We start from the raw sequence: 132077 nt of genomic DNA, 5'->3' as shown, positions 1-132077 counted from the left end.
GATTGGTTCCCCATAGCGTATAGCTACGCAATATGACTGACCGTTCGAAAGGGAACGACTCGGTTACTAACGTAACCTTGGTTCCCTGAGATAAGAGAATGAGTATTGCGACGACGGCCGTGCTATGACGCACACGACTCGGCGTTCGTCGCTTCAGTCGATAAACCTGAATCTATGGCGAAATCGAGCATCTTTTACAGGCAGGCTCAGCTCGGCGTGATTTGCACCGATTGATTTGTGCAGTTACGCCGCTCTGCCATAGGTTCGTGCAGTTACCACTGATCAGCCAATAGGGTCCGAGTAGTCTCTGCACTGTTATGGCTGTGCAGTAGCACTGCATTATTATACAAAAGGCTTCAGTATTCAGAGAAAAAGGAGTTTTCCCCATAGCGTATCTACGCAATACTCCTTCCCTTATCTCAGGGAACCGAGGTTACGTTACTAACCGAGTCGTTTTTTCTTGTTAATAATGCGCACCGAACTGCTTAATGAACCGAGCCGCTCAGGGACGCTGAAAATTGTTATAACAACAAGTCGCACGCGTGCGCTTCATGAAACACAATGCTGATATATTTATATTTAAAATCACACTTAGCAATAAAGCAATTTCTATTTAATGTTGGTACATTGTGTATGTGTGTATCATTCATGAAACGTAAATTTAGCTGCAGCCAATATAGTGACTGCGTGACCCACCTCTTCCCAATCTGCGACCCACAGTTTGAAAACGTTACTCGAGTCACCCCCTATTGTTTCAAAGAATAGTACAATTATAATATAGCGTCAATTATAAACGCCTCGTCCATTTGGGGAGGTGCGCGCATAGTCAGCGGAGGCTCGCGCTGCGGAGCCAGGCGAAAGTATAAATGACTTAAGGGAGACCGTCAATCAATTTACCACGTCCCATTATGTTGGTAAAACGTGATGGCCCTCGAGGCCCTGTCCCAAATGGCACACTTCATATGCACTTTCGGTCTTGTGAACTAATGGCTGTCGCGTGCGTGTGTCCGTTAAGTTTTTTGTTGTTTTTTACAATAGTAATAGATCCCACTATAGGGAAGCATTCCTAAAGATTTGTTGTTGTTGTTGTTTTTTATAAACCACCAACTTACTGTAAATTAAACAGATGTGGTGTGATGGGAAATTTGAAAGTTGGCGAGATATCAGTATTTGCTCTTTCCATCAGAGAGCATTTGACATTTAATCACCATTATTACATCCATTTTTTCTTGTGTTTATACAAATCTTATTGAGACGGCTGTCCTCTTGATAGGTTGGTTTGCCATTTTCCTATAGAAATCCTCTTAATCAATAGAAAACCAATACACTGTTCTCAGATTCAAAATAATGAGTGATCTTGTCACTACTTATATTTAAAAAATTATTCTTGCACAAAAGTGGAGAAAACTACACTTAAATCCACTGTAGTATTTTGACACGTTTCATTAGAATTCACACACCATCTGACATGGGGTGTTTAGGTTGTGTGTTTAGATGATGTTTCATCAGAAGAGCACACAACAGAGTATGAGGCAAGTGTTTTGCACTGTGTGAAAAACATAATTCTGAAGAAATTTCAGAAAATGAAATTTTTTAATTACGTTGAGGTTACTTAAGGGTCACCATGTCCTACTGAATTAGGTGCCTACATCATAGCGTCTTCAGCAGAAACACTTTATGAATAGATTACATAAATTATGTCTTTCGAAAGGATAATTTTAAATTTTGCTGTGAAAATATTTTTTTTTTTCATTGTTTGAGCATAGTGATTTATTTTTTTTATTTTTTTTTAAATTTCAGAAACAGTTTTAGAATGCATGTAAGTCAGAGAATGTTTCTTTGTGAGAATTGAACGGTATGATTAGTCTATAAAATGAGATTCCGTGTGTTGTGCGAAAGAAAGGTACAGTTCCCTCTCCTGGCAGAGGGTGTGAAACAAATGCACGCGGGGGATGTATGAGGTGGTATGTGGCAGACTGCTGGTCTCTTAGCAACAGCACACATACAGGAGCGATGAGAGATGAATTCTCTCTTCAAAGTGATATATCTTACATTTACAGATGGGATGATATCATCTTAGATAGCGATATAATGTTGGTAGTAAAAGAGGGATTTCCTTGTCTAAACTCACATCACTCACAATGCTGAACAGCTGAACTAACCTAAGCCCAATATTATGAACAGCATCGGGAAATTTTTATCAAAAACAAAATATCCTCCACGTTTGAGTGATCCCTGTGTAATGATGTTGTGAAAGGGGGGGTACACACAAAAAATGTAATTTACTCACCTTTATGTCATTGCAAACCTGTATGACTTTCTTTCATCTGCGGAACATAAAAGAAGATATTTTGAAGAAAACCATGTCGTTTTGGGTACCATTGACTTCCACTGTATGGACATAAAAACAATTTTGAGACATTTCTCAAAATATTGTCTTTTATGTTCCACAAAAGAAAGAAATGAATACAGGTTTGGAATGACAGTAAATTATGTCAGGATTTTCATTTTTGGATGAACTATTCCTTTAAGTTTTTAATGAGTGTGCTGGTGAAAGGGACTCATTGTTATAGCATTATCCACTAGGCTGAATAATTGTACAAATTTCACATAATGATGGAATAATTATTCTTCCTATTAATAAGTGTGGAAAGAAACTGAGAAGCAGGATACTGTAGTTTTGATTTAATGCTTTGATTTGCAAATGTTTTAGAGTAATGAACAAATTACTGACAAAAATAGGTCAGACAATGAAAATGTGCACACAAAATTTCATGACCTATTTACTCTCATCTCACACCACAGATTTTATATACAAAGATCACATTCTCTTTTTCATTTGCTTCTCCTTAAATAGAGCAAATATCACAGAATATCATCCATGGTTCTCAATTATCCTCTGCCGTGTCTTTAGAAGCTCCTCCTAGACAACAGTGTGTTCCAGTTCATCCAATACTGTCCCTCTTCCTCCCCCATCTGCTCCTCAGGAGGTGAGAATGGGTTTGAGAAGTCCCCCTGGGGACTGGATAAGCTACCTCCCTCTCTCTCTGATCTTTTGCGCTCTCTTGCTCGCTCTCCCTCGGTCTCTCACTTTGTGGCAGATGGCGGTTTATCAGTGAGAACACCAGATCAAGACTCAAACAAATGCTCATAACAATCGTGAGTCCCCTAAGTCTCCTTCTCTATTAATTTCTCTTTGGCTAGGAAGCCATTGATTTGATTTTTTTGGAGGGCATTTTTTTTTAGTACTCCCCATGAACACATCAATAAGATTTCCTGGCCTAGTGGGAGGTGTGTCTTTGCTCTGATCTATAGCATCAGTTGTTCTGATTGTGAGATGTGAAGATACACATTTCTGTGAACAATCCAAATCATATTAAACACAATGAAAATAATCTATGTGAGTGTTTAATTCTCCATTATTGATTGCACTTTTATTTGTATTACTTTCCTTGTTATGCAACAATCACTACCACACAGAGACACATACAGCATTAATTCCAGACCTACATACATATTCCACAAAATGTAAACATAATTATACTAGCCGATGAAAACAAAACAAAAAAGGATTAAAAAGGGTTGCCAGACCCCATAAAACTTTCCAGAGGAGCCTTGGATATTATATTTAAGGTACTCAAGTTTGACATTACCTCTGTCATCCAGTGTTTGTGAGATGGTGGCATTGAATTTTTCCAACTGAGAAGAATCGGGCGTCTAGCCAATAATGTGGAGAAGGCTATGAGCTCTATCTGATTGGTTGTTAGCTGCATTTCTTCTTGCACTACACCTAAGATTGAGGTCAGAGGATTGGGATCAAGATCTTTGTTGCATATAAATCATAACGTTCTGAAAATGTCTGTCCAGAATTTTGTTAATCTAGGGCATCCCCAGAACATGTGACTCAGGTCTGCTAGTTCCAGACTACATCTGAGGCACGTTGCTGAGTCTGACCCTGGATACATTTTAGACAATTTGTTTCTAGACAGATGGAGCCTGTGAACCATCTCAAATTGCAAAAGCTTGTGTCTAATACATACACATTGATCCATATTTACTGGACCTTAGAAATATAAACAGTACCAGACTACACTGAAATAATGATCTTTTCATGAATTTTCATGTAAATAAGTGTGGCTGGATTTAGAGATTGTGCCTTCACAAAATGAATTCATATTCAGGTGCTCTATATAACCGGGGTTTTCAAACTAGGTTCTAGGGACACCCAAGGGGCCTTGCTTTATTAAATGGTGTATTGTTAAAAAGTATTCTAAAAGAGTTTTTTCTATTCTGCAACCTTCAACGTTTGTTCACAATTCCTTTAGTTAAAGATGTATAAATAGCCAAATAAAATAAATCAGTCAGAAAAATAACATTCCCCCTGACAGACACAGACAATTCCACACAGCTTAACAGAAACCATCCGACGAGGCACAAAACACTCAATAAGACACACAGTCACCCTGCTTGAAGTGATAAACTGATGGGGTGAGAAAGAAAGGGGGAGAGATAGAGATTGGGTGAGGTGAGAGTTTTGGTGGACTGTAGATTAAGTTTGAGGACATCTATTTATTCTATTTCTTTCTAGCTCGCTATCTCTGTCATTCCCTCTCTCTTTGAAGGTGTTATTTTAAGGAGATCGAGAAAAATGAGCATTGTCAGAGAGAGGATGGTGGGAAACTGGAGCTCAGGAAATTTGTTCCATCTAATCCCCGTAACTGGAGAGATCTGTCAAGGAAAATTCCCTCTCTGTCACTCACTCCCTACATGATACACAAACACAAATGCACAGACACATTTTTTGTCACGGATTGCTGCCTTGAGGTATGAGGTTTGGCACCTCTCCTTCCAGAGCAGCTTGTCATGGTCTGAGCGTGAAATTGAAGGGATGTATTACTGATTTCATGTTGCTCAGTTAACTTCCCCTGGCTGCCATGCTCATGTAGCACTGCTAGCTATGCTAATAAGCAAAACAACAGTTTGTGTTTTCCTCTTGATTAAACCGATTACAACTTGCTCTAGGAGTCACCTTGTGAACCAAAAGGTGGTGGGCCTACATAGCTCCTCATGACATTTTGTTTTGTGTAAGGTATTTTGTCCAGTGAGAAGCAGGAAGTCAAGTTATTTATTTTTGTACTTTATCAGCTTTAGAATTGTTATATGAATATCAAACTTTAACTTACAATGTAATAAAAAAAGAAATAATGTACAATAATAATAATATTATTTTTTATTTGACAATTTTAAGTAATAATACATTTAGTATTTTATTTTATTCAGTTTATGTATTATTCTTGTAAGCCCTGTGATAAAGAGCAATTATTAAGATCCTCAAGAATTATGAATGCCCCCCCCCCCCCCCCCAGTTTGTGTGTACTGGCACCGGCGCTATGGAAGTGCTTTGTGTTGTTTGCCTCAAATCTTCTGCACTCTTCCAAATCCACCTTCATATTTAACTTTAAGTAGTCCAGGGGGGAACTTAGAGCTCAACTTGAGTCAGCCGAATATCTTTCAAGGCCTGTATTCCAAAATGTGAGTTTGTCTTTGAGGGAGTGTCTGATCTAAAAAAAAACGCCATTCCTCAAAGCAGGGCATCAAAGACATCAGGCACTTAAGAAGTCTTGTTGAGTATTAAAGAGCTTTGCTTGGATTTGACCAAGAGATATTTACTGATTTAATTAAAACAAATCATTATGACAGTTTTGCATTATTGTCAGTGTAGCTCACAGATAAAACTGGATCAGAACTCTGCATTTGACAGCTAGAATGATATCGCTGTATAAACACCTGTTGCAGTGAAATAGTTCAATTAAGAGCTCAGACCAGGCAGCCATGATGTCCAAGGAGCTTTAAAGTGCCTGCGACTGAAGTTTAGAAAGGAGTCTTTCATCATAATAGCATTTCAGTTTAGTCTTCACGGATGGGTCCGCTTGTGGAGGGGTTTGAGCAACCTGTTTTCTTCAGATGCTCATTTCAAGCAGCACTGAGTCACAGGAGGAGAGAGAGAGAGAGAGAGAGAGAGAGAGAGAGAGAGAGAGAGAGAGAGAGAGAGAGAGAGAGAGAGAGAGAGAGAGAGAGAGAGAGAGAGAGAGAGAGAGAGAGAGAGAGAGAGAGAGAGAGAGAGAGAGAGAGAGAGAGAGAGAGAGAGAGAGAGAGAGAGAGAGAGAGAGAGAGAGAGAGAGAGAGAGAGAGAGAGAGAGAGAGAGAGAGAGAGAGAGAGCTCATCTCTCCACATGACCCATGCGAAAGTCATAGAAATCCTGCAAACTTGAGCGGCTTTTGCACTTTACAAGGGGACGATTCAATTTCACATCTGAATGAACAACTTCAAATCAATTACGCGAGAAGACCTTACTGTATAATAACTAAATATAGCTATTATTGTCCCAAATGCTCATCTTCCAGAAACTTGATACAAGCATTCATCATGGCAAACAATGAGAGAAGGCCAGAATGAATGTTATGGAAACAGATTAATCCGCTCAGTGCCAGAATGATCAGGATGGGGGGGGGAACTGGGAACAGGAACATAGACCCAGTCCATATGGTGCCTGCAGAGAGAGAGAAAGGAAGCAAGATAGATAGAGAGAGATATACAAACACAGAGACCAAAACAGATTGGTCATTTGTGTTTAAAGTAAAAAACAAAAAACAAATATATGATTGCAAACAATAAAAGTGGAATAGCTAACAAAATCAGTCTCTCATTCAGTGCAAAATGTCTCTCCTCAGGGACTCTGTGTGCTGTCTATGATTGTGTGCAGAGGTGTGAAATTACCACAATTGTTGTGTCAAAACTAAAGCCTGTGTGTATTGCAGTCTGCCATTGAACTTGGGTCTTGTGAGAAAATGCACATATGTAGGATTATTGAATCCATTCATTTTCATATTGAGTGAGTGCATGTAAATGCATGCATATTCACAAAATTAGATCCTAAGGGATCATTGTGTCCAGTTTGGCTTGCTCTTAGATGTTTGCTCATGCACACAGAGACAACACCCCCTGGAGTCTCCCTATTGATAGTCCTTCCAGAATGGCCGTTCATTTGTCTGCTCCAGAGCCCCCCAATCAGCTTGCAGCACCCCGATTGCTCTTAAATCCTCCAATGACTGTATTGGAGAGTGTGTGTGAGTGTGAGTGTGCGTGCATGAATGTGTGGGTGTGTGCTGCACCAGACATCAGCAGCAGGTTGAGAGCCGACACACAGAGGTAGCAAGAGAGAGAAGAAAAGAATAAAGGGAGAGAAAGAAAAAGAGAAAGAGACACTCTTTCATTCATTCCTCCGAGAGAACTTCAAGACCGCTTCCTGCAGATCCAAACGCACAGGTAAGGACAACAGCATGAGGATGTGGTCTCTCTTTATCTCTCTCTATCTTGTGATGCAGTGGCAATCGCACCCCACCGTTTTGTATTCGTCTTTTATCTGATCGGCGTAAACCCTCAATCAGAGGTGCGAACTTATACGATCGGTCTTGGACCTCTCTGTGCTGCAGTTGTCCTGGTTTGTCCCTGTCATTTTAGACCTATATGAGAGAAGGGGAACTGATTTACTGTGATGATGCTCTCTGATTCTATCGGATGCTGACGTTGCTATTGTTGAACACAGCAGAGAGCAGAGCCGCAACAGAGGTAAACCTTTGGCTGAACGCTTTGAAAACAGCACACGTGGGGTTGGTACTAACAAAGCCAGGTCATACGCTCTCTACGCTCATATCCACATCACCTCGGGACAGCGTGAGCGAGGGAGAGACAGAGAGAGGCTCTTTGTTGCTCATAGTGATCTGATACGGATCTGCACTGCCAGGGAGATATCCCCGAAGACACTAAAAACCCATTCAGCTTGCGCATATGTGTGTGTGCTGAATCAGAAACTGCCTGCTGTCCGGTCAAAGTGAATATTTACAGACAAACTCATTAAAATTGTATGAAATGACTTCTCAATAAATGTCGGTTTACCTATTTATAGATCTTAGCATGTAGGTTATGACAGAGGAAGGGAATTGCACGTTTCCATGGCAGAATTCAAACTGGAGCACATGCGCTTGTATTCACACCTTCAGTCAATACTGTTTTATTGTGCAAGAATCACTGTAAATGAAAACACTAATCAGCTTTAAATAATATCCACAGCATGTTTAATTGTATGTGTGGAGATTCAAAGCACACAGTCTGTAAGCATTATTGTGCTTACAACGATACATAATGTATACAGCATATGTATTTATTGACTAATTTCTTAGCTCTATAAAATTACTGTAAATATTTTCAACCTTCTCAAGTCTTCAAGTGTGCTGTATTTGTTTTAGGTGGTGTTAAGGAGAGTGAGTGAATTATTATTATTTTTTGCTTGTGGCATTGAGATGAATTACAGGATCATAGTCTTAGTGAGAGGCATTATTATTTATATGTTTTTTAACGATATGCTGTGCATGATGTATTTCATCCTAGTCTAACAGAAGAGGTGTTGTGTTTGGCAGCAGGTTGTTTGTATGCTGGGCCATTACCCATGTCACAGATAACAGATTACATACACACAAATAGAGCAGCAGGGGAGCCGCGCCATTACCCAACTTTATTCATCTTGACTGCTGCAGATCACACCGTGAAATATTGAAGCATGAAAAATATTCACATTGATAGTAGTTTAATTTACAACCACTTATTAGTCTAATGGAATGCTACAAATGTGGAGAATGACTGATACTGTCTATCGCTGGGAGTTTCGTGAGACGCCAGCTGTCGGGTTGAGCCCCTCATTACGTTGTGACTGTCATCGTCCCAATATTTAAATGGTTCCTCGCTTGTCTTTATCTCTCTCCTGTTCTATTTTTGTTGTTGACTCATAAAACCGTATATCCTTTTCTTTTTCCCTGTCATCTCCTGCACCTATATCCAACACGCCTGTAGACTGCTGTATTTTGTCTGCTTGTGTTTGAGATTTAGAGTGTGCTGTCAGAATAGAGGGTGTGTGTGTGTGTGTGTGTGTGTGCGGTTTTGGCTGAATGGTTCAGTGGAAGTGGCATTATCAGAGTGTGGTACCAAAGGCTGTTAGGGAAAGGGAGAGAGAAAGAGAGAGGAGATAACTGGGCCCTGGAGCACACGCTCACAGGCGCTGTGCTCTTCAGTGTATGCCGATACTCCACAGACCTTCATTAAACACCACAGTCGTGTCACACACACTGCCCTTCACTTGCTGAGTGGAGTTTCGCAAGCAAACTGAGGCCAAGTGTGTCCACTCCTCTTTACCTGCGATCACATTTTGCTTTGAATCACTTTAGTGCTCCTGTTTATGGATGTTAGTGTTCCCTGTGAAAAGAGCAACTGTATCCACTGGCTGGATTATCAATAATGTATTGCCTCTCTCAGCAATAGCTTTGTGAATACTACAGGCCAGTATCAGTCCATAGAGAACATCCATTGATGTCTGTGTGTATATTTACAAATTAGTGCTGTAGTGCAATCTCTGTGACGTAAGGTGGGTATTTACACTTGGTCACTGCATGTGTTTTAAGCCGCAGAATTTGCTAGTTTTTCTTCTCTATTGTGGCATATATCTGTAAAAATGGATTCTTGAATGAGAATTGAGGAATTGATTTTGTCCATCAGTAATTGATTGGATCATTGTCATTTGCTAATAGCTGCGATCTCATGTGAGTAATGGGTTGCTGGAGGGGAAGGATTTTTACATAAGTGCTCACGTCATCAGGGAAAAGAGATGTCTTTGTGAGGGAGAAGTTCATGTTTTTGATTAAAGATAGTCACATTCATTTTAAAAAAATGATGTGCATGTATAAATCGTTTAGTAAAAACAGTCAGTTTCAATTTCATGGTGACTTCAAAATAGCTAAAGAAAGATGTCTGGGGCCGTATTCACAAAGCATTTTATCTTACCACTAGGAGTACTCCTAAATCGCACTAAAATATTTTAGCTAGGAGTTTTCTCTTAAAAGTTATTCACAACGCCTTTCAGACCTACTCTTAGTAAAGAAAAATGACAACTCCTAAACTAAGAGTTTGTCTTCGTTGCTATGGATGACGTCATTACTCATGCACAAGCTTGACTGAAGTGACCACCTTGATTGGCTGATGATTGTAACGCGGGAATGATTCCAAACACCGCCCCTACGATGATGAGTGACAGGTGACAGGTCTGAGAATGCGTGCGCTACACAAGTAGTGCGAAGGACGGAAGATGATGAATAACTGAATAAATAGCCTAAATGAATAAAGAGTAAGGCAAAACAAATAGCCTAGTAGCCTAATGAAACATATGGATGTATGCAATATCTTTGCAACATTATTGAATTAATCTGTCACTAAATGCCTCTGCCTACGTTTGCAAAGAGAAGAACATTTTAATTTGATTCACAATGAAACGTTACAAATAGTTTACATGCAATGAGTAGCCTAGTTTTGGTTGTTGTTGGTGGCGTTATTGCATCCCTAGTTATGCCTACAATGCAAAATTGTTCCCTCGCGATTGGAAGCTCCTGTAGCCGCCGCATACACATTTCAAAACATCGCAACATGAAATGCCACAAAAAGCGGTTTGCGAATAGGTCTTAGTGAGTTAGGAGTCCTCTCGACTTCTTTTAAGCTGTCCCAGGCTTAGGTGCTACTTTTAGGGCTAAAATGCTTCGTGAATTACTCTTAGTCAAAAAAATTAGGAGTCCTAAAGTTACGAGTGACACGCCCATTATTTTTAGGAGTTGCTCCTAAATTCGCCAGTTAGGAGCTACTTTTAGCCTTAAAATTCTTTGTGAATACGGCCCCAGATCATTAAAATACCAAGCATAGAAAGAAAGCATTTGGATATATACAAAATGCAATTCAGCTAACTGTAAATGCTTCTTGTTTTTCAGGCCACGTATGTACACACTCCTCGTGTACAATTGACGTCAGCATTGACCAGGCCTGTTCACACCAACACATAAATTCTGTTCGATTTTTCCATGCGATATGTCTGTTCAGACAAATGCATTAAAAAACTGCAGACGGTCTGAATGAAAATGCAAAATTACTTTCACGAGTTCACTCTTACAAATAATTAGATAGAGTAAAGCTTTATGCGTATTTGGCGTGCTGTCCGGGGGGATTTGGAATTTAGCCCGAACCCAGAGTACAATACAATTATACATTATACAATTTCATTATACAATTTTATATGATTTATTTGAAAGATTTACAAGAGCAGTTTCATGTCTATTCTTGTATTGTTTAACTGGTTGGGGGTTGATATGGGATTTAGAAAGTAATTAGTAATAAGTAATGCAATACTTTTTTAGAGAGAGTAATTAGTACAGTAATCTAATTACACTGTTAAAGATGTAATTATTTGCTAATCAAGACCCAAGTGTTAATTAATAAACCTGCAAGTAGTTGACCTGCATAGGTTGTTTTACATTATTATTGTTATTTTACAATTACATTTTAAACTCAAGTTAACAAAGCATAACCAGCTGAAAACGGGGTTGGACCTGGAAGTGGTCATGTTTCACATAAGCCAAACAAAATCATACAAATAGTATTTGTACACAAGCAAAAATAGGGGGGAATCTTGACATGCAATAAAATTTTGTTCTCAGCTGTTGCATACAGACATTTTTTTTTTTTTTTTGCTTCACTGAGCTGAAGGGTTTACTCCTTGTGTTCTCAAAGGACATTGCAGTTCAGCATTCGGTGAGAAAAAAGGTGTAGCTGAAAACATAAGAAAGGCATTGACAAATATTGATGTCTCCCTCCCCTGTGTTCAGATTGTTAGGGCATGAAAGCATCACTCAGCCAAAAATAGAGATCAAACAAGAGGAGGAAATTTTTTTTGTTGTTGTTAATTTTATTTAGTTGTTGTTACTTAACCCGCCAGCAAATTTAATATCCTGTAACTAATTGTTTTTAGGGCTGCTTAGACAATATTTTTGGAAAATCTTAACATAACCACATACACATGCTGATTTACTCATGCGTTTCATTTGAATATTCTTAAACTGTTCAAATACCAAACAGAAAGCGGGCACTCTATTTTTATCATGGCTTAGCTCAGTGTTCCATCCGTGAAACAGAAGTCCAACTTCTCTGGCATCTCAGGAGATCTCATTAAGAGCAAAAACCTCTTTGCATTTTTATTCATATTTCGATGTGGCAGAGGTATGATGAGCTCCATCCATCATCAAATCAAACAGAAACGGCTGCTTTAAGGTTTCATGTCCTAATTCATGCAGGAGGCACCGCCAACAGTATAATCTGTGTCTTGTTAAAGTCTGTTAAAAAGAATGAAATATGGAGATATAGCATTGGAGATTGTGGGGGATGGTTGTTCCAGTAAAACAGGGAAAGAGGCAGTCTGGCTGTATTGCTAATGGATCTCTGGGACACTGTTGGACTTGTTTCACAGAGGGAGAAACGTTATGAAGGCTATTTAACTGCAGTGTTTAGACCCAATAGTCACAAGGTGTCCTGCAATGTCCCATATACAGACACCCCTCTCTCTCCCCTCAGGCACACGCTCTTATGGGCTCTTATGGAATGGTGGGCTGGCGGTATCTGCGTCACAATATGAGGTGCTTAATGCAGCCTAAACTCCTTTTTTTTTTTTGCTTTGCAGTTTATGTGCATATCTATAACAACCACTATCCCCCCCCCCCCCCCCCTCTTAGCATTTAATATGAATCATTTGATGAATCACAACAAATGGGGTTTAAATAAAATTTAAATAAAAATGCTTCAGAAATCCAATTTAATACCCACATGTGTTTGTAGTCTTCTTGTAACGTTCGCCATGATATGAGACGCACTATTAGATGGGGTGAAAATTTGCAATGGGATTTGGGGTTGGGACCCCTGAAAGCTGTGCAGAAATGATCTGAAATTTCAGTCACAATGTTCTGTCACCTCCAGTGTTCTGCTGATCCAGAGTGTGTCTTATTACTGCTTATCTCAGGGGAAAATAAATGGAGAGGGTCTGATAATACAGCTCTCATCCTGCTGTATCTACTGAAGGCACTGATCTCTTCTGTTTTGATCCCACCTCCCGCTGGCACTTGTATGCATAATGATTGCTCTTTTTTTGAGCTGGTGTGTTGGTAACGAGCAGCAGCTATCATTTACAAGCTTAACTGAATGTGATCATTTAAATAAGAGTGTTCAGCCTTTTTTGTTTATGTTAACGGCTTCAGTTAATGATAATTAACAGAGCTTTTTTTATTATTCTTTGCTCCCTCTGCAGTTACAATGCTGCCTGGTACCAGGCCCCTGCTGCTGTGTGTGCTGTGTCATGTGACCACCACATGGGCATTTGCCCGCATGTCTGACGCCGTGGAGCTGCGGTCTGCGTTCTCTGTGGCACGTACCAGCAGTATGGAGGGAGGGCCGAAGATGGTCATCACCTTTGACAAGGTGTACGTCAACATCGGTGGCGATTTCGATCCAAAGGCCGGCTTGTTCCGCTGCAGGATTCCGGGTGCATACTATTTTTCTTTCACAGTGGGGAAGTTCCCACGGCGAGACCTGTCGGTCATGCTGATGAAGAACCGCAATGAGGTTCAGGCGATCGTGTACGACGAGAACGCCGGAGAAGAGCGGAAAGTGCAGAGCCAGAGCGCCATGCTGCAGCTTGATTTCGGAGACACTGTCTGGCTTCGTCTTCATGGAGACCCTCGCTACGCTATCTACAGCAACACTGGTCATTACACCACCTTCAACGGTTACCTGATCTACCCTGATGTGTATGGCTACCAAGAGCCCACTCACAAAGTCCATGACAGTGAACGTCAACCACCGAAAATCAGTGATCACTTACTGTCTGAGCACGAAAATACAATTACCAAAGACACTGGTGTGAGTATGAAAGAAGAGAGAAGGGATGAAGAGATAAAAGAGGAGGACGTGAGAAATGGAGAGGAGGAAGACGACGACCAGAGGTCTGCATTCTCAGTCGGCCGCACTCAGAGTATTGTGGGAGTGGATCAAGGATACCCTGAGCACCATCCCATCATCTTTGACACTGAGTTTGTCAACATCGGCAACGACTTCAACTTAAGCTCTGGTATATTCAAATGCAGTGTACCAGGAGCCTATTACTTCTCCTTCAATGCTGGCAAGCTGCCCCATAAGACCCTGTCAGTGAAGCTGATGAAGAACCATTTGGAGGTACAGACCATGATCTACGATGACAGCGACACTGAGAAGGCCCTGCAGAGCCAGAGTCTGATGTTGTCACTGCAGGATGGAGACACTGTCTGGCTCTACAGCCACCAGAGGGATGGGTTTGGTGCTTACAGTAATCACGCCAAGTATATCACTTTCACTGGCTTCCTAGTGTATCCTGAGCTCCACCAAAGCTCTCCTCCTCCGCAGAAACAGGAGAAGGCATTGTAGGCCAGTCAAGTAGCCAGTCTGTCTGTGGGTCTTTAGGATGGGTACGATTTTGGAGGAGCGCTTGTGTGGAAAAAGTGTGAGTTCCCCACACACAAACTTCTACACTCTAGAGACTGTCTGTCATCACTCCTGTGGTTTGCTTCTTCAGTTTCCTTATTACTAAATCTCTCAAGCTCTTGTTTTTATTCTGTTTATCTACTTTATGAAAAAATTACTAAGTCAAGCAAGCAGCACCTTTAACACATTGGTTAAACAAGGCCTCTACTCAGCATCCCTAAAGTCGGCATGAAACGGAAATTGTGATCTTCTATTCTTCTCTATTGTCCATTGGGAATTTATTGGAACGTTGGATTGTTATTGTTTGCAAATTGAGCAACCTCATGTGAGTGACAGGTTGCTGGATTATTTCCCAGCCGGAGCGCTGGAGCGTACATTATCAGAGATGTCGTTGGGAGGGGGGCGTTAATGTTCTTGGTGAAATATTACGAGGACACAAACATTTAAAAAAATTATTTGCACAGATAAATCACATAATAAAGACTGCAACATTCCATGGAAAAATAAGAATTGTCAATTTTGAAAAAATCGAACATGTCACTTTTAAATTAATATCAATCATTTGTAAAATGAAAAAATATATATTAAAAATTAAAACAAAAATAATAATAATAAAAGATATGAATGAATATAAAAAAATCTGAGATTCTTAGAACTAAAGCACTTATCTCTGCAGAGGCAATTCATTATATAGCTCCAACTCAAAACTGTGTTTCATACTCTCTCAAATTGAACAATTATTAAATGCATGTATTTTTCAAATAAGAAACAGTGTTGTCTTTGAAGCTTTTGCACGAAAGATTTGCACGAGAGCTCTATCTTCTGCGTATTCATGAATTATTTCCAGTGTAAAATCAGTGTTCATGACACACACACACACACACACACACACACACACAAACAGTGATGACGACATTTGTAAATCATAAATAAATCATAATTCATATATTCAGTCAATAATCAGTCTGGTTTTGGAACAGCACTTCGCTACACATTTAAACTGAGTATCGCGTCTGTAACTGCTGAATGCAAGCTCACAGCTTCTAAAGGAACAAAGAATTGTATTCACTGCCAAAAACATTTACTGTACACCAACTGATACTAATGATTTTGGAAAATTATTCAACAAATATTGATGTTTATACTTTGGGGGAAATTTTTTATCAAAGATATTGATCCGTTTATATAATTCTTCTGGTTTATTCTGTTGTGTGTATACGGCCATAAAGATTTATTTAGGTGACAAAGTATATGTATGAAGTGCACAATTCCAAAATGTAAATACTTTTGTGTTTTTTTTATCCATTTCTATATTAAGTGAATGTTTGCATTTCTAATTCTGTGCCTGGTCTTATGTACTTTTCTGTATGGGTTTAATCCAGCAAATAAACTCTGTGAATGAATGCTGGATAAGCTTTTCAGTGTTTGTGCAGTATGAGCTACTTTGTTAAGTACCGTAACGGTGGTTTCAGTGTACACTGGATTCTTATTGTGGAAGAAGCCAGTCCTCAGAAGCAAGCCAAATAAAAACTCTGAATGTAAACTCTTTTGTCTTGCATTTTTTAGTAGTGTCAAGATTTAACATCTACAGTGTTGTCACTCCTACCAATTCTATGATGATGTGTCACCTCCATGTGATGTGTCAATATCAAGTGTTTGATATTCAAATATCCTTAAAATTAGTCAAATCTGAATCAAGTAGATATAAATGACATAAAATCCCAGCTGAAACACATTTTATTTCAACAATTTATACCAGTTGAGATACTTAATTATCTTAAGCAATAACAAAGCACACATTTGTGTTCTTTTTGAATCCACATGAGCTTGATTTCACCATGAATGTCACAGCCTTTGTGAGGTCTCAGAACTAAAATAGCAGATCCAGATTAGTTTTCTGTCATGAGGATCAAGGAGATGCCTGGGGAAGTTTAAGATGAATTTGTCTGATTAAAGAGAAAAAGTCTGAAAGTGAAGCTCTGTGTTTGGTGCATGCCATATACAGCGACACCCAGATAATAACTTTTGTATCATTATGGTGGTGGAATAACATACATCAAAAACAATGAAGGAATGGCTTGGGAGAAAAGAGGGTTTGTATTATAGAATGACCCTGTCAGTGACCAGACTTAAAATGATAAAAATCAAAAACCTGAGTGCACTATAATTATGAAGACGTTTAAAAAAAAACTACATGTGTGGAGTAAAAACTTCCCCCTGGAACTCACTGTTTGCAAGGTTGCTGCCTTATGTTACACTACTTTAAAAGACATTTTTCCACATTAATCTACAATCCATACACCATAATGACAAGCAAAAAACAGATTTATGACAACTTTAAAAAACTGAAACAAGTACATTGCACAAGTATTCAAACCCTTTACTCAGTAGTTAAAGCACCTTTACAGCCCTTAAAGTATTTTGGGGTATAATGTGACAAGCTTGGCTCATCTGCATTTGGCAATGTTCTGCTATTCTTCTCCTTAGATCTGTCAGGTTGGATGGCGACCATCGGTGGACAGACATTGACAGGTTTCTCCAGAGATGTTCGATTGGGTTCAAGCCCAGGCTCTGGCAGGGCCACTCAAGGACATTCACAGAGTTGTCCATAAACCACTCTTGCATTGTCTTAGCTGTGTGCTTATGGGGGTCATTGTCCTGTTGGAAGGTGAACTTTCTGCCCAGTCTGAGGTTCTGAACGCTCTGGACTAGGATTTTATTAAGGCTAAGACTGTATTTTGCTGCAAAGTGGGGAGAGGCTTGAGTCTGGACACTCTTCCATAAAGCCCGGATTGGTGGTGTTGCCGTGATGTTTGTCCTTCTGTAAATTTCTCTCTCATTTCCATCATGGAGCTCAACCAGAGTGACCATCATCAGCTTCCCGGTGACCACTCTAACCAAGCCCCTTCTCCATCGATTGCTCAGTTTAGCCAGGAGGCCAGCTCTAGGAAGAGTCCTGGTTGTTCTAGACTTCTTCCATTAAAGATTATGGAGGCTACATGCTTCTGTGAACATTAAAAAATGTCTATACTATCCTGTCTCTAAGCTCTACAGACAGTTCCTTTGACCTTTTTCTTTGATATGCATTTTCAGCTGTTAGACCTTGTACCGTTCCATTGAATTTGCCACAGGTTAACTCCACTCGAAGTGTATTAACCTCTACAAGCGAAATTGGAATGTGCCTGAGGTTAAATTTCAAGTGTCCCAGAAAAGAGTATACTACAATTATGTAATTATTTACGTTCTTCCTTTTTTAATAAATGTGCAGTTATCAAAAATATGTTGTTTTTTTTGCTTTGTCATTATGGTGTATGTATGGAGTGTAGATTAATGTGGGGGAAAAAAGTATTTTAAAGTAGTTTAACTTAAGGCAACAACATAACAAAATGTAAAAAAAAATGAAGGGGTTTGAATACTTTCGCAAGCCACTGAATATGCATAACAGTAATCAGTATTACAAAGTAAATTATATGAAAGAAATGACACAATAAAGCAGACATGCCAGAACTGACGACTGCAGCAGAACCCCACTCATGAGGGAATGAGAGAACACACTAGCAGCAGACAGCAGAGTAGCTGACGTGCCACAAATTGTAATGAGATTGGTAAATAAAAGCCACAGTTAATTATGGAGGAGAGATTTTTATACCTATAATTTTGCACTGTTTTATGACATTCCTGAATGGCAATTAAACAATTTTGTGGCTAAAACTCTGATATGATTTTGCAGATAAAAATCTTTTTGGAAATAACCTGTCAGTATGACTTATTGTTATCTTTTGTAGAGGTAACTGGGGTATATAAAACCTTAAAGGCATTTGGCTATACGCACATTTAACTGCTGAATTATAAAGATAAGAGAACGGTTATCAGACATCAGTGAAATTAAGAATTTGCATTTAAGCATTATTCATATACACACTAAATTCAGTTTGATTAGAATACCTGAGAGAAATGTCTAGCAAAACATACAAGTGGTATATTTTCCTGCATTATCTTTGTCATTTTTTTTTTTTTTTTCAATTTAAAAACCAAGGAATGTTATCACATAACATGACTTTTAACAAAATTCTTAAAATTGTAGGATATAAACACATAATCCTGATAATTCAGAGATCTGAAAAGAGCTTATTTTCATTTGTGTAAGTATGTTGTGTACACACTATCAAAATGTTAAAAGTGTAACCAGTATTATTACAAAAAAAGTAATTTATAAATATTAAATGACATGCAGAAACAGGAGTTGTTTCATTGTTTTATTTAGATGTAGCACAGGGTCTTATTTACATAAATATGTTCTGATCATTACAGCTCTCCAGGGTTACTTTGCTGGTTTGTCCCCAGACTCCAGCTTGGGTGCATCTTTGGGCTCCCTGTATGCGGGGAACGCTTCCCATGGACTGTTCAAGTCAAACTTACGGAACTCCTGAGCGAGCTCCACAGGTTCAGCCACAACCCGCTTCACCTCGTCATCATAACGCACCTGAGAAAATAGAAGAAAACAACTCAACATAAATGAAGCCACACCCCTTTTACAGGAATGTTTAAAATAAATTTAAATTACATAATTGCCCTACATACACTCTTTAAAATGTTGAGGTTACTCTTTTTTTGTGTGTCTCTTATGCTCACCAAGGCTGCATTAATTTGATCAGAAATACATTAAAAACTGTAATATTGTGAAATATATATATTATGTACATGTTTTCTATTTTAATGTACTTTAAAATGTAATTTACTCCTGCGATGCAAAGCTGAATTTTCATCATCATTACTCCAGTCTTCAGCGTCACATGATCCTTCAGAAATCATTCTAATATGTGGATTTGCTACTCAAGAAACATTTCTTATTATTATCAATGTTAAAAATCAATGTTTTGCTGCTTAATATTTTTGTGGAAATCGTGATAAATGATTCTTTGGTGAATAGAAAGTTCAAAAGAACAGCATTTATTTGAAATATAAATATTTTGTACCATTATAAATGTTCTAACTGTCACTTTTGATCAATTTAATGCATCCTTGCTGAATAAAAGTATGATTTTCTTTGAAAAAAGAAAAAAAAACTCTGTCTGACACCAAACTATTAAAAGGTTGTATAACAATGAATTGTGCATTTACCTCCACATATCCAGACAAAGGAAAGTCTTTCCTGAATGGATGACCTTCAAATCCATAATCTGTCAAGATACGTCTCAGATCTGGATGGTTTGCGAAGAAAACTCCATACATGTCCCAAATCTGTAATGAAACATTCATTTCAGAGTGAAGCCAAACGGTCTCTAAAATTTGAAAAAACAGACTTAACATCTGCATGCAACTACAGCTATGATACGTGATCTAATGGACCATTAGACAATGGACAACCCTCAGCCCTCCCTCAGTCAGAGTCTGCAGTGTCATAGCATGTGGGAAGCAGCTCAGGGGCTCCACTGCATGAGCACTGCAGATTGTTGTGTCTGAGCATATGCTACACAAAACAGACATCTATCAAGTGTGAAATATACAAATGTCAAAACCTGTTCATGAAACCTCAGCTGATTACAGTGAGACACACATACCTCTCTCTCATACCAGTTAGCTGCCTGGTGCACAGACACTGAGGAGTCAAGAGGACTCAGCTCGTCGGTGTAGGTCTTCACTCGGATTCGAGAGTTATAGCGCAGGGACAGCAGATTATACACAATCTGAAAAGGAAAAAATTGGATCATCAATTCTGATGGATTTGTATTTCAAATGCCAATAACTTTCGCCATCCAGGCTACCAAACTATGCATATTATGTGCAGTACTTATGTATTTTAACAATTACAAGTCTATTAAAATAATCTAACTTGCTAAAAACACAAAATCAAGATAATATTTTATGGACATTTCATAGTTGAGACTGAGCATGCTCACCTCAAAGCGAAAGTGCCTTGTAGGGACATCCACAGCTGTCAGGTCAGTCATGTTGTTGAACTGAGCGTTTGTGTGATCTTTCAAGAAGGTGAGAACAGGTATAATCCCTTCTGGATGGATCATTACCTCCAGCTCATTAAAGCAGGTCACCTAGGATTCAAACAAAAGGCTGTAAAAATAGAGCCATTCTTGAGGAATTGCAGAGTGCAACTAATCACTAATCTGTCATCTGACAAAGACATAAATGAGAATAAATTACCTGAACTTGTTGCACATATTTGGGGAGAATCTCTGCAATGTATTCACCAAACTCTGAAAGCTGAGTGTGGGTGACTGGATCCTTGGGCCTTACAGTAGCTAATGCAAAACAAAACAAAAAGACATTTGGTCTTACTTTATACACGTCTTTAACTACTATGTAAGATTTAAATAATTCATTTGATACAATGTACTTATTGTGTACATACTTTATTTTCCACACTTTACTTATATTTAAAAAATTACCAGCTTAAAATAATTGCTGTATAATTACACTGTTGACCCTTCTTTTACACCTGTCCCTGACCTTAACCGTATCTCACCTCAAGTGTTTTGCAAAATAAAATGAACACCATAGCATGTACCCAACACTTTTTTAAACGTAAGTAACGTAAGTAGTTAAAGACACCTAATATACAGCAAGACGCAACGTTAACAACAGACTTCCAAAAATCTACTCACGTCTGGTTTCAGTTGTCGTTGTTCTTGTCTGGACAATCGCAGCGCTCTGTCTAGCAACTGTGAGAGAAATTGAGAGAAATCAATGCAGTACAATATAGTGTCATTGCGGCAAGTTCAGGTCAAGACATCAAAATAAACCAAATTGGTAGTTTGTGTCTGATGAAATTCAAAACATAGATTAAAGACAGCCCTTATATTTCCAAATAACTCAAAAAATCGTCTCACTGGAAGCGTGATGCCTAAATATCAAGAATAAAAGAAGCTGTATTGGCATAATTCAGATTATAACTAAATCAGTCGACACTGTCATTGGCGTTCTCTGTGTGTTTGTAAAGGTCAATAGCGAAGAAAAGCCTAAAACACAGGAGAGCTTGTTTGGATCCTGCACAGTGACCAATCATGGTTAAATGAGTAAATAATTCATCTTAAACACGTCTGTGCTATTCTTGTTTATTTCTTACCGTTCAGACTTTTTCCAAAACCGCTGCGGACAAATCTAACCAAGGAGGCCGCCATCTTTACTCCCTCACCGTCCTTCCTCGCGGGATTTACTGATGCTGGAGTTACGGGTGCGTTCCGCAGTGCGCTGCTGCCACCTTCAGGCGCTACAATCGAGGCATTATAAAGCGATAGTTCAACCAAAAATGAACATTTTGTCATTACTTAAAGGGTACATAACATGCACAGTTTCACCTAATCTCATGTTAATCTTGAGTACCTATAGAGTAGTAGTGCATCCTTAATATCTCAAAAAAGTGTTTAGTTTTATTATATTTAGAAAAGAAAAATACAGCTTTCCGATTCTCTCCGGAAAAAGCCGAGGTCCTGGAGACCGCGGTCAAGTGAGCCGTCATCTGAAAACGCTCGGTCAAGCCAGCCGCCGCCTAGATGTTGATGTTCGTCTATTTGTGGAATTACGGTACGGAAACATGGAGGTGCCAAAAAGCTGAGAAAGATCTGTATTTCAGCGGTTATTCTCCGAATTGACCGAACATCAAGTGCAACCTATTGAACTATTTTCAGTTTAACTATTTTCGCAGATATTTTACTGTGGAGTTTTAAAGAAAATAAAGGCAACGTCTGTCAAAATACATTATTACATTTGCTCATGTCTTGCATTTTGTACTGCTGTTATTAAAATTCCTATATTGACATGCCATTTTCAATAGTTTCTTTTTCTGGATGACCATCACTCTGTCCACATCAATTTTCAAAGGGTTTTACTTTGGCGTTTTAGAGAAAAATAAAGGCAAAGTCTGTCAAAATGCATTATTACATTGCTCATTTTTTGTATTTTGTACTGCAATTCCTAAAATTTCTACAGATTTGACATGCCATTTTCAATAGTTTCTTTTTCTGGATGACCATCACTCTGTCCACATCAATTTTCAAAGGGTTTTACTGTGGACTTTTAAAGAAAATAAAGGCAAAGTCTGTCAAAATACATTATTACATTTGCTCATGTCTTGCATTTTGTACTGCTGTTAATAAAATTCCCATATTGACATGCCATTTTCAATAGTTTCTTTTTCTGGATGACCATCACTCTGTCCACATTAATTTTCAAAGGGTTTTACTTTGGAGGTTTAGAGAAAAATAAAGGCAAAGTCCGTCAAAATGCATTATTACATTGCTCATTTTTTGTATTTTGTACTGCAATTATTAAAATTCCTACAGAGTTGACATATGCCATTTTCAATAGTTTCTTTTTCTGGATGACCATCACTCTGTCCACATCAATTTTCAAAGGGTTTTACTGTGGACTTTTAGAGAAAAATAAAGGCAAAGAGTCAAAAATAATTTATTATATTTCTCTTTTCTTGCATTTTGTATTGCAATTATTAAAATTCCTACAGAGTTGACATGCCATTTTCAATAGTTTCTTTTTCTGGATGACCATCACTCTGTCCACATCAATTTTCAAAGGGTTTTACTGTGGACTTTTAGAGAAAAATAAAGGCAAAATCTGTCAAAATACATTATTACATTGCTCATTTTTTGTATTTTGTATTGCAATTATTAAAATTCCTACAGAGTTGACATGCCATTTTCAATAGTTTCTTTTTCTGGATGACCATCACTCTGTCCACATCAATTTTCAAAGGGTTTTACTGTGGACTTTTAGAGAAAAATAAAGGCAAAGAGTCAAAATAATTTATTATATTTCTCGTTTCTTGCATTTTGTATTGCAATTATTAAAATTCCTACAGAGTTGACATGCCATTTTCAATAGTTTCTTTCTCTGGATGACCATCACTCTGTCCACATCAAATTTAAAAGGGTTTTACTGTGGAGTTTTAGAGAAAAATAAAGGCAAAGTCTGTCAAAATACATTATTACATTGCTCATTTTTTGTATTTTGTACTGCAATTATTAAAATTCCTACAGAGTTGACATGCCATTTTCAATATTTTCTTTTTCTGGATGACCATCACTCTGTCCACATCAATTTTCAAAGGGTTTTACTGTGGACTTTTAGAGAAAAATAAAGGCAAAGTCTGTCAAAATACATTATTACATTGCTCATTTTTTGTATTTTGTACTGCAATTATTAAAATTCCTACAGAGTTGACATGCCATTTTCAATATTTTCTTTTTCTGGATGACCATCACTCTGTCCACATCAATTTTCAAAGGGTTTTACTGTGGACTTTTAGAGAAAAATAAAGGCAAAGTCTGTCAAAATACATTATTACATTGCTCATTTTTTGTATTTTGTATTGCAATTATTAAAATTCCTACAGATTTGACATGCCATTTTCAATAGTTTCTTTTTCTGGATGACCATCACTCTGTCCACATCAATTTTCAAAGGGTTTTACTGTGGACTTTTAGAGAAAAATAAAGGCAAAGAGTCAAAATAATTTATTATGTTTATCTTTTCTTGCATTTTGTATTGCAATTATTAAAATTCCTACAGAGTTGACATGCCATTTTCAATAGTTTCTTTTTCTGGATGACCATCACTCTGTCCACATCAATTTTCAAAGGGTTTTACTGTGGAGTTTTGGAGAAAAATAAAGGCAAAATCTGTCAAAATGCATTATTACATTGCTCATTTTTTGTATTTTGTACTGCAATTATTAAAATTCCTACAGAGTTGACATGCCATTTTCAATATTTTCTTTTTCTGGATGACCATCACTCTGTCCACATCAATTTTCAAAGGGTTTTACTGTGGAGTTTTGGAGAAAAATAAAGGCAAAGTCTGTCAAAATACATTATTACATTGCTCATTTTTTGTATTTTGTACTGCAATTATTAAAATTCCTACAGAGTTGACATGCCATTTTCAATAGTTTCTTTTTCTGGATGACCATCACTCTGTCCACATCAATTTTCAAAGGGTTTTACTGTGGACTTTTAGAGAAAAATAAAGGCAAAGAGTCAAAATAATTTATTATGTTTATCTTTTCTTGCATTTTGTATTGCAATTATTAAAATTCCTACAGAGTTGACATGCCATTTTCAATATTTTCTTTTTCTGGATGACCATCACTCTGTCCACATCAATTTTCAAAGGGTTTTACTGTGGAGTTTTAGAGAAAAATAAAGGCAAAGTCTGTCAAAATGCATTATTACATTGCTCATTTTTTGTATTTTGTACTGCAATTATTAAAATTCCTACAGAGTTGACATGCCATTTTCAATAGTTTCTTTTTCTGGATGACCATCACTCTGTCCACATCAATTTTCAAAGGGTTTTACTGTGGACTTTTAGAGAAAAATAAAGGCAAAGAGTCAAAAATAATTTATTATATTTCTCTTTTCTTGCATTTTGTATTGCAATTATTAAAATTCCTACAGAGTTGACATGCCATTTTCAATAGTTTCTTTTTCTGGATGACCATCACTCTGTCCACATCAATTTTCAAAGGGTTTTACTGTGGACTTTTAGAGAAAAATAAAGGCAAAATCTGTCAAAATACATTATTACATTGCTCATTTTTTGTATTTTGTATTGCAATTATTAAAATTCCTACAGAGTTGACATGCCATTTTCAATAGTTTCTTTTTCTGGATGACCATCACTCTGTCCACATCAATTTTCAAAGGGTTTTACTGTGGACTTTTAGAGAAAAATAAAGGCAAAGAGTCAAAATAATTTATTATATTTCTCGTTTCTTGCATTTTGTATTGCAATTATTAAAATTCCTACAGAGTTGACATGCCATTTTCAATAGTTTCTTTCTCTGGATGACCATCACTCTGTCCACATCAAATTTAAAAGGGTTTTACTGTGGAGTTTTAGAGAAAAATAAAGGCAAAGTCTGTCAAAATACATTATTACATTGCTCATTTTTTGTATTTTGTACTGCAATTATTAAAATTCCTACAGAGTTGACATGCCATTTTCAATATTTTCTTTTTCTGGATGACCATCACTCTGTCCACATCAATTTTCAAAGGGTTTTACTGTGGACTTTTAGAGAAAAATAAAGGCAAAGTCTGTCAAAATACATTATTACATTGCTCATTTTTTGTATTTTGTATTGCAATTATTAAAATTCCTACAGATTTGACATGCCATTTTCAATAGTTTCTTTTTCTGGATGACCATCACTCTGTCCACATCAATTTTCAAAGGGTTTTACTGTGGACTTTTAGAGAAAAATAAAGGCAAAGAGTCAAAATAATTTATTATGTTTATCTTTTCTTGCATTTTGTATTGCAATTATTAAAATTCCTACAGAGTTGACATGCCATTTTCAATAGTTTCTTTTTCTGGATGACCATCACTCTGTCCACATCAATTTTCAAAGGGTTTTACTGTGGAGTTTTGGAGAAAAATAAAGGCAAAATCTGTCAAAATGCATTATTACATTGCTCATTTTTTGTATTTTGTACTGCAATTATTAAAATTCCTACAGAGTTGACATGCCATTTTCAATATTTTCTTTTTCTGGATGACCATCACTCTGTCCACATCAATTTTCAAAGGGTTTTACTGTGGACTTTTAGAGAAAAATAAAGGCAAAATCTGTCAAAATGCATTATTACATTGCTCATTTTTTGTATTTTGTACTGCAATTATTAAAATTCCTACAGAGTTGACATGCCATTTTCAATAGTTTCTTTTTCTGGATGACCATCACTCTGTCCACATCAATTTTCAAAGGGTTTTACTGTGGACTTTTAGAGAAAAATAAAGGCAAAGAGTCAAAATAATTTATTATGTTTATCTTTTCTTGCATTTTGTATTGCAATTATTAAAATTCCTACAGAGTTGACATGCCATTTTCAATATTTTCTTTTTCTGGATGACCATCACTCTGTCCACATCAATTTTCAAAGGGTTTTACTGTGGAGTTTTAGAGAAAAATAAAGGCAAAGTCTGTCAAAATGCATTATTACATTGCTCATTTTTTGTATTTTGTACTGCAATTATTAAAATTCCTACAGAGTTGACATGCCATTTTCAATAGTTTCTTTTTCTGGATGACCATCACTCTGTCCACATCAATTTTCAAAGGGTTTTACTGTGGAGTTTTGGAGAAAAATAAAGGCAAAATCTGTCAAAATACATTATTACATTGCTCATTTTTTGTATTTTGTATTGCAATTATTAAAATTCCTACAGATTTGACATGCCATTTTCAATAGTTTCTTTTTCTGGATGACCATCACTCTGTCCACATCAATTTTCAAAGGGTTTTACTGTGGACTTTTAGAGAAAAATAAAGGCAAAGAGTCAAAATAATTTATTATATTTATCTTTTCTTGCATTTTGTATTGCAATTATTAAAATTCCTACAGAGTTGACATGCCATTTTCAATATTTTCTTTTTCTGGATGACCATCACTCTGACAACATCAATTTTCAAAGGGTTTTACTGTGGAGTTTTGGAGAAAAATAAAGGCAAAGTCTGTCAAAATACATAATTACATTGCTCATTTTTTTGTATTTTGTACTGCAATTATTAAAATTCTTTCAGAGTTGAAATGCCATTTTCAATAGTTTCTTTTTCTAGATGACCATCACTCTGTCCACATCAATTTTCAAAGGGTTTTACTTTGGCGTTTTAGAGAAAAATAAAGGCAAAGTCTGTTAACAAATTATAATTTTTATAAATAAAAACTAGGATATAGCCACATTCACAACATTTCTCTTCAATGTGTTAATCAAATTTAAATTAAGGAGGTCAGTCAATGTTAAAGATGTTTAATTGTAAATGTTAATTAATTAGATTTGTATGGAGAAGATGGGTAAACTTAATAGAAACTACTATTTCTATTTTTATAAGGCAAAAAAAAAAGGCAAAAACTTTGTATTAATGTTTAAGAGCTCTAAAACTAAAACGTCTATAATAACGCTTGAAATAACAATATATTTCACAACAAAACATGTAATAAAAACTCGGTGAGTGTTTTAGCGCAATTTTCTCACCTCATGGGATCACAACACTAAGAGATAGTAAATCTTTTCCTGGATTTTTTTGTGCGTTCCCGAGATTAGACCTTCCTTAACATAGGTGCCGAAAACCCGAAGTCTCTAAGTGGTCTGGTTGAGGAGAAGATAGAAGTGTAAGATTGGTGCGCACAGACGCACAGAACAGAAATCATGAGTTAACATTCGCAATTTGTCCGGTGAAAAATTGCGCTAAAAATTTGAAAAATATACACAAATAAACAGCTTAAGTAAATATGTGAATACTTATCCTTACCTTAATACAATGACTATGTGTAAATACATTTTAATAAAGTATTAGGCCTATATCACATAAAATGAATGATTGTGGAAAATGCAAATAAAGCAATAACTTAAAGTTGGGGAACATGCAAATAAGGAGGGGCTGACAATCAATCATCATTAGCTGAGGCAAAACTTTTGTCATTGGCTACTGATGATTGCTGTAATCATTGCTGTTGTCAATTACATGCTCTATTACAGTGTAATTAGTTCATTCTGAACAGACTTTATAAATAGCACACAATGTAGGCTATTTTTTTAAGCAGTGTTTGCTTGTGTTCAGGATCTCTGGTAGGCCTAATTGCAAGTTTAACTCCTTTACCTACTTTCATAATTTTATGATTATGTGCAATTGCAGTGCTTGCACAATGATCAGACAATGTTTTAAATCCAGATTAAGCTAAGGATTAGAGAAAAAAAAAAAAGAAAAAAAAGAATGTTCTTATGATAGAAAAAAAATAAGAAAAAAAAATGAGAAAAAAAGTAATTATTTATGCAGCAGTGTGTGGAGTTGTGTAGGTTATTTATACACAAGTCCACACAGTTAATGTTTTTTTAGTGTCTTGATGTATTCATTCATTGTTTTGCAGGATTTGTTTTCGATAGGCCCATTCCAGTTTTCACTTGATTTTCAAGGATGAGTGCACACAGGTCAGCATTCAATCAATCAACCAAACAATCTAAAATGCTGTGTACAATGTACAAGTCGGACAATGATAGGCTGATGTGTGGTATAAAAGACACTTTTTGAACCGTTTTATCAATTTATATCTATAAGAATTTTAATTATCGGAATGATTGTATTTATAATAGCCTATATATTTTAGCATACTAAAACAATAACTGTATAATAATTGTAAATAAAACATTTTTATAATTATATATTTTATATACACATTTTTTATGGGTGTGTGTTAAATCATTTAAATATAATTATTTATAGATATTCATTATTATGAATTAATTGTCATTTTACAGATGGTAGTCAAGCAAACCGCCGTGTTACGGCTTTTTTAAGTTGATAGAATTACTTTTTTTTAAAGTGGGGATTATTAGAACGACATTAAACTCAGATTTTATCAAGCAACAAAATATTATGGACACATTATGTAAATAAGACTTTCATTGTGTAGCCATCCTCAGTGGTTGTATTTAAATGATTGACAACTTCAGTGATTTAAAAAGAAACGTTTTTCTCTGTAGCCTGCAATCCATTTATGATTTTCATAAATATATATTTTTTTATTTGTTCCTTGATTCTGCTAAATTATCACTCACGAAATTTAAGACTGACAGTGATAACCAACGGATGAAAAATGCATTCGCGTTTAAATTTGATTTATCTAAATATGTTTGTCCCTTTATTAAATGCATTGATGTGAGCATGTTGTATTTAATATGTAAATAATAAACATATAATTTAAATCTGTATAACCTTTCATATGTATTACATTACCTCAGTTAATAAGTAGGTGAAATAAGCTGTTAATTAAGACTAAAACTAAAATAAGCGACACAAAACTGCCTTATTTCCTTAAATGTAATGGCTTTTTGGAGTTCACTTGACTTCACTTCACAAAAAAAATAGGCTACAACATTTTCGTTGTAAATTTCCCTGTAATTTTCGTTTAGAAAAGAATGATACAATTCCAAAAAATTATATAATTATGAACCTAATCGTGATACATTATTATTTAGCCTACATCTTTAACGTATTCTGCTGTTTACTGTGAATTTAAAATATTAGTTTTGGACAGCACAAAGGTAAAACTGCACTTTATCTCATGGAGGCAAACTTTCTAACTGAAAGTATATTTATAATTTATTTAAATGTGCATATATTTTGATTCCAGATTCTGCACTTTCACCACATTTGGAAAGGCAAGTGTTACAGTAAACTCACACAAAATGTGCATTTTCCCTTAAATATTGTATCAACTGTTTGTCACACATACATTTGTTGCTTAAAGGCATAGTCATATAATAATTATTTTGTTTGATTTCAAAGGCAAGGAGAACTTCTAAAAATCTACAGGAAATTGCAACAAGTGTAGATAAATTTGCAGTACCTGGGACTACTATTAAGAACTACAGTGTTCATAAAGCTGCTGGCTTTTGGGACAATGTATGCAAAGATTTGCAAGTGCCAAATACACTTGCAAATCGCAAAAAAATTCAGGCATCCCTGCTTCTTCTAAAGGTAATTTGTCATTAGGTTGACTAGAATCAACCTGCAGAGCATTTCAGCATTATTATTGGTTCTTGTGAAGCATCACTATTGTCACATATTGGCGAGAGAACACTTTTCCATGTCCATTTTCTTTTCTTTCTTTTCTTTTTTTTATATTATACATTTAGGCCTACATATATGCCACGTTGAAATATGAGTCTTTAGTTGTGCAGTTTACAATTGCACTGTTATTAAAACAGAAGTAATAGAATGCCATCAGATCACAACTCCACAAATCCATATTTAGCCATTCGTTTAAAAGTCATTTGACTTTTTTTACATTTATGAAAAGTGATTACTTTGGAAATGTCAGATTAAATATAAAAAGTAATTTTCGTTCTAAAAATAATGGTTAATATTAAAAATGTTTGATGGGAGAGTGCAAGTTTACATGCTAACACCGATTGTAACTTTTGACAATTATTTGCTGACACTCTGGTGTTGATTCTTTTTAATTTATCCTCTCTTGAGTTTTGGTTTTAATAGCATTGTTTAACATTGCAGTTGTTAATGGTATTGCCTGTGCATTTTTCAGTTTTTGGAAATGATAGATGTATTGATACATACAGTATCCTTTTCCCCCAAATATGTAGGGTGCCCAGGATGTTGGAGACAAAGGCAAAACAAATTTGTCTCAAAGGCAAAACAAAGAGACGGAATGTTCATCTCTTGAATTGGTGACTTTTTATCTTTAGTTTGCTTTTCTTTTGTCTGATCTCGTATTATAATTGTAGGAGTCTATTTTGTAGTCAAAAAAAAATGTTCACACTATTTTTTTTTCTTAAACAGAAAAGAGAGAGCTCGGTCCACCCTGAGGTCCACCCTGCGGTTCACCCTGAGGTCCACCCTGAGGTCCACCCTGCGGTCCACCCTGAGGTCCACCCTGCGGTTCACCCTGAGGTCCACCCTGAGGTCCACCCTGCGGTCCACCCTGCGGTCCACCCTGCGGTTCACCCTGCGGTCCACCCTGCGGTTCACCCTGAGGTCCACCCTGAGGTCCACCCTGAGGTTCACCCTGCGGTCCACCCTGAGGTCCACCCTGAGGTCCACCCTGCGGTCCACCCTGCGGTCCACCCTGCGGTCCACCCTGAGGTCCACCCTGAGGTCCACCCTGCGGTCCACCCTGAGGTCCACCCTGCGGTCCACCCTGCGGTCCACTCTGCGGTCCACCCTGCGGTCCACCCTGAGGTCCACCCTGCGGTCCACCCTGCGGTCCACCCTGCGGTCCACCCTGCGGTCCACCCTGAGGTCCACCCTGAGGTCCACCCTGCGGTCCACCCTGAGGTCCACCCTGCGGTCCACCCTGCGGTCCACTCTGCGGTCCACCCTGCGGTTCACCCTGAGGTCCACCCTGCGGTCCACCCTGCAGTCCACCCTGAGGTCCACCCTGAGGTCCACCCTGCGGTCCACCCTGCGGTCCACCCTGCGGTCCACCCTGCGGTCCACCCTGCGGTCCACCCTGAGGTCCACCCTGCGGTCCACCCTGCGGTCCACCCTACACAGGTTGTTTTAGTTATATTAATATTCTTTTTGAGTATTTGGTTTGTATTTGTATTTTTTTAATTTTTGGGGGGGAAAATGTGTAGGGTGCCCAGGATGTTGGGAATCCTCATTTGCCTCCATACCATATTGAAGAGGCTGAATGTGCATCTCTTGAACTGGTGACTTTTTATTTTGTCTAACAGAGATTTTAGAAATAAATCCCTATCACTCTTTTCAGGACCTGTGGGAGACTAAGGCTGATAGTTCTTCAGACAGTGACTTGGCATCAAATTGTGCTACCACAAGTGAAAAGGTTAATGGTACTTTTTCTATTAAATGTAACTAATATTCAAATCATTATACAATGACAAATGTAATTAAATAAATACTTTGACATGCCAGATCGAAGTTATTTATCCATTGCAGATTAATTGTAATGTGAGAAATATAAAACTATTCACTTTCATGTTCCTGTCCCTTTAAAAGTAATTTGCTAAATGAAAAATATCTAAAGAACAGTAATAATCATAAAGCTAAATGGTATTTTAGAAAAATAATTATTTAATAATAATTATTCCCAGGGGAATGTTTTTGCGTTTTTAACATGGTGAAATGTTTATTCATTTTCTAAATTGATTATAAATTTCAAAACATGAACTTAAGTTGTTTGTCATGTGAACATATTTGTAAGCTAGTGAAGAAGTAAGCTTAATATATTAAAAGTATATCTACCATTTTGTAACCTAATGAATTTTCCTATTCTTTTCCTATATTACAGATTTGTGAGGGATCAGAGAAATCACTTCGTAGCTCTACTAACAGCAGTGAAGAAGATGCATACTTCACATGTTCTTTGCCATGTCAGCCTTGTTTCTTTTTCATTGAACAAAAAGAGTGGCAACAATTAAGAAAAGACCAGAAAGGCAGACGTTTTCAAGGTCTTCAGTGGACTAATGTCATTGCCAAGGGCATCAAGTCTGTTCATCCCTACTGCAGCTTTGGTTTTAAGAGACACAGTGTGAAAACCCTGCGGTCACAGACACTGGCACCAGTTTTTACGTGTATGGCCTACTGTCGATTCAAAGATTGCCCAGTCACTGTACATGTAGAAGTTGCAGATGAACACACACTAAAAGCAGTAGTGGTTTTCTCTGGAGGTGATGTGTACCACAACACCAAAGAACTGCGCAGAAGACCAGTGCGTGCAGGTGCTCGACAATCAGCAGCAGAAGTCCTTGCAACTAAGTTACCTCGGAGTTTGTATTTGGAGTCAATACAAAAAATTCCTCCAATGGTCATTGATTCAGGCTGCAGGGATGATGCTCCATCAAAAGAAGTCCTGAAGAACATTGCGTGGAGTGAAAGGAAAAAAACCCGACGTCATTCTGATGAGCTTACAAGCTTAAAAACTATTATTGACGAACAACATGGCACAGACAATGATGTGTTGCAGAGGGTAATGATGCACCCAAAAGGAATAATGCTCTGGTCAAAGAAGACCCTCTCTGTCTTTTACAAAAGATGCAAGGAGGACATAGTGTACCTGGACGCCACAGGGAGTATCATTCCAAAAGAAAGAGCACAAAGTCCCCCCCACTATGTTTATGAACTGGTGGTAAGAAATCCCTCCAAGGGTGCATCACCTTTACCTGTGGCCACCTATGTGACATGTGACCACACAACATCATCTGTGACCTACTTCCTCCAGGCTTTTCAGACAGATCTGGTCAGAATGTATGGTAATGGGGCAAACAAAAGGCCGGCTATGATCACTTGTGATGGCTCCCTTGTGCTCATGCAGTCCATTTCCATTGCATTCTGCAGAACAGGTCTGGAGGATCTGTTGCAAAAGTACTTTCTGCTCATCAGTGGGCAATATCCTGCAGACACATTTGACCTCCCCATTCTTCATAGATGTTTAAGTCACATAATGAAGAATGCCAAGGATCTTTGCAAGAAACAGTACATATATATTTTTTTTAGTATGATTACTTTATATTCAGTTTGAATTTAAATGTATGATTATAGTAATCTTTGTTTTTGATTGCTTTCTTTGTAGAAGTCCCCAACACTACAAGCTGGCAATGCATATATTTGGCCTTCTTGCCTGTTGTACAACGCTGAGAGAGATGGATGAGGTGCTTCATAGTTCAGCAGTCCTCTTTTGCAGTCCCTGCAATGGACCAAATGTTGCAAAGCATTACAAACATCTGCAGTTGCTTTTGCAGCAAAGGCAGACATTTGATCTGGATGAGGAAAACATCATTGCTGAAGACTACAAGGTATTAAATGTTAATAATAGAAATAAATCAGCACATGGCCTCACATTTGTAAATAATTTAGTATACTGTATAATAAAAACCAACCAGACCTGCTTGGTATTATTGGTTAGTGCAGTGAAGTCTCTGGCTGAAAAATCTTATGGCTGCAGCAGAGTGGACAAAAGGGTTAAAGTTTGATTTCTGTATATGAACTATCGATAAACTAAACTCAACACCTCTCCAGGACATATCATGCATCTCAATTCAGGTCAGACAGGCAGAGCTGAGTGAGATTGGTGTTAAACAGAATAAATTATTAATAATGCATTCTGATATAAACATTTGAAATTTTTCTGACATATGAATATTGCTTTTCAGCATGATGTCGGTACCACACCCCTCATGACTCATTTCCGGGGAACAATAAATGGTGCATTGCTAGACCTTAATGGTAAATGCAACATTTATTATGCACCAACTTTCATGTCCAGTTTGGCCAAATATTTTCTGCCACATGCCACCCTTTGGTCTGGAATGATGCTAGGTAGGTTTGGTTTAAGTCTTTGAGTTAAGAACTAATTATTCAAAATAGCATTTTTGTCAAGTTCTTTACAAGGTTTAAATGGTTTTAGGGGATCTAGGACGTCACGGGACAGGCCCTGTGTACCAGCAACTCAGTAAAGTCTACAACAAAGTTAGCCAGTCAAAAAAACAGGTAAATTGCTGAAAGAAACATCCGAAATGTGTAGCCATAGCTTTATTTTTGGACTTAAATTGTGAACAGATAAGGTGTACCTTAAATTTTCAGAACTTCACTCAAGACAACCGCACCCAAGGCATTATGGAGAAGAGTCAATGGGACCTGAAGAAAATCCGTTTCCAGAGGAGGAGGTTAAAAAGACTGGATGACTTTGTGACCATCTACAAAAAGATGCATGATGCACTGCTCCTCGAGTATGCAGATGTGGAAAGATGCAGAAAGAAAGTATGCTACTTAACATTAGTTCAGTGAAAGCACTTAACTTTGCAGTTTACCCTGATCACCGATATGCTTGCAATACAGCATATTACATTTGCATATTACAGATATATTGAAAATGTCCAAATATGTGGGTTTGTGTTTGACAAAATATATATTTTCCCAGTCACATAAAGTGGAATTGGAGGTGTGGAAAAAAAGCCGGAAGCGTAAAGGGGTGTACGTTTCACCATTAGTGATGGACCTCTCATTTAAGGTAATTATTAAAAGCTGTAATGATGCTGACATACATAAACACATTATGATTTTAGGCACATTCTAATTTTGTCTTTTATTCTTTTTAGAATATAAAATTACTGAAGTAACGGTCAGACAACAATAGCCTCAACAGATGTTGTTTGTTATACAGTATTTTGTTTGCAGTCATGCTTAGTTAATTTCACCTCAAATCTTTTTTTTAACAGAAAAGAAGAGAGAACTCACCACTCTCCACTCCATTACTTCATGGACAACCTGAAGTAATCCAAACACAGGTTATTTTATTTAAACTCTTTAATAAAATATAATATTAATATAAGTATTATATGCATGCTTTATTATGGTAAAATTAGATATAGTCATCATTATATTGTTATATACACTCTTAAATGGTTTCATTCTTCCGTATTTTACATTCAAGTTTTGCATTCAAGATCTATAGTACATTATTTTATTTTTTATTATTTATTTTTCTGTGTTGTGAAAATATGCAATAGAAAGGGCACATTAATCTTTCCATTTTTATTAATAGAATTCACAAGACATAGTGGATGTGGATGGATCATCACATGTGACCATGACGGAACATCAGGAGGACACAAAGGGTACCAAAAATGATCCTCCATCACAGGTGATATTAATAAAATAAATGTATTGTCAGGTCAGTGAGTAATTGTTCAGATGTGTGATGTAGAATACTCTCAAAGTTTATCCCTTAAAAAAATTGATTTACCATTATAAATAGAATTCACAAGACATAGTCACATGTGATGCTCCATCCACATCCACATCCACTATGACGGAACATCAGGAGGACACAAAGGGTACCATCAATGATGCTCCATCACAGGTGATCTTAATAAAATAAATGTATTGTCAGCTTCTAAAAGTTTGTAAACTTTTAAATAAGTTTATTTAAACTGTAAACTTTTAGAAGAGACTTATTAAATACAGTATTGCAGGTTTGTGTGACAGTAAATCCAACATTACATCACAGCACATTAGCTGTTTATGTAACCGTAATTGTCAGATACATGCACACATCTTGAGTAAATAAATGTATTGTCTTCTTGACCTTCAGATAAAAGCCTTGTGGAGAAAAAAAGACACGGAAGTGGTCATTTCTGTGATTCCCTCTCAAATAAGAGGGAACAGTTATATAGTCCACCACAGTGAGTTCCGGTCACTTAAACCTCACAGATGGCTCACAGGCGAGGTATGTAGGCCAAACAATACAGCAGCATTATCATTAAAATACACTTAAAATGGACAAATGTAGTTCCATTGAACACAGTTGCAGTTATTTCTAATTAACTTAACACACTGATGTAATAGAAGTGTTATGCGTGTGATATTTGGGGATATTTAATTTAATTAATCAATCAACAATACTATTGATCAGCATTACCGAACGTGGACGTTTTCCACTAGAAACAAACATTGATGTATAATTTTAATTTAATACTGTGAAGCTGCTTTGATACAATCTGAATTGTGAAAAGCGCTATATAAATAAACTTGACTTGACTTGACTTATGTTGCCCTAAGATAAATAATTTAAATCATTAAATATTTGTCAACTGGGAAAGTTTTAATGCAAATGCCAACAATTATAAAATTGGTCTAAGCCAGAATGAGCCATTACAAAATAATGTCACTTCAGCATGAAAGGGTTGTCCTTGCAGCCCGACTCAAGCTCTCAGTCCAAGCTAAAACAAATGTTTTATTTAAAATAGGCTTATGTAATGAATTCTGATGTTTCTCTCTGATTGAATTTTAAACATATTAGATCATCGAATGTCTCATGCATCACACTATTAATGAACTTGGTTTGGATAAAACCATATACATGATGAACCACTACACAGCCAGTGTGATCCTCACTGGGGATAGAACAGAAGTAAGACGACAAAGTTTGTCAAAGGTACAGCTTGTTTCTATTTGGGAGAGGTTCAAATGGGGACGTGTTTCATAATAATTTAAATGTGAATAAATATTTAAGTCATTTCTGTGATATATTATTGAAGTAATTTTTATGTGCAACAGGTTAACTTTGATGATTACAAGGCTGTTGTATCGTTTGTTAATGTTGGAGAATTGCACTGGAAGTTTCTGGTTTGTTTATTTAACAATTTATATTTATGTACATTCACATTGTTTCTGTTGTTGTGTATGTGTTAAATAATGTAATTTACTTGTGGTTACAGTACATCAATGCAGCAGAAAGCTGTGTCTATTTTATTGATCCAATGCCAAACTCTGCAGAGCAGTCGGATTCAGAACTTGCTGCCCATAAGTTCTGGTACTTATGCAATTTCAGCTATTATCCATAAACCGAGATGGGATGCACTATATGATTGTCTAAATGCAGGCATTAAAGGACTGTAGAGAGATGGGCAGAGTGTACAGTAAAAGTTTAACTATAGAGACAATGGTCAAAACAGAGTTACAATTATTGAAAACCAGCCCTAAACACTGGATAGATACTCGTAGCAGTGGTAGCGACTGCAGATAAAGTTCAGGAGGAGTCATTTAATCCAACTTATCACATTCCAACAGCATATAAACTCTTTCAGCATCCCTCCTCTTCTCCTCCTTGTGTAATATTTAGGACCAGTTAAAAAAAATCTTCTTAAATCTTTATTCTATTCAAGAAAATTTGTAATCCACATTTTAGGTTGATATCTAAAAAATAAGCTTTCAGTAAGCTTTTGTTTGGGCACAGTACCAAACTTACCACTAAATAACATATCCAGGCTCCATTGGTGACCATACAGACTCTTCCATTTCAAAATGCTGTGTGATCATCTGAACCATATAATTTTCATACAATTTATGAAATGGACATCCTGTTCAGAAATGGTATGGGTAGTTGGCAGTATTTAAAAAAACTATACAATGTAGATTTATGAATAATTGTATATTAACATTTATAATGTTACATCTTATTGTCACACAGTGAATACTTTCAAACCAGGACGATCCACCACCGAACAAGAGACTGGGTGAATATTCATTTCAAAGGAGCTGTTATGAAACACCCATTTCAACAGGATGGTTTTAGCTGTGGTGTGATCGTCTTAATGGTACAATAATTATTTTAGTGAAATACTTGTATTCTGACAATGATATGAATCAATTAGCATTTATATTTTGAGTCAGTTTGTGCATAGCCTATCCCCATATTTGGTTAAGAGCTATTTACAGTATTTAAATGATTAGCCAACATATTTATCCAGTCTTTATTTTCTTTTTCCCTTTTTTTTAGATGGCAAAGGCAGTCATGGAAGCATTTCCTCAATTGCCAAACATGGATTTTGGGACCTCTAAAAAAGACATGGTCCTTGAACGCAAGGCTTTGGCACTGCAAATACTTCAAGCATCAGGTAGCAGGTTTTTTCATATGTGTTCCGATTGCCATATTTAAATACTTAGTCTAAAATTTGCATTTCCATTTCCATTAGTGTTCAATGCACAGAGAAACTGCTCCATGTGTTCGGCGTCTAAAGCACCAAGTCCGGGGCCTTCCATGACTGACTGGGTAAGGTGTTTATAATTGGTTGTTTTGTATTTGCATATTGTGGCTTGAACAGAAAGTGGACATTAGTTAGGAAACAAGGGTATAGAGAGATTCAATGATGTGCATATACAAACATAATTGCACAGTTCAGAGATTTCAGGGATTATGTTGATTTGCTAGAGTTGTCAATGGAGTTAGTGTTTATACATGTTATTGATTTTTATCAGTGCTTCACAGTACATTGCAGTCTTTGAAATCATCTACAAAAGCCAAAATGATGCATCTCTACACCTTGCTCTTTTCCTTGCACTTGCCCTCTGGCAGCTGTCATGCTCATTTTAAGAACTATTATATTGCAGATTGCCAAGTAATCTAAATAATAAATGGAAAACTGTGTGACAGTAGTGTAACAGTTGGTGAACTATTCGTAAACTTGGGAGAGTTGAAAAAAGCTTTTATGCAGAAAATCTGTTTGAATGAAAGTCTTTATTTTGCAAGTTAAGTGTTCTATTTGTCCCTCTCCAGATACAGTGTGACAGCTGTACAAGGTGGTACCATGCACAGTGTGTGCAGATGAACACAGTACAGCTAGAAGAAGCAAAAAACACATCCTGGGACTGCTGTTTGTGTAGCAATTAGTTTTTTTTTTTTGATTCCTTTTTTTTCTAATAAACTTTCATAAGCACTTCTCATTTTTGTCTTTTTTGACTATTACAAATTGCACTTTTTCCAACTTGTCCAACTATATTAAACAATGAAATTCGTTGAACATCATTGACCATAATAACCTTAAACATTTAAACTTTTCTTGTAACAACTTGTAGATATCAATATTGTAGACTGTTTTTGTATTTAATTTTATGGTCTTTCTGTAATTTCCTCAAACTCTACAGTAAATTATTGATAAAGTATTGATATGGACCGAAAATACGTTTTTATTTTTTATTTTTCTCTAAAAGTCCACAGTAAAACCCTTTAAAATTTGATGTGGACAGAGTGATGGTCATCCAGAAAAAGAAAATATTGAAAATGGCATGTCAACTCTGTAGGAATTTTAATAATTGCAATACAAAATACAAAAAATGAGCAATGTAATGTATTTTGACTCTTTGTCTTTATTTTTCTCTAAAAGTCCACAGTAAAACCCTTTGAAAATTGATGTGGACAGAGTGATGGTCATCCAGAAAAAGAAAATATTGAAAATGGCATGTCAACTCTGTAGGAATTTTAATAATTGCAATACAAAATACAAAAAATGAGCAATGTAATGTATTTTGACTCTTTGTCTTTATTTTTCTCTAAAAGTCCACAGTAAAACCCTTTGAAAATTGATGTGGACAGAGTGATGGTCATCCAGAAAAAGAAAATATTGAAAATGGCATGTCAACTCTGTAGGAATTTTAATAATTGCAATACAAAATACAAAAAATGAGCAATGTAATAATGTATTTTGACAGACTTTGCCTTTATTTTTCTCCAAAACTCCACAGTAAAACCCTTTGAAAATTGATGTGGACAGAGTGATGGTCATCCAGAAAAAGAAAATATTGAAAATGGCATGTCAAATCTGTAGGAATTTTAATAATTGCAATACAAAATGCAAGAAAAGAGAAATATAATAAATTATTTTGACTCTTTGCCTTTATTTTTCTCTAAAACTCCAAAGTAAAACCCTTTGAAAATTGATGTGGACAGAGTGATGGTCATCCAGAAAAAGAAACTATTGAAAATGGCATGTCAATATAGGAATTTTAATAACAGCAGTAGCCTACAAAATGCAAGACATGAGCAAATGTAATAATGTATTTTGACAGACTTTGCCTTTATTTTCTTTAAAACTCCACAGTAAAATATCTGCGAAAATAGTTAAACTGAAAATAGTTCAATAGGTTGCACTTGATGTTCGGTCAATTCGGAGAATAACCGCTGAAATACAGATCTTTCTCAGCTTTTTGGCACCTCCATGTTTCCGTACCGTAATTCCACAAATAGACGAACATCAACATCTAGGCGGCGGCTGGCTTGACCGAGCGTTTTCAGATGACGGCTCACTTGACCGCGGTGTCCTGGAGGCGGAGCTATAGAGTCAAGCGGTAGTTCTTGATTTCCAGCAAAAGACAGAAATCTGATCCAGTTGTACTTACATGAATGGGGTCTTTTATCACTGGGACCGCTCCACGTTTTAATAGCAAACGATTTGCAAATCCAGCGTCGACCTGAGCCTTGTTAATAAAACATTCGTCACTGAAATGACCAGAACACACAACCGCACTTCCTACACTCCGTTGCTGCCCCGGAAAAACAAACTGCATCCACTGTTCCTGTAACACTGGGTTCTTTGGAAAACTGAACACGGTAAGCTTTCCCTCACATCCAAATACACACTTTTTTGGAAACATTCTTGAACAAATCCTATGCAGCGCTGCCGATGATTTCCTGTTAATGTGCGCGGTCTCGCTCTCCTCTAGTCGACGTGCGCGCGGGCGAGCTTTTCCGAGAGAAATGCTCATACCAGACAGTTGACGGCACCCTCTGACGATAGTATTTTTGAAGTCAATGGGTGCAGTCAACTCTCTGGCTATCTTCTTTAAATATCTTGTTTTGTGTTCAACAATTTTATTGAACCTTTAGACAACATATAAATATGTGTATATGTGTGTTTTATGTTTTGTATCATATTTAATACATCAGGTTTTTATGGCCCATATAGTAGCCTATGATATAGTGAGAATATGGAGCTCACACTCAAGGAGGAGAGAAACATTTTCTTTTCAGAGGCCAAAACTTAAGTAGTGGACATGTGGACAGAGGTGGACAGTAACAAAGTACATTTACTTGAGTACTGTACTTAAGTACACTTTTTGAGTATCTGTACTTTACTTGAGTATTATTTTTTTCTGGAAACTTTGTACTTTAACCTCACTACATTTGAAAGACAAATATCGTACTTTTTACTCCACTACAACTCTGTCACGGTCCTTGAGTAGAAAGTAGTAACGTCAGTCAGGGGATGATTTTGGTTGCAGGGGTTGCACTTTGGTTGGAAATAAAAGTCGGGTTGGCATCAGAACCCGATGTGACGTCAGAACCCGACGTCGGATAGACGTTGGATTTTGGTTGGAAATGAAAGTCGGTTGATGTCAGAACCCGACTGATGTTGGTTTCTGACGTCAACCCGATTTTCATTTTCAACCACAATACAATGTCTGTCCAACGTTGGAGATTAATGTCAATCTGGCGTTGGATTCTGACATCAAACTGATTTTCATTTTCAACGTTGGGTTTGGTCTTCTAAATGCGAATTTTGTCATTGTTTTGGAGCACATTAGCTTATAGATAACAGTAAGGCTAACACATTCATACTAAAAGCCAAAAAACTTTAAATAGGGCACTATTTGAGGGAACAGCCATTTGGGTGTCCGAAACCATTGTGGACATTATTGAGTGCCCTCTTTCAATCTCACATTCAACCCCACTACTGGAACTGTGTTCTAGAAATAAATTTGATATTAATATGAGGGTAGGTAGGCAGGCATAGATTCAGAAGCATAAGGTACTGTAAGTATTACATACAACAATGCAACAATAATAAAACAATGCATTGACTTTTTACTTTTGATACTTAAGTACTTTTAAAAACAAGTACTTCTGTACTTTTACTTAAGTAAAAAAAAGGTTTATATTGGCCTTACTCGATTCACTTGAGGTCGCTGTTGAAAAGAGAACAAGGTCAAAATTAAAAATGTTTTGATTCTGTTGCGAAGAATCCACAATATAGTATATAGTATATAGCATTTTTTAGTAAAAGTTAATTTAGTGAGAGATCAGCGATGCCTCAGTGTTCCACTGTGCGATTTAAAAGGTCTTTTATCACGGCTGCAATTCGTTTTTTAAATGAAGATGTGTAATTACTGTATTGATTGATTGTGTTGTATTTTGTATAGCATTTTTAATTATGTCTTAGGTTTTTTTTTAATGTAATGTTTAATTTGATGTAATTGTTATACTGTTCGAGATGTGTATGTATGCAATGATGGCAAGAGTTTCCCCTCACAGGGATTAATAAAGCTTTCTAACCTAACCAAGACTGTGTGCAACAAGTTTTTGAGCAATGTTTTGATCACGTGAATAGATTAGAAGCATTAGAAACTTATGTATCAACTATGATACAGTAGACCTTCTAGGGTTACAAACGCTGTTCACATATTTCACTAAATAGACCACAGCATACCATTATTTTATCATATTAATTAAAATGTATTTGAAATGCTTTTAAATAAGTCAGTACAGAACCAGTTGTACACCTCTCTCTATTTGATTATAGTGTATAACAATAAACAATTAAATAAATAATTAAATACATAGATTAAAGTTAAGATTCAAGATTATGTTTACTGTAGACAATTAAAAAATATCATGATCTTATACATAATCACAAGGAAACAGGTTTTTGAACAGCTTCCAACACAAGGAGGCTAGGTGGGATAAAAAAAGAAAAATAAATCTGTTCTAATATTATTAACAAAAATTAAATCACTAACTCAAACAATAATTTGGAAATTTACTGTCTAAACATCTGAGGTGATAGAAAAAAAAAAAAAAAAGTATTCACAATATAACCGATGATCCAGATAGACATTATCGCTTAAAGTCCGTTTATGTATAGTACACACATTCTTATACAAATATATAAAAAATATGCACTCCCGAAAGGAAAAAACAACTTATTAACAATGTACAGCATATGAGATTCAGCTTGAATGTTGGCATTTGTACACTGTGTATCTTCTAGCTGAACTCTGAAGCGCAGACTTGCTTATAGTACTCCTGCAGCACCTCCAGCTGGGCTGAGCGGATCAGCACATGAGGCCGGACTGAGGCCAGCATCTTACAGGCCTCCTCTGGACTCCAACAGTGTAGCTGTGAAAGGAGAAAAAAGGTTAAACACAGGGCCATAACTACCATAGACATTGAGGGAGACAATATCCATTAATGCAAACAACTCAACTGTGATTAATGAAGGCTAATTCATAACTGTGATGAGACAAAGAACATTAATGGAGCTGTTTTTGACATATTAGACAGACGTTTAAGAGTGAATGTTGGCATATTTTAAAATAAAAAATCTAATATATTCCTATATTACTCACAAGTATAAATTCTAATTATTTTACATGGTTATAACCTTGGTTTAACATCAAATGCAGATTCCAAAGACTGTCACACTCTTGAGTTTTCTAACATTCTTATTTAACGGATCTTCTATCGCCCTATAATCCATCGCGCTCTTTAAGATCACTAAATTCGAGGCTTTTGGTCATACCTAGGATATCCAGATCATCCAAAGGAGGGAGATCATTTTCACATTAAGCTCCAAAACTCTGGAATAGCCTTCCTGATACTGTTCGTTGCTCAGACTCGCTCTCCCAGTTTAAAACTAGATTAAAGACGCATCTCTTCAGCCAGGCATTCATATAATACTTTTAATCTTACAGTTAAATCCGACCTCTAGTTCATAGACGCCAGAGGAGAACTGGCCCCCGACTGAGCCTGGGTTCTCCCAAGGTTTTTTTTTTTCTCCATTAGGTCACCTGATGGAGTTTTTCGGTTCCTTGCCACTGTTGCCTTTGGCTTGCTCAGTTGGGGATACTTAATTTAATCAATCAATCAACAATACTATTGATCAGCATTAGTAAACGTGGACGTTTTACACTAGAAACAAACACTGATGTACTATTTTATTTAATACTGTGAAGCTGCTTTGATACAATCTGCATTGTGAAAAGCGCTATATAAATAAAGTTGACTTGACTTGACTTGACTTTTGACAGAACTGTTTTTGTTTCCCTTTATATAACTGCATGATACAATGCATATAATTATATATAAGCATCTTCAGAAATAACTGGCTGATACTGGTTCAAGAAGGAACAAATTCATATAAATAATATACTGCGTGTGTATAATCAGTGAAATTACGTATAACTGAGTAGTGTATCACTGAGAAACGTCCTGCTCGAGTTGTCCTTGTGATGGAGGTTCGAGTTGAATAACTAGTTCTTCCAGTGTTTCATGCTCGCATTGATATGGTCCAATTGACGTCATCGTTCATTACTGTGTTTAGTTTACGGTGTAGGAAGCCTCAGGACAAGCAGAGCTGACGTTGTTATGGCAATGGGCGTTTTTGTTTTCGACACGCGCAGAGATTGATTAATCTGACGAGTCGTTTGAGAATCATTGAAAATGTGGTGATGTGCAAATGTATATTATGAGAAAATTAAACAGTTATTTTTTTTTACCTTTGATGCATGTAAGCCTGTTGTACGAGACTCCAAAACAACATTAGGAAACTTTAAAATAGCATAATAGTGGCACTTTAAGTAAAAGTCCCTTTGTATTCTGCATGCATGTGTGGGTTTCATGTAGAGAAGTGAACAGCATCACTTGAATTAACCTATATATTAATGTTCCCTCTCCAAAATTCTCCACCAATAATATTAGGGCGAAACAATTTCAGGTGTGTCTTGTACAATGCTCAAAGAATGTGCTAAAGAAATGTACAACCACACAATGACAAATATTTTTTACAGTGCTGACCTATGTCACAGAGCTTTTTGTATTGATGCTCCTGGTTTTACTATTGTACATAGTTTAGGGCAGGCAGACAGACTGATACCCACCCTGATGAGGTATGCAGCTACAATAGTTGCACTGCGTGAACGGCCGGCCTTGCAGTGAATATAGACACTACTGCCTTGCTGTCGATGTCTCAGGGTGAAGTCCACACCCTTGTGGATGTGCTCTAGGCTGGGGACACCTGTCAGGTCCACCGTGTCCAGTCTGATCTGCTCAACGCCAACAGCTCGCCACTCCTGTTATTAATATAAGTATCCTTAGATGTACATTGCCACCTGTGATTATAGTTGGGAATGAGTGAAAGAGTTAGGAGAGACACTTACCTCAGCTGAATTGCAGAAATATTTTGTTTCATATTCTTCATTCATGGTAATGACTCCTCTGATTTTCTCTTTCTGGACCAACTAAAGCCAAATGAGACAAGAGGGATTAGTTAAACTCTTAAACAGGACTGCGATATGAGGCAAATTATAAATGTGCTAGGATCATTACAATTGTCTGTAATTCATTAATACAGTAAAAGTCAAATCTTACCTCCTCTGTCATTGACCTGAATGGGAGAGCACCAAGAATGACAGTCGGATCCACGCGATTAAACCATTGTCTGGAGGTGACCTTTTCCATGACAACATTGTAAGCGAGTGTGGGATAAAATAAAATCCTAGCTAGAACACTGGACATCGTTCCACATGTAAACGAACGAAACGAATCACAGAAGTTTCATTCTTTCTCAACTACTCGTACATCATAGCACTGCATAATGAAAGACACGCTCTTCAAGTTTTTTCTTCGACGCCTGTCACAGTCACTGTCACTTCGACATTGCCCTCTTCTGTTTTGGAGGTTAATTGGCTGGATACAGTGTCTCGTTTCCAGCGACTAGAAAATGAAGGAATAACACACCTATCTTAAAAAATAAAATAAAAAATAATTAAGCTATTGATCAGACGCCATTGATACAAGAAACAATTTTTGTGTGTAAAGTATAGAGACTTAAAATACAAGTCCATGGCCTACCTTTGCATGAGTCTCGTTTAATTTTGTAGTCTATCGTGTTCTTGTTTGATGGTGTTTGTGAATGAACATTAATTAATCAATTACATTCATTTAAAAAAAAAAAAAAATGCAACAGAATTTCCGGTTAATAGTCCAATAGCATGCAAACCGCACAAGGATAAAGACGGATATAAAGACATGTGCCTGCAGACATGGTTAATGTCCATTTACAGTGTGGATAAAATGTATTTGTGCTTTCTTAGGATTATTTGGCATTGTGAATGCATTATATAACGCATTCTACAATAAAACACATAATAATACCAACACAACTGCACAGACATTAAAAGGACAATTCACGTTAACCAGTCTGTCAGTCGCACACATTTGATGTTTATCTCCATATCACACGACGCGCAGGCCTTTTGGGTTTTTATTGACTTCAGCGACCACGTGAGAGAAACGTGTATCTGTCTCTTTAAGAAGGGGGGCGTATTTCAACCAATTCCTTATAACTAATGTTTTAAGTATTTATATGGCAATTTGTCATAAAAGACCAAAAGAAATTGTTGTTATAGTCACGTCTATCAACGTTTTGGCTCCAAAAGTACACATTTGCCCAGTACATTTCGACAGAGGCTCCACCCCAATCCCCTTTTAATAAATGTGATGGTGCATGCAGGAAAGACAGCCATTTTGCACCGTCCCTGTTTCACCCAGAAAGTAGGTTGTCGTGGGAAGACGTAATCTGAGAAAAATAACTAATTCACAAATCCCACTAAACAATAATTCCCCTGTGTCAGCACACCATACCTACTCAGTTCCCTCCGTTTGAAAAAGGGGGCATCGAGGGTAAGTGTTGATTGTTCACGGTTGTAGCTGCGCGAGCTAACTGGTGGTTGTTTACGGTCGCTAGCACGCGTTAACATGCGTCATTATGTAAGAGCAGATCGACCACCGCGCGCCCATAGGGCTCATTTCGGTTAAAGATGCTGTTTTGGTCAGTAGTACATGCACGGTTGCGTCAAGAGTAATCTAAACCTGTGTAACTTCGGCGTGTTGTCCGAGCTGTTCTGCTAAGTTTAGCGTCACTGAGAAGTGTAACAATGATGCAACGCAATTAAAACGATGCAGGTGATGAGCAGAACTCTCACACAGGTCGTCCCCTGTGTTGCACACGCGGTCTTAAAATCGCATGTATTTTCACAGCGATCGGTCTGGAAATTAAGTAACTAGAGGTTCTGTTGGAAAACGCATGGTCACTCCCCGGCTAAATTCAAATGAACGTAGCAAATGTGTTCGTATAGTAGCAGTGTTAAGTTTTAGCACAGAGCCTGTCATGTTCTCCATTTGCAAAAAGCTCCTTTTGCAAGTAACATGCAGCTGTGTGACTTAATCTCTGGAAGTATCGATCATTAGCAAGTTAAACTAGCGACTCCTAGTACTTGCTGCGAATTAAATGCCTCTACCTGGTAGTCCTTTTACTTGCTGTTTCAAAGCTAACGTGCTAATGAAATATAAATACAACATGCAAAAGTACTTCTGAGATCAGCACATTCAGTGTCTGTGTTTGTATCTGATTTAATTTAAAACTTGCTTATGTTGCTGCTTATTTCCACAAAGTATGTCAACAAAATGTGTGAAGTTAAATACAGTGAGAGGTATTAGTTTCTGGCCTGCTGGTTTCTGAGCACAGAGGCCTGCTGAACAGAAAGCTGCTGCTGTTCAGGACTGTCACGTGAACTATCACTATCATTTGATAAGAGCTTCACAATGGACTATTGTCCTCCTATTTCCAAGCCAAACCGTTATAAAGGAGTAATGCATTTTTAAAGCTTTTTGAACAAGAGTTAAGGAATCTGCATTATTGTCGTACATCAGGACTAGTCGGTGTTTAATGCAGTGGTAATCTAACGTGGACTGGACTGTGTTCTGTTGGGAATGCTTTATTATGTTACCAGTGTTGTGACCTTCAGTTGTAGTTTGGCATAGAAATGAGTTATGTCTAGAATGGGTGCCTTGTAGGTAAAAGCTTTTCAGGGAAAAGACAACGTAGGCTGACCACCTGAAGAGCAAGAAGGTCCATTCTGCTTGACGTGATTGCTTGAAATGGGATCTTTGGTGTTTTGTCTAATTCTGCTGTTTAATAATGAACTTGATTTCTTTAACCTGGCTGAGATTGTTAACGGGATAATTTAGCCATAATGTTGTAATGAATATGAATCTTCCTCCAACTAATACATTGTAATATACAGATAGTATATAATATACTAATATACACCCTATATGGCATACACGTAACCAGTCAGAAAAAATACACAGCTAGCATTGTGAGAATAAAGTAAAAATGTTGCACTGAAAATTCATATTATCTTAATGTAGAGGGGCAATAGGCTATTATGCTTGTATTCTGCGTTTGCATTTTATTATTCTTCATTCCAGTTCAAGGCCAGTTGTAACCGACCTGTTTAGTCCTTATCTGACATTGGCAAATTGTGCAGCATTGACTCTCTTGTAAGATCTGTTTGTCTCCCAGAATTATTAAAAGGAAAATCCAACTCAGTTGGCAGTATAAATTATACACGAAAACCGCAAATAAGCATGGTAATGGAGGTAAAGGACAGCAAGTCCGCAAATACTGGGAATCATCACAGATGTTCACTGATAAAATGCCAGTCTAACCTCACAACGCTCTTTTTGCAGGTTGACGGGAGCAACGTTTCAGAAAAGCAAGGCCACAGAGAGGGTAAGTGGTTCTCACTTTTGTGTTAGGATGTATTACAATGGACTATTTGTTAAGTGAGACATCACAATGTCATGTGTGAATGTGGGAAAGGTAGGTATTCATATTCCAAATGACTGGCGCTCAGAAGAACATGATTTGACTAGAATCATCAGACTGCGCACACAAATGTTCAGCCAACAGATTAGTTTGAGAAGTCGCAAATGAGTTGATTTTCAGTTTATTTTCTATGAGGTTCCATTTGTGCCAGAAATGAGTGGCCTGCTTTGTGCATTATACTATACGTATACTATATGTGTCCATGTCTACAATAATTATTAAAATCAGTATATTTTGACATACATGTTCTCTGTTTATGTACACTTGTTCTGACGTCTTTACTGTCGTCTTTCTCTGTCGTCCTTACTGTAGTCTTGTTCTGTCCGTACAAAAACAGCGCTGTGTGATATTGCTTAACTAGATCATATGATAAATATGAGACAACTCATACATGGACATTTTTGCCCCAATATCTTGAATTTTAGGTGCATTCTAACTGCATTCCATAGACTCCATTATGCAGTGAGATTTTGCCCTGCTTCATGTTTGTCACCAATCAACTGTATGAAATGTAAGATGACCGTAAGTCTGTGGCGGGTGCGTTAAATGCGTGAAATCATTTTAACACGTTATTTTTTCCACACACATGAATGAATGCAATTATTTTGCACACTTTGCTGGCAGATAAGACTTTGTATTTTGTTTTTTGTTTATATATATGTACACACACTGGCCCAAACCGCCTTTTTTTGAAACTGCCTTCCATAGACAACAGTAAAGATGACAGAACAAGAGTACAGTATTAAGGACGACAAGACGACAACAGTAAAGACGTCAGAAGACAATGACAGAACAATGACATAAACAGAGAACATACATATCAACATATACTAATTTATCTGAACAAGTAGGCAGTGACTGTAGACAAGGACATGTGTAGTATAAAGCACAAATTAGTCAACTTATTTTTGGCACAAATGGAACCTCGTTATTTTCAAGCCTGTTGAGAACTTCACTGTGTAAAACAAAACAATTATACTGATCTTTGAACTTCAGTTTCTATTCAAGTCTCTCTGATAGAAATGAGTAGTTGTCGGAGGAACACAGGCCACTATTTGGACATTCAGTGCTTCTGTGCTTGTAGTTCCTTGAGTATTTAACTTTTAATGAGAGCTAGCAGTGTCATTTGTGCAAACTCTTACACTGCAGTCCTCTGCTTTTTGGATGTCTGCTAGCGTTTGGATAATTATTGTCGGTGTATGTCAGGTAAATGATGTATTAGTCACACATGTGGAGGTCCATTGTCATTTAGGATTTTGCGCCTCCATTTCTGTCAATTTATGTCATGCTATTAGAGAGCTGCGTGAAGCAAAATTGCATGAAATGAACTCCCTGTTCCTTGGTGTTTAGTGCTTCGAATTGAGGACAAACAGTTTCCTTGGTTACTAGTTAGTGTGCACACACGCACGCTTGTGAGTTGATGCTGCTATGGTGGGCTGTTCTTTGCAGTTGGATTTTTGTCCTGCATGGCAACACCTCCATTATCTTCAACTGAGGGCTGACAATTCCGTCAGACTCTGCTCATATTTGAGTGTGTATTTACATAAATACTGAGGGTTTTCAGAAGAGCGTTCGGCTGGAGAGTCTAGAGTGCAATTGTAGGCGTGAGTTTGAGCGCTTAGCGCAAAGTCAGGGGGGTTTATGTCTCCATTACAGGGGGAAGGGAAGTGTGTCAGAGTGCAGGCTCTTTAAAGGAGCCATCAATCATCTACCGCATTACCTTTAAGACACTCATGAGGGGACTAAAATACTTGTACTGAGCCACTGAAAGTCTTCAGTTTCATTCTGTACTTAACATGCTAATGCTTTCAGGAAAAAAGCTCTTTAGCTTTGACTTCTGTCAGATTTCGCTGTGGTAAATTCGTGTCTGACAGTTGCTGCACCATGGCAGCTGTTAAATCATGACAACGCTCTCCAGGAGGGAGTTACCACATGGAGGTCAGCAGCAGCAGCACCTGTCGGGAACATTCCTGTTTATGCTCCTGCTAATGTGGGTAATGAATGCCATTAAAGACCTAAATAATTATTCCTATACATTTAAACTAGGGCTGTCAAATTAAAATCTGAATATTGAATATTTGCCCAATTTCAAATAAAAATTCACGTAGAATGCAAAAACAGTGCATTCAAATTTTAGGTGTGCGTCGTGGCACACGAGATGCGATGATGGCGTTGTTGCGTTTGAATGTTTTTGTTAGCCTATCCAGTTGAACCCTCTAGATCAGGGATAGACAACATCGGTCCTGGAGGGCCACTGTACTGCAGAGTTCAGCTCCAACCCTGCTAAAAACCACCTGCCAGTAGCTTTCTGGTAATCCTGAAGACATTGATTAGCTTGTTCAGATATGTTTGATTAGAGTTGGAGCTAAACTGTGCAGGACAGTGGCCCTCCAGGACCAAAGTTGCCCATCCCTGCCCTAGATACAAAACATTGCAGAAATAGAGAAGCTCAATGCGGAGAAGATCGTGGTTGTGTCAAAACAGGTTACCTAGCCATTCACACACAACTCATTTTCTGTGCTGCTTTTCCATTATGTAAACATACGCTAGATGGACATCTTCGACTGTTGCACTCGCGTCTTGCACGAGAGCATGTTTAGAAAGCCATGTAAAAACATGTCTCAAGACTTTGTTGTTGTATATCATGTTTTTAAACACAAAAGCCACTCTGTGTGATTGGCATTTCGACATTTTGTATAAAACTATTCATAAATACCCAATGCTCTTATGCTCATAATTGTTTATGCAATTTAAAAAATTATATTTAAAGCATTTGTGCACGAAGGTACCTCACGAAACTGATTTCGGACAGACTTCTCAGGCAGCGTAACGGTTTAATGATCTATAGAAAAAACAGCGAGCTTTGGTGATAACGAAGCAAATATTTAATTACTACAATAGTAATTTCTTGCTATTGGTCAAAAACTTACATTTACACTCAAACTGACCACCAACTATAACTTTTAGACGCCATCTTTATTTTTGGATTGTGGGATATCAGAGGCAGCAAAGAATATCGTTATCTAAAAATGTATCAGATAAAGGTGTCTCAGGAGACAGGAAGTGATGCTAGCATTAGATTCGGATGTGCCTTCCTAACTTGGAATGCATCCTCAAAAGGCAGTGTTCTTTTTCATTCAGACACAGCCACGTTATTTCATTGCTTACATTTTTTTTAGGTTTTTTTTAGGCCTCTTGTGGCTTCAGGAGACAAGCCAAAAGCATTTTTTCCCTCTAACTGAAATTTCATTCAAATATAATTTGAATATTAGTAATATTTAAGAATAAAATAAAATTTGAATTCAGTTTTTCAGCCATTTTGACAGCCCTGATTTAAACATTTCCAAAATATGACAATATTGTTACATTTATATTTCATTGAAAAAAAAATCTTCTTTATTGCATGTAGTGAAGGAAGGGACTATATCTTATATTATGCGTGTCGTCACCATGTGCGCTGCACATGCTTGGTCTGTATCATTGTTAATTTTGATACACATTTCAGTATCCTAAGACACAGCCTGACTTTCTGTTGCACATGAATTTAAGCTGGAGTTTGTCATCATCAGAGGTTGAGTTGGCTGTGAGTTTTCTCCAGTTTGGCAGTGAAACTGGTGGTTCTGCTGGAGGCAGAATGAGTCTCAATGTAACTGTCCAAAAAGAAAAAAGGGGAAATGTGCACAGCACTCTCTCTTGAAAAAAAATCTTAATTCTTGATTAAGATTCTCTTAAAGATTCTCTAACACTAACTCAGTCCAAAAAGACCATTTTGGTGAGACTAAAGGCCAGGACACACCAAGCTGCCAGTGAGCCGTTTTTGAGTGTCTGTCGGGTTAGTTTTTGCAGTCTGTTCTGCACAGTCATCTTGAGGTCCCCTTGGAGGTTTGTCGAGGGCCCCCTGTTTGAGAACCACTGTGCTAGAGCAATAGCCTATATATGTATATGAGCAAAATTTGATTGGCTGAAATATCGAGAACTGGCTTATTGACCAAAAAAAAAAAAAAGGCACTACAATAATTAATTTATCACTTGAGAACACAAGAATTCGATTACACATTTAACTACCCAAAGTTTATTTCTGGTTTTGGTATTCGGCTAAATGAAAACTTAACTTAGGTTTCGATATACAATTATATTGGTGCATCGCTAGTAAACACGGAAGCTCAACTCTGCTTGCTCTGTGCGAGAACAAACCTCACTGTTTCTTGCTTGTGAAGCAAGCATGGTTGAGCTTCCATGTTTACCATAGTGACTGGAGTTGACAGAATTTTAATTTTGGGGTGTATTATATTTAATTTATCGTGGAACAAGCCTAATGCTGCAGCATCCCAGTGTTTTTAGTTAGACTATAGGACTGGGTGATAAAACAGTAATGATAATTATCGCGATAATAATTTTCCTCTAAAACGATAACAAATTAAATAAATGCTCGACATAATGTTTACGCTCCAAAAGCGGAATGAAACAGCGCTACTCATTTGAACCATGCACTACACGGACCATTTATCCGCTTGGCTCAAAGTTCATATGGCAGTGCAGCACGAGCTTACTAAAGCAGATGCGTTTACACCAGGGGTGCCCAACCCTGGTCCTGCCGATCGACTGTCCTGCACAGTTTATCTCCAACCCTAATCAAACACACCTGAAGCAACCAATTAGCGTCTTCAGGATCGCTTGAAAATTAAAGGCAGGTGTGTTTGATTAGGGTTGGAGATGAACTGTGCAGGACAGTCGATCGGCAGGAGCAGGGTTGGGCACCCCTGGTTTACACCATGATCGGTCTTGGTCACGCGACCACTAAACAGCGCTGTGAGAACCAGTGAGAAGCGCTTGAATTCAGTGAAGAACACAAATGTCTTGGGGATTTAAACTAGTTTAAAGCCTGATGAAATGGCACAGAAAAACAAGAGAAACACTGTGCGCAACAATACAGTCAGAAGGCTTTTCAATCTACAAATTGCCACAATTTACTGTAGTAACACTAACTGCACCAAGGCATTGTGACAGAAATGTGGGATATTCAATTTTATTAATATTTTAGTTAAAATACTGTTATGAAAATTAATGTAGACAAATGAAAATGACATGAAAATGTTTATAAAAATATGACTAGAAAAATAACACTAGATTATCAATAATGCATGTTTTCAAAAAAGAAACATCTAAAAGCAATATCTGCATGAGGTGAAGCTGAAGAGTGAATGAACACCAGTAAACTGAAGCCCTTTCTATATGACGCATGTGAGATTAATCTGATATCCTAGATACACAACATAAGCGCAACATGACAACTGGTTTCTGCAAGGACCCTTACATTGAATTGGCTCTATCACTCTCTCTCCTCTCTCCACTTATAGCTGGTGTGTGGTGAGCGCACTGGCGCCGTTGTACTGCGGCTGCCGTCGTATAATCCAAGTGGATGCTGCACACTAGTGGTGGTTGAGAAGAGATTTCCTGATATGATTCTAAAGCGCTTTGGGTGTACAGTAGTACGCCTCATTCATTCAAGGACGCAAATGCAAGTGAACTTAGTTAATTCACAACATTATAGTGTTCTCATTAGGGCTGCACGATATATCGGAATATCACAAATGTACATATTGCAACAACTTGTGATAACTGCATGATATTCATACTCGAAGATTACAAAAAGTCCAAGTTTTAGGTCAACGCAGAGAGTTGACAGGACGCATAAATGTTACTTACATGTGACATGCTTAATGTTATTAAATGCAATAAGCGAAGTACTCGCACACAGGAAGCTGCCTCTCGAACAGCGTGTGATCCTAAATTCAATTCTCTTCTGTAGCTTACATGGCCAAATACACACACAATTGTCAAAACGCCTGTCTTGGTAAGGTAAGGTAGGGTAGGCAAGGAACCCGCAACAGAACCGTGTCGGTGGAAAAGGGTATCTGAGCATGTGACTGTAGTCGATAGTTTTGTCGACAGCCGGAGGCGGCACGAAATTTGACGGAGGCGGCCTCTTTGCAGGAAAAACCCCACGTAATGTAGGCCTACTTGAAGCCGTACACCGATGTTAAAATATCACTGTTTTTAAATGTATTTACAATAATTAAAATTTGTTTTACACACTTAATGTATTATCGTAGCTCATATTGAATATCGCACTATTTAACGAGCTATCGCATTTTCCTTCAATATCACGCAGCCCTAACGTAGGCCTACTGTTGAAAAATGACGACGAGAAAAAATGATTGAAAGTAATATTACAAGTTGCGTGCGCTTTTCCCTTGACGACAACGCTGAAACACGGGCAACTAAAGCGCAAAGAAATTACAAATTTCTGTTACAGTGGTGTTCTCATTATAATGTTATGTACATGTCAGATCAGCACATCTTGCATCAAAGTAATTCAGGCATCTCTGCGCTCTTTCAGATATAGTTTCACTTTATTTTGCCTGTCTGAACGGCATGCTGTCCTAATGCTAACCAATCAGACCTCAGGAATCGCTGCAAAATACTGCATTTTAGAGTAGTTTCAGATTCTTTGCTTTCTTTTTTACATAATGGTAAACCATGAGCTTGTGAAACGTCCAGTATGTGTTAGGTTTTCAGGACAAACAGAATTAATGGAGGGTTAATGCACTAACGGCTGAATTGATTGATTATACCTATACCTGCTTTGGATCTTGGCAAAGATGCTTTCTGTATTTTTGATGTGGTGTCTAATGCCCTGCACGTCACAGAAATCAAATATGCACTCAAGGTAGTGAAGTGAACCCGACAACTTCATTAGAATAATTTAGACACTATTTGCTATTCTATTTCCAATAGAATTGTAGCCGATTTAATTTCTACCATGAAGTAACCTTCTGTTTTGGACAGTGAGTGAGCTGTCCGTGTTGGTCGGCAGTTTATGACCCTTGGCATTCTGAACGGCTGGCGTGGGGTGCTCTGATCAGGATGTAGTAGTACAAGTTGTTATTTTTGTAGTCATACAGAGAGGAACAGGATGGAGGCAGTGCCCTATTCTGATGGGAGGTTTGTAATTGTCCATCTATACCCCTTTCTCTGATCAGTCAGCTGTGTGTGTGTGTTGTATTCTCAGCTGCTGGGTCGTTCCAGATGCTTCGGTATTGCTCCATTTGTCCAGAGTGCTCTCTGTCTGTGCCGGTGTTCGAGAGTGAGTTTGTTGTTAGATGAACTGTGCACCATATGCTCTGCCCACCCCCCACCTCCACCCCAAAGGCCTATAACACTGCCTTACATAGACAGTCCATGAATAAGCCCTACAGTCACTCATCAGTCATTAAAACATGGCCTGTGGTCTTAGAGCATTCTCACTTCGCTCCCAGGGTCAGAAGCCACATCACAGCTGCATGGCATGAGTTTCCCAAAGGGAAGATAAATTATTGATGTGTACAGTGTTGAGAATCAGGCAGCTTTCCAAAGTTGCAGCGCTGCTAGTGGTAATTTGGAAGCCTTACCGTAGTTCAGAAATAGTGTAGCCTTTGGTATCAAGGTAGTTTTTCTTTCTCTCTAAATGTTACATTTACTGTTTTTAAAGGCTGGATTACACTACACAACTTTTGCTCAGATTTTCCCCCAGATTTACAGTCTGGACAAGTTGATGCTATTTGGTGAAAGTCATAGTCAGTCTCAGGAATGCTAACGATTAATCGAAGATCGCGTCCACAAACAGGAGTTACACGTTCTGACTAGTACGCATCTGAGGCGGCATTGGCATGTTGTAGGCTATTAATCGTTATATTTGATTATTAGCCTAAATGAGTAATTTAATTAAATGATGAATCACATTGACTCATCTTATAATCCCACTAGCCCTTTATTTAGACTAAAAACCCTTCTCATTCATTTGTTGAGAAACATGGCGTTTTGAGCAGCATTTGCACACCATGTCAATGTCATGCTGTTGGCTATATGCCACTGCAGTAGATGCATATTGCAATATTAAGGCTAACGATTAATTGATTCATTGATCGTTAATTTAAATGACGATCGATCATGGGAATTTGTGTAAATTGACATCCCTAGTCAGTCTGCAGTTTTGAGTTAACAGATTTCACAGAAAACAGTGTAGTGTATGATGGTCACAGACTCCAAATCTTTATTTTTTATTTTTAGCTTCAACGTTTGTTTCCATGCCGTTGTAGGACATCAAACATGTTTAATATTTTGAGCTGATTTTAGAACACATTGTTTTCATTTGTCATGCGTCTCCTACAGGGATGGAAATTAACTTTTTTGTCCACCGGCCACTGTGGCTGGTGGATTTCAAAATCTACCAGCCACTCAATGTTTTTACCAGCCACTTTCTTATTTTTAACCGACAATGTGTAACTGCATGTGAAAATTAATACCACTTAAAAATGAAAATTCTGTCATCATATACTCACCCTCATGTTGTTTCAAACCTGTATGAATTTCTTTCTTCTGCTGAACAGAAAGGAAGATATTTAGAAGAATGTCAGTAACCAGACAGTTTCTGGTCTCATTGACTTCCATAGTAGGAAAAAAATATACCATGGAAGTCAATGAGACCAGAAACTGTCTGGTTACTGACATTCTTCTAAATATCTTCCTTTCTGTTCAGCAGAAGAAAGAAATTCATACAGGTTTGAAACAACATGAGGGTGAGTATATGATGACAGAATTTTCATTTTAAAGTGGAGTATCCCTTTAAGCAGTTTATTTAATCTCAAGTCTCAATGAAATACTGACATTTTCTATTTCTCTCTTATACACTCTTTCTCTCTTTTATATATATATATATATATATATATATATATATATATATATATATATATATATATATTTCTCTTTTTTACCTGGATGTGGCATTTGGATGATTCGTGGTATTTTATGGCTTCCAGTTTTACGTTTTTAGTCCCAACAATGAAACTATTAGGCCCTGTTTACACGAGAACGCTCGCGGGTGAAAACGTAAAAATATTTTATCAGATGTGCCTTTCGTTTAGACGGCGACGGCGTTTTTGGGGCTTACAAACGCAAAAAAGTGAAACCACCCTCCAGAGTGGAAATCTTAAAAACGCTCCACCGTCGCGTTCCCGTCGGTGCGTATAGCGCGTCCGGCGCGAGTGATTTCAATGTTAAGTTAAGGCAAAGATGTTTTCTCTGCAGACATCTTAACCAGCTCTTAACGCCTGCGATGTAACGCCACATTTTTTTTTTTTTTTTCTAAAAGTGTCCGCCGTCTGTGTGAAACAGTATGCTATTTTTATTTACCCGCCACGGTGGCCGGTAGGTGAAGCGAGTTTACCCGCCACAACACAAAATCACCCGCATTTGGCTGGTGGCGGGTGCTAATTTCCATCCCTGGTCTCCTAGCAACAAAGCATGTGTTTCTGTGCGAGTTTGTTCTGTTCTGACTTAGTGTGATCCTTAGTCGTTTAGTATGATGCCCAGTAATTTCCTCTGTAACTATATGCAAAGTCGGCAAGTGTATGATGCCTAGTGTTTCTGTTCATATTTTAAAAGTTGTGTAGTGTATGTGCTAATATGCAGCGTTGGAATGTCAGATTCATTCTAGCAAATAGTTTTTTTTTTTTTTCAGATTAATGGTCATACACATTAAAAGGATAGTTCACCCAAAAATGAAGATTCTGTCTTGTCATTGTGGTCTGGTTGTTTCACCATGATAGTGATCCTATGCACTTGTACATTTCTATGTCTATATTATAAACACTGATATTATGTTACTGATGTATCAGTTGTATTTATTTACTTTGACCACAGATCTGATTGGTGAATCTTTTTTTGCTACTGGTTGGGTATGTGAGACTTTATATTTTGTTTCTCAGCAGAGTAGTATTTTACACAGTGCTGTTACAGTCATATACACTTTCCTTTCAGTAACTCTTTGTTAAAAGTAAATTGAAAATATACTTTGGGCTGAACATCTGGTTTGGTCTGAGCTTGGAGACCATTTTTTCCCTTTTTTAATGTGACAAACCTTTTGTGTTTGAGCCTCTACAAACGGATTACCTCCAATGAAAGACACAACAGCTTCCTCTCAGATTATAGTCTGTCATTTACATGATTATGTTCAGATCATCCAGAAGTCTTCTCGCTCTCCTACATATGTGTTTTCTGTGTGCATGCAGTTTTGTGACATGAGGTTTGCATGCTGTCTATTCTGTCAGAAGACGTCTCTTTCTTTTTCCTTTCCAGTTTATGTTGACCTGTGTATGTGTGTCTGATGTGTGTGTCCTGTAATGTTTGGTGTGTTTCTGTAGCATTTAACAAAGTCACTGGATGGATAGCATCGACGCTGAAGCCCTCTACCTGACCACAGCGCAGATCGGGCAACCTCAATGCGAGCTTTCCCTTCCTGCTGTGGAAGTACCTGCCCTTGGCGGGTAAGAACACATACACTCCACATCCTTTTACCCCAGGGGTGTGAGGATACCCTCCATCTACAGGTTTTCCCTCAGTGGGAAACAAGTCTTTTAAGCAGCTTCTCTTTGAAGCTGGAATGAGAAGAAAAAATAACTTGCTCTTATTTTGTCATTGCTCCTTTTTCTAAATAGTAAGCATATCTGCAGTGAGCACCCCACCAGATGTCACTGCATGACTAGCGATGATGTCATGGCCTATTTGAATATCTGAGACAGACTGTTGAGGAAGAAAAAAATGATAACATTCTGATTAATTGCCGAAACATTTTTGTAAGGATGTTCTTTTATATATTCCTGCATAAATTATTTATATGCATTATTTTCTGAACGAATCAGCATTTTACAAACTATATAATATAAATCTCTTTTTTTTGGCAATCAAGGCATTTGAATGTTATTTGTTATATACTTATTATAGGGCCATTGGTGTTTTTGTGCTAAACAAGACTTAATAGTATACCTCAGTCTGCCTGTGGCTTGTTTTGTTTGACACCTTTGACTGCGAGCTTATAAAATGACCCATGTTGCATGACCCCGAGCAGCCCGTTCCTCCCTCCCTTCCGCCACCCCCACCATGCTGGAACAGTGCACCGTTCGTGGCCCGTTGCCGGAACACGATTGTGTCCTAGGGGCGCTTCAGCTCGGGGATTACCAGAGAGCTGCCCGTCCCCATTCATTCCTGCCGCTCACTCACGCTTATCAGCATCAATCTGACGCTTTATTTATCTGACACTGCACTCCTTTCTGCTTTGCTAAGAGAAAAACTCACAAAAAAGTCCCCCTCCATCAGCACTTTCCTTTGTGGAAGCAGTGGTGCAGCTTTTAGTGGCCCGTCGGGCCCGTCCTAATCCTCAGTCCCAGCCCAGTGACCAGAGCTACGGCCTGTGTTTGTCATCCAGCACAGTGCCGAGCCTCATCGTTGTCTCTCTTTGCTCCATGTCGATTTGAGTTTTGTGGGGTCTGATCAGCCTCCATGAGGTGTACCTTTCCCTTTCTCTCTCAGCTGTTTCCATGTCACTTCTCACGACTTCTGAACCTTGAGAGACGTTGTATAGACGGATAGTTGCTGTGGCTGTTTAAGTGTAAACAAGTGCTTTTTTGTGGATTCTGTCAGTGTTCATTTGAGACTTACTGATTGGTGAAGTGCTGAAGAAAATGGCTTCCTTTAAGCTGGATTTTCTTCCTGAGATGATGGTGGACCATTGCAGTTTGACTTCCAACCCAGTGTGAGTACAGACTTTAGTGTTCAGATTGGAGTAACTTGATTTGGGTTTCACTCTAATACCTTAAGTTCTCCTTTTTTTTGATAGTCACTGTATTAAAGGTGGAATATTTTTTTTTAACTACAGAGACTGTTTAATTTTATTAATTAGTGTAGTTTGTAAAATCTAAGTGATTTACTGGTTTGTTTACATCTTATTCTGAGCCGAAAGGCCAGTAAATGTAAATGTCAGGCAGTATTTTCGGTATTAAGGAGCTGAAAGTCAATGCCCAATGGCCAGAGGCCTGCGGTGAGGGATGCTAGTTCATGTTTACTACATAATCCTGTAGTAAACATGTTTTTGTCAGCCCAGTCAGAAACCTCTCCTTTAATAAAAGCCCAATACTTTGACTGTGTATGATCTACTAGTTGGATCTGCTAAATGAAGATATTTGGACAGTTCCTAATCTGCCCAGGAAAAGCAAATAAAGAGAAGTTAAAAATCTGGAGAGTATGATGTTTTATATGATTGAGGCATTGTAAAAACCTGTGGTGTGAACTTGGTTATATTTCTAAAATAATCAATGAGTTAGTCACTCACATTTTTTTAGAAAGGAAAGTAAAAATCCTTGTTTTACTACTTACTCCGCCATCTTGAGTGGCTGTTCCCTGTCTGTTATAGGATAGGATGTATTGCCCCATATATTATTTATGTTAACGCAAGATTTCATTCTTTGCTGTTGCAGGATGCTGAAATAAAACATTTCAGTGTTTGTCTTATTAAAATCACAAGGGTTGTTTGTGATTCTCACTGTGAGGTTTTACAACCTCAAAGGGAACAATTTAGCCAAGAACAGGGCCAGGAACTGCTGACTGAGCTAGAGCTATGGTAAATTGCCTTCTCTGCATCTCTTGCATAACAAATAACCCAAAAAGAACAGAGTTCATTGTTGCTAATAGTCTTCAGATTGAAGGCAGCATTCATATACTATTCATATTAATTTGCAGCAATGGGAAAGAGATGACTACCATCTTGATTTTCTCCTTCCTGTTTGTCTGATTGTTCTTCCATTCGGGTTTAGTAGTTTTTGTTGAATCGGTAGAATCTTCCGATTCTTCTCCAACATTGTGTTCTGATGTTCTGTGACTTTAGCTAATCCCAACAGTCAGGAACTGGTCAGTTCACTGGGAAAGCATTTACAATCCTTAAATGTTTTTGCCCCAGTGAACACCCAATGTTCCTCTGGCCCAGATTGGATGATCTTCTAGAGAGGCTGTTATCTGCTTGTCTGAACAAGTTCTGGTTGCTGGAAAATCGACAAAGTGGAATGTTTTTATAAGCTCTGCTGTTCTCTGATCAATAAACGCCATTAATCTGGCTTTTAGCTTCTGGCTAATGCTGCTCTTTGTCAGCAGGACAATGCTGTGTTTTTGTAAAGTGATCTGTCACTCCACTGATCAGCAGCTGCTAAAGAGAGTGATGAAGCAGTGCTTCAGGCCTGTCCATGACATCACTCGTTGCTTCCCCTCATGCTTTACTCTTGTCAAGCAGAAGTGTGTCAAGATGTTCTTTTAATTCATTCTCATCACAGACTTTGATATTCTTTTGTGATATCTGACATTTTCCTTTCTCTTTTTAATGTCATTTTTGGTAGGTTTATTGATTGAGGTCCAAATCTACTTTCTAAATCCATGTTATTGTGAATCTACACGTTACATTTTTTTTTAATGTTGGGCCTCGTAATGTTTAATCAAAATGTCATTACTGGACCTTCAGGTGAAAACGACAGATGGATTTCCAGATTTCCGGATGCTAGATTGCTGCAATCATTTAGTCTGCTTAAACTCTGCCCCTACAACCTTGCATTCATCTGCCTCCAATTGAGTGCAACGCCCACATCTTCACAATCAACAACTGATTTTGTAGATTTTTTTAGAACCAAGCCCATTTTGTCTTTTTCGATAATCTGTTACACTCACATGTTTGTCACAATATGTAAGAAAAGATCTGTCGCTGCTTCCATTTCATTACGATTTTAAATCCAGTTAGTTGAAAACTGTTAGTGCATGAACAATTCTCAGTTATTGCTTACCTCAGAAAATCTTGTGTAGCCATTTTAAAGGGATGGTTCGGAGTAAAATCAACCTAGGGTCCTTTGCACCATTACCTCGAGCCAAACACCCCCCCCAGAAGGCTTTTTTCCCTTGATTGAGCATTAAAGTTAGAGCTTATTTAGAGAAATCAGCCGAATGGCTTAGTGCAGGCGCTAACGGATCCAAGGATGCATCTCGTAAATTACCCCACTAATAATGCCCGGAATGGTACCAAACTTATAAACTTTCCAATGCCTCGTTTTATGAGTACAGAACCTATTTGTATTTCTGTATAAGTACATCAGGAGTTTATTTAAAGGTCCCGTTCTTCGTGATCCCATGTTTCAAACTTTAGTTAGTGTGTAATGTTGCTGTTAGAGCATAAATAATATCTGTAAAATTATAAAGCTCAAAGTTCAATGCCAAGCGAGATATTTTATTTAACAGAAGTCGACTACAATAAACGGCTCGTTTGGACTACATCCCTCTACTTCCTTCATTAATGATGTCACTAGAACCGTTTTTTGACTAACCTCCGCCCACAGGAATGCTCCCTCAACTCTAGTGGCTACTTGCATTCTTATAACTTACTGTTTACTCAGCTCTTACGGTGATTTTCTGAAGTAAAACTGACGCTTCTTCTTTTGTGTGATGTACAATAAACTTTATTAAACTCATCAGTATATGTTTGATCATCATTCAGACAGCAGACTTGTAAGTTTGGCTATTAATAAATAATGGATACATACAAGCAGATGACAAAGCTCCGCCCCCTGTGCCGTCCAGCAGCAGCTCATTTGCATTTAAAGGGCACACACTAAAACAGAGTTTTTCTGAGCCCCAAAAAATGTCAATTTAAACATGCTGTAAAAAATGATCTGTTGGGTATTTTGAGCTGAAACTTCACATACACACTCTGGGGACATCAGAGACTTATTTTACATCTTGTGAAAAGGGGCATAATACGGGACCTTTAAATAACACTTGCATATGATATCTACATATCATTTGCATATGATTATTCATCCACGTGATAACTTAAACGTTATCACGTGGATGAATAATCATATGCAAATGATATAAAACGGTACAAGAAACATTACATTAATATAAATCAAGTAGTTGTCTATCCTTGCCTTGTTTTTGAATAGCCTACATAAATCAAATAGTGTAAAATACATTTCAGAGAAAGTTTTTCTCAATCTTTTCCACTTGCCGAATTGTATTTTTAATTGATTTATATTTTTAATGGAAACAGATAGGCCTTGGGCATTATTTGCACGAAACTATTTTCTCAGACAATCTGGTATTATCATGATAAGCAATTCTCTGTGGTTAAAACATTAAAGCACGCCACAGGAAAAGTGTTCAAAAACAATCGCATCCACAACAAATATTTCTAATGATTGAATTTAAAAAAAATGTTGTAACTTCAGTAATGATTTCATGTTTAAGTGTTTAACTCCATTAATTTGAATGGCATATTTAATATAAATGTTTATATCAGAAGTATTTTATTTATTTAAACTGTTATTTGCGTCAGTTTCACTAAACGGCTCAACACGCTCGCTGCCGCGGACATTTAAGAAGGAATGGATATTTGCTTCAAGTGACAGGCTTGGTGATTGAAATTGTATTTGTATAATCTTTCTGTATATGTTTAATTTTCTTTAGATTTTCTGTATAAAAGTGACCAAAAATACATTTAACTCCAGCTCACCATCGGTGTCGCCAAAGTGCTCCATCTCCAAAACGTTCGTACGCACGGGTCAGAGTTTGCGTGCAGGTGTGCAAATTTTCCCGTCAAGTTTTTCTTTATAAATCCCACCTTTTGCGCAGGAACTGGCGTACGCATGTTTTCAGCCCCGTTTTGTGTGTACACAAGCTTTATAAATGAGGCCCCTGGGCTGGCAGAAAGCGATTCATAAGGATGTAGTGTAACGACGAATTGTAATTTTTTCCGAAGTGTTAACAACTTAGTACCAGTTTGCAACAATTATTAGTTAACACTACCAACAAAATATTAGTGCATTCCTGGAACTGGGCGTCGTTACTCTACATCCTTATGCATCGCTTTCTGCCAGGACTTTTACGTGCTTTTCCCAAATCACGGAAGTGACCTCGACGTCCGGGTTATCAGTAGCATGAGCTGTCAGGCAAATGTTATTTAAATAAACTCCTGATGTACTTTCAAACTTTCCAATGCCTAGTTGTATGAGTACAGAACCTATTTGTACTACTGTAGAAGTTTGGTACCATTCCGGGCAATGTTAGTGGGGTAATTTACGAGATGCATCATAGGATACATTAGCGCCTGCACTAAGCCATTCGGCTGATTTCTCTAAATAAGCTCTAAATTTAATAATGTTCAACCAAGGGAAAAAAGCCTTCTGGGGGGGTGTTTGGCTCGAGGTCACGGTGCAAATGACCCTAGGTTGATTTTACTCTGAACCATCCCTTTAAGGCTTCATACATGTTGTTTGAGCAGGGATTTTACACTTGATTGCGCTTCACGCAATGGCTGAAGAATTTGCTAATAATGCCGCCATGAATGCTTTAGGTACCAAGTTTTCTGCTAGCTTGCATTGCTAATCACTAGTAAAACATAAAGCAGCAGTAACATAATATAGAAGAAACTGTATCTGAATGATCATGTTTGGACTAGTGGTCAGTCAATTTGGCTTTTTCAATGGCCGATGCTGGTTCTGAGATCTACTGGTATAGACAATCATTATGTAATGCAATACAAAGTACTCAAGTATTTATTTACAGAAAGCAGTTTTGTGATCGCAAATAAGATGTACACAGCTGTTGAAATAAGTACTTATTTTGCAATAAGATATTTACCCATCTCAACCTGAGAACTGCAAATGCATCATATATTGGCGAAGCTGACCAAGAGGAAACTGTTATCTGCCAAATAAAAGATTTGGTTTAAAAAACAATCATCAACTGGTTTAATCAGCCTGATCGATTAGTCTAATACTGGTGTGCTATTGGTAAATAAGACTTGGTTGTAAATTTGGGGTTTTCATACTTGGGCAGTGGGCACGATATGAGATTGTTGTGTGCATCCTTCCATGTGCAATATGTTTGAGTATCATCATCTGTCAGGGAGACATTGATGGCCATGTCCTTAAGACTAGTTAAACAGACTTAGGTTTTTTTTCTTTTCTGTAGAACCAAGAAGATGAATGGGTCTCTGGACCACCCAGACCAGCCCGACATTGATGCTATAAAGATGTTTGTGGGTCAGGTCCCCCGGACGTGGTCAGAGGATCAGCTGCGTGAGCTGTTTGAGCCCTATGGTGCAGTTTATGAAATCAATGTTCTTCGGGACAGGAGTCAGAACCCCCCACAGAGTAAAGGTACTTGACAGTCAGTACACTGCGGACTTGTACGGTCTGTTCCAAATCCTAGTGAGCACATAGCGCACACACATGCAGTGCTGCTTAAAAAGCTTGGCATAAACAAGTTGTCTTATGTGGCAGAGCAATTAAGTTGCCTACTTTTTGGAACAGTCCTCATGTTGGGAATGTGCCAACAATCCCTTAAAATGCTGCTCACTAGGATTTGGAACGCAGTTCTAGAAATTGGTCTCAGCGGAAATGTTGTCATCTTGGACTTGGTTCATAGACCATTTATTGCATTTGCAGGTTGTTGTTTTGTCACATATTACACCCGTAAATCTGCGTTAGAAGCACAAAATGCCCTTCACAACATGAAGATTCTTCCAGGGGTGAGAAAAGGATCTATTTTTATTTTATTGTATCAATAATCCATTAATCCTTCATGTGTGTCTTCAGATGGCCGCCTTATATTTATTGCTCTTAAAAATGCATCAAATCTACACATGTGTTTATTAGTACACCCAAAAGAAACTATTAAAGCTTTTCAAACAGCTGATTTCTCATGGGGGATGGGAAATGTCAGTATTGATAAGTCATGTGTTTATTATTTTTTTTCTCTGCACAGATGCATCATCCCATACAGATGAAGCCTGCAGACAGTGAAAAAAACAATGGTGGGTGACTTGAATTTACTCCAAAAGTTACTCTCCGTTCAAAAGTTTAGGGTCAGTCAAAGAATCCTGAAAAAAAGATTCATCATGGTTTCTCAAAAAACAACAAAAAAAAACCATCAACATTTGATAAGTTTTCTTGAGTTATTACTATATTAGAATGATTTCTGAAGGATCATATGAGTAATGAAAACTTCATGTTTTACTGTATTTTTAATTAAATAAATGCAGCCTTAGTGAGATTAAGATAATTCTTTCAAAACCGGCCCCAAACGTTTGGACAGTAGTGTAAATGTTCGCAAAGACTGTTGAACAGCTGTGCAGAGGCAGTGCTGCCATAACACACTTTTCTTGTGTTTCAGCGGTAGAAGATAGAAAGCTGTTTATTGGAATGATTTCAAAGAAGTGTAATGAGAATGACATAAGGCTCATGTTTTCTCCATACGGTCAAATTGAGGAGTGCCGTATACTGAGAGGCCCTGATGGACTGAGCCGCGGTGAGAACTCTATCAAGTGCATGTATATTGTCACTTTCACCAGCCAAAGGAAATTATACACCCATCATGTGACCCAATTAAAAAAAAAAAGAGAGAGAGAGAATAGAGGCAGTACTGTGAATGTTTTGACTTCTAGCACATACACGCATGATTTTAACTTCATCAGTCTTTCCTGCAGTGCGCTGGTAGCACACTGATAAACATCTTCATCAGTTACTCTCTCATTTTAGTTATTTCGAGGAGGTAGTGTTTGCGTAACTAATAGTTGCAGACACAACCCATCAGAGAAAAATGAGACTCAATTGGCTCCTGTCGGCCCAGATGAAAATGGCTTCATTCATCCCAAACTCAACATGGCAACTGATATTAGAGGTTATATAACCATAACTGCATGCAACAAATTGAGAATATTTGCACAGTCGCTTTGATAATTATTATAATTTTTTCCCTTGTCCACTTATTCTCCTAGTTTCTAGCTGTCATTTACCTGTGGCGTAGAGAATCACTGTGATTTTTAAGTTAACCAAAGTGTAACCAAGGGAACATAATGCACATTCAGGCCCACGCTATTTATTTTAGAATTAGCTTGAGTGAACTTGCTGTCCATCACCATGGGAACTGCATAAGTAATAGGCACAACCCATTTCGACTCAGCAGCCCCGAACCGTTTTCCAAAGAGACTGGGCCTGAATCGGGCCCATTTTTGATTGTTTGTACTTTGATTGAGTACTTCTAGTTTATGGATTTAGGTTTTTGGTTTAAACACAGAAGTTGGTGTCCTTTTGTGATCTACTCTTACTTGTCAACTCTGTTCACAGGCTGTGCCTTCGTCACATTCACAGCGAGACAGATGGCCCAGTCTGCCATCAAATCCATGCACCAGTCACAGACCATGGAGGTAAACACATATACACATGCACTCATAAATGCCTATGCCCCAATGCATAGTATAAAGATATATCTATATCTCTATCTTTTCTTTTTATCAGGATTCTATGAATAGAAAATTTAAAAGAACAGCATTTATTTGAAACAGTTAGTTTGTAAATGTCTTTTATTCAGCAAGGATGCAAATTGATCAAAAGTATTAATTTCTCTCTTCCAGAAGAGAAAAATCACACTGTCCCTAAATATTTGAACAGTAGTGTATTATGAAAGGCTGAGACGCTGCTGTAACATATAAGAGTCTAAACAAATCTGTGACAACTTGGTTGCTTTCCTTTTTATATGTTTCTAAATTATATTCTATGCTGTATTTGCGATGCTATATTTTGATTTCTGTTGTGTCCCTTAGGGCTGCTCTTCTCCCATCGTGGTGAAGTTTGCAGACACACAGAAGGATAAGGAACAGAAACGCATCACCCAGCAGTTGCAGCAACAGATGCAGCAGCTCAACGCTGCCTCCATGTGGGGAAACCTTACAGGACTGAACTCACTGGGGCCACAGTACCTTGCAGTGAGTACACAGGACAGATCCCGTTGCATCTGAGGTCTATGCACGTAGAAACCGCGCCACTGTTTAAAACATGCAAACTGCACTGCATAAACTACACAAAGCACATGCCGTGCACAATGAAAACATTCATATTTAGTACATGAGAGCTGGTCTTTGCTCCATCTAGGGCTGTCACAATATCAGAATTTCACTAAATGATTATAGCCAAAATACTTCACAGTAACATTATAATCACAATATCTATAGAAATTTTGAGAGAAAAACAAATACTGTCCGTCAAATTTAACTTTATTTGTTTGAAAAAAATAATCACTTCAAATATGTGGGTAGGTAGACAAGAGAGCGTTTGCAACCGTAACTGTACAAAAAGCATTTACTGTTGATTAGCACTTCTTGCTGATTGGGGTGTCTAACATCACACGTTTTTATTTTATTTTTACTGAATCTAAAAAAACTCCCACACTAAAGAGCTCACTTTTTTTTCTGGTGCAGGTAGAGCATCTCTCTTTCGTCTGTCATCTCCTCTGAGATGATTTTGTGAGGCAGTAGTAGCTACACTCTGCGTCGTCATAGTAGAAACAAGCATTAAGGTGCAATACTGCCACCTCCTATGTTGGAGTGTCAAGCAGATTGCTGGATTAATTACGATATTATCATTGGTGTGGTATTATCATATCAAGATTTTTCTTAAGTATCACTTATCAATGCTGGTATATTGCGACACCCCTAGCTCCATTCAAAATGTAATTTGCTTTATCAAAACTATAATGCATTATTGTTTGCATCTGTAGTAGGGATGCACGATTAATTGCAATTTACATGAAATCGCACTTAAGCCGATTTGGCTTATCACAATTATGATATCGCAAAGGCTGCGTTTGTTTTTTTAGTTTTTTTACGCGCAGTTTGTCATTGATGTATGACTCTGTAAACACTGCTCCATCTGAAAGCACTACGATTTTGTCACTTATGTGTATTTGAAATGCACTTTCCAAACATGAGAAGCATTTATGAACCTCTAGTCCAACAAAAGACAACATTTAATAACATGATTTTACTCCAAACTCACTTCATAACAACAGTTGAGCATCTTTCTGTGAGATGTGGCTTCTTACATAGAATAAGGCAGTCGTGTGTTTTTTAGTCATGTTTAATCAATCAAAGCATTTCAATCTTCTGTTTATTCAGCTACAGATAGTATGATGTGTGTTATCATACTTCTGCGGCGGGGCATATTTGGCGTGTCTGCGCAAGAGCGCCCTCTGGTGTCCAGATGAAGCAGCATTTACTACCGATCAGCGCGCATAAAATAATCGCAGCCTTTGTCAAATCGCGTGCGGTTTCATTGCGATTAATCGTGCGGCCCTAAACTGTAGTGACTGGATTAGATTCCGTAAGAGCCTTGTAATCAGATTTGCTTTAAAAAAAAAGGTTGCTGTGTTTTTCTGCCGTGTTTGAGCATATGGGCTACAGGTCTGTGTTTGGCCGTTATTTAAATGCATTTAATTTGGCTTCTCAAAATCCTTATTGTCTATGATTGGTTACGCCTAAAGTTACTGTTTAATTGGTTGTTTCCTCACATGGGCCGGCATAGATGTGTAGCCCTGTTTGAATGTGTTAGTGCTGCTCCATGGGTGTGCTGTGAAAACTTCTTCTATCTTCATCTTTTCTCTTTCTAATCCTTTTCAGTCCTATTATAATTTCCGATCGCCCTTGAATGTCCACATTTACCTCTTCTTTGGTTCTGTCTTGTTCACATGTGCTCCTTTGTGCCTTTATTTTGCCTTGTTTGCCTGATTTATCTCCTTTTGCCTCTCCTCTCCTCTCCTCTCCTCTCCTCTCCTCTCCTCTCCTCTCCTCTCCTCTCCTCTCCTCTCCTCTCCTCTCCTCTCCTCTCCTCTCCTCTCCTCTCCATCACAGTCCTGGATGCAGTCCTGACTCTCTCTGTTCTCTGTTTTGATGTAATGTCTAGCTTTATTTGCAGCTTCTACAGCAGTCTGCATCCTCTGGAAATGCGCTCAACAATCTCCATCCAATGTCAGGTGAGAGTCTGAAGTGCTTCGCTCCACTCAGACCCACTAAAAATGATAGCGGCTATTAGTTAGCCACTTTCTCAGATGCATTGCAAACCCATAAAATCATTGGTTCTGACTGCCTATTAGCTTTAGGACGATGAAATGAGGTTGTGCATGTGAATGATGGAGAGAAGCAAGTGTGTGGTGTTGTGTAGTTCTTGATATTCTGGATGGTCTGTGATCTGCGGCAGGTCTGAATGCCATGCAGAATCTGGCTGCATTAGCAGCAGCAGCGAGTGCTACACAGGCTACACCCACAGGTAGCAGTGCTCTGACCACCTCCAGCTCCCCTCTCAGTGTCCTCACCAGCTCAGGTATGCCCTCCGGACAGCCCGCTCAATCTGCCTGGGACGCCTACAAGGGTTGGTCCCGCTTTTTAATCTCCTCCTGTTCTTAACTTTGCTTCTTATCAGTCTGTGAAATAGAATTGCTCTATGGAATATTTCTGTCCGATTCAAAACATTGGAGCTTTGAATTTTAAGTAAAATTTGTTTATTCCTGATGTTATTTGCATATGTAGAAACGTACATTTACAGCATTTACTAATCTCGGTTAAATAATTGTTCGTTGGTAATGACAGCTAATGTTGACAAATTGAACCTAAAGTGTTAGCAATTTCTCCAAACAAAAACAACTGTGTAATGTGTTTAAAACATATCTTGCTGTTCATGCATCAGTCTGCCCACCTTGACTCTTAATAATCCCCATCATTTGCTTTAAAGTGCTGTCTTCATTTGACTTATTCACTTTTTGCATTCTGAAATACATGACTTCTCTCATTACCGTCTGCTGTTTCTTCTCAGTCTTATTTGCTTTACATGTCTGTGGAGTGAGAGCATGTGAAATGTGAATTGGCAATATGTCTGATGGATTAGTAATGTCAAACCTGGTTCCGTGTTTTCTCTCCTCCTCACAGCGGGTTCCTCTCCCACCTCCAGTACTAGTAATTCGGTGAACCCCATGGCGTCTTTAGGTGCTCTTCAGTCTCTTGCTGCGGGCGCTGGAGCAGGTCTCAACATGAGCTCCCTAGCAAGTAAGAAAGAAGAAACGTTCACCGTTTTTGCTTTTGTATAAGGTCAGGTGGTGTTGCTAAATATCCGGTTTGTCCATGTTATTAAAATGCATCTCAGGTGATGTGGTTACATCAACAAAAAAGGTGCACATAAAGTTACTTCTACATGTTTAATTCTTTTACTATTGTCTGGAACACATAAGGATGCATTTGTATTTACAGTATCAATATGATTTTTAACTTTCTTTGCCTCGTTTCTGTTTCTGCTGTATCTCCTTCTCTGAATGCGGTTTCTCTGTGTCTCAGTAGTTTTTGTGTGTCTGAAAGCTGAGCTGTGTTTCTGTTTGCGCAGGCATGGCTGCTCTGAATGGTGGTCTGGGCAGTGGAGGTCTCTCTAACGGCTCGGGGAGCACTATGGAGGCTCTGACTCAAGCAGCCTATTCCGGAATCCAGCAGTATGCCGCTGCCGCACTGCCTAGCCTCTATAGTCAGAGTTTACTGTCCCAGCAGAACGTTAGTGCCGCTGGCAGCCAGAAGGAAGGTGAGTACATGGAGGTCTGATGAGCTTTGAGCAGCTGTTTGGGTTGGGAGAGTGAAAGCCTCTGTACAAGAGAAACTGTGTGTGTGTGTGTGTGTGTGTTGATGTGGCTTTTGTGATCACCATCTTAAGGATTCATTCTTGTTTTAAATATGCTGCAACAGCAAGTCCCAATCAGAGTGCGGGTAAGACATCATAATCACTCTCCACAATGTCCATTTTCTACATTTTTGGTTTGTTTAAAAGTATGTGGAGATCCATGCCAGCAACTCTGCCAATGAATTCAAGAAGCATTCTGGGTTAAATACAACTTCAAGCCTATCGGAATCATCTGTGGCATGCTTTTTTTATGCTTGTATTTTATGACCAATTATTATAAATGTTGAAAATGAACAGTTTCTGTAGTTTTGGAAACCAGGATAATTTTTTTCAGTATTCTTTGTTGAAAGTTCAAATGCATTTATTTGAAATAGTAAATACATCTATAATTTTACTAAAGATTTGTCACATTTGTTTAATTTAATGCTGATTAATTGCTAAATAAAAGTGTATATATACTTTACTATTCAAAATTCTAGAGTCAGTATTATTTAGTGTATACTAGACCTAAGAAGATTATTCATTTAAGATTAATAAACCATTTTGTTAAGTAAAGACTGTTGGATATTCCGAAAAAATGTAAATGACAATATTCGTCCTGAAAGCCTTCTTTCCAGATTTCACATGCTGTTAGTTCAGCAAGGCCAGATTTTTTTATGTGCAAGGAAATAACTGTCTATATCAGCAGGTATCAATAGTCTATTTTCGTCATTCAAAAAGGGTTGCTGAAACTAGGACTGCAGATATACAAACCGTAACCAAGCAGCACTTGCTTTCCATTTTGAATATTACTGGCGCTGATCACTTTGTTTATTCCTCTCTGCTCATGTTATTATGAAAATTTTTGTGCATTCGAATGCCTGGGTAATATGACAATCTAAACAACCAATCAGAGTTCTCTCTCACTGATGATCAACATGCTGAATTGGCCCAAAAAACCCAACGGCATCCGACTAGAGCCAATGGTGCGAAACACACCAAAAAACTAAGCCAACCGACGCTCAAAAACGGCCCGGCCTGTCCTGGCCTTTAAAGGGACAGCAGCTTAATAAACCTGCTGCGGTGTTTTTAATGTTAATCAAACAACAAAGAAATCATTCACTTTTTTTTACATTTTTTTGCTGTACTATCAAAATTGTAATAGAGAATTGTGATATTTTCACAGCTCTAAATATGTGCTGTGGTATTAAATGAAAGATAAAATAGGATAGAGCAATAGAAATAACAATGAAAGTAACAGGCTTGTACAATACATTTTAACAATCATAATAAAGCATGAAAATAATTAAAGGGAATAAATATTTGCTAAACAAATTAAATCAACGAATATGTTTCATATTTTGGTTTCTCTGCCTAAAAATGACAAATGCAGTGAAAATACAGGTATACCAAAAATGAAGGAATTGCCCTCGTTCTGAAAAAAGTGGTATCATCGATGCATTACTAGTAATTATGGCAGTAACACATAAACAGACCTTCATTCACCTAGAAATGCATTCCCACATCAAAAGAGCAATTTGCGCAACAGTTTTACTGAATTAAACCCTACAGTATGATAGTTGTATCAACTTGGGTCTCTATTTTCTGTGCTAATCTGCAGGATGCTTGAGTTGTATTTAACACAGAATATTCTTTTAACTTGGCAAGGAGAATAAATGATAAACCTAAATTGAAAATAAAAAGGTTGCTAGGCAGTCAAAAGTTATCTTTGTTTCTCTTCTGTTTTTCTAAAGGCCCTGAAGGAGCAAACTTGTTCATCTACCATCTGCCACAGGAGTTTGGTGATCAGGATTTGCTGCAGATGTTTATGCCTTTCGGCAATGTTATCTCTGCCAAGGTCTTCATTGACAAACAGACCAACCTTAGCAAGTGTTTTGGTGAGTCGAGTGCTTGTTTAGTCTTCATTTTTTAATTCAGGCATCAGAAACCAGCCTTTGATGTATATTCTGAGCCGTGGGTAACTATAGTCCGGTTCTGTTCTCTTTTTTTTTTTCTTTTTTTTTAAGGCTTTGTAAGTTACGACAATCCAGTTTCGTCCCAGGCGGCCATTCAGTCAATGAACGGTTTTCAGATTGGAATGAAGCGGCTGAAGGTGCAACTTAAACGATCCAAAAATGACAGCAAGCCATACTGAGTGCTTTTACTCTCAAATGGACTTGTTTTGAAAATGTTTTTCTGGTAAGTGGAGTGTGACGTTGGAAAGTTATAATGACCCCACCCACCCTTAACACCTGCCTTTCCTAATCCTTTTACTTCTCTGGCCTTTCCTACATATCTTCTCTCTTAACCTTAAAAACAAAGACAACATGCAAATTGTTAGCATTATGAATTTGTTCCAAGGAGAATTTTTTTTTCTTTTTCTTTTTTTTCACATTTATATATCTAATTGTTTTGTTGATCTTTTGTTTTCCCTTAAGTCTTATTATTATTTTTTTTGGTGCCATATTACAAGTTTGCTGTGTATAAATCTAAATCTTGCGTCAAAGGATGTTGCACAATGAAAGCCAGCCTGTGTGACTGCTTTCAGTCCCTTAGACTTTTGATCACCACGGTCTGGCCCCTGTAGATGTTCTCCTGTGTTTACACTAGACTCTTGTAGTACATTCGGACAGTGTAATGCTGATGCCTCCTACAATGCTGCCTTTCTTGAAAACGAAAGGAGGCTTGCTGCATCGGTGCAAAAGATAATCAATCAGTCACCTGAATATTGTATTGAGCATCTGGAAGGTCAGGCTGCACTTCACTAGACTCCGTTTTCATGGATGCCTTTTTATTTAATTCATTTATTTATTTCACTAATTTATTTATTTATTTTTTTAATGTATTTGTGTCTTCACAATGAGGGTGATGTAACATTGCTTCAAAGTCTGTTTTATGTATTCTGTTGGAGGGCTCAGCTAACAACAGTAATGATGATGCTTTTTGCTTGTTTTTAATTCACATTAATATTTTTACATTCTAAAAAGACAAACACTAAGCAAGGGTATTATATCACATGCTGGTTCATAGATGGTGGTTAATATTTCAGTATTGCTAGTTTGCTGGAGATGCTACACTTACTCTCAGGACATTCTCACCATTCTGTCAGACCAAAACTACTTGCCCATTATTCTACTCACCTGGTACATGATGAAATAAGTGATGGAGTGCTTCATTTCAGTTCATGAATCCTTTCTTAAAAGCCTCAAACAAAAATAAGATGTTTTTTTTTTATTTTATTTTATTATTCTTTGGAAGTTGCTGAAGAATCACAATAGTAGCACATATGGTTTTAAAATGGCGTTTGTACACAATCCACAACATGACTTTTGTTTTGATGGTCATTTGATACATTATCCTACGCCTCAATTCAAGAGGTTGGTCTTGAAGCTTTTAGCAATATTTGCATTCTGGAAAAGAGTGAGAGATAATGTTGCCAAGAACATAAAGAAGGAAGGAAGTTTACAATTTCTGAATTAAGTCAATTTCAATAAGTATTATATTCTCAGTGTTTGCAGGTGGCCTCTTGTACCCTGGTATATCGAGACTCCTCAGACGCACAGTTGACCTTGTGTTCGTGTATTTGAGTTACTCCATGCAGCTCACTTTAGTTGACCATGGCAGTAAATTAGTGTTCAAAACGTAATCAAATGTTAATGCCAATCTGAGTCCTGCAGGGTCATGAGGTAAGAAGATTGTTTTTATGGAAATTGAGAAGAAATCATTATCCAGATAGTGTATATTACTTAACTATTATGCCTTTTCTATTTTTATAGAGGTTTTATAATATTGCCTAAATAATTTCTCTGAATTAAAACGGTTGTTTAAAAAAATCACTCAAAAGATTCAACAGTGTTTTTGTAGAATCCTTGTGAAGTTTTGTGGATGCATTCACCGATTGTTAAAACGACTGATGTGTGGCCCTTTTCACTAGATTTAGTGTCATCTGTTTAGTCAAAAAAAAATTGTACCAAGAGCTTTTTTTTCTCTGAAGTCTGAAGCAGATCCACGGTTCAGTCTAAAGTTCTTACTTAATATCTCTAAACTAAGTACATTTACATGTGCAGTGACGATGCTGAAATGTGCTTTTATCAAAAGTCATTCGTTTATTTCCTCACAGCATAACTTGAGCCCTGAGTCGCAATTAGTAAAAAATAAGTGAAATTAGTGTTTTAGACTTTTTTTTTTTATTATTTAATTTTTTTTTTATTGTTGTTGTTTGACATTTACCTCACTATTGTCATCACTGTTTGAAACGCTTGTATTTATTAATGGTGCTTTTTATTTTCACTGATTAATTGCAAATAAGCCAATTCTTGTTAACCTCACAATCTTTCTATTTTCATCAAGTACGGACACACTTCCAACAATCCAGGTGAGGAAACGTGTGCCACTCTTGCGACTTGTACAGATATGCCGGTCTGTATGCCTTTAAGTTAGTTTCATACGTTAGAGACGCTTTAGACTGAACCCAGGTGTGAAGCCCCTCTTGAAGCGTTTAGATGCTAGTGCAGGGAATCCCCAGTCCCTGGTCTGTGCCTCTGTTCAAATAAACACATGCATTACAAAAACCATTTAGCGGAAGACAAATGTGAAGGCCTCGGACATGTCCGAGTTGCACCACGAATCACCATTTTGAACAATCCAAAGATTCTTGTGAACTTGTTCTAGGCAGGGATTTTTGTTTGTTAGACAGAATCTTTTCATAGTTTTGTTGCTTTTTATCCAGAGCAGATTGACTGGCGTTTGTGTGAAGGTCTGCAGATTTGTGCACCTTAAAACATCTCACAAGTGCAGAGTAGTTCCACTTACGTGCCAAACACATCAAGTCTTAAATTTCTGTACACGTTTAATGATGATACTCTGTTACTCGCTCTGTGTCCCATCATGTTGTTGTCCTTCACGGAGTTCAATGTAGCTAAACTGTATCCATTTGTGTTACCCATGGCAGGTGTTTTGTGAATAAGAACCAATATGAGCAGCTCCAAATATGCATTATTCCACAGTCCCACACAATTCAAAGTTGAAGCACAAAATAAAAAGACTTTCACTGAAAGAGCTGAAACATTGAAGCACAATTTTTCTTTTTGTTTCTCTCTCTCTCTCTCTCTCTCTCTCTCTCTCTCTCTCCCTTGGTCTAAAATCAAAATGTGGTTGTGAGAAGTTGAACATTTTCATTTGAGTTCAAATGTTGCTGTCGAGGACAGTGTTGAGTTGTCGTAGCTGTAGTAGGCAGGTTGTGTTTAATGTTATTCCCTTTGTTCACTATTGGCATGGTGCTTACTTCTCCCTCTTTCTTCCCACTTTTCTTCATCGTTTCCTGTGTTGCATTCAATGTTTTGTGTTTAGATCATGTGCATCTTTGAACCCCCCCCCCCCCCCCCATGTAAAAATAATCATTCATGATTTTCTTTTTCATCCCCTCTCCTTTTTCCGTTGTGCTTTAACCTAGGTTTGTTATTCGTTTTTGTTTTTTTTTTGTTCTAGATATCTTCGTGCCCGTTTGTCATCGTTTGCCTAGCATGTCGATGTGACGTCAAAAGTTCATCGTCCAGTCCGTTGTCCTCTTCGCTTCTCTGACGCTTGAAATTTCACACTTGACCTTTTTTGTTAACTTTTGACGCTTATTGATTACTTATTTTGTTTGTTTCTTTGTGTGATGTTCATTTCTGTCATTTGTGCTGCCAATAGGGAGCGTTAGAAAGACTGCTAAAAGTGTAAAAAGTTTCATGAAAATTGTTCTGAGCAAAGAGTCTATTTTTCTAGAACGTACAAACATAACCACTAGATTTTTGCAGAAGCTTTTAATTTTCATTTGTTTAATTTCTCAGATTTATTTTCTTTATTGGTTTTTATTGTTTTAAGCAGTCTTCCTAGCGCTTCTAATTGTTTTTTTTTGTTTTTTTTCTTCTCATAGCAGCCATTCAGTTTATAGAATCACTTTTGTGTGTTCAAGTGTGGGTGTGTTTCCCTTTCTCTCACTTGTTAGTTCTAAAACTTTTAGAGGATGTTTTCGTCACATTTTGCTGAAATCGAGGATAAACTTTGTAATTTTGTGTTAGGTTAGTTGGCATGATGTAATTTTGGGAGTTTTTATTAACAGAGTGACATTACAATAGACACTTGAATTGCCTTTTTTCTTCTTTGTGTGTCGAGCCAACATAGGCACATGTTTTTCATTTCCTTATTGTGTGAAAATCAGGATTAGCTGAAATAATGCATAGAATGAGCAGAGTTGAATTTCTTGTCACAGGTAAATATTAAGCATGCATGTTATTTTGTAAGTGCACTGAAATCCTCAGCAAAATGTGATCTAGTTCTGTTTCAAAAAGTCAAGATGAATAAAGTGGTGCCAAAAGTTTTGCATGTTGCTGTTGGTTACATTTGCAGTATGTTTCACATCATGTTTATGGCTCCTGCTACAATGACACGTACTCATTTTGATGGTTTAAGATTTTTTAAAAACAATACAATGTGTGTTTAGGTAATTGGTTAAAGTGAGTTTTAAATGCATTCTTGTTACAAAAACTGAAGTGGTTTTCAAATGAGCCCTTAGATATAAATGATTGTGCCTACAACAGCAAAAACATATGCTCTTCTTAAAATGTTGTTCAGTTAATGAATTTTTTTTTTATAACCATACAGTTGGTCTGTTTTACACTCAGCTTGCAGGCATTTTTCCCCCGTTCTGGCATCTGTACAAGTTGTGAAGTTCTGGACTGATTGGTAGAGCTCAACTGCAGCTTTGCCCCCTTAACCTTTAGTTTGGGGGCAACTCTCTAATGTCCAACATGTCTACATGGATGAAGAGCTCTTTTTTTTTTTTTTTTTTTAAAGATGTATTGTGACAGATTTATCTAATTGGGGGTTGAGGTGGTTGTTTTCTATTTAGATTTTAAGCTGCTGTTTTGTGAGTTTATATGTATTCTGAGAAAATTTCCTGTGGGATGTTTGTCATTACTGGTACAGAGTGATTGTATTTAACATTTAAGATTTGTACAGATTTTGCCTTTTCTACTTCATAAGTTGTTTCACAATGTAAGTCCCAGTAAGTAGAAGCATGTAGACTGTAACACCATGACCAAACATCAACCTGTACAAAATAACCAAAACCACAAACAAAAAAAATCGACTCCACAAAACAGCCTTTAACTGAAGATGTTTTTTTTGTTTTTTGTTTTTTTTGTCGTTTTGTCATTCAAGTTGTGTGGTTTTCATTGGAAGTGTAGAGAGTGCAGAATTTATTAGATGTCTGAAACAAGTGTGTTTGTATTAAGTTGGTTCAGGATTTTATGCTACTGTCTCTACAGAAATCTAGAAAAGTGGACACCTACGAAACAAGTCATCTGGTAGTTTATCTTTAGTTCATGTATGATTAAACTGTTTGAAAAGATTCACACACATTGTCTGAATTCATTTGTTTTTTTCTCAATTTAAAAATGCTAGAAATGCACATTATGCTTTGTTTTTTAGTCAAATGATTTCACTTTTCATTGTGCTTAAACATTTAAATTTAGGGTGATAATTCTAGCCAATATTTTTAATAAATATGCAATAGTTGCTAGTCAGATTCATTGTAATTGGTTATTTATATGCAAGCGATAGACCAATCAGATAAATTATACTATTTGTACACTACTTTTTTTTAAAGTTGTTTTTAGAATCCTGTATTCTGCAACTCAACGCATGGAAACGCTGACAGCGCTGTACAATGCTTCAGTAACAGTTCTGCTTTGCCATCTCATCTGCAATAAAGAACAAATGTGACAATTCAAACTTGAATACAGCTATTGAACATTCAGAATTTGTTTGCGTCATATGCTCGATACTGTGTTGTATTACAATATAGACAATACCCAGAACAATCCACTTTAAGAGTTTATGATCAAGGTCAAAAATATATTAACAGTCAACAAGGAAGTCATTGTGTATTTTCTTTATGACACAAAACTTAAATGGACCATATACCAAACTACATTGCATAGGTCAAGGGACACATGTAGAAATCAGCTAATTACACATCTAGGCTTTGTCCATCAGTCCTGCCACTATGGGTTAGTGACAGGTAAGTGTCAGAGTTTACTGTTTTTGGAGGCGCCACCCACATCTTCACCGCAGAGGGGAGGGAGGTGGTTATACTTGGGCCTGATGTTCATATGGATAGATATCGAATATGGATCCTGGCCGACAATGCGGTGCATGTTTGCACTGTCCTGCTGGAGCTCTTCAAGGCTTTTCTCAATTTTAACCACACCACCACTCTTTCCAGAAGTGTCCACTTTCTCTGGGTACAGATCGTCCCCTAGGTATCAGACGAGGGGGAAAAAGGCTCAGTTTTGTGCAAGTAAGTTCCTTACTCAGTCACAGCACTCTATTATCCCATCAAGAAGCAACACTTAGCAGACAGCTGAAGTAATTTATTATGTGACAATTACCTGGTAAAAGACTTGCATAGCAGTCAGGTGACACCAGGTAAATAGGCAGCCACTGCTCACACCCCTCCAAAGACCTCTGCCAGGCAAAGCGATGGAGATCTCTGAGAGCTGGGAAATGGCACATTCGTCCAAGGTCGTAGTACTGAGGTGGAGCTATCCAGATTTCCCTTGATTTGTAGCTGTGCAGCACTTCTGAGGGAGTGGACCACTGAGAGACAAGGCAGTTATTTCCCAACAGTCAAGAATCGGTTGTTCTCATCAGGGCGAGACTGAATGACCTATATGGGAATGGCCTGGTTTATGAATATTAATTACGTTCCGTGACGTAAAGTGGGCGCAGCATTGCTGGCGAATGAGCGCTTAATGAGTATTAATGGACTTATGAATATTAATGAGGCCATGGGGTGGACGCTCCAGCCAGGAAATGCATTGACATTAACGAGCAAAGTCTTTTCAACTTAGCTGGACACAAATTAGTCACGAATGCAAGAACTGATCAAATACACGCTCAGTAAGTGTCTGCCAAATACAATTTTAAATGTACTAAAGGTAACTAACGTTATACCAGTCAAAACGCACCTTAAAATGAACGATTTCCTTCTCGTCGTGAAGCGTATATGGAATCTCGTGTAGGCAGCAGATGTAAAATGCCGTGTCGTAGCGCCTCTGTTTGCCGTACACGCCTATGGGTGTCAGCCAGTTCCCCCATTCATGCAGAGCCCAGATGTTGGGCAGACACTGCAACTCCCTGCACATCTTGATAAAATTCGCCGGGTTACCAATAACCAGAGATCTCCACTTAGACAGCACGTCTTTATTCCACAGTCCGCTCGATCGGGTCAGTGTTGGCTGGGTGTCACTGTTATAAGCATCGTCTGTGTGCACGCGAATCCCGCTTTCCTCGTGTTTGGGAAGCGCCAGGAGCACACCTGACTCCTCAAACGTCTCTCTCACCGCACAGATCCTGAAAGCCACATCTCCCGGTATCGGGGATCCCAGCTGAGATCTGTCAGTGGCAAAAATGGGTGGCCTGGTCGCCGGCGGCTGCTTCACAACTCCGATGCCGTAGTTGGGCGCTTTCGTAAAGGCTTTAAAGATCTCCTGCCACTCACTGGAGAAGTCAGACGAATCCACCAGCCCTCCAGGAAACACGTAGGCATTGGGCATGAACCCGCTGCGACCGCTCCGTTTCAGCAGTAGCACTTGATAGTCGAAGGCAGATTTGTGCGCTACATCAGTGACTTTTCCCAGACCTGCTTTAAGCGAGTCCACACACGGAGTGTGTCTCAGCCCGGCCGCCAGGATCACCGTCGCCGCCTCTCTCCAGTGTTTCAGCGCCGTGTTCATTTTGCTCCCTGTTTACATGATCACAGCTACGCTGGTATCTTATCCGGAAACTTTCGACATCGGTCGCGTGAAGGACAGCAAAGGGAAAATAATAGTCTATTTATTTTGTATTTGGGGATTGAGCGCCATCTATAGCAAGGGAAGAACTCTTGCTTTTCCTTGCCACATTCACATCAGGACGTTTGTTTCTATTATACTTCAGACACGGTTATAATCGATTGATTTATGATTGCTACCAAGTCCAACAATACCTGTAAAATCCATGTGTAATGGCCACAAACAACTGTGTTATTGCCTATGTCAATCCCGATAAGCGCACCAGTATAGCCCAACCATTTAACATGTCTGGCAGTTAAAAATGATTGCAGAGTATAGGCCTTATGTAAAACTTTAATAGCCACTGAATTGAAAACAAACAGTGAGCAGTTAAAATATGTGTGCAAATAAAAATAGGCCTCAACAAAATCATCCTCATAGCTTACAGTAGGTCTGTCTTTAAAAGTTATAGTTAAAAATCAATTCACCTGTGGAGAAACTGAATGGGATTTTTACTAGTAACTACAATTATAATAGGCTACTTAAAGACTTACATTACTACAATTCTTCTACTGTGATTAAATGAGTCTGAGTCAATATATTAACACAATTAATACATTTGAGTTCAGTAAACGTGGAAAAATATCATTGCTATCCAACAACAAGCTTGCTTTTAATTACACAATAAGTTAGATGAACTGGAAGTTGTCATAATTTACAGACACTCGTGGAAGTGATATGTTATTCTTTAAAGTAAAAACAAATCCCTGTGACCTGGGAAAGGCTTGCAATACATTGTAAAAACAATGGATGGTCTTGCATTAGGAATCAAAAAATAATCTGTCCATATGCAGCCGTGTTCCCTTTAAGGATCCTTTATCCACATTTCCACGGATCAATCTGTTGTCCATTGCAGGCTATTATGTCTGTGTCTTTCCTCCAGTTTGACATGTGTCACTCAATCTTTTCAGTTGGAACGACTTGCAGTAGCAGCTGAAGGTGCATAGTGAGTGGCCCTGTAAGCGTCAACAGATCAAGTTTAAGAATCTAGCATTTGGGAAGAGTTGCTATTTAAATGTTTCTGGTAATGGTGAACATCCGCTGAAAACAGCCTTAAAAGTTGTATATTATTCAGAAAACATATAATTATTGTACATTTCAAGGGTCAGGACAAGCATACATTTGTTCGCTGTAATATATCTAAATGTGCGATTTCCAGCTACTTACTCATGATGTGGCGAGTCCAGTTGAATTTGTAGTAAATGAGGGGTACATATAAGAGAAGACCGCTGACTATGAACACTGTGCAGTACAGGTACTCCCACTCAGGCTTGTCTATGATGGGAGCGAGAACTAGGTAACAGGACACAATCACCACCAAAGCAGGAATGACTATCGGAACCTGAGAGGAACAAAAGGCAAACATTTTCAAGTTGGGTATAGTCATTTTACAATAGATTAGATTTATGGTTGATTCAGTCCGTGCCATTGAGCTAAATATCGAACACATTCGAGAATAGAAACTATATATGGGCAATATAAATTACGGACAAAATTTGAGACTCAGAATGGTTTACTGCAATAGCTAGATAGGAAATAACCAATCCAGAAGTCACACCTCTTATGCAAGTACTAAATGAATTCATAAACAAAGGCACTTGCTATGATTAACATGAAAAAAGATTCTCAGATTTTCACTTCTGTTTTAGCTTCTACTCTAGCTTACTCTTGAAAGTTGCGTTTATTGTTGGGTCTTATTATGACAAATAGCTTATGATCTTCATAATTTTAAAGTTGCTTTGGATAATAGCATCTGTTAATTATTACTATTATTATTATTTTTAATCCAGCCACTTTATGCTGTGTCACCATGCGTAATGTACTCTAACCTTGACTGGTCTATGAAGCTCCTTTCTTGTGAATCGCATAACGATGAGCACAAGGCATGTGAGCCCATAGAAAGCCCACTGAGCAAAACTGAAATAATTGATGAGAGTGTTTATGTCTGCTGGCATGATGTAGATGATTGACAGGAAGCCCTGCAAATCACATACAAGAAGAAATCAAATATAATGTTAATGTGTGTCATGGTTGATGTAATATGGCAAAATTAGTGATAAGCCTTGTCCAAAAAGTGTTGAGGATGGAATATTACATGAAACTTACATTAAACATGAGAGCTGGAGAAGGTGTGAAACGCTTCACATTGATGTACGACAAGATCCTAACCATGTGACCCTCCCGTCCTGCCACATACGTCAACCTAACAGGTACAAACAGACACAACAGACAGTAAGTGTCAGGCCCAGAAAACAATTTTCAGCATGCAATTAATCCTGTGTGCAAATTTCTTTGAAACAGCTGAAGTTCCTAACCTTCCTGCGGTGAAACAGCTCCCATTGGCTGCACCAAAAGTGGAAAAAACCACAAATAGAGGCACAACCCATGATAATGGGTACAGCACTCTGTCACCAAAAGTCTGTGGAGAACCCAATGATTTAGTAAAATAGAAAGATCATTGCACAAGCATTTATTAACTGACAACTTTTTTATTTTATTTTTTATAAAGGTACTCAAACCTTTTTTTTTTTCTTTTTTTTTTTTGGCTGATTAAACATTTTAGAACTAGGGAACATACTTATTTTCTATAGAAATAGAGGTCTGGAAATCACAGATTTAAAATTCCCTGATATTTCCAGGTTTTCCATGGTACTGGGAACTATGACTACAATACACACTCACCACAGCAACAGCAGAAGACTGTAGAAGTTCAACAGGGGTCATGACAGTGAAATATGCTATGTTGACCAATATATAGCACACAGTAACCAGGGGAATCCCAATCATGATAGCCAGGGGAAGGTTTCTGTAAAAAAATAATCCCCCAGATGATTTTTTCACCCCAGAAACGCTTGAAGAAGCTTAATAACTGGCTTAAAACCTTTTTTTGTGTGTAAAATACTAGCATGCCTAAGACTTTTGCACAGTACTGTATATATTTACAGTATATATATATATATATATAAAAACACAAGACATTTTCAATAACATAATAAGACCTTCTTAGCTAACGATGTAAGATTGCAGATATACTGCCACGTCATTTTGCAGATAATATTGCAGCTAACAATACTATAATATTACAGATTTCACATGTTTTAGAAAAACAGAATTGGAATTTTAATTTAGAACATTTCAGTCTCACTTGTATGGATTTTTCAGCTCCTCTGTTATGAAGTTAAGCTGATTCCTATGAAAAAAGAAAAGAGAACTTTGACATGAATTGCCATAGCTGACTTCTGGTCTTATACACGCTTCTCTCGGAATGAAAAAGCCATGGATAAAGAGTGATCTGGTGAAAGTCCACACAACTAAAAATAAATCCTACTTAAGGTTTGACAAGCATTCAATTTCCCTTTTCATTATGTAATGATACTTCCCTTTATCATTAGACGGTGTGAATGGTTCCCAGGGCTGAGAGCACACTAGAACGTTGATTCTTTGAATCTACTATAGGTTATAAAAAGATGTACACTGCTGCTTAACATTAGCCTCATACGCCACATGTGCAACATTATATGAGCTTTACCATCCGTCATAAGCCCAGAGACCATTGTAAAATGCAAGGCCAATTGCTCCAAATGATGTTGTTCCCTCTGCAAATGGGTCTCTAAGATTCTGTGTATTGCCTAAAAAACAATTAGAACACAATAAAAAGACATTTTATTGATCTTTCATTGAACATTTACAGAGGTCTACTTATCTAAACACACATATCTACACTATTCTCTGGGCATAGTCTACGATGAGTCATCTTTCACAACATAATCAAAAAATATAATTTGTTTAACTGTTATCAAAATGTTTTTGAACTCAGTCCCTTCAACTGAATTATAAGATGCTGCTGTCCTTTTCAATGTCACACAAACCAAGTCAATAAAAACTGATATCATATAAGATAGGAGTCACTAAAACAGATCTGGCAATGAGATTTGAGGTCGGGCAAAAGCAGGCTTGATTGTTTTCAGGGAATAGAGAGGTACCTTGAGCCAACAGAACGATTCCTGAAACCACGATAACCACAATAATCAAGAGTTTGGCTGCTGTGAAAAAGTTCTGCACTCTGGAGGCCAGCTTCACACTCAGACAGTTGATGAGTGTGATTATTACTGATGAGAGAACAAAGTGAGGGTTAGACCAAAATAATGTCATTGGAATATAAACAGGGCCTAAACTTGTACATACAGATGCAAGCTGCAGCCAGGCATTTGGTAACCACTTGAGGAGGAGTGCATCCTGGGTAAAATGGAGCGGAGGCGTACTCGGCACAGCTCAGGGCAATGATGGCAAATGACGAAGGCTTTAACACGATGATCGTGGTCCAGGAATATAGGTATGCCAGCACTGGCCCAAAGCCCTCCATCAGGTATGGATACTCACCACCAGACTTCATGATCATTGTGCCAAGCTCGGCATAGCAGAGGGCCCCTGCACACACACATGCACATAGTTTCCCATTAGTTTCTCAGTGTTCAAGTTGAGGTCAATGAGTCCATTACCAAAAGGTCTTCTGCAGGCAGAGTCAGTATTAAACCAAAGAGGATTTCTGTGTCTTGGGAATTTTCCTGAACAGTATGTGACTTAAAAAGGGTTTCTGAATGAGTGAACATATCTGATTAACCTCCTTGACTTTGCCCAACTATAATCTCAGCAGAAAGTGCTGGATAAAATAAAGATTTAGTTTAGATTTACATATTTGGAACACATAATGCGGTAAGACAAACAGCTGCAACGAATGGAGCAAATTAAAAGAGTAACACTTTACAAGGTTCAATACATGGTTTACAAGGTTAATGCATTAACAAACTGAGCCTTATCGTAAAGCTTTTAATAATTAATAAACAAATGAATAAAGCAGCAACCTTTAGTTTGCATACATGGTATATGGTGAGATTATCAATAAGCAAAAACAAATATGACACAATACATGAGGTGATTGTGCTTAATCTCACCCATTAATCTTTGTTATAAGGGGTAATCAGGCTTTTCAAGGCTTTTGTGCAACCTCATCATAGATAATGTCTTTTTTGTGTGGATACTGACCCAGTGTAGCCAGTAATCCGCACGCCGCCCACACAATCAGACACGGACCCACGGCTCCAGTTCCCTCCAGCACCGCTTTGGGAGAAATGAAGATCCCGGAGCCGATCATTGTTCCCACTATCAGACAGATGCCACTTACGAGACCCACCTGAGGCATTCAGACAGGCTTAAGGTTAAAGGGTTAGGGATTGGTTTAACTGATAATGTAATTAAGTTAACGTGATGATAAAATTAGATTCGATACCAAATGGGATGTCGGCTGATTTTAGAGATTGTTTACTTTACTTTACTGATCTGCTGGATACCAGTTGTTTATGCTCATTTGATCTATTTTTACATTTAGGTTACCTTTGCCATTAAAGTTAATCCTTAAAACACTCATAATTTAGCAAATCTCTTCATAAACGTCCTTTTTTTGTACCGTACATAATAATGAGGCTTCTATTTATATTGCCTGATTGTTTCATTTCTCTGAATATATGGTCAACATAAAGAACAAGGGTTGCAATAACTACTTAAAGCGATTCATATTACGAGACCTTCCATGTCCTTATGTATGCAGATTTACATATAAATTGTTAAACTTGTCATTAATGAGAGCTACAAAAGACAGAAGAATGCTCGGACAGACGGGTCAGGAAAGGAAGGGATTACACTGTAGTGATGGTGACAGGCACTGCCAGGTTAACCAACAGTTAAACCCTTCACACGCTTACTCACACGCCCACATGCATCGACTCTGGACGGAAACCATTGATCATTAAACATTTTTCACATTCTTTTGTGTAATATGCCTCATTCTCTCATACTCACATCCTGACGCAGAACTGCTGCTTTTGGCTGCTTTTGAGTTTTCAAAGGCTCTGGAATGCTCCCATTGTGATTGTTCGCTTTTTTCAGATCCTCGTCCATCATTCACAGGGTCAACAGTTCAGTTTTAACTTTGTGCAGTCAGCCTGAATAAATACAGACACAACTATAATATACTCTTTCTTATAAACCTAATTACATTTATTATGATCATCAGTTTAAAAAATAATAATAATTAAAAAGACCAAAAATGACTAAGCCTGAACCTGAACTAAAAGACAGATAGAAATCTAGGGAATATAGCACTTTTATTCTTGTTGTTTTGTTCATCATGTCAGATTACCTCAAGCATCCTAAAGGCCAAGTTAAAGTTTAAAGACATTATAATGATATAAGTGTTGCTGATGCAGGTGAATGAGCGTCAACATGTTATGGGCTCTCTGACAGATCTTTTTATTCATACACATAACATCTGCTCCACTTGCACTTCAATTCAGATCATTTTGTCTCCTAGCAACTGCAGTACAATAGTCAAAGGTTCAGTTTATACTATAGTCAAGAAGCAAAGACTAGAATTGGCTGAGTACAAAAATAACACATATTAAAATACTGCTGTAAACTCAGTAGAAGAATTCACATACATTATTTATTTACGAATTAAAGGGATAGTTCACCCAAAAATGAAAATTCTGTCATCATTTACTCACCCTCAAGTTGTTTCAAACCTGTAAGAATTTTTTTTTTCTGCTTAACACAAAAGATATTTTGAAAAATGACTGTAACCAAACAGTTGATGGACCCCATTGACTTCCATAGTAGGAAAAAAAAAATACTATGGAAGTCAATGGGGTCCATCAACTGTTTGGTTACAGACATTTTTCAAAATATCTTCTTTTGTGTTCAGCAGGAAAAAAAAAATTCTTACAGGTTTGAAACAACTTGAGGGTGAGTAAATGATGACAGAATTTTCATTTTTGGGTGAACTATCCCTTTAAGTTTATGATTAAACTTCTCTTAAAGGTCCATTTATTTGTGCATTAGGTAGTCAAGTCAAATTTGTGCAAATAAAGTCATCTAAAGACCTTTGCCAATTTTAAAGAACTTGCTTTCTCATTCTACACAGATAAGAAAATATTGTATCTTATCTACAATTAAGATAGTCAGGCTGATGTCCACAAGCAGCTACTGATACTAAATCTACTGAAAAAATTGATTTGTAGACCGTCAAAAGTCAATAGGACCATCTGTGCTGCCATTGTCTTGATGGTCCATTATGTAACCCTATAAATACTCTCACTTAACATGAAGATTTACAGCGTAAACAAACACACATCAATACTTCAGTTAAGATGACTGTTTCCTTTTCTGCCAAACATTTATCTTACTTGTAGAAAATATTTACTCACAACAATATTGTAACAAAAATTATAATGCATTGAATATATTTTTCTGATTGAACATTTTTCAGGTGCAGTTAGCAAAGACAAACTATAGGTTAACTCAAGCTTACTTTCTGTGCCACCAATTCCACCGTCACATGAGAATCATGTCTAACTCGAGGCGTGAGGCGAAAGACAAACCTGCAATGCTTTCAGTTTTTCCAGCAGAAAAGTTTTGATCCATTTGCAAATTCATGTGTTTAATAACCAACAAAAGTGGGTGGAACCTTCAATGTTCAGTTATTCTCCTGGCTGACCGTGATTGAAGCAAACACGTGACAAGAAGGAGGAGAGGGACCAGGATTGGCTAGAGGTGAGCAGGCTCTGACCAACACAATACTCCTTTGAAAGAGACACCTGATATGGTTTGGTTGGAAAGAGGGGGTGACAGTGTGAAGCCAAGGATTGACCAGAACACAGAACCATCTCAGATCAAAAGCACTGCCAATGCAACTCAGTGCAGGCCATTGCTTAAATAAATACAGGCCGGTAAATGGCCAACTTGAAGTAGTGGAAGCTCCATGATCTCCATTATAAATACATTTCACAGCCAAGAAGAGCTTCTCTGATTGACTCGTCTGTACTGTGTAATGGAAATTTTACATTTAGATGTGTTCTTTTACTTTTAGATGTGTTTTTACTTCTGGGTGTATTAACGTTGAACATTTATTTTTACTCATAAGCATTTAAAGAAATATAATCATATAAGCTAAAAGCACATTATTAAAGATATGTAACCAAGCTTTTAGAAATGCATAATTTAAGACAAGCTTGCAGGAACAAAATGTTCTGGGTTAGAAGACTAAGTAACAAAGAGACAATGTGTACTCCAAGTGACCTTTTGTGTACTTCAAGTGTGAAAAATATGTGCGCAGCTTTGATAGAAATAGAGATAAGCAAAATGTGTGAATTTGAGCAGCAGCTAAAAACAGGAACCTGTAGCAGGCATGGTATTGTTCTGTCTAGATAGAATTTATGTTAGACAAGAGATCTTGAACAAAGACGTTTTCCTTTTAAGGTAAACAAGGCGATCTTTTGAGACAGATGCAGCCTATTCAGGGTGTGTTAAGGGTATATAACCTTGGCAGAGGGAACTGACCCTTTGCCTTCTCATATCAGATGCTCTCTGTATGTGAATGCCAATTTCTTGCAAGAAATAAACATTTTGATACTTTGACTTTTTCAAAGGTTCGACTTGTCTCCTTCCTCCTAACTTTTCGAATAGAATTATTTCCATAACAACTGTCTCCCCTTTTCATTTGTCGAGTTCAAAAGCTGGCCAATGAGATGTATCTCGAGTTTCAAAAGGAGTCAGGCATTTAATAGCTTGCTGCGGTATTAAAAATACTGGCAATTTACAGCATTTATTATTCTAGTATAATGTATAATTCATAAATGTACTATAGCTTATTGTTATTCATGTTTGTTTGAAATACATTCATAATTGTTTATTTATGCATCTTGAATTGTTGCAAATTGTGTGTAGAAATGAGCAATGAATAATAATAAACACTGTAAGAGGGATGAAGTTCAGGATAGCTAATACATAATATATTAACATAACGCAATGTTACTTGTAACCATGTGTCCAAAGTGTTCCTATCTACACAAATGACAGCACAGCTCTAACTTTCCAGCAACTTGTTATGTTACTATGTAACTACTCCCAGTGTTTCAACAGTTCCTAGCCTCCACATACTGGAACCTATGAACACTAAAAAAAGACCAATACAACCCAACACAAAATGAGACAAACAGCATCACTTCTCATTGCCAATCTTTAAAATGATCAACATGAGTTAACCTTAAATGTCATGGCTGAATGACACATCACACCTCCACAAGCACCATTATTCTCGTACTTCCAATATTTATTCATCAAGAAACTTCCAAGGACATGCAAGCCAATGGCAGGCACCCTTAGATATAAAAACTACACAAATACACTCTTTACATGATTCCTTACCTTTAGATGGGCTCCTTCTTATCCCAAACTCAGATCTGAATCAGATTAGATCTGAAAGCTATAACAGCAGGAATTACACGCACATTCTGGGTGGCATCTGAGCAGCTAACAATTAACCCGACCCTGTCACAGTGTGGACATCCTTCTTTCACATGCAACACTGAAACCCAGAGAAACATCTCAGACAGACTTCATGTTTATGCAGCTCATTCTACATCTGATGACCGAACATTCAGAGAGAAAATCACTTCAAAATGAATTATCCCAAACAATTTCATTAACTTCAATTCTTTTAATATGAACATAATATGTATATGAGCTACATTTAAGGATTTATTTTTAAATGTCTAAGTGGTGTTAATGTTTTACTGACCTCATAAAGCGACCCATGCCCATGTTTTATTGTTTTATTTTGTTTCTGGTGGAGTGATTTTATTACCCATCAGTTACAGTTAAAGTCAAGATGCTAAAACGATTTGAGTATGCACCAGCCTTATTATAAAACCCAGTAATTGTGGCTCAATAGGTGAGAAAATTCAATTCAGGTGTCAGTTTAAATGAAAGGGTTTCATTTAGTATAAAACAGAGAAATGAATCTGCCACCACTGGCAAAATGAAAGAAAAGACACTATATGAAAGGAAATCCCATATTCACATTTATACTGGTTGCACAATAATAATCTATAAAGTAGCTAATGGTAAAATTTAGTAAGGGGCGGCCTACAGGATGTGATGAAAGTGAAGACATAACAGTGACGTAATGTTATTAAACTGGTCTGCATTAAATCACATGAAGTCATGGTAATAATAGCTTACTTTAGAAAATCTACCCTGGTGTTGCTGAAAGAAAGGCCCCCACTGGCCCTTCACAAGAGCACATCAATAGAGTGATTGAGCGCTTGAAAGGGACCCAGCTGACTTTACAATGAGATGCTAACCTAGATAAGGAACAAACTACAACTCTAGACCGTCCCAGAGGACAGGTACTAAACTTTAAAAAAGCTTTTCCAGGGACTTTAACTGTTCAACAGGATCTGTAAATCCTCAAAGTCTGAGTATCTATTGTGATGTTTATATGATTTATCTAGGTGGCCTGTCTCAAAATCGGTTACAGATTAATCAGGCCTGTGTGCATTTTTCTTTATATTATTCAATAGCTGGTCTTTGTGACTTTAACTGTATTTCCAGTTACTCCTCAGGCTTTTTGACATTTGTTTAATTGATTTAATAACAATTTCCAGCAGATGGCAGCACTACTTTTCGTATCTTCTATTAGCCCCACTGATTAAACAGGCCAACATCAGTTTTGATCGGGCCCAATTCTGTCATTCTAATGTTAATTATTTTAGTTGTACTGTTGTATTCCTCATTTTGGATTCAAGAAGTAAATTTTAATGAGGAATTCTAGGGATACAAGTGAAAAGCCTTAAACTTAGAATCGAAAATGTTTTTCTATTGTCAAAACTGATGACAAATGGCCCGCTAGAAAAGTGAAAGGGTGAGTAATGTACATTTACAGAATAGGGGGAGAATAAGACAGACAGAGGGGTGTACTGTGCTGTGTCTGTGTGTTTTGCTCACTGGTTGTGAGAGAATTCGAGGCGCAGCAACGGTATATGTCCTCGTCATTTTTCTCTCCTGTCAGAACCTCAGTCCACTGGGTCTGTGAAAGGGAACAAGTGAGAGCTATAGGCTACTTCACATGCTCATAAGCATACAGACACTCTATCACACACAGATAGTGCTTTTCTTCCACTTACTGTGATAAGCTGTAGCTCTTTGCAGACAGTCGTCCTACATTTCATCCTAAAAAAATAGATTCCTGATTTATAACATACCAAAGCACTTCAGGTCTGTTCTCTCTCTCCAGTTCATGGGGTTCAAACTATCAGAAAGATATTTGTTCTTAAAAAATACATCTGTGACATAAACACAATTCTACCGCAGTTACATATATTATAACATGCTCCGATGAGTAAAAATCAACAAAACTAAGATGTAACCAACACTAAAGCAAAGCAATTAATCAATAAACAGTTGACTATCTGAAATACTACACAACTGCTAATCTAGATCATTTAGAATTAGTATACTACTGCAAACCAGTAGTGCTCTATTTCTGTTGTGAGCTTGCGCACATGTCATGCACGCGAACTGCAGTTCTGTGACACCGACCGTAACAACAGACGTCCTGACTCCTGATTGAATGAGGTTTGTTTTGGGCATAGTGATTGCTCGCTGGGTTATAATTTTGCTCTAAAATAGTGCTGTGCCATTATGGAGAGAAGAACTATTGGACTGTCCTAATTATGCTGCAACAGTCAGACAGGCACTTTAAAAAAAAAAAAAAAAAAAAAATCGATGAGGTGTATGCAATAGCGTCACTGTCTGGTTTTATTGCTGTCTCGCTAGTTTTGTCCCGACCACAGCTGATTGGCTTTAGAACTCATCGTTTATCAATGGAATTAAGATTTATCTCCTCGGGAGAGCTTCACATCTGTTTTATAGAAGCTGCTTAAAACAAAAAACCTCCAGGGAACAAGAAAACATTTTTTATTTATTTTTGTCCCAGGATAAAAAAAAATTAAAAATTAAAAAAATTAAAAATAATTTTTGTTGCAATACTAGATCCATATTCTTGCACTATATCACACATCCACCTTTGTAAAAAAAACATTTATTTTTAATTGTTTTCCTTGAATCGTTTTTTTTTATTATTATTTATTGCAGAAGGCAATGGTAACGTTAGCATACAAAAAGCAAACAAACAAACAATATAGGACAAATACAATAAAAGAAATATGCAACTAAAATAAACTGCTTTAAATGTTCCAGGTAAAGTAGGTATGCCTCATCGAGTCCACACTCAATTGTCCAGCAAGTTAAACTCCATCACACAATAATTCCCGGAATCATGAAGTGATGTTGAGATTGTTTACTGTATGAATAGTGTGAAACTGAAAATACAAATACATAAACTAATAAATAATATACACATATACATATACTTCGATAAGAAATAACATTATCAAGAAAGTTAACCAATAAACATGAAAGCATGCTATACCAAACACCATCAAACATCAATTATCAATACACAAAACACATTCAACTCAGAGATAACAAACCATAAAACTCACAAAGAATGCCCCATCAATAGCTCCAACAGAAGATGTCTCTGGATTAAGAAGCCCACAACATGTGCAACCCCATTGTGTCTTTGACTCACAGGCTGATTCAGTCTGAATATAATGACATCATCGTCTCACATTAATGAGGTCACACACTCCAATCTTCCTGCTATTCCATCCATTACCATGAGAGGTCACTTGACCTCATAAAACTGGTAGGACCATGACACTCCCCGTCTGGCATCTTTAAGATACCACATTCTAATAAGGATTTTAGCTTGGGGACATCAAAAAGATCAATTCTGAGATAGGTCTGAAGTAGATTTTTGGCAGACCTTGTTTGATGACTCTCACTTCAGCTTTCCGTACCATCCCATCTTTACTAGGAACAGCTTTCACGATTACGCCCATTGGCCATTCGTTCCTTCTGACGTGATTTTCTTTAAGAAGGACAACATCCCCCTCTTTAATGTTGGGTTCTTTATGTAACCATTTCTGGCGACATTGCAAAGTACACAAATACTCCTTACGCCATCGATACCAGAACTCATCAGCTAGCAACTGAACACGTTTCCACTGATATTTCAATATATCTCCTCCACTAATATCAATGTCAGGAGAGCAATGAGTGCCACTTTTCTGGGTTAACAGCATAGAGGGTGTTAGAATATGAGGATTCTCAGGATCAGACGAGATGGGAATCAAAGGGCGTGCATTCATTATGGCCGTAACCTCAGCTAAGAGTGTAGTTAACACTTCATGAGTAAGTCGTACTCTACTAGTCTGAGACAACATCCCATCCAAAATGCGACGTGCTACTCCAATCATACGCTCCCACACTCCTCCCATATGAGAGGAGTGGGGGGGATTAAAGATCCAAGTGCATCTCTGGTCTTGTAGGAACCTTTGCACATCATCCTCCTCAGGAGAACTTATCCCCATTTCTTTACATGCGCCAATGAAATTGGTGCCGCAATCCGAACGTAGTTGCTTGGCTGTACCACGCAATGAAAAGAAGCGTCTCAATGCATTAATGAAGCTTGAAGAACTCATCTCTTCTACAACTTCTATGTGGACTGCCCTCACACATAAGCAGGTAAACAATACCGCCCATCTCTTGCTGTTTACATGACCTCCTCGTGTACGCCTTGCTGACACTTCCCATGGACCAAACATGTCCAGTCCAACGTAAGAGAAAGGAGGGTCTACTTGGAGTCGTTCTTCTGGCAGATCAGCCATCTGTTGCTCCTTTACTTTTCCTCTGAGCTTCCTACACTTAACGCATTGGTTTAGCACCTTACTAATGAGCCTTTTTCCTCCAACTAACCACAGGCCACCTGCTCTTATGGCTCCTTCTGTAAAATGCCTTCCCTGATGTTGAACGTTTTCATGGTGGTATCTTACAAGCAAAGTTGCTATATGATTCCTTCCAGGAATAATGACAGGGTTTGATTCTTTCAGCTCAAGACCTGCATGGCAAATCCGTCCTCCAACTTCGAAGTAGACCATCACTATCAATGGTAGGATTCAACTTAACAAGTGGGCTTTGTTTGCAAAGGTTACGGTTCGATCGAATGCACCTGAATTCCTCTGAATAACCTTCCTGCTGCACATTTCTGATAACTTCCTTCTCTGCTCTCTCCAGTGAGACCACAGAGATCCCCTTCTTGCAGATGTGCCAACCAGCACAATCTCCATCTTCTGTTGAATGAATGAAACAGTAAGCAATATGCGTGAGGTGAGCTACAGCCTTGACTACAGATTTCCATCTGGAAAAACGCTCCCATCGGTTTGAGCTCAGACAATTCTCAGACACACACGTGGACAGTGCTTTCACCTCAGGACGAATTTCTTTGTCATCATCTGGATCAATTATCTCAAATCTGATTTGCTCCTTTGATTCCAGAGTTAAACTGCCATGAAGGAAAGGGGGGCCAGTAAGCCATGTGCTAGCAAGAAGTTTAGGAGCAGAAACAGAGCGTGATCCATGATCAGCAGGATTTTCTTCTGATGGCACGTAATGCCACTGATCAGGTTTAGTTGTTTGTCTGATTCTTTGTACTCTGTTATTTACATAGACATAAAAGCGTCGGGACTGGTTACTAATATAACCCAAGACAACTTTGCTGTCCGTGTAGAAACTGATCGAATTTAATTGTATGTCTATTTCTTCATGAATGACTTCTGCAATCTCAGTGGCCATCACTGCTGCGCACAGCTCCAGCCTGGGAATGGTAAGATCAGGCTGCGGAGCAAGCCTTGACTTTCCAAATACAAACCCCACTTCTCTACGTCCATCTTTGGTTGTGGCTCTAAGATACGCAACTGCAGAAATGGCTTTGACAGAAGCGTCTGAAAAGACACAAAGATCCACACATTGAGCTTTAGAGAGAGGAGTTGTTGAGTATGTGCGAGGCACACGAATGTCACTGAGACCATAGAGAATTCTGCCAGGCTATCCATTTTTCTTTCAAACTCTCAGGCAGACTTGAATCCCAATCACAGACTTGTGATGTCATCTCTCTAAGTAATAGCCGTCCTTGTATGGTTATTGGTGACAAGAAGCCCAGCGGATCGAAAAGACTATTCACCATAGAAAGAACTCCTCTTCGTGTATAGGGTCTATCAATTCTTGGAATGTGAAATGTCAAGACATCCGACATAATACTCCATCTTACTCCAAGGCTTCGTTGGTCAGGCAATTCATCCACAAAAAGATCGAGATTCTGGAGGTCTTTGGCTCGGTCTTCAACTAGAAATGCGTCCAATACCTCAGGATTATTCGAAGCTACTTTGTGGAGCTTGAGGTTTGAAGCAGCTAACATTTTCTGTGTTCTTGAAAGGATGTCAACAGCTTCCCCCACGGTCGAGAATGACTTCAAAGCATCATCCATATAAAAGTCTCTTTCAACAAAGTGGCGCACATCTTTTCCATATTCATCTTCTCCCTCTTGAGCAACTTTATGCAGTCCATAGATGGCCACTGCCGGTGAGGGGCTGTTCCCAAACACATGCACCCTCATCCTGTAGTCAACGACTTCTTTCGTTGGATCGTTGTCTCGAAACCACAAAAACCGCAGAACATCTCTGCAATCCTCACGGACAAGGAAACAGTGGAACATCTGCTGGATATCGGCTATAATTGCTACTGGATTTTTCCTGAATCTCAGAAGAACACCTAACAGACTGTTGTTCATGTCTGGCCCAGAGAGTAACACATCATTAAGTGACACACCATTAAATTTGGCACTAGAGTCGAAAACTACACGTATCTGGTTGGGTTTCTTAGGGTGGTACACTCCAAAGAAGGGCAGGTACCAATACTCGTTACCTTCTCGCGCTGGAGGAGCAAGCTCTGCATGGAGTTTGTCTAAGATCTTCTGCATGAACTCCATGAAGTGAATTTTCATTTCTGGACGTTTCTCGAGAGTACGGCTCAGAGACTTGAATCGACTCATGGCATATGAGCGGTTGTTAGGCAAACACTGCTGTTGCTCTTGAAATGGAAGGGGAGCTACCCAACTATTCGTGGAATCTTGGAAAAATCCATTCTCCATTATCCTAAGAAATCTGAGATCTTCAGCTGACAGTGCAAGCTTATTGTCATTCTTAGTCTGACAAAACACTGACTGACCAATGTCTCCTTGTATCCTTGTTGATCCTGTATCCTCGCTGGTCCCCTTCGGGTGATTTTCACTAAGACTCCTTTGGAAGGACAAGTGTTGCCAAGGAGACATGAAATTTTCCTTGACTGACAAGTGACTTTCACATGGAGAAAAATGACTTGGCCTGCCACTCTCAAGAACATTCGTTTTCATACTAGTAACCTGTGAAGGTCGATGCGTGTTTCCCAGACACACATCACCAATTATTACCCAGCCCAAGTCCAGCCTTTGTGCGAATGCTGCATCATGAGGCCCACTGATTTGTCTACGGACCTTGTGCACTCTTAGTAAGTCCCTGCCCAACAACAACAAGATTTCAGCATTATCATCCAGTTCTGGTATCTCGTGAACTATGGGCTCAAGATGGCGATGACTGGCAGCCACTGCCGGAGTAGGAATTTCATCCCTATTGTCAGGAATCATGGTACACTCCAAGAGTGTGGGCAGCGGAATACTCAGTCTACTATCAACAGGCTCTATTATGTAGCCAACAGCTCGTCGACCAACTGTTTCAGCTACGCCAGAACAGGTCTTGAGTGTAAAAGGGACTGTAGGGCCACATATGTTAAATATATCAAAGAACTCTGGCCGTGCAAGTGACCTATTACTCTGGTCATCAAGCATAGCGTACATCCTTCTACTTTTGCTGGGATCACCATCTGGGTACACATTGACCAAGCATATCTTCGAACAGGACTTCCCTTTAAAGCCCTCTCCACATACTTCTGTACATTTGGGTGAAACATCAACCTCTGATATTTCTTCCTTCTCCCCGCCATGCCATGCAGAGGAAAGAGGAGGCTTGAAAAGCCATGGTGCTGGTCCTGGATGAAGAGCCGATGGATGTCTATCACTCTGGCATTCAAAACATTGTACAGTTGCCTCACAATGTCGCGCTACATGTGTGTTTGATGCACAACATTTGAAACAGATATTATGTAGCCTCAGAACTCCTTTACGTTCCTCCATTGTCATTTCTCTAAAGCCTCTGCACTTTTTAAGTGGGTGCGGTTTGTGGTGTACAGGGCATTGCTCGTCGGGGCTTTCAGCAATAGAAGTAGACTTGGGAGAGGACATAACATCTATTTTATGAACAGACACTGTTTTACGATCATTACTGTAACTCTCACCAAACCTGTCCCTTTTACTTGAGGGCATATAGGAGGAGTTGAAATGAAAGCTTGGGTCATTACGAGCTTTAGCTTGTCTACACAGAAACTCTGCAAAGAAAGAGAAAGGCGGAAAAGCAACTCTATGTTCCTGCTTATATCGAGAGCCTTCCATCATCCATTTCTCTTGGAGTCCATACGGAAGCTTCTCAACTATGGGGTTTACTCCCCTGGCCGTATCCAAGTAGGTCAGCCCTGGCAAATATCCTTCTTGCTTTGCAAATTCGATTTCAGAGAGCAAATCACTTAACTCCATAAGCTTTTGGTGTTCTCTGGGTGCTATTTTGGGAAAAGATTCCAGTTTAACAAACAGAGCACCTTCTATGGCTTCTGGTGATCCATACACATCTTCCAGCCTTTGCCATATCGCGTTCAACCCCGCAGATGGATTCATTATGTTTACTGACTTGATACGTCGAGCATGTTGTGCTGAACCTGTACCCAGCCATTTAATAAGGAGATCCATCTCCTCTCCTGCTGTGAGATCCAAAGTCTCAATGGTACCAATGAATGATGACTTCCATGCTAGATAATTTTCTGGTCTCTCGTCAAATCTCGTTAGGCCTGATGACACCAGTTGGCTCCTTGCTAGATACTTTGCCAAGTCTGCTGAAGTGTCACCATATTGATGAGTAAGGCTGAATGGATTGCGACTAGGTTGACCAGAATAAGGGATGCCAACTGGTGTATCCACAGTATGACGAAAATGACTGTTAAAGGTATTAGGATGATTGAGATGGACATCATGTGCAGAAATGCTTTGCGGTGGATGATTCTGTGAGCGTGACTCTCTCTCTAACCCCTGGTCTGCTGGCAAATTAGGAGCAGCTATTTGTGGCTCCCCAATGTTATGTGAAGATCGATGTCTGGGTAAATTTATGCTTCCACCATTAGCACTACATCTATTCACATACTCTTCAGTGCGTTGCTGTGTGCTTTGTTCAGGCAGTCTTTGAGTAATACGTTGACTTTCAAACTCCAACTTTACAGCCACGGCTTCCATCACAGCAGCTTTAGCTAGAGCAGCCTCTGCTTCCCGCTCTTTCTCCAGAGCATCCAAGGTAGCTTCTAATCTGGCTTTTTCCGTTTTTATTTCAATTTCTCTCTTCGAGAATGAAGCACGAGCCAAGGCAGCCTCAGCCTTTGCACATGCCTTGGCTGCAACCATGCTAGCATTTGAAGTGGTTGAAGATTTAGATGAACAAGAGGATTTGGTTGACCCAGTTGACTTAGTAGAATAAGATGACTTAGCTGAGACGGAGGCAACAGACCGTACTTCTAGATCTGAGTGCTCCATATCTTTCCAAGAAACTTGAACTCTTTAAGGATGCGATGAGTATGACGTACCCTCAAGCAATGCACTTCACTCCGGTTGCCATATTCACTTGGGCATTAAAATCCACAATACAGTCAGGACATCTAGATTCTTGATTGTAGCTCTTTTTTCACTGTACTGGCCTCATCGAGTCCACACTCAATTGTCCAGCAAGTTAAACTCCATCACACAATAATTCCCGGAATCACGAAGTGATGTTGAGATTGTTTACTGTATGAATAGTGTGAAACTGAAAATACAAATACATAAACTAATAAATAATATACACATATACATATACTTCGATAAGAAATAACATTATCAAGAAAGTTAACCAATAAACATGAAAGCATGCTATACCAAACACCATCAAACATCAATTATCAATACACAAAACACATTCAACTCAGAGATAACAAACCATAAAACTCACAAAGAATGCCCCATCAATAGCTCCAACAGAAGATGTCTCTGGATTAAGAAGCCCACAACATGTGCAACCCCATTGTGTCTTTGACTCACAGGCTGATTCAGTCTGAATATAATGACATCATCGTCTCACATTAATGAGGTCACACACTCCAATCTTCCTGCTATTCCATCAATTACCATGAGAGGTCACTTGACCTCATAAAACTGGTAGGACCATGACACTAGCCTAGAAATCTAGATGCACCCAAGCGGCAGCAAATTTTATTTTGCAGCCAGGGTGGGTCTGGTTTTCCAGCTCGTTGGCTTTCGAGCTGGAAAACCAAATTCTAGTCAGGCCAATCACATCGTGTATAGAGTCGGCGGGAGGGCTTATGATGACGACAGAGTTGCGACGGTTCCCTGCTACTTGAAAACAAAGAATGGCTGCTGCCAAACAGCTGTCTTTTGAATCTGGAGTAGAGCTTAGATTCTCTGCCCGAGCCCGAGCCCGGACTCGACCCGACCCGACCCGCGGGCCGGGTCAGGCCGATATTTCCCGCCACTGTATTCGGGCCGGGTCGGGTCGGGTCCTTGATAGGCTAAAGCACGTTACGTGTCATGCGCAGCGTCTCGTCCACTCTCACTCGCAGTCTCGCACGCGTGACGCATCACACCTGCTGTGCGTGCTGTAGGCTACTATTCTGCTGCTTAAGTGCAACATGGAGCTTGAAGAAGCAAAGAAAAAAATTTAAACAGAAGAAATAACTTTGAGCAAGTTTGGAGGAAAATCGGAGGTATGGAAACATTTTAAACTAGTCGTGCGGAGTGACAATATGTGTTGGCTTTGTCTCGTGCATTAAATGCGGCACGCTGCTCGCCTATGACAGCAAAAAAAACGGGGACTTCGACGATGAACAGACACATGAAGCAGTCTTGCCATGGCAGAAATTATGATAGTAGTCAGCCTCAGGCCTCAATGCCCTCTTTTGTTACTTTTCCGATCCATTCAATTATTTCTGAATAAACAATGCAGTTTACATGCTTCTTCCTTGTCGCATTATTCATAAGATAATTAATAAATGCACGCACATGAACTTGATAAATGTTACAGATATGTTTACTATGCACAAACAAATGCCTTTCCTTTACATGTGCAAAATTCAGAATTAAATGAATGTGCTGCAATTTGTACAAAAAGAGTGTCTGTAGTAACCTACGTGTTTTAGCTATTAAATAAGCACATTTAGTTTCAAGTTTGTTAAGTTTCGTTTTGAAGAAAGCTTTTCTTTAAAGTGAATTTCGTTTTGTATAAATTGTATCTTAATTTTAATACATTCCAATTGCCTGGATTTAATACATAAAAAGCAATAGGCCTATAGCAGACAATATAATCATGACATGCAATCGCCGGCGCGTCGCGGTCACTTAGCCTACAGTACACCATTTGAAACTCGTAACACACGCTGTCACCGAATTTACAAATCTTGCTTGTTGCTCACACACATATTATGTTGAAATAACAATATGTTGTAGTAACATTATTAATCTTTAAGAATATTTGATTGAATGCTGAATGTTGTGTGTTTGTTCAATTTAATAAAATTAAAACTTTAATTGTGATAATTAAAATAACTGAATATTTAATATTGAGTGGGCAATTTTTGCTCATTTATTAATAGTATTTATATAATATATATAACTGCGCAGCTCCCCCCTGTAGCTTAAATGATCTAGCACAGCAGCACCTGCTTAAAAAATATTCTGGCGCCGCCCCTGGTTATAACGGCCCACATATGGTCGGGTTTAAATCGGGCTCGGGCTCATAATTACAGTGAATGTGTCGGGCCGGGCCGGGCTCGGACACAACGTGCTCGGGCTCGGGCTCGGGTAGGGTCGGGCTTGATTTGTTGGGCCCGATCTAAGCTCTAATCTGGAGTCCTTGGAGTTAAGCTTTTCTTTGAGAAAAGAACAAAGAACAGCACTTAAGTCATTCTTAAAAAAGGAAGATGTGTTCGTAGTTTTGTCGACCAGATATGGCAAAAGTTTAATCTATCAACTAGCTCCGCTGGTGGGTAAACGCTCTGGTTGGTTGTAGCGCTACAACCAATCTGTTGATGTTCATGCTGCAAAATCTTCCTACTTCCACAACAAGATCAACAGCTCCTCCAACACACGGTCACTTTTCAAGACATTCAACTCTCTCCTCTGTCCACCTCCACCACCACCCGCCTCCTCTTTAACTGCTGACGATCTTGCTAACTTCTTCACCAACAAAACAACAACTATCAGCAGTCAGTTCTCAGCTCCACACGCACAGGAACCCAGTCTGACCCCTTCCACAGCCAATATCCCTCTGTCCTCCTTTTCTCCACTAACCGAGGAAGAAGTATCTACACTTCTCCTCTCCAGTCATCCTACCACCTGCCCTCTAGACCCCATCCCCTCACACCTTCTACAAGCCATCTCTCCCACACTTCTACCAGCACTCACACACATCATCAACTCATCCCTACATACTGGCACTTTCCCTACAGCATTCAAGCAGGCTCGAGTTACTCCACTGCTTAAAAAACCTACACTAAACACATCATTTGTAGAGAATTACAGACCTATCTCTCTCCTACCATTCATTGCGAAAACACTTGAAAGAGCTGTTTTCAACCAAGTAACATCCTTCTTGTCTCTAAACAACCAGCTGGATGTCAACCAATCTGGCTTCAAAAAAGGGCATTCAACTGAGACTGCATTACTGTCGGTCACAGAAGCCCTACGGATCACAAAAGCTGCTTCCAAATCTTCAGTCCTCATTCTCCTGGATCTGTCTGCTGCCTTCGACACTGTGAATCATCAGATCCTTGTGTCCAGCCTCTCATCACTGGGCATCACAGGAACTTCACTCCACTGGTTTGAGTCCTATCTCACAGGTAGGTCCTTCAGGGTCGCATGGAGAGGCGAGGTATCCAGGGCACATCAACTGACCACAGGGGTTCCCCAGGGTTCAGTTCTTGGTCCCCTCCTCTTCTCCATCTACACCACATCACTGGGACACATCATACAGGCACACGGTTTCTCCTACCACTGCTATGCTGATGACACACAGCTCTTCCTCTCATTTAAACCAGATGATCCCACAGTAGCTGCACGGATCTCAAGCTGTCTGGCGGACATCTCGACATGGATGAAGGAACATCACCTGCAGCTCAACCTGGCAAAGACTGAGCTTCTCGTCCTCCCTGCCAATCCGTCTCTACAGCACGACTTCACTATCCAGCTAGACTCAGCATCAATCACCCCATCAAGGTCTGTCAGAAATCTTGGAGTAACGTTTGATGACCAGCTGACCTTCACAGATCACATTTCAAAGACAGCTCGATCATGCAGGTTTGCACTGCACAACATCAGGAAGATCAGGCCTTTCCTTACTGAGCATGCAACACAACTTCTCATCCAGGCCCTGGTCATTTCTAGGCTTGACTACTGCAATGCTCTTCTGGCCGGACTTCCATCATGTGCAACTAAACCTCTACAAATGATTCAGAATGCTTCAGCTCGTCTTGTCTTCAACGAGCCCAAGAGGGCCCACGTCACTCCTCTGTTCATCTCTCTGCACTGGCTACCTCTCGCTGCTCGCATCAAGTTCAAGGCATTGACGCTTGCTTACAGATCTATCACAGGCTCAGCTCCCTCCTACTTTCACTCACTCCTATGAGTCTACATCCCTACCAGAAGCCTACGATCGGTCAACGAGCGACGGCTCGTGGTTCCATAACAGAGAGCCACAAAATCACTTTCCAGAACATTCTCATTCACAGTTCCATGCTGGTGGAATGCTCTCCCCACCCTCATCTGGAACGCAGAATCCCTGACAACATTCAAAAGACAGCTGAAAACCCATCTCTTCCGTGAGCACTTAACCTCATAAAAAAATAAAATAAATAAATAAAAAAACCTTCCCTTTCCCTTTAAAACCTCACTTATCGGGCTTATGCTACTCTGAATAATGCCTGAACTTCGTATTTTGAGCACTTCTTGCGTTGTTTTTGCCTCTTCATGATGACTCGCTTAATTTAGTCCTAATTTGTAAGTCGCTTTGGATAAAAGCGTCTGCTAAATGACTAAATGTAAATGTAGCGCTATCCTATTGCGTGCAGAGGGAATTTGAAAGACAACCGATTATACCGCCCCTCGGATTGAGCCCTGCCAATGGTGAGTTCCCAGAGCCAACATCTTGATGTGGGTCTGGCTTGCCAGGCTACCTAAAGCAGCATTCAAGTATAAAACTGAATAATCAAATGATAAACTAAAACTGCATATTCTTCACTGTATGAATAAAACGTATACTCTACTGATCCTTATATTAGGCTGCTTTCACTTTAAGAACTACAGTAATGCATGGATCCAATATACACAACCTAGTGAAAAATAAATATACCAAATTTTATTTGAAATATATTTAAACTTTTTTGTAAAGTAGCGCTTCTTTTTTTAAAAGTATCGATTCTTTTTGAGAAAAGTATCGATTCGTTTTTGAAAAGTAGCAAATCTTTTTTGAAAAGTAGTGAATCTTTTTGAGAAAAGTAGCGATTCTTTTTTGAGAAAAGTAGCGATTCTTTTTTGAGAAAAGTAGCAAGTAGCGATTTTTTTGAAAAGTAGCGATTCATTTTTGAAAAGTAGCAGATTCATTTTTAGAAAAGTAGCAGATTCATTTTAGAAAAGTAGCGATTCATTTTTGAAAGTAGCAGATTCATTTTAGAAAAGTAGCGATTCATTTTTGAAAAGTAGCAGATTCATTTTTGAAAAGTAGCGATTCTTTTTTGAAAATTAGCGATTCATTTTAAGAAAAGTAGCAATTTTTTTGAAAAGTAGCGATTCTTTTTTTTGAAAAGTAGCGATTCTTTTTTTTGAAGAGTGATTCATTTTAGAAAAGTAGCAGATTCATTTTAGAAAAGTAGCGATTCATTTTTGAAAAGTAGCAGATTCATTTTAGAAAAGTAGCGATTCATTTTTGAAAAGTAGCAGATTCATTTTTTAAAAGTAGCGATTCTTTTTTGAAAAGTAGCGATTTATTTTAAGAAAAGTAGCGATTCTTTTTTGAAAAGTAGCGATTCATTTTAAGAAAAGTAGCGATTCTACTAATCATTATTAACAATCGAGAAGACTGTGATACACATATATGCTGGGAAAAAAACATCAAAGCACATTTATTTCTGAAAAGCAATTCCTTTTTGAAAAGTAGCAGATTCATTTTAGAAAAGTAGCGATTCATTTTTGAAAAGTAGCAGATTCATTTTTGAAAAGTAGCGATTCTTTTTTGAAAAGTAGCGATTTATTTTAAGAAAAGTAGCGATTCTTTTTTGAAAAGTAGCGAATCATTTTAAGAAAAGTAGCTATTCTTTTTTTTAAAGTAGCGATTCTTTTTTTGAAAAGTAGCGATTCATTTTGAGAAAAGTAGCGATTCAATTTGAGGAAAGTAGCGATTCTTTATTAGAAAAGTAGCAATTCATTTTGAGGAAAGTAGCGATTCATTTTGAGGAAAGTAACGATTCATTTTTGAAAAGTAGCGATTTTTTTTTTTTTAAAAGGGTTAAGACTTCTCAATGCTTCTTCCTGTTTCAAAGTTAATGAGAAAGCGCAATTTCCCCCCCCCAAACCACTTATTTAATTGGTTAAGGTTACAGTAGATGCGTTTCCATTACAGATTTGTGCAAAGGTTTTGTGATATTTTCTAAATGTCGATAAAAACTATTGCAAAATGACAGCGTTTCCATTAACCAATGTGATGCGAACTAAAATGTCATTTTTACCTCTTGCGATAAGTCATTCCAAAAATCATGGCAACGGATCTTTTTCTATCTAGTCCATTTCAGTGTTTGATGGCCGACCACATGGCCTTCAATATTTGATCTAATTCACGTACATGTGCCTCACTAACCAAGATATTTGTTTGTATGGATTATTATTATTCATTATTACTATTATTTTGTAAAACGACATTGCTACAAATGCTGTTAACTTAGCATAACTCTAAGTTTATCTTTTACACAAAAACATAAATTTTGTTGCAACACTACATCCAGATTCTTGCACTATATCACACATGCACATTTGTAAATAACATTTAATTTGAATTGTTTTTTTATTGCAGAAGGCATTAATGTCAACATTCAAAAAGCAAACAAACAAACAATACAGGACAAATACAATAAAAGAAAGATGCAGATAAAATAAACTTCTTTAAATTTTCCAGGTAAAGTAGGTACTGTATGCCTAAAAGCAGCTTTCAGATATGAAATTGAATAATCGAATGAAAAAATCACGCGTAACTTGTCACAAACCTGGTTAATCTAAACGGTCGGAGTTTATGACAGAAAATAAAAATTGCATTTACTGCATTCTTGTTGTTAAAATAACCGTGCCTTCTGCAGCTCTTAATGTGGTGCTTTAAGTCTTTAGCAGGAGAGAGAACGTGCATGGTTTAGAAATGGCTTGAATGAAGCGTGTTTGGCTCTAGATAAAAAATATTAGAGAATGTAGTGCCGAAAGATCATTACCATAAACAACCCTGAGCGCTTGTGGTCTGTTGTTTTGATGTGCTGCTCACTTTAATCTCTAGAAACGGTCAAATGGTGCAATTATCTATTGGTTCGGATCCTATGGTTCGGATGGAACCAATCCAGGGTCTGGAACCGCCATTTAAATACCACTGCCCTAAGCAAAGCTTTTATCACTTGTTTCTGCTTCTTTTTTGCATGTGTTTTGATCCAGATATCCTGTACTCTTTCAGAAGTTGCATAATAGTGCCCCTAAAGTATAAGTTAAAACACGAAAAGCAGGAAAATTCCGTCAATGGTTGGGGCACATGAATTTAAAAAAGTTATGTGCACAGATAAATAATTTAAAATAACAATAAACTGCAATATTCCCTAAAAATAAGAATTGTCAATTTTGATTTCATGGTGACTTTAAGATAACCTTGATATGTTTACTGATGAGGCAGTATATGCATAATCAAATGGAGTTACTGTTTCCCTCAAGAAAAATTGACTGTTTTAGTAATTTGGAACAGCAGAGACTTGAGCTCACTGCGGGTCACGAGAAAAAAAAAATCAACAAACATAGATGGTAATTATATTATTGTATACCGTACTTTGTCCTTATTATAGACAATTATGAGGGACAACCTTAGACAGTGCAAACTTTTGTGCAAAACCTTTTTCCTAGAGAGTGAATGAGATTTCTGTTGCTCAATCCTTCATCAAATGGCTTGTGTAACAGAATTTCCTGTGCATCCACTGGAACTGCTCTGTCACAAGTGCTTTCTGAATTTAGCTCAGTAGCTCAATAAACGCTCCATCTACAGGATAATCATTATTAACAATCGAGAAGACTGTGATACACATATATGCTGGGAAAAAAACATCAAAGCACATTTATCAAAGTCAACAGAAAGAATGGTTGTGTATTTAAGGGCCTTATGTATTTTAAATGAAAACACATTCAGCATTCAGGTAAACCATGAAAATGAATTCATGAACTTAAAACACTTATTAAGGAGAATCCGGAATGATTAGGAATCCTGGCCGCTCTTGTCACTCTCATCAGATGACGGATTCTGGTGCTGGTCAGAATCGGAGTCATACATGGGGCTGCACTGTAAAGGATGTGGCAGACGACTCTGTCTGGAGGTGAAGGGAGGGGGCAGTGAGCAGGACAAATGATCCTCTATACGGGGGATCCTGGCAGGAGACTTGCCGGAAGTGCTGCGTAGGGCTGGAGCCATGGTGGCTGGACTTAGTGTACTGCTCCTCAACACCACCTCTCTCAAGCGCTGACTCTCTCTGGTCGCTGCCTCCCAAACCACCTCCAAATCACCTTCCACTTCTCTGAGAAACACACAGAGAGAAAGAGAGAGAGAGAGAGAGAGAGAGAGAGAGAGAGAGAGAGAGAGAGAGAGAGAGAGAGAGGCTTGTTTAATTTGCAGTATGGATAGGCTTTTCTGATTCAAATATGTGCTCTCTTGTTCCATCAAGTGCTCTAAAAAAGGGAGAATGTCTTGCTTCACACTCAAGCAAACACACACAAGCATTCAAAATACACATGAACACACAAATTTCTGACCTTTCAGTCATTTTGTACCCTCCAGTCAATAGCAGTGGATTCGCTCACCAGGATTCTGAGGGCTCAGCTGTGCAATAATAACAGGTATTAACTGGAAATGTGCTGAAGCACAAACATGAACAGAGCGAGAGAACGAAGGAGATGACCGAGCGGCAGAGATGTGTAAGCTGTCGTAATGATAGATCAATTAGCCCAACCATCTGTTGACGCACATCCTCGCTTCCACATGCATACACACATGCATACACATACACACACACACACTGTGTGGTTTATGACAAGGTTTATGACAATGACAGTCTATCTCTCTCTGTCTCCCACTGTGTGGAAAGTGGCGAGTCATCTCTGTAAGTGCCCTTTACTTTGCGGGATTCTGGTCTGTTATTAGGATGTGTTTTTAAGCTGCCATCTTCTCTCTACCTGCCTCAATACACAGCATCTCTGACAGACTTAAGCAGTGTCGAGCAGACTTGTTCAAACTCATCTCCTCTCACACTGCTTCAGACACCACGTACCTCAGAAACAGAATGAAACATGATGTTTATGTGTGAATATTTGTGAGTATGTTAGATAGACGCTATGGGGATGCCATCAGTGTAATCGGTGAAGTGAAAACACTCCAATTTGATTGGTTGACGATAGTCCGTTACGCCAATAGTAGTAAAAGGTTGAACAAATTGCAACAGAAGCAAACTCAACTGATTTTGTATCCTCAATATGTCCTGAGTAAGGAAAAAAAAGCCCCGAAGAATCCCATTAGGGGAAAGTTTAGAAAAAGACCCAAATATATCCTATTCATACGCCTATTCATTCTCTTTCTCACGTGAATAGGGTAAACATTTTAACCTTTAGATATCACCCTGAAAATTACTGTGTTGATTACTTACATCAAGACGAACAAAAAATGTATTACAAGTTTTTTGAAATTGTTTGTTAACATGGACAAACGGTGCATAATCTAATTACGTATGTGCTAATTTGCATAAATACCACAACAGATCTAAACATTGGGTATAGCCAGGAGAAAATGTCTTGTTGAATCTTGTTGACACATAACAGAAAAATACTTAATGTTACAGTCTGAATGGAACCCATTTATGCTACCCATCATGCTACCCATGAGCATGAATACATAGAGTCAGGAAGAAGTACTTTAGAAACCAGCCTTTATTAATTATTATTGCAGAGATGGGGTTTGGGGCTGGGTCCGTGGGGCTAATATCCACTAATTTCCGCATTATCCCTGGTTTCCGCTCGTACTGCCATAGTAACCATGGCGACAGACGTGGACAACTGCGTTACGTCTAGCCCATATTAGACAAAACGCAGAGTTGTTGTTTACGCTGAGCTCACGCTGTTGTTGTTTCGTTCAAACATTATGGACCATGGCAAGCAGACTTTGGGACAAAAGGAGAACTAAAACGAGGATCAATATCAGCGTGGCGTTTTCGAGATGCTGAGAGACGCGCAAATGTAGAGGTGAGCAAATGTACATAAAACTAATCAATGTTATATAGCTCAACATGATGAAATGTTAGAATATGATGTTATTCTATAGTGCTGATCTAGCTTACTGCTAGTCCCATACACAGATAAACTAATACAGAGAATAACATTATAACTTTCAACACACTCAAATGCAGTTTAGTGTAGACCAAGTGAAACAGCGCTGCATTACCTCACAAGTTTCATTCGTCTAATAAACTGACCCATATGAGTAATAATTCAGCACTTGCGGGTAAGTTAGTTCAGTAGAATGAACTGTCCTTATTCCTTTATATCCGCGGGACTCGCGTGTGACGCTGATATCTGTCTCTCATTAGCAATCGCAACCTGCTTCATACCACAGTCATGTTAAAATCATCAATGTATTCACTCATCCATAAACATTATTAGATCCTTCGGCATGACGACAAGTTCCATAATTCCGCTTATGCGTCATCAATATAAGCCTTTGTTATTGTAAGAGGTTAGAGACCCCTAGCGGCGAAAACAAATACATATTACTTGGCTTTAAAGGGGTCATATAATGGTACATGCACTTTTACAAGTTAATTGTACTGAAATGTGTGTTGGCAGTGCCTGTACACAACCATCATAAAATGATAAAAATCCATCCAGTGTTTTTTTTTTAATCTCCTTATATGTTTTCCCCTGTCTCTAATCAAGCCGTTCGACCATGTGACGTCACACGGTCAGACGCCCCTCCCACGATTGACAGCAGCGTTTCAACACACTGTCAATCATAGTCGGCATTGTTGATACGCTGGAGCACTGTCTATAAGCAGAATGGCATCTAATCGATTGTGGTGTTCTGTTCTTGGGTGCAATAAGGAACACAGCAGTCATTTTGATGTTCCTAAATCCGAACCGCTGAAGACGCAGTGGCTGAGTTTTGTTTTCGAATATTCCCCACAATCAACGTCAATGCTTTCATGTTTGCGTGAATCATTTCACCAGACTGCTTTATAAACGAGAACATTGAAAAAGGTATTAGCTCCTGTCTGAGTATGTGTTGTTTATGTGCCTAATGACTGTCATAGTCTCACAGACTGCTTATTTTTTAAACAGATCAGTAAAATTTTAGTGCTTCAGCCCTGACAGTTGTACCTAACACTGCATAGATAACGTTACGCATCACGGACAAGCCTACATTTACAGAAAAAAAGTTTTTCATGACCATTAGCTGTAACATCAATCTGTCAATTAACTAACGTATACATCAGTAAACACATAACGTTCGTATCTCACTATTCTACCCTGCCAGTACATACAAAGATAGATCAAAGTGATATTACGTTAACCAACCATTCAGAAACGTCCTGTTTTCCAACTCCAGTTCAAACTGATACGGTTGCACAGTGTCCTCAGAGACTCCCGCTGCCATTCTTCAAAATATAAGTTACCCTCAACTGTTGTCAAGGCAACACTCCACGTGTGTTGTTGTGGCAAAACGCCCACAGAACAGAGGGGCGGGGCGAGCAAAGCTCATTATCATTTAAAGACACATGCACTTAAACGGCGTGCTGAAAACAGAGCTGTTTTTGATCAGGTAAAATGAGTGTTTTCTTACAATAATAATGAGAATTTTTAATTAAAGTATATTACAAACTTTTAATTTAGAAACTAAAGAATCATATTAGCTTGTACAAAAATGGCATTATATGCCCCCTTTAAAATGAGAAGTTCTACAGAACGAATTCTACAGAAAATAATGTAAACATTAAAATATTACAGTTCAAATGTTTGTTTCTTTAGCTATAACCCAGAAACATACGTAAATGTCATAGGTAACACTTAGCTAGCTTTCATGAACTATATGCATTATGGAATATACATTTGTATACATATGCATATGTATTAATATTTGAGCAATACAATTGTACCTTGATCATTCATGTTAGTTCATAGTTAGTACATTTACTAAGGTTAACAGATAAAATAAAAATTACAACTCAATTTAAAATGTATTTAGTAAATGTTGAAATTAACAAACTAACAATGAACAATACTACAACATTTATTAACCTTAGTTAATGCTAAAAATGTAATCTTATTGTAAAGTGTTACATTTCATATAAATCCAAAGAGTCTGCTATGCTTAAAGATGGCCATCTTTAAATATCTGCAAAGGCCAGAGGATTAAAATTACATAAATGTATATTACATGTATAGTCTCTCACTTTATTTGCTTCTATATTAGTAGCTTATATTAGTAATTAGTATAGTAATGCTTACTATATTTTTGTCACATTGTTTTAACTGCTTGAGGTAGCCACTACTAATTTTAGTCCACTCTATTTGTCCCCTATGCAGCTCTGGATGCAGAATTGTATGCGTAGAGGTGTTCCCATAGCGTCACTACTTTTGATGCAGCATCTCGTTTCCTTCTCAGGGAACCATGGTCGATGATCACAGTGACAGTGAAAATATATTAAAAAAAATTCTGATTAAATTGTTTCTGTTATTGAGGCATTTTTGGCGGTTCCTGATGTCTGATTGGTTAGTGTTAGGACAGCATGCAGTCCAGAATGGCGAAATAAAGTGAAACTATGGATTTAAAATTGTGTAGTGATGCCTGGAACTTCATGACTTTTATCATGAAAATACAGTTAAATGCCAGATGTGCAGCACCAATCTACCATATGCATAACATTATAATGAGAACACTACTGCAATATAATTATTTGTGCTTTAATTGCCCGTGTATCAGTGCATTGTTACAGGAAAAGCGTATCCACAACGGGAGTTGCACATTCAGACAAGAACGGTCAAGTTTAAGTCCGTATTCGCATCCTTTTGGGCAGATGTAAGTTGTAATATTACTTTTATGTTGTATACATTATAGATTAATCTCATATACTATGTATGGTATACTATGCCATGTATATTCACGTAAACACAGTCGATGTAAGCACTAGCACTGTGTATGTGTGTGTGTGTGTGTGTGAGAGAGAGAGAGAGAGAGAGAATGAGTGAGTGAGTGAGTGAAGAACAATGCACAGTCTGAAAGGGGTTTATGCTCCTCAGGTGGTAACTCAGCCTCACAATGAAAGCCACAATTAATTCCACATTGAAGCCTATTTATTGTTTGTTGCATAGGCTATTTGTTTTTAGTTGTCTATGGACCAAACAAAGATCCCATTATTGAAATGTTATTGAAAAAAATAAACATTTTCTGTTTATAATATTCTATCTTTTTGTTGTTGCCGTGGCTCTTTTGAAAAAATGCATAAACCAAAAATGAAAAAAACATCTCTTTGGTCAAAAAAGGTTCCAGATCCCCGTCAAATAGGGTTAAGTGTTAAGTGTTAAGTTGAGTTTACTACAGTTTTTCTTGATTGCTTAAACACCATAACCAGGCTTTTGAACTAAAAGAGTAGATGGGAGTGGAGGAAGAGGTGAAGGGAGAGGATGAGGAAGGTGAAGGGGAAGGGCAAGGCCAGAGAGACAAGCAGTGCCACTCTAGTTCCCTTTCGTTCAGTATATAAGCAAGTACGCTGGTAACATGCAGTTATGTTTCTGCTTCGGAGCCAAGAGGTCCTCTTCACTCCTGTAAGCCTGTTTTCTGAGTGTCATCTTCGAGAATCAGTCTGTGTTGGTGTGACAACGTTTTTCCAGCAAGTTTCACATTCCTGCCTGATGATCTGTACAGTGGTCTGCAACAGCGTGTGCGTTTCTCCCTGGGCGCTTCAGCACAGCAGCTGGGCTTCCTCTCACAAAAAGAGCTTGCATGTGACATGTCTTTTTAAAGATGTCTTGCCCGTGCACTTCTGGGTGCGGTCGTTCTGTTCTGTCTTCTGATGGGCACGAGCACTGTCTTGCGTGTTTGGGCTTAGATCACGCTAAGGCACCGTTCATGGATGAATCATGTTCTCACTGTGAGAACATGACCATCGCGGTGCTGCGGTCAAGACCCCTCCACGAGAGGCGATACTTTGGCTGGTGGCCAGGGTGACCTGAGGGTTACGGTGAGGAACAACACCCTGACGATGCTTCCTCGGGCCACACCCCCCTCTTTGCGCACCACAACCCGTGAGTCTCCCGAGTACGATGGCGGGGCCGTCTACCGACATTCCCCGTGTCTCATTTGGGGCTCCAGATGACGAGACGATGTCGATCGCCGCATCGCAAGGTGGGCTGGAGTCTTCCGAGGATGAAGATTCGGCTGTAATGCCGCCTTCGGGTGTGCCAGCATTGCCCGAGTCCAACCCGGAATTGACATTCGGCGACCTCCTCCGCCTTCTCTACCCTCAACGGGGCCGTAAACCAACAGTTCTTAGCCGCCCAGAAACAGACTGAGGCCATTAAACATACTGCCCCGGCGGCCAGCTGCTGCCTCCACCCAGCCCTTCTGCGACTCCAGCCCCTCCCGCTCGGCCTCAGCAGCAGCCTCCACCTGGGCCGCGCCATGGAGGTGGTCGCAGGAAGGCGCCCTAGTCCGCTCCAGCCCTGCAGCCCGCTAAACGCCAGGCAAAGCGGCGCTCCTGACACAGACAGCTCAGAGATGGGCTTCAGTTCTGTCGAGGAGGTGGTCGCAGGGCCACTCCTTCCCCCAGTGGAGGGCCGGGGGAGAATCTTTTGTCTTTTACAGGCCGGCCAGCGGCCCCCTAATGTGGTTAAAGACAGAACTGACTCCTGCACGTACTTGCACTTCTTTTGGGACTGTCCCTCTCTCTCACCTTTTTGGACCCAACTCTCACAGGACTTATCATATCTGTTGGACACTGATATTTCTTTGACCCCACATAGTTTTTTCTTGAACGATTTTAGGGACCTTACCTTATCCATTCAACAAAGATATTTACTGTTAACCGCTCTCACAGCGGCAAAAAAAAAATGTTAGTTAACCGCTGGAATCCTCCTCACACAATGGACAGAAGAACATGGACGGTATCTTGGCTGGACATTATATCAATGGAACTCTCAACCTCTCGTATGCATGGATCCAATGTTAAGACTGTGAATTTATGGCATGCTGCTTTTGATATTTTGTCAACTTTTTTAACATCTATGTAATTTTTATTTTTCTCTTTTTTATTTTATTATTATAATTTTTTTATTTTTTATTTTTATTTTTATTGTTTTTTGGGTCTAAATTCTATGTTTGTATTTGGTTTGTATTTTCTGGGGGTGGGGGTGGGATGGGATGGGTTCTAGATGGGTTACACTATGATCAGTGGCAATGCCCCTGTCATGCATGCGGAGGTCGCTACCTTACTCACGGCCAAACGCATTTTCGAATGTGTTCGGCCACAGGATTGGTTTGCAGCGATCGACCTGAAGGACGCCTTCTTTCATGTCTCCATTCTTCCTCAACACAGACCGTTTCTACGGTTTGCTTTCGAGGGGCGGGACTATCAGTACGCGGTTCTCCCATTCGGGCTAGCCCTGTCTCTTCGCGTCTTCGCGAAAGCCGCCGAGGCAGCCCTTGTGCCGCTACGGCAACACGGGGTTCGCATCCTGAACTATCTCGACGACTGGTTGATTCTAGCTCACATTTAGCTCGACTGGTTGATTCGAGACCACATTTGCGAACACAGGGACCTAGTGCTCCGGCACCTAGCCCGCCTGGGCCTTCGGGTCAACTGGGGAAAGAGTTGTGCAGAGGATCTCTGTTCTCGGTATGGAAATCGATTTGGTCGCCATGTCAGTGCAGCTTTCGAGCGAGCGCGTGCAGTCACTACTGACTTGCCTGAGACAATTCGAGGGCAAGAGTGCGGTTCCAATAAAGTTATTTCAGAGGCTCCTGGGGCATATGGCATCCGCAGCAGCAGCCACATCATTCGGACTGCTTCATATGAGACTGCTTCAGCACTGGCTTCGTGATTGAGTCCCGAAGTGGGCATGGCAACCAGGCACACTCCGAGAACAAGTTACTCCGACCTGCCATCAGACCTTCACCCCGTGGACGAACCTCAGCTTTCTCCGGGCTGGAGTGCCCTTAGAACGAGTTTCCAGGCATGTTGTTGTCTCAACAGATGCCTCCACCACAGGCTGGGGTGCCATGTGCAATAAACATGCTGCTGCGGGCTTCTGGACAGGACCCCAGTGCCTTTGGCATGTCAATCGAGTTGCTGGCAGTACGTTTGGCTCTGCACTGCTTCCGTGCATTGCTCAAGGACCAACACATACTAGTCCGCTCAGACAATACCGGGACAGTAGCGTACATCAACCGACAAGGTGGTCTACGCTCCCGCTGTATGTCGCAACTCACCCACCACCTCCTCCTATGGAGTCAGAAGCATCTGAGGTCGCTTTGAGCCATTCACATCCCAGGAGACCTGAACCGAGCAGCTGTCGAGCTCTCACGGTTTCAGCCACTTCCTGGAGAATGGAGACTCCATCCCCAGACGGTTCAGCTGATTTGGGAACAGTTCGGCGACGCACAGGTAGATCTGTTTGCCTCCCACGACTCTTCCCATTGCAGCCTGTTTTATTCCCTGACTGAGGGCACGCTCAGCACGAATGCACTGGCACACAGCTGGCCGCGGGGCCTCCGCAAGTATGCATTTCCCCAAGTGAGCCTTCTTGCACAAACTCTGTGCAAGATCAGGGAGGACGAGGAGCAGGTAATTTTGGTTGCGCCTCATTGGCCCACCTGGACCTGGTTCTCCGAACTAGTACTCCTCGCGACAGCCCCTCCCTGGCCAATTCCTCTGAGGAAGGTCCTCCTTTCTCGGAGACAGGGCACCCTCTGGCACCCTAGCGGAAGTGATGGTAGCCACCACCTGTGGTGATAGGGTACTCAAACCTGAGGTTTGAGTACCCTATCACCACAGGTGGTGGCTACCATCACTTCCGCTAGGGCCTTGTCTACTCAACACGCCTATGTGTTGAAGTGGAACCTCTTCATCACCTGGTGCTCTTCTCGCAGAGAAGACCCCAGAAAATGCCCGATCAGTGTCGCGCTTTCTGCAAGTATTTTTTTCTGCTGTGTCCTTTCTGCAAGATGGGTTGGAGTGAGGTTGGAGTGAAGGCTGCCTCCCTCTACCCTCAAAGTGTATGTTGCCGCTATCGCAGCACATCACGATGCAGTTGAAGGTAAGTCTTTGGGGAAGCATGACCTGGTCGTCAGGTTCCTTAGAGGAGCAAGGAGACTAAATCCTCCTCGCTCTCATCTTGTACTGTCTTGGGACCTCGCAGTGGTGCTATCTGCCCTGCAGAGTGCTCCCTTTGAGCCTCTGCAATCAGTCGAGCTTAAGTTCCTGTTAATGAAGACAGCGCTTCTGGTTGCATTGGCCTCCATCAAGAGGGTAGGGGACCTGCAGGCAATTTCGGTTGATGAAGCATGCCTGGAATTCTGGCCAGCTAATTCTCGCGTGATCCTGAGACCCCGGCCTGGATACGTGCCCAAGGTTCCCACCACTCCCTTTCGAAATCAGGTGGTGAACCTGCAAGCGCTGCCCTTGGAGGAGGCAGACCCAGCCTTGGCACTGCTCTGTCCAGAATGCACCCTCCATGCTTACATAGACAGAACGCAGTGTTTCAGGACCTCAGACCAGCTCTTTGTCTGTTATGGTGGGAAGCTGAAGGGAAAGGCTCTCTTCAAGCAAAGGTTGTCTCACTGGATAGTGGACGCCATTGCTTTGGCATACCAGCAGCAAGGTAACCATGTCCCCTTGGGGTTCGGGCTCACTCCACTTCGAGTGTAGCCTCCTCTTGGGCTCTAGCGCATGGCGCCTCGCTAACAGACATCTGCAGAGCTGCAGACTGGGCGACACCTAACACATTCGTGAGATTCTACAATCTCCGAGTGGAGTCAGTGTCCTCTCGTGTAGTCGCTTCAACTAGCTGGTAACTAGGATCTGCTCAGGTGTCTTTGCTTGCTCGCCATTCCATTCCTCGGATTGGATATGTGCAATATTCTCCTCAGGTGAGCTGCCCAGAGAAGCCCTGAGTTCCTCCAGCACTATTGACATCAACGCCAGAGTTATGCCTGCGGCAGCTTTCATGTTGGCTAGGTGCCTCCATGTGCATGGTGTGTAACTATGTTGTAATGTGTGTGTTTGTGAGGGCATGTGTGTGATGTCTGAGGGCAAAGTTTAGTTTTTCAGCAAGAGTGAATGGTTTTAAGTGTAGAGCTTCATTTTGGCCAGAAAATAGAAATTTGGGGAATTGGGTGAGACGTTATGGATTTGTGTTTACTGTTTTGAGAATACGTAGTTTCAAGAAATGCATTTAAGCAATCGAGAAAAACTGTAACCCGCTAGTAAAGTGCTTCAGTTTAATGGTGTTCAACTCTTTAGCATCAGCTCAAATGGCAATGCCCAACATTATTAACTATGATTGGACTTTGGTGACATTCATATTCCTTTTAGATGTGTCTTTTTCAAACACATTGATATTAGTAATAACCCAGCAGGGTTATTTTTTTCCATCATATTTTTTTAACAGTAAGCCTATGTTTTAATTAAAATAAGTTTCGTCATAGCTTTGAAACCGTGCAGGAATGTCTGGAATCACTTGATAAAGTAGATGAAAATACAGTTAAGTGGAAGTTGTGCAGCGCCATGGCATTATAATAAGAACACTATAATGTTGTGAATTCTTTATGCTTTAGTTGCCAGTGTTTCAGCGCGTTGTTATGGGAAGAGCACACTCACACTCACACAAAACTTTCTGGCAAGCACTTAACTTAATTCAATTTCACTTGCATTTGGGTGCTTTTGTGCAGATTCATGTTTGTAATGTTACATTTATGTTGTGTATCTAGGATATCTGATTAATCTCATATGCGTCATATAGAACTAGCTTCAGTTTACTGGTGTTCATTCACTCTTCAGCTTCACCTCAAGCAGTTATTTCTTTTAGAGGTTTCTTTTTCGAAAACATGCATTATTGATAATCTAGCAGTGTTATTTTTCAGTCATATTTTCATATTTTGATAGACATATTTGCACGTTATAACGTTACAATTTGAGTACTCATCTTTGAGATCTATCAATATCGAAATTGCCCATCCATACTAAGCATACTGAAACAAACACACTTCTGTAAAATTCCTCCTTGGAAAAAACAATCATTCATTCATGTAATTGCTACTATCCCTGCTCTTATTCATGCTAGGCTGCATGGATGGGCAGGGAGAACAGAACCATATCGCCAATCCAAACTGTATGCTAATTGTCAATCATCTTTGACTTTGTCTTGATAGATATTCAGCCTTGGTAAACACAAGAGACTTTTTTCAAACACATTAAAAAAAATCTTACTGATACCAAACTTCTGAACAGTAGTGAATATATAAAGTTCTTATTGTTAAGACTTGAATTATAAACAATAATAAATAAAAAAAACATAAATTAATCTAAACAGCACATCCCTCTCTTCTCTGGGTGGGATTTTGAATATAGTCAGTATTTTTGTGTTAAGAATCTTTGTCGGAGGAACCTGGTAAATCATAAACTAGTGAAGACGGAGAAGACGGAGAATGTGAGCACTATGTGCTCAGACTCTGGCTAGGCCGTTCTCAGCGCAGTCAAAGTCTGCCCACCATCAAAATTAAAGTCCCGCACAACAACACGGCTTATGTCACTTCAGAGTTCCAAATGGCGGTGCGAATGCAACCAGGAAAAAGGTTCTAAGGGAACATTTAGTTACCAGGTACAAAAGCCCCTATTAACACACAACTGAGAGTCTAATAAAACAGCAAATAGCTTTACTCTCACCAGCACTCTATTTCTAGACCCTTAAAGGAGCTGTATGTAAGAAATGTATTTCAATTAATCATAAAATGGCCCTGATATGTCACTAGACATTAAGAAATCATGTTCATTTCAAATACTTATATCACTGACAAAAGTAGTATGGCCAGGATATTGTCATTTAAAAAGTGAAGTTGCAGCCCTCAACTGATGTTGATGTTGTCATCTTGTGTTTTGGCCTGAAGCGCCGCCCTCCATCTATCTACCAATCACGAAGTCAGTAGTGTTTCTGAATCCGGGTTGCCAGCTCTGCTCTAGTTACCACAGCTGCAGATTCAAACTGCAGCCTACGTTCCTGCTGGATCCTGCAGCCTATCTGGCAACCTCGAGGCAGGGGGGAGGGGGAGGGGATACACCGCTCTATACAGTAATTTTAAAGTGATTGCAGTACCAGTTTTGGCCACAATCTTACATACAGCTCCTTTAAGCTTAAACCTCCATTTCTGATTCAAACTCAAAAATGTTTAAAAAAAAATCCATATTTCAGTTTAAGACAGCGGATTTGTCCTAATACTTAATATTATACATCATTTTGTCATTGATGTGTTGTCATATAGTGCCTGGCTGCTCTTTTTACATCCTGTCAGGTAAATAGTTATATTTAATTGAATGTATATTTTTCGTCTAGTTTTCAGGCTTACTTGAATACCTAATCAGATTCTCACCTCGAGACTCTTTTATTTCTCCTTGTAGGTGCCCTTTTCCTCTCTCCTTCCTCCTTTCTATTCATCACATATTGTGCAGTCTCAGCAAAAACCAAACAAGGCCTTATCTATGCACACAGCTATCCTGCCTCTGTCACCTTAGAGATTTATAACAGAAGAGAGAAACAGAGAGAGAGATTGCTGTCAGTGGGTGGGTCAGCTGATCAATAGTGTCAGACAGGGGAACAGACAGTAGGACAGACAGATGCAGAGAGGGCAGAAGTGAGGGACAAAAAAACCCCACAGACAGACAGATCAGCAGTGGAGACATGTCTGACAGACTACTACCACATCTGAATGTATAAGACCAAACGGTATCATCAGACTTCTTTGCATTTTCTGTGCTGAAAATGGAGCTGAGAATACTACATCCAAACTAGTAGCTGAAAGCATCATCAAATTATATGATAAAACTGTAATATTAATGGTTGCATAGTTTCTGATCAGTGCACATCAACAATCCAGACAGGATGCAGGAAGAAACATTGGTAGAAACTGTTTCTAGGTTAGTGAATGACATTTTTTCTGCTCTAATATCCTCCTTTTAAAATACATTAAGACAAAATAATAATCATTTAGATTATTTAATTCAATTCATGCTTCCTGCATGCCCTTGTCTCACCATCTAATCGATTGCTAGTGTTTGCTTTTGCTCTCATTCTCATGACCCAGTTGCCAAAAGAGAGAAGGAATAGGACCAGAGAGACGGGCACGGGTGGGTGTGGAGAAAAGAAGTGACACATCTGAGTGCTGAAACGTCAGGAGATGAAAGATGAGAGAGAGCCCAGTATTGACCAGGCTGGTTTTAGCATCAAAGTCTTCAAGAAGAGATTAAAAAGAAATGAGAGAGACGGGAGAGTACTTTGTGAAAGCTGCACTGGGAAGTAGGTTCATGGGAGCAGTAGTAATTTGAGTAATGAGGTTGTGGTACATTCTGCTGTGTCACTGTATGTAAAAGCCACTTTGAATGATGCCATACATTTCATCTACGTCAGATCAACCAAGCTGTAATTTACTGGTGAACAGCTCATGTCAGAGATAGGAAATGTTGACTTCATGCTTGGTTTCTTCCTCATGGGGTTGCCTAGTGCTTAAAAACCTGGGCTGGTAACCATATGTAGTCATCTAGTCTATTGTTTTTGAGAGGGCACCAGTGGGAGTCATGGCGAGATGAGATATAAAATGAGATTATTAGACAATTGTCCTTTTTTCCTTCAACATAGCTCATACCACACCATATCAAAACCATGACAATAAAACCGTGATAAAAACCGAACCATGATACAATTGAACCGTTACACCCCTAATATATGTACACACAAACACATAGTATATATACAGTATATATGTATACATCTAGCTGATATTCTTCAGGTGAATCTTATATTCATAATAACAGAATCAATTAACAGTCCGCTGAGGAAAGCGATATCTGTCTTTGTCCTTTTAACAGTTAAAGGTGACCTATTATGCAAAATTCATTTTTACAAGGTGTTTGAACAGTGTGTGTAAACAACAAGCCTATAATTATAAAAATTCACCTAATACATTTTTTATAATCCCCATATTTGTTTACTGTTAGTTGTAACGAGTGTTTTTGTGTAATTCGCTGTGTATGTTGATAATGAAATGTGTGTGTGTGTGTGTGTGTGTGTGTGTATATATATATATATATATATATATATATGGGGATGTAACGATACATATATCGAGATATCGCGATATACAAATGCGACAATATGTATCGTTAATGTAAACGATATGATTCGCAATAGTTAGTTTTATCCAAGGCTCAGCTTACTGTATTTAAAAGGTAGAATTCACCCCCCAAAAAATTATTTTGTCATCATGTACTCCCCCTAATGTCGTTTACGATTTTTGTTCAACTTCCAAACACAAATGAAGATATTTTATATAATACCTGAAAGATTTCTGTCCCTCCATTTAGTGTCCATTCCTCTAAAACTTAAAAGATCCAAAAAATTTCATAAAGGCATCGTAAAAATAATCAATCGAGTGGTCTTATCCAAATGGCGATGGCTTTATATGATGAACAAATTTACAACGACGCACATACTGTAGAAAACACGGACGTTCAAATGCGTGTGTGACGCGCGAATACAACATGAGAGTGAGTAAATGCAGAATTTATATTTTTGGATTAACTAGCCATTTACAGTTAGAATAACCACTTTAGAATAGTCACTTTTGACATGCTTTCTTGCGATCAGAACTTTGATTGATTGCATTGGATCATCTGAAGCGCACACGCTGGAACAGTACTCCTCAAAGTGAAAGTGCAAATATCATTTAAATCAGTAATCACATACTAGTTTTAGTAATATGCATGTAGTAATTTTACATGGTTTATTCTTATATGTATAGTGCATTAATAGCGGGAGAGGCGGGACATAGCGAGCACTGGGAGAATCTGTGTGTGCTAAGGCTTGTCTGAGATCCAACGAATGCCTGCATTGAAAAGCCTGAGTACCGCGTGAGGAAAAAAAACAAGTTTACAAAGATTAAGTGACATTACTACATTAAACTACTACATTTAATGTTGAATATAATATATAATCATGCAAAGGGGGAATATTTGTTGGTCCTGATAATAATAAATAATAATATTATTATAATAATAATAAAATAATAACAAAAAAAAAAACATTTCTTTATTTTGGCTTAAAATAACACTATAGTATAGTGTTATTTTATTCAAGGCGACCTTGAGTGTCCAGAAAGGCGCCAAATAAATAAAATGTATTATTATTATTATTATTATTATAGTGAGCTCAGTATCGCAATTTGTTTGGTACCGTGGCATGAGTGTATCATTACACCCCTAATACATATATACCTATGTCAGTCCACAAATAACACAAGGTAACACTTCATTTTACAGCACTCTTGTTACATATGTTACACATTCTTACTGTATTAATAACAGTATATATTGTCCTACTAATCCTAAACCAAACCCTAACCCTAATTATGTAGCAAGTACATGTTGTTAATTAACGGTAGGGTAGGCAATTCTGGAGAGGCTATCTTTGAAAGCATGAGATCCCACCCTCCCTTCAGAGCATCTCCAAAGCCACGCCTCCTCCAAAACACATGAGTGCACACAGTCAGAGCAAAGTTTGCAAAATGTCACGAGAGACAGCATTAAATTATCTCTGTCTCAAAGCACATAACATTACAATAATGAACAAGCTGCAGATTCATTTTCTGCGTTGTTGATGTTGCCATAGAAATGTATAATTCTGAGTGCAAGAACGTGAACAGCTCCGAGTAGAACCAAAGTCAAGGCAAGTCATTTCACTCGGTAGCCATATTTGAAAGGCCTCTTGGGCATGCAAGTGCAGCTCCTATCTCTTTGAATGGAATTCTTCACGACTGTTTGCCAAGGTTACAATTAAATTTCATATTTGAAATCACCAATGAAATCTGACAAAAGTTGTCTCATAAATTTTGTTTCTAAATGCTCAAATCATGACAAAAACAGCATTTTTCAGGCTGGACCAAGCTAATGAGCATGCGCAGACCAAGCGTGCATCTCAGGAAACTGACTGTTTCTATAGGAACTGGGCTTCGGCAGTTGCAGTGAAGCGATGACTTTACCAATCGGTGATTGGCTCTTTTCTTAAGAAGGCGGGACTTATTCCGCCATATAGTGCGTTGCACTTTCTCCCATTCATAGTAATAAGAGTGCACTGTCTTTCTGTATATAAAGTCTTTGGTAGAACGGCACATTTTGGTTCAGGAGGAACTGTAAAAGGTGTCTGCTGTTTGTTAGCGGCGCTCGTTGACTCTCTGCACGTGTGATGGGTGACCTTTAATATTACTCAGCATTTGAATGTATAATTACAATATAACAAGGACAAAATAAACCTTAAAATAAACCTAAAACAATAATATTGTGAAATGTCATAAAAAGTAAGAAAATACAGTAAACCCACAGTACATAATTCATCATATTTTACTTTTTGAATGTTCACTTTCTGATTATCAGTATATATTGATGTAGTCCTTCAATTCAGTCTCATAGTTTCAGTAATTAATGTGTCATTTATTGGTGCTTTGGTTTACTGTGATGGGGAAACAGTTCCATCAGACTGAACTTTGCTTTCTTGTCACTGAATTGCTAATAGATTATTGTATACACTGATTGCTTCTGATAGCTTATTTTATGCAACTGACAGTTGACAAAAAACAGTTTTTTGGCTCTGTTTAAAAAAAAAAAAATTGAAATTGAAATGTTAATACATAGCAAAAAGGGATAGTTCACCCCAAAATTTTGTAAAGAAGATATTTTAAAGAATATGGGTAGCCAAACACTTAATGGCTCCACTGACTTCCATAGTATGAAAAAAAGTGTGAAACGGTAAAAAAAAACAACAACAACAATGTTTGGTTACAGACATTGTTCAAAATATCATCTGTTTGTGTTCAGCACAAGTGTAACGATCACCAGCTGGAGTGCCTCTGAGAGTCACCAGAGGGCACTCCACACCAGACTGATCACATCACAAACTCAACTTCCCATCATACCTCTTACCTGGGACTGATTGCATTACACACCTGCACTGCACTGATTACACACACCTGCACCTCATTCACACACACATAAAAGCCACTTCCACACTCCACTTCTCTGCGAAGTATTGCATTGCCCCGGCGTACAATTTCTGAGCGTTTTCCCTGTGTTTGCTGAATCTGTTCCTGAGCCTGAATCTGTTCCTCTTCCTCTTTCTGCGCCTGTGTCTCCGGACAAGATGGCCGAGTCAGTGCTTCACGTCAGTCCTGCCGAGCCAGAGCTTCACGTCACGTCCGCCCGTCCAGAGTCTCGTCCCGCCGAGACTGAATCTGTTCCTGAGCCTGAATCTGTTCCTCTTCCTCTTTCTGCGCCTGTGTCTCCGGACAAGATGGCCGAGTCAGTGTCTCCGGACAAGATGGCCGAGTCAGTGTCTCCGGACAAGATGGCCGAGTCAGTGTCTCCGGACAAGATGGCCATCGCTAAGCCAGTGTCTCCGGACAAGATGGCCATCGCTAAGCCAGTGTCTCCGGACAAGATGGCCATCGCTAAGCCAGTGTCTCTTCCTGTTTCTGAGCTGGTGTCTGTGTCTTTTCCAGTTCCTGAGCCGGTGGTGTCTGTTCCAGTGCCTGTTCCAGTTCCTGAGCCGGTGGTGTCTGTTCCAGTGCCTGAGCTGGTGTCTGTTCCTGTGCCCTGGCCGCCCGAGGGAGAGTCTCCGCCCTGGCCGCCCGAGGGAAAGTCTCCGCCCTGGCCGCCCGAGGGAAAGTCTCCGCCCTGGCCGCCCTATGGACTGTCTGCTCTGCCTTGGCCGCCCGATGGACTGTCTGCTCTGGTTGCCTGCACGGCATGCTCCGCCATGGTTGCCTGCACGGCCTGCTCCGCCCTGGTCGCCTGCACGGCCTGCTCCGCCCTGGCCATCCGTTCTGCCACAGTCTGCAGGTCCTTTTCTGCTCCACGGACCTGGCCCTCCATCCCGCCCCCAGATCCGCCTCCGCTCCACCTCCCTCCGGGACTGCTTTTTTTGGAGCGTCTGGAAGCCGCTCTTTGGGGGGGGGCTATGTAACGATCACCAGCTGGAGTGCCTCTGAGAGTCACCAGAGGGCACTCCACACCAGACTGATCACATCACAAACTCAACTTCCCATCATACCTCTTACCTGGGACTGATTGCATTACACACCTGCACTGCACTGATTACACACACCTGCACCTCATTCACACACACATAAAAGCCACTTCCACACTCCACTTCTCTGCGAAGTATTGCATTGCCCCGGCGTACAATTTCTGAGCGTTTTCCCTGTGTTTGCTGAACTGTTACTGACCTTGGATTGTTTATACCGACTTCTGATTCTTCTGCTGCCTGTCTTGACCCGGATTGTTCATTGGACTGTGATTCCTGCCGCCTGCCTCGACCCTTGCCTGTTTTCTGTTTCTGCTCTGAGATTATCTCCATTGTTCTGTCTGCCCCTGATTTACCCTGCCTGTTGATTATTCTAATAAAGCTGCAATTGGATCTTACTGCGTCCTCCACATCATTACAACAAGAAAGAAATTCATACAGATTTGGAATAACTTGAGGGTGAGTAATTGATGACAGAATTTAAATTTTTGGGTGAACTATCCCTTTAACACTTTAAAGACAATATAAAGTTTTAAAAAGTTATAAAATAGTTAAAAAACAGTATAAAGTGGGTAATTTTTTTCTTTCTAAACACACCTAATTCTACTAGAGGCTTCCCTACATTTGATTTCCCCCACATTCCCAGTATATGACATGTTGCTGACTGTATGGTGGAGAGCACTGAGAGTACCAATTTTAATCATTTTTATTGTTTATTCCAATATTTCCTCAAAATCAATAATCTCAGTCAGATATTCCAACCGCAGTTGCATGTCGCTTTGGTTAAAACATCTGATAATTGACTAAATATGAATATTAGTATTTATAATAAGTATTGAATATTAAATTATTATATCCCGTGTATCTGAAACATCTCTGTGACTGTATCATAGATTTCAGAAAAACAAATACCTATGGATATGGGAATATTATTGTACAAAAGGGAATATTATAGTACTAAGTGTTAGGTGTTAATCTATTAAAATCACATGGTCTTGTTAATGTACAATAGCAAAAGAATCAACCACAGCATGTGCTTTATATAATTTCCAATATAATCTACATTTTATAGTCTCATCTGTTCATTTTACGTCTGTACATTACAAAGTTAAATTAGGTGCACAAATGGCCACTCAGCAGCATTAATCCAATTCACACACATACGGCACTACTAATATAATTCATTAGTGGTGTGTATTGGGTTACAGACTTAATGAGGGATGATTCAGCCATACAACTGGAGCGGATCAACATATAGGCCAGCACATGCACACACATGAACACAAACGTACACTCACATGTGTGAGAGAACAACAAAGACTAAATGTTACTGCAAGAGAATAGCGGCCATAATTTGTGTGTGATAGACATGTTTAGCAATATCATCATATTTAATACTAAGACCAATATCTTCTACGCTGAGTGTGTGGAAATTAAATCAATGTTTCATCTGACCTGCAGCACTGCAGAGCAACATACAGAAACTATGCAAGGTCTCAGCTCACATAAAATGGCTGGTAGGCAAATTAACGTTTTAACATGTCACGACTCGTCTGTACCCAGAGAAAACTGAGCGTCATTAAGTGCGGTAGGGTCAGGATGACAGGGTGAGATCACGAGGGCTACAGGTCTTTAATTGCATTAGAGTGTCTCATTACTTGTGTGTGTGAGTTTCTCTAATGAGGAAAAAATCCCCAGATACAATACACATGAAAACTAATCCCACGCAGAGAGATGCGAGACGTATGCTGATGCATTTGTGTATTTTGAGCTGTCAGTTCTGCTAAAATCACTTTACACCATCCTGACCTACAAGGTACAAAAACCTTTTGTACAAAAACTAAACTCTGCTTTATTAGAGGATGAGGAAACTTGTCAATCTGTAATTTCTAAGATTCATTTCTTTTTTAATAAAGCTCAAGCTGAAAATAATTTTGGTTCTAATTGGGAGCTATTAAAATACAATATTAGGTTAATGTTATTCAAAGTTGGATCTCAAAAAGCAAAGCAATACAAACTAGAGGAACTTAACATTGTTAAAAGAATTGTCTGTCTCTCCTGCATCCCCTTTGAAAATTGATTTACTCCAGAAATTAGAATTGGCTGAACTTCAGAACTCATTAGATAACTTATATATATGTAAAGCAAAGGGTGCTTTTGTTCGTTCAAGGAGATGGATGGAAGAGGGAGAACGAAATTCCAGTTATTTTTTTAAGTTAGAGAAACAGCGTAATCATCTCAATTATATAAATAGTCTTAACATAAATGGAGTGGTTTTAAAATATCATAAAGAAATTTCTAATTATTGTGAAGAATTTTATAAAAATCTTTATCGTTCTAGACACTGTCAACAAAATTTTGATTTATTTTTTAATTCTCTTGACTCTCTTTAATTCCGTATTTCCAAAATTGATGATATTGGCAAAAGTCTGTGTGAATCTCCTATTCAAATTAAAGATATTTCTGAGGCGATCAATAATTGATGACTTTCAGTCAGGTTTCATGAAAGACAGACTTATTTCAAATAATATTAGACTTGTTCTTTTTATAAAGCTTTTGATTCTGTTGAGTTTCCTTTTATTCTTAAATCTTTGAATATTTTTGGTTTTGGCCCCAACTTTATCAACGCAATTCAAACTTTGTACAATAACGCCACTGCTTCAAATAAATTACAGCATGGTACTACTCATAAATTTAATATAGACAGAGGTATCCGTCAAGGCTGCCCAATATCGTTGTATCTTTTTCTGCTTCCTATGCAATTATTAGCCATCCACATTCAAAATAGTAATTTGAAAGGCATCTCTATTGCAAACCGATCAATATTAATAAGCCAATTGGCTGATGACACAACTCTGTTTTTGAAAAATAAAGATCAAGTTTATGTAGCCTTAAATATAATTGATCTCTTTTCATCTGCTTCTGGCTTAGTTCTTAATATTAATATTCACAAATGTGAACTTTTATCTATTAAACATTCAACTGATGTCTGTGAAAATAAAGTCTGTGACATTCCAGTCAAATCCTAAGTTAAATACTTGAGTATAATCATATGTAAATATCAGAAAAAAAGATCAAAATTGAACTTTGAACCTCTTCTTTCTATTCAACGCAAATGTAATTCTTGGTTACAGCATGATCGGTCTATAACAGAGTGTTGCTTTCCAGAGCAGATGGGTTATCTTGGGTTATCTATCCTGCAATGGCTCTGGATGTTTCTGTGGAGATTTGCAGAAATGATAGTAATCTTTGTTTGGAAATCTAAAAATAATTTAATTAAAAAGAGTGTTATGATAGCTGACCGGACAATGGGTGGTTTTCACTTAGTGGACTTTTCCACTCTTAATAATTCTTTCAAGGTTAAGTGGATAAAATCTTTTTTTAACAACCCTACATCTTTTTGGAATATTATCCCAAATCATATTTTCAGTTCAGTTGGAGGTTTTTTCAGGTTTTTTTTGTTGTTGTTGTTGTTGTTGTGCTGCAACTATGACATCTCTAAAATACTTTTAACTCTTTCTAGTTTTCATAAACAGGCTTTAATATGCTGGTCCCTAATATACAATTATAATTTTTCTCCACATAACTATTTTATCTGGAACAATCAAAATATTAAATATAAAAATAAATCTTTTTTTTATTTTTTATAATTGTTTTGATAAAAATATACTTTTAGTGAGTCAACTTTTAGATGAAAGGGGTGTCTTGCTCTCTTATGAACACTTTATACTTAAGAATTATCTTTTCCAGTCCCCCAAGAGAATATGCCACTGTTTTGGAGCAATTCCTGATTGTGTGAAACCTTTAGGTCAAACCTGACCCTAAAGGTCCTTTATGCTCTCCACCTATTTTTGACAACACTAATCTATTTGTTGATCAATATCCTCTCAGTAGCTTTTCAAACAAGAAAATTCTTAACAGAGCTCAGATTTCTTTCCCTGCTTGTGTAAGTTTTTGGAATAACAAATTTGATGATATAGAATGGGAAAATGTCTGGCTTTTTCAGCAAAACATTTTTTTAAAGTGGCTGAAGTCTCTATTAAAATTATTCACATTTGCTACCCAGTTAATTATAAATTTGCTAAATTTAATAATAGTATTTCCCCCTTGTGCTCCTTTTGTCATCAGTTTGATGAGACAATTATTCATTTGTTCAGGGAATGTGTGTATTGCAAAACAATTTGGGTTGACTTTTCAAACTTTGTTAAAAGGTATCCATCAAAAGAAATGTTTTTGGTGACTCTCTAAAATTAGACCCTTATCATTTTAAATTTGTTCTTAACTTGCTACTTTTTCTTGCCAAATTTTATATTCACAAGTGTACATTTTCAAAGAAAACTCCTTTTTTATTTTTAAGAAAGATTTTGATATATATCAAAATTCTTTGAGGAAATCTAAAAACTCTACTGCATGTAAGACTCTGCAATGGTGTAAAAACAAAAAAGTAAAAAAAGGGGGAAGACTATATCATTTGACAAAGCGCTCATGTGTAATTTAGATATGTCCATTAATCTTCCCTTTATTTTCTCTTTTCATTCTCTCTCTAAATGTTCTGTTCTCACTTACACAGTCAGGTGACATTTCAGTATATATAACCAAGCTTTTTATCTCTCTTTCTTACACACAAATCTCTGAGCACACACAATAATCTCTATATGATTGGAAGCAAATGTTTCAGCAGCCTACAAAAGCAATATAAGCAGCAAAAGATTAGCCAGATTAGATCTCTATAGATCCCCATGAGTTCCACCTTTGGCCCACACTTGAACACACACCTTTTCTCTCTCCCCCACACAGCATTGCAAACTAGCCCATAGTTGGAGTGAAATCTTCCAGAAATAAAAGGATAGTTCACCTGAAAATGTACATTCTGTCATCATTTACTCATCCTCATGTCATTCCAATCCTCTATGACTTTCTTTCTTTTGCTCAACACAAAAGAAGATATTTTTAAAAATGTCTTCGTTTTTTATCATACTATAAAAGTCAATAGGGTTCAAGGTTGTTTTGAATCACACTGACTTGCATTGTATGGATATAAACACTTAAAACTTCAAAATACACTACTGTTCAACAGCTTGGGGTCAGTAAGTATTTTTTTTTTTTTTAAAGAAATTTGATACTGATCAAAAGTGACTAAAGATAATTATTATGTTGCACAAGATTTCTATTTCAAAGAAATGCTGTTCTTTTAAACTTTCTATTCATCAAACAATTCTGAAAAGAAAAATCACAGTTTCCAC

The 132077-nt window shown here is 38.5% G+C and overlaps 7 protein-coding genes and 1 long non-coding RNA gene across 30 annotated transcripts in view; 3 read left to right on the top strand and 5 right to left on the bottom strand.

Annotated features, from left to right (window-relative positions):
* Positions 1–7105: 7105 nt before the first annotated feature.
* Positions 7106–14947, top strand: c1qtnf4 (C1q and TNF related 4). Its single transcript, XM_079866886.1, has 2 exons — positions 7106–7327; positions 13224–14947. The coding sequence occupies exon 2, from the start codon at positions 13229–13231 to the stop codon at positions 14372–14374; it is 1146 nt and encodes a 381-aa protein (XP_079723012.1). The 5' UTR covers positions 7106–7327; positions 13224–13228; the 3' UTR covers positions 14375–14947.
* A 3729-nt stretch (positions 14948–18676) lies between these two features.
* On the bottom strand, positions 18677–21661 carry ndufs3 (NADH:ubiquinone oxidoreductase core subunit S3). Its single transcript, XM_079866241.1, has 7 exons — positions 21513–21661; positions 21052–21108; positions 20591–20688; positions 20332–20481; positions 19993–20118; positions 19553–19672; positions 18677–18914 (listed from the first exon to the last, which is right to left on the bottom strand). Exons 1-7 carry the CDS (start codon positions 21565–21567, stop codon positions 18753–18755), a joined length of 768 nt encoding a protein of 255 aa, XP_079722367.1. The 5' UTR covers positions 21568–21661; the 3' UTR covers positions 18677–18752.
* A 15354-nt stretch (positions 21662–37015) lies between these two features.
* On the top strand, positions 37016–37975 carry LOC307156352. Its single transcript, XR_013820696.1, has 3 exons — positions 37016–37067; positions 37160–37254; positions 37912–37975. It is a non-coding gene; the product is annotated as an uncharacterized lncRNA (long non-coding RNA).
* Positions 37976–42712: 4737 nt separating this feature from the next.
* On the bottom strand, positions 42713–46548 carry ptpmt1 (protein tyrosine phosphatase mitochondrial 1). Of its 3 annotated transcripts, none has more exons than XM_079865274.1 (5): positions 46126–46548; positions 45643–46015; positions 45432–45512; positions 45153–45344; positions 42713–43392 (listed from the first exon to the last, which is right to left on the bottom strand). In XM_079865274.1, exons 2-5 carry the CDS (start codon positions 45787–45789, stop codon positions 43261–43263), a joined length of 552 nt encoding a protein of 183 aa, XP_079721400.1. In that variant the 5' UTR covers positions 45790–46015; positions 46126–46548; the 3' UTR covers positions 42713–43260. The 3 variants fall into 3 exon arrangements, with proteins under 3 accessions (XP_079721400.1, XP_079721399.1, XP_079721398.1); XM_079865273.1 differs by having other exon boundaries at positions 45643–45987; positions 46126–46511; XM_079865272.1 differs by having other exon boundaries at positions 45643–46511.
* Positions 46549–46752: 204 nt separating this feature from the next.
* Positions 46753–80103, top strand: celf1 (cugbp, Elav-like family member 1). 18 transcript variants are annotated; one of them, XM_079865248.1, is made up of 17 exons: positions 46764–46956; positions 48808–48850; positions 59188–59310; positions 65825–66012; positions 66301–66383; positions 66620–66668; positions 67028–67162; positions 67981–68060; positions 68457–68618; positions 70591–70660; positions 70885–71055; positions 71610–71726; positions 72058–72246; positions 72408–72428; positions 74076–74219; positions 74349–74520; positions 77809–79166. In XM_079865248.1, the coding sequence occupies exons 3-16, from the start codon at positions 59207–59209 to the stop codon at positions 74474–74476; spliced, it is 1641 nt and encodes a 546-aa protein (XP_079721374.1). In that variant the 5' UTR covers positions 46764–46956; positions 48808–48850; positions 59188–59206; the 3' UTR covers positions 74477–74520; positions 77809–79166. The 18 variants fall into 18 exon arrangements, with proteins under 18 accessions (XP_079721387.1, XP_079721374.1, XP_079721377.1 ...); XM_079865259.1 differs by having other exon boundaries at positions 46803–46956; positions 70603–70660; XM_079865262.1 differs by having other exon boundaries at positions 46803–46956; positions 70885–71007.
* nudt19 (nudix (nucleoside diphosphate linked moiety X)-type motif 19) lies at positions 79507–82555 on the bottom strand. 2 transcript variants are annotated; one of them, XR_013820447.1, is made up of 4 exons: positions 81336–82555; positions 80757–80964; positions 80340–80623; positions 79507–80066 (listed from the first exon to the last, which is right to left on the bottom strand). XR_013820447.1 is itself a non-coding variant. In XM_079865271.1 (4 exons), the coding sequence occupies exons 1-4, from the start codon at positions 82101–82103 to the stop codon at positions 80038–80040; spliced, it is 1224 nt and encodes a 407-aa protein (XP_079721397.1). In that variant the 5' UTR covers positions 82104–82555; the 3' UTR covers positions 79507–80037. The 2 variants fall into 2 exon arrangements, 1 of the variants encoding a protein (XP_079721397.1); XM_079865271.1 differs by having other exon boundaries at positions 80405–80623.
* On the bottom strand, positions 82476–94701 carry slc7a9 (solute carrier family 7 member 9). 3 transcript variants are annotated; one of them, XM_079865269.1, is made up of 15 exons: positions 94598–94701; positions 93218–93263; positions 93039–93120; positions 88056–88198; positions 87243–87390; positions 86385–86627; positions 86183–86308; positions 85729–85828; positions 85345–85389; positions 84882–85005; positions 84515–84618; positions 84306–84402; positions 84029–84178; positions 83367–83541; positions 82476–83155 (listed from the first exon to the last, which is right to left on the bottom strand). In XM_079865269.1, exons 4-15 carry the CDS (start codon positions 88155–88157, stop codon positions 83094–83096), a joined length of 1476 nt encoding a protein of 491 aa, XP_079721395.1. In that variant the 5' UTR covers positions 88158–88198; positions 93039–93120; positions 93218–93263; positions 94598–94701; the 3' UTR covers positions 82476–83093. The 3 variants fall into 3 exon arrangements, with proteins under 3 accessions (XP_079721395.1, XP_079721394.1, XP_079721396.1); XM_079865268.1 differs by lacking the exons at positions 93039–93120; positions 93218–93263; positions 94598–94701 and adding an exon at positions 91458–91607; XM_079865270.1 differs by lacking the exons at positions 93039–93120; positions 93218–93263; positions 94598–94701 and adding an exon at positions 89563–89673.
* Positions 94702–106671: 11970 nt separating this feature from the next.
* The window catches only part of cep89 (centrosomal protein 89), a 108436-nt gene continuing 83030 nt past the window's right edge, over positions 106672–132077 (bottom strand). The window contains exon 20 of the mRNA XM_079865813.1: positions 106672–109031. Within this exon, the coding sequence (XP_079721939.1) occupies positions 108716–109031 (316 nt within the window). The 3' untranslated portion in view covers positions 106672–108715. The remainder of the gene's footprint in view (positions 109032–132077) is intronic.

This window comes from Squalius cephalus (assembly GCF_949319135.1).
Source record: "Squalius cephalus genome assembly, chromosome: 3".
NCBI lineage: Eukaryota > Metazoa > Chordata > Actinopteri > Cypriniformes > Leuciscidae > Squalius > Squalius cephalus.
This window is presented reverse-complemented; position numbering and strand designations above follow the sequence as displayed.

Excerpts from the sequence above, each read along its gene's own strand:
- nudt19 (XM_079865271.1), bottom strand. The coding sequence starts at position 82,103 with ATGAACACGGCGCTGAAACACTGGAGAGAGGCGGCGACGGTGATCCTG. Across the intron at positions 80,624-80,756 it reads CTATGCAAGTCTTTTACCAG|GGGACGATCTGTACCCAGAG; the intron begins GTAATTGTCACA and ends TCTGATACCTAG. Across the intron at positions 80,067-80,404 it reads GGGTGGCGCCTCCAAAAACA|ATGAGATGGCAAAGCAGAAC; the intron begins GTAAACTCTGAC and ends TCTTTATTGCAG.
- ndufs3 (XM_079866241.1), bottom strand. The coding sequence starts at position 21,567 with ATGGCGGCCTCCTTGGTTAGATTTGTCCGCAGCGGTTTTGGAAAAAGT. Across the intron at positions 21,109-21,512 it reads TTTTGGAAAAAGTCTGAACG|TTGCTAGACAGAGCGCTGCG; the intron begins GTAAGAAATAAA and ends TTTCTCTCACAG. Across the intron at positions 18,915-19,552 it reads CTTTGTCTGGATATGTGGAG|GTGCGTTATGATGACGAGGT; the intron begins GTAAATGCACAA and ends CTATTTTCTCAG.
- ptpmt1 (XM_079865274.1), bottom strand. The coding sequence starts at position 45,789 with ATGTCCAGTGTTCTAGCTAGGATTTTATTTTATCCCACACTCGCTTAC. Across the intron at positions 45,513-45,642 it reads TCAGGTCAATGACAGAGGAG|TTGGTCCAGAAAGAGAAAAT; the intron begins GTAAGATTTGAC and ends ATTTGGCTTTAG. Across the intron at positions 43,393-45,152 it reads TAGCTGCATACCTCATCAGG|CTACACTGTTGGAGTCCAGA; the intron begins GTGGGTATCAGT and ends CTCCTTTCACAG.
- slc7a9 (XM_079865269.1), bottom strand. The coding sequence starts at position 88,157 with ATGATGGACGAGGATCTGAAAAAAGCGAACAATCACAATGGGAGCATT. Across the intron at positions 86,309-86,384 it reads CCTGGCTGCAGCTTGCATCT|TAATAATCACACTCATCAAC; the intron begins GTATGTACAAGT and ends TTCTCTCATCAG. Across the intron at positions 84,619-84,881 it reads AGTCTTCTGCTGTTGCTGTG|ACTTTTGGTGACAGAGTGCT; the intron begins GTGAGTGTGTAT and ends GGTTCTCCACAG.
- c1qtnf4 (XM_079866886.1), top strand. The coding sequence starts at position 13,229 with ATGCTGCCTGGTACCAGGCCCCTGCTGCTGTGTGTGCTGTGTCATGTG.
- celf1 (XM_079865248.1), top strand. The coding sequence starts at position 59,207 with ATGGATAGCATCGACGCTGAAGCCCTCTACCTGACCACAGCGCAGATC. Across the intron at positions 66,669-67,027 it reads AGACAGTGAAAAAAACAATG|CGGTAGAAGATAGAAAGCTG; the intron begins GTGGGTGACTTG and ends CTTGTGTTTCAG. Across the intron at positions 71,056-71,609 it reads TGCCTGGGACGCCTACAAGG|CGGGTTCCTCTCCCACCTCC; the intron begins GTTGGTCCCGCT and ends TCCTCCTCACAG.